At 46.5% G+C, this 140,497-nt stretch overlaps 7 protein-coding genes across 14 annotated transcripts; 4 read left to right on the top strand and 3 right to left on the bottom strand.

Annotated features, from left to right (window-relative positions):
• The first annotated feature begins 848 nt into the window (after positions 1–848).
• Positions 849–34,587, top strand: CNR2 (cannabinoid receptor 2). Of its 4 annotated transcripts, none has more exons than XM_043909227.1 (3): positions 860–991; positions 17,167–17,274; positions 32,271–34,587. In XM_043909227.1, exon 3 carries the CDS (start codon positions 32,316–32,318, stop codon positions 33,399–33,401), a length of 1,086 nt encoding a protein of 361 aa, XP_043765162.1. In that variant the 5' UTR covers positions 860–991; positions 17,167–17,274; positions 32,271–32,315; the 3' UTR covers positions 33,402–34,587. The 4 variants fall into 4 exon arrangements, with proteins under 4 accessions (XP_043765164.1, XP_043765162.1, XP_043765163.1 ...); XM_043909228.1 differs by lacking the exon at positions 860–991 and adding an exon at positions 16,619–16,990; XM_043909229.1 differs by lacking the exon at positions 17,167–17,274 and having other exon boundaries at positions 849–991.
• A 6,317-nt stretch (positions 34,588–40,904) lies between these two features.
• Positions 40,905–62,372, top strand: FUCA1 (alpha-L-fucosidase 1). The gene is made up of 8 exons (XM_043909226.1): positions 40,905–41,361; positions 48,336–48,470; positions 50,341–50,478; positions 54,150–54,255; positions 57,820–58,020; positions 59,373–59,557; positions 61,281–61,380; positions 61,604–62,372. The coding sequence occupies exons 1-8, from the start codon at positions 40,961–40,963 to the stop codon at positions 61,742–61,744; spliced, it is 1,407 nt and encodes a 468-aa protein (XP_043765161.1). The 5' UTR covers positions 40,905–40,960; the 3' UTR covers positions 61,745–62,372.
• Positions 62,373–72,617: 10,245 nt separating this feature from the next.
• HMGCL (3-hydroxy-3-methylglutaryl-CoA lyase) lies at positions 72,618–90,623 on the top strand. 3 transcript variants are annotated; one of them, XM_043909220.1, is made up of 9 exons: positions 72,618–72,748; positions 76,443–76,526; positions 78,365–78,472; positions 79,138–79,233; positions 81,525–81,673; positions 84,194–84,257; positions 87,337–87,525; positions 88,814–88,939; positions 89,952–90,623. In XM_043909220.1, the coding sequence occupies exons 1-9, from the start codon at positions 72,689–72,691 to the stop codon at positions 90,051–90,053; spliced, it is 978 nt and encodes a 325-aa protein (XP_043765155.1). In that variant the 5' UTR covers positions 72,618–72,688; the 3' UTR covers positions 90,054–90,623. The 3 variants fall into 3 exon arrangements, with proteins under 3 accessions (XP_043765155.1, XP_043765156.1, XP_043765157.1); XM_043909221.1 differs by lacking the exon at positions 78,365–78,472; XM_043909222.1 differs by lacking the exons at positions 81,525–81,673; positions 84,194–84,257.
• A 1,175-nt stretch (positions 90,624–91,798) lies between these two features.
• Positions 91,799–96,364, top strand: GALE (UDP-galactose-4-epimerase). Of its 2 annotated transcripts, none has more exons than XM_043909218.1 (11): positions 91,799–91,952; positions 93,547–93,763; positions 93,920–94,035; positions 94,115–94,228; positions 94,437–94,613; positions 94,869–94,982; positions 95,056–95,122; positions 95,206–95,291; positions 95,405–95,482; positions 95,695–95,809; positions 95,978–96,364. In XM_043909218.1, exons 2-11 carry the CDS (start codon positions 93,643–93,645, stop codon positions 96,034–96,036), a joined length of 1,047 nt encoding a protein of 348 aa, XP_043765153.1. In that variant the 5' UTR covers positions 91,799–91,952; positions 93,547–93,642; the 3' UTR covers positions 96,037–96,364. The 2 variants fall into 2 exon arrangements, with proteins under 2 accessions (XP_043765153.1, XP_043765154.1); XM_043909219.1 differs by having other exon boundaries at positions 91,850–91,941.
• A 52-nt stretch (positions 96,365–96,416) lies between these two features.
• On the bottom strand, positions 96,417–100,891 carry LYPLA2 (lysophospholipase 2). Of its 2 annotated transcripts, none has more exons than XM_043909224.1 (10): positions 100,757–100,891; positions 99,170–99,273; positions 98,890–98,921; positions 98,731–98,796; positions 98,200–98,247; positions 98,039–98,109; positions 97,823–97,896; positions 97,646–97,747; positions 97,368–97,541; positions 96,417–97,288 (listed from the first exon to the last, which is right to left on the bottom strand). In XM_043909224.1, exons 2-10 carry the CDS (start codon positions 99,245–99,247, stop codon positions 97,238–97,240), a joined length of 696 nt encoding a protein of 231 aa, XP_043765159.1. In that variant the 5' UTR covers positions 99,248–99,273; positions 100,757–100,891; the 3' UTR covers positions 96,417–97,237. The 2 variants fall into 2 exon arrangements, with proteins under 2 accessions (XP_043765159.1, XP_043765158.1); XM_043909223.1 differs by having other exon boundaries at positions 100,734–100,841.
• Positions 100,892–103,026: 2,135 nt separating this feature from the next.
• Positions 103,027–110,138, bottom strand: PITHD1 (PITH domain containing 1). Its single transcript, XM_043909217.1, has 6 exons — positions 109,817–110,138; positions 109,131–109,174; positions 108,678–108,755; positions 105,457–105,561; positions 104,711–104,819; positions 103,027–103,953 (listed from the first exon to the last, which is right to left on the bottom strand). The coding sequence occupies exons 1-6, from the start codon at positions 110,012–110,014 to the stop codon at positions 103,852–103,854; spliced, it is 636 nt and encodes a 211-aa protein (XP_043765152.1). The 5' UTR covers positions 110,015–110,138; the 3' UTR covers positions 103,027–103,851.
• Positions 110,139–118,164: 8,026 nt separating this feature from the next.
• On the bottom strand, positions 118,165–134,831 carry ELOA (elongin A). The gene is made up of 11 exons (XM_043909215.1): positions 133,802–134,831; positions 129,084–129,140; positions 127,989–128,095; positions 125,432–126,611; positions 124,970–125,084; positions 123,858–124,013; positions 123,667–123,764; positions 122,662–122,842; positions 122,251–122,362; positions 121,516–121,697; positions 118,165–120,611 (listed from the first exon to the last, which is right to left on the bottom strand). The coding sequence occupies exons 1-11, from the start codon at positions 133,952–133,954 to the stop codon at positions 120,550–120,552; spliced, it is 2,403 nt and encodes an 800-aa protein (XP_043765150.1). The 5' UTR covers positions 133,955–134,831; the 3' UTR covers positions 118,165–120,549.
• Between the last annotated feature and the right edge of the window lie 5,666 nt (positions 134,832–140,497).

Below are 140,497 nucleotides of genomic sequence, written 5' to 3'. Positions count from 1 at the left end.
TGGACTGTGAGGGGCAGTAGGTGAAAAGATCTGATGAGATCATCAAAGGCCCCAGGAAGGCAAGAACTTTATCATACTCATCTGTGTATCCCTAGGGAGAAGTAGACTCTCATTAAATATTCTATCTGATGACAGGTATGAGGAACGTTTGAACCATATCAGGTTCAGGACTGGGCATTGGGTACACACTCTCTGCCCTCAGGGAACCCATGGTCCAGCAGACAGAAACTGAAAATGGTGTTTGATTTGACCCACTTAGCACTTTTAGAAGATTTGACTTTCGGGTCAACATTCTAAAACTGGAATCCACTATGTAAAAGTCATGATTTCTAGTGTCTCTTAAAAGATGTGGTACATCTTCCAAATGCTTGGAACATCTGGCAATTAGATCTGCACTCCCAGGTGGCAAGTCTTGCCTGGAGCTGAGAGATGGTCCCGCTTTTCCCCACAGTCCCCACCACAGACCCTCTAGCTCTGTACCAGCACCCTGCACCATTTACATCGGTTATCTGCCTGGTGCCTGAAGGCATTTGGATTTCAAAACTCTGGTCTGATGGGAAAGAAGCATTAGCATAGAATGTCCTGTTAGGTGATCTGTGTAAGGCTGGTACTTGATCCCCATTTTATAGATGAAGAAACTAAGGTTTAGGGAGGTTAAGTGAATTGCTCAAGATCATGACAGCAAGGCAGGGTGGGAACCCAAATCCCAGGACCCCTGGGCCTATGCCCTGGCCAGAGATCCCCCTGAGAAACAATTCAACTGCAAGGGCAAGAACACCGTGGCACCGGGAACCCAGAGGGGAAGTGGTAACAGGGACGGAAGACCAGAGCTCCCCACACTCACTCATCTCTGAGAAACCAAACGTGCAAGAAAGCTGGTTTGAGGAGAGCAGCCCCAGGAGCTCCGCCTGGGACACAGGATCGGTCCTGAGACACACGACCCCCTGGACTCAACGTCCGGCAAGGTCAGGGAGCTCAACCACGGCCAACCGTGAGTAGATTTTGTTGTTGTTTTTTTTTAGGGCTTCTTCCTCATTCTAGAAAACCTGTGTTCTCACTGTACCTCTTCCCTCCAGGGTGGTAAGAAGCTGGGTGGGCCTGCCTGGGGCCAGGGGAGTGATGTTTCTGAGGACTCCTGGAGTTTTTAAGGTCTAGTCCCTAGAAGGCTCATGGCCTGTGTGGTCTTCACCGTCAAAGCTGGGATGAGAATCAGCTCTCAGCTCCGTGTCCACCAAGGTCAGGATTCACGGTGATGCTCACAGCCTCAGAGAGCCTCGCTGTGTACCAGGGACTGCTCTAAGGACCTTCCGTGGTTTAATTTTACTTAATCCTCACAACGGTCTACCGAGGGGCTGTTGTCATTCCCCACTTTACAGATGGGGCTCGGTGACTCACCTGAAGTCACATGGGCGTTAAAGGAGAGTGCTGGGCTTGATCTTAGGCATTCTGGCTCCTCACACACTTCAGCCACTAGGCTCTCCTGCCTTACAAGGTGCAGGCTTAAATAGCAGCTCATGGGCCAGGAAAAAAAACAAACCCAAAAGACTAGGGCCAGAAGAGGTCTTGGAAATCATCTGGTGAGTCCTGGCCTCCACTGTACAGATGGGGAAACTGACACCCAGAGAGACCCAGCTTGCCCGGCTGGGGCGCCTCAGTAGTGTAGTGTGGTCTGGTCCACTCTAGACCCAGGAGGCCAGAGATCCGCTTTGCTGGAGGTTCCACTCAGTGAACAGTAGGGTTGACAAGTGTACCCCGGAGTCAGTGCTGGAGGGTGAACCCCAGCGCTGCTGCTAAATCGCTTCAGTCGTGCGGCCTCAGACAGATCATGCCACTTCTCCCCCACTCAGCTTCCTCTTCTGAGAAGTTCAGACCCGAGACCATCACTCACAGGCTCGTGGGAGGGTTGATGAGATGATGCCAGCACCGCGGTGGGCACGTGTGCTGGGCTCAGGGTGAGGCTGAGGGGGAGATTCTGACCTTCACCCCATCCACCCTGGCCCTGGACTAGAGACGAGGATGAACGAGGCTGTGGGCTGATTTCCCCTAGAATGGGTAGCATGTAGACACCTCCAGGGCATGAAGACCAGGACTGAAGTGGAGGAGGGCCTGCGGAGGAATAGGGGGAGACCCTGGGGGGTGGCACGCTGACAACACTGGCCCCAGCTCTGTAACTACCTTCTGGCTCAGCCAGAGATGGTCCCTGACCTGCCCTGAGCCCAAGCATCCGTTTCTATCAATGACGCACGTCCTTTACCCTTTGGTGGGTTAAAGTCAGATTGAGGTGGGAAAGGGGCTTCCCTGGTGGCTCAGATGGTAAAGAATCTGCCTTCAATGCAGAAGACCCGGCTTCAACCCCTAGGTCAGGAAGATCCCCTGAGGAAAGGAATGGCAACCCACTTCAGCTTTCTTGCCTAGAAAGTTCCACGGACAGAGGAGTCAGACGTGACTGAGCACACACACAAGGTGGAAAACGACAGCCCGGGTCAGCTGAGTGGAGCCCTAAACGCCAGTCTTTTCTCTTCCCTCCTCATCTTGTCATCTTTCTCCCTGATCTCAGATGTGCATAACATGTTCTTTTATTCATTCTTATTAAAGCACATTCAATAGGACTCCAAGCCCCCATCCTGCTGAGAAAGTCAGAAAGCAGATCTCAGGGTGAACTGAGCTATACCCTCCACTACCCCTCACCCTTAGGGTCACTTACAGAGCAGAGAGTGAAAGAAGCCCCGGGCTCCTCCTATGATGAACACCCCCTTGTCAAAGGGGTTTGATCCCCTGTAGTCCAGCCCTCTCCCCTTCCCCATTATGCCTGGAGCCCAGATTCTTTGCCAAGGCTCGAATGCCCTGTGTCTTGGGTTCACCCTCCAGGGTATGCCACCTGGCAACTGCCCCCAGAGGTCCTGCCATCTCCCCAAGGCCCTTCCAGGCCCCCAACACTCACAGGACTTGTGAGCTCCGGTGCCTCCCCTGTGTGGGGCCGTCTCTCCTTTCCCCTTGGCTTTCGACCGCAGGTGCGGCTCTTCTCTCTCCACCCATGGGACATCATCTTAACCTTCTCACTGAGCTTAGGTTTTTTTTTTAACAAAGGACAGGAAGAAGGGCTGTCTTCAAACAGCTTCTGCTTTCTGCCCCTGCCCCTGAAAAAAGTCCCTGAGCCGGGAGAGACCAAGGGCACTCTTTGAAGGGAGACAGGCTGCCTTAACTTACAGAGGAGGAAAACCAAGCCTCAAGAGCAATGGGGACACACACAAGGTCACATGGCCAAGGAAGAGACGGGCCAGTGTCAAGTCCTGTGCCGTGGGCTCCAAAGCTTGTGCTGCCGATCACTGAATCTTGTGGAGGACCCAAGTCTCCCTCGCCAATTAGTCAGACGACCTTGGCTGAGTAACATAACCTTCGCAAACCACAATCTCTTCAACTCTAAAAATGAAGCTATGGTAGGATTACCTACCCATCTCAAAGCAGTGCTTGTGTGTTTTCTGAAGTCAACTGACGCGAAGAGCCAACTGATTGGAAAAGACCCTGATGCTGGGAAAGATTGAGGGCAGGAGAAGAAGGGGACAACAGAGGATGAGATGGCTGGACAGTATCATCAACTCAACGGACATGAGTTTGAGCAAACTCTGGGAGACGGTGAAGGGCAGGGAAGCCTGGCATGCAGCAGTCCAGGGGGTCACAGAGAGTCGGACACGACTGAGTGATTGAACAACAACAGCGACGTTTACTGAGCATTCTAGTACGACATGCTGGAGCTCTGCTAGACCTGCAGATTTTTCAATTCTCACAGCAGCCTGTGGGGGAGATGCTATCGCTACCCACATTTGAGAGGTGAGAAACTGAAATTCACCCAGGCATAAAGCCTTGCCCAAATTCGCACGGCTGGTCACGTGGCAAAGTGAAGCCCTAAACCCAGGTCTGTCTGAATCCAGAACTGTGGTACACTGTGGCGAAAATCAGACAGGAGAGCAGATGTGCAAAGTGCTTCCTAAGCACTAAGGTGCAAGGTGGGGCCCAGGGTCAGCCCTCTTCCAGTAGAAAAGGACAAGACCTTTATTCTGTTTTCCCATCATATTCTGGAGAGGTAGGGTCTGCAGGGTGTCCTGCCCCCACCCTCAGGCAGCAAAGACCCCCAAAGGAAAGAAAATGGCAGACCAGGGCAGATAGATGGGGTAGGTCAGGCAGGGAGGAGCCTCCCCAGTGTCATCACACCCAGCATGGGAGAGAAAGCTGTGAGTATTCCATTGAAGCGGGTGACTGCGTGGGTGGGTCGGGCATCCTGTGGGTTTTGCTGCTTCTCTTCTCCTCCCCACCTGCTGACGCCCCCAGAGGGGAGGCCCCGGATCCGCTCACCCAGCGAGTCAGAGGCAGCCTCTCCCACCAAAGTCCCCCCGCCTTCCTCTCCCGGGGAGTTAGGGCCACCCCAAAGTTCCTCTTTGAGAATCACAGCTGCGTTCAGTGTTGCCTCTGTCAGAACAGCAATAAGTCCATCCTTTATGAGTCTTCAGGGATCTGTCTGGATCCTGGGGGATCCGACGAAGGCAAAAGCAGGGACTGGGGCTCCATGGACCATCTCTGAGTCATCATATAACAGCCACTGGACAGGTGAGGCTGCCAAGGCTCAGACGTGGCAGGTAAATGGCAGAGACAAGAGTCAAGCCCGGGGCTGTCTTTCCACTGTTTTCCACCAGCTCATCCCAACAAGAAAGAAGCTATTCCAGAAGGTTCACAGTAGTAGAACATTTCCATTTAAAAAAAAAAAGTGAATACTTGTTTTGCCATTTAAAAGACATTTTTCTCAGTGTGAGAACTTCTTAAGATAAATGGAAGAATTGGGAATTCCAGTGGTTAGGACTGAGCATGCTCACTGCCAGGGACCTGGGTTCGATCCCAGGTTGGGGAACTAAGATCCCACAAGCCACGTGGCACAGCCAAAAAATTTTTTTAAATAAAATAAATGGAAGAATCAAAAGCAATAGTTAGTGGTGATCAAACAGATGATACTCTCATGACTTCCAACCAGGCGGTTCATCTTTGGACCACTAGATTGGCTTTGGCTAGTACATGGTTTTACACTGATCTTCATCTTATGTTGTTGAATTTATACCTCTGATGAACCAATGATTAAAGAAAGGAATCTGGGACTTCCCTGGTGGTCCAGTGGTAAAGAAGCCATGTTGTAGTACAGGGGAGTTGGGGTTCCATCCCTGGTCGGTAAGCCAGCTTGCCACAGCTGGAGGGTCAGTGCCCCGAAACAAAGATCCTGTGTACTGCAACTAAGACCCAATGCAGCCAAATAAATAAATACATTTAAAAAAAAGAAAAAGAAAAAGAAAGGAAGCAAAGGGAACTCTGAGGCTGAATATACAAGGAAGTAGAAGAAGGAAGAAAAGACTCCTCCACAGATTTGCCTCCAGATTTATCATTTGCATTTATCTGATCAAATTCCTTACATGGCTTACCAGGAAAATTCTGTTACGAAATGTCATAGATGGTTAAAAAGAAAAAATAATGTGTACTTTTTATTTTCCTGTGTTGCACAGAAAAGTTATCTATACCTGCAGGCATATGCAGAGAGGTGCTTATACATAGGGACCCGAGAGCTATTTTATCTTACCATACAACAAGCATAATGTTCTTTTTAAAAGGGACAGTTCAGCTTTTTAAGCAATCAAATGAGAGAACGCAAAACCCCAGCTCATGTAAATGATCCCTCGAAGCTTTGGGGATCTCAGTTCTTGGACTAGGGATTGAACCGGGGCCCCTGGCAGTAAGAGTGCCGCGTCATAACCACTGGACCTCCAAAGAATTCCCCATTTCAGCCTATTTTAATGTCCATTTGGTCCCCCCATGAAACATCATTTTAAAATTTGTTCAGCCACCATGCATTTTCTTTGGTCATGAATGTAAAGTAAATCAAGCACATATGTCACTGTAAAGCGTGGAGAAGTAAAAATTTGTTTTTACATATTAGGCATATAAGTTAAATAAATGTTAAGGAAATTTTGGAAATAAGACACATCACAAACAGTACATTTGACTTAAAACACTTCCTTTTTCATGGACCATAGAAAATTATGACACAGTCCACATAATTCTCATTGGGGTTTGTAAAATTATACGTTGCTGTGAAATAGTTCCTGAGGCAGAAGAGATGAAAGATGATGTAGTCCAGTCACCTCATTCTATTTTATTTCTCTCTTTAAATTTTGGATATGATCCTTAAGCAACCTGGCAGAGAAAATGCGCACAAGAACAATAAACAGTAATAGCTAATACTGAACTTCCCTGGTGGTCCAGTGGTTAGGAATCTGCCTGCCAGCGCAGGGGACATGGGTTCCATCCCTGGTCTGAGAAGGTGCCACATGCCGCAGGACGACTAAGCCTGTGTGCCCCAACTGCAGAGTCTGCACTCTAGAGCCCGTGGTCCGCAACAAGAGAATCCACCACCACAAGAAGCCTGCGCACCGCAACTAGAGAAAGCCCGAATGCAGCAACGAAGACCCAGAACACCCAAAAAAAAAATTAGCTAACATTTATGAGGATTTATTAAGCGCCAGCCAGGCAACATGCTGTGCATTTTGTACATACCACCACCCCATTCAGTCTTCACAGCAGCCTTGAGGGGAGATAATCTCATTATCCCCATTTTACAGATGAGAACACCAAGGCTCAGGATGGTGAGGTGATTTGCCCAAGAGACCACAGATTTCACAAAAGGCAGAATCAGAACTCATATCTGTGACTCAGGACTGCCTCTTAAACCGCTATCTAATCCCTTCTTCTTCTGAACTGATTCTTACCTGCTTACCATCTCTCTTCACAGAAGTAGGAGATAGAAATCCAGGTGACCGCTCAAGTTACTGCAGGAGTCAGTCTTGTTGGATCCAATCCCAAATCCCAGGCCAGAAAGGCTAATGTGCTTTCCTCTTCATGGCCACAGAGGCCAGAAGCCAGACAGATTCCCCAAAGCACATGAACGCACTGTATCATAACGGGCTATCTTGGAGCGCCCGTAGGGGTTAACTCCCAGATCGCTGGCCTCTCCGCATCTCTCCGTGGCTTTGAGTACCCACACTGAGTGTAATTTATCACCAGCCCCTGTCCAGCCATCCTGGTGACCCTCTAGCCACTCTGTCACCACTCACAGATCTTGGAGGCCTGAAGTTCTACATACAACTCAGCCTCTTTGCTGGTGCCCGTTTCCTTAATTATACGGTGGAAGTCATACCAGTTCCCTCACTGACTTGTCCTGTAGAACGTTTGCGTTAAGTGTCAAGTGTGTAGCTTGGGGTCTGGCCCAGAGTATACAGTAAGCACTCGTTCAGTGTTACTTTCTATCTTTGTCATGATCACTGGTGTGTTTCAAGGGCTGAGCCTCCAGGGCTCTCCACATCATCGCCCACCACTGCCGCCTCCGCTCTGGGTCCAGCCTGAATTGTAACCCCCTCCCCTACTGTTGCAACCCTAGAAACAACCAGAATCGAGATTAGGGAGGGACCCCACTCTTTGGGATCTGACCAAGTCAGGAAGAGGCAGAACAGCCTGCAAAGAAACCACAGGGGGATTCAGAATACTCACCACACACGGTTAACCTTTTCCCACTCTCTGCTGTGCAGAGAAGCCACCGTAAAAAGCCCTCAGCGTATTTTAATGGCCTCTCTGCACCGCCGGTTACAACGCCTTGCTTGTCCTACAGAGAACATTTCACAGGTGGAAGGGGTAATCAGCCTCTTCCAAGTGCAATTAACAGTTTTAACAAAGCTCCCAACCCATCCACTCCCCTCACCATGGTTCCCAGTGACTCCTTGACCAAGCTTTCACCAGCAGCACGTACCCCCAGGGGTAAGGCGAGCCACAGACTCTTACCAGCATTGACACTGTAATGATTGGTGGTGGTGATTTAGTCTTGAGGTCGTGTCTGACTCTTTGTGACCCCATGTACTAGAGCCCACCAGGCTCCTCTGTCCGTGGGGTTCTCCAGGAAAGAATACTGGAGTGGGTTGCCATTCCTTTCTCCAGGGGATCTTCCCAACCCAGGGATTGAACCTGGGTTCAATTGAATCTGGATCTCCTGCAGCGCAGGTGGATTCTTCACCACCTGAGCCACCAGGGAAGCCCTAACGATTGAATTTCTAAAATTTTCTGTAGCAGGTTTTCTTTGAAAGAGGACGATAGAACTTTAGCTCCTACTATAAAGATGAGGATAGGGACTTTCCTGGTGGTCCAGTGGTTAAGAATCTGCCTGTCATTGCAGGGGACACGGGTTCAATCCCTGGTCAGGGAAGATTTCACATGCCTTGGGGCAACTAAGCCTGTGCACCACAACTATTGAGCCTGTGCAGAACTAGAGAGCCTGTGTACTGCGATGAAGACCCAACGTAGTCAAAAATAAATAAATGAATATGAAGATAAAAAGCACAGAATCAAAGTGATGCCCTGAATCACAGAGGTGCTCCCTGTAGGGCCAGAACTAAGAAACATGTTTCAGACAGTCTGCCAAGGTGCCCTTCTTGAGTCTCCAAACTCTGGGATCTGCTAAAGCAGGAAACAGGGAAGGCTATGTACTTACAGTATTTGAAGAACTGCTCCCCACCCGCCCACCCGCCCAAGGATAGAGGTCCCAGGAGAAAGGTGCCAGACCCCAGTGAGCAGGAGGTATGAGGCTGATGGACCTGGGCCTGGGTTCCAGTTGGGCTCTGCTCTCTGTATGACCTTAGACAAGTCACTGTATCTCCTTGTGCTTCTGTCTCCTCGTCCGTAAATGAGAGACATGAGGACAGAACCACCCTGCACGCCTCACTGCGCAGAGTGACTGAGTTTACATGCAAAGCCCAGCGCTCGGTCCCCCGTCATAAGGTACGGTGCCCCCTACGCCATGATCCCACTCTGGCAGGTATGTGCCAGGCAGGCAGGTCAGGCTCTGAAAGGTTTCTCCCAAGTCTTGCCATGGATCCTTAGCGAGGCACTTTTGAAATGTTATGCCAGGCATGCCCTTCTGGCTGATATATAGTCCATTTCTTCCCCCTTAAAAGGATCAGTTGTATCTATGCAGGGAATTTTTTTTTTTTTTTTTTTAGCTTTTTCCTTATTTATTTATTTTTGGCTGTGCTGGGTCTTCATTGCTATGCTCAGCCTTTCTCTAGTTGCAGTGTGGGGGCTTCTCGTTGAGGTAGCTTCCTCTGTTGCATGGCAGAGCAGGGGCTCTAGGTACACGGGCTCAGTAGACTTTGTTGCTGACAACTTAAAAATGAAATTTAATCGACCTGTTACATGTGAAAGAGATAATGCATTTTTAATGCCAATAATTTTGGGGGGCATATCTGCCCCCCATGTGGGATTCTCCCGCATGTGGGATCCTCTCGGACCAGGGATGGAACCCACGTCCCCTGCGTTGGAAGGTGGTTTCTTGGCCACTGGATCCCCAGGGAAGATCCTGCTCTGAGCATCTTGAAGAAGGGAACCCTCCTTGGGGATTTTCACAAATGTCAGAGAACTCCTTCAACCAATTCACCTGACAAATGCTCCTTGAGCAGCTTCCATGCGCCCGGGAGTTCTAGGCCCCCGAGACACAGCAGGAAGCAAACTGGACGATGAGCCCCGGTTCTCTTGGAGCTGACTTTTCAGTGCCCTGGCCCCAACGGTGGTGTCAGAGGCCTTGGTTAGAGGAAGCAGTCCGAGGAGGGAAGGTAGAAAAGGACACCAGGGAAGAGACTGTTACCTGGAGTGTGAGAAAGACCTCCGTCCCGCTCCACGGATGGGTTCCGGCACCACGTGGAACATAGCATCCTGGCTTTGAGTTCTGACTCTGCCACTTACAAGCCGTCTGACCTTGGGCAAATTCCTCCAGCTGAACCTCACTTCCCTGATCTATAAGACGGCAAAAATAAGACAACCCATCCGCAAGACCAGTTGGCAGGATAAAAGAGAGAGGGCGTGCAGGTAAAAGGCCTCCACAGTGCTGGCCACAAAGGAAGCCCCAGGGGACAGCGACAAACCCCCTCAAACACTTTAACCACAAGGATGTATCACAACAGGCTGAATGCAGAAGCAGAGACGAGTGTCCAGCCACTAGGCAGCATAGAGATCTGCCCCCCAAAATTATTGGCATTAAAAACACATTATTTCTTTCACACGGAACAGGTTGATTAAATATCGTTTTCAAGTTGTCAGCTTTAATTTCTAAGCAGTCACTGTTTGAAAGACGTAACCCGTATCAAAGAAAGCCCTTGAGGATCTGGGCAACTTTCGAGATGGTAAAGGGGTGCTGAGCCCACAGAGTTTGAGAGCTGCGGCTCGAGGCTTTCTCACTTGAGCTCTTTCGCAACCTGACAAATCCCCTCACCCACTCCCCGCCTCCACCCTGCCCTGCCCCAGCCCACGAGGTTAATTGCACAACTCACAAATTGAAAGGACCAAATGAGAAGGCTTTTGAGATCTTACCTGGTGCAGATGGACTTTCTGAGAAGGGGACTGTTTTGCCTGAGGCTGCTACGCAACAGTTCCACTCAAAATTTGGACTGGAATCCAGACTCCCGTCTCATTAGCCCAGGGCTCTCCCCATAATTGCAGTCTGATGGGTGCTGGCTGCCGCTTCTTTTTTCAAAAAATATTTATTTGGCTGCGCAGGTCTTAGTTGTGGCAGACAAGATCTTTGATCTTCATTGCAGCGTGGAGTCTTAGCCACTGGACCACCAGGGACGTCCCTATGCTGACTTCTTTGCCCCAGGCTGGTTAATAACCCACCAGGCTCCCAGGCACATCCTCAGCTTCCTGTTCACTCAGTTCCAAAAATTCTGAATGGAAATAGGGTCTTCTCTCTCTGCGCCCTTAACATCGTCCCACCTCTTGTTCCTGCCTCCCAGGAACCACCCCTCTGCACCCGCACAGCCCAAGGGCATAGCAGACATAGCCCTGTCTTCACATTCTTTGCCGGCTAACAAAGAACTTGAGAAAGAGAGGAGAAAGTTACAATATGTACACACCTTATAGGTACTGTAAAACCTGCCATCGGTGGCAGGCGAACTCTGTGCCAGGCATTGTACTAAGCATGATGTTATCCCAGCTAGTTCTCTTGCTTCACCATCACCAAAGAAATACATACTATATGCTTTTCCCATTTTACAGATGAGGAAACTGAGGGCAAGAAGTGAATGAAGTAAGGACTTTAATCCGATGGCACAAAGCTAATAGTCAGTTGAACCAGGGCTGGATCTCAGCTTGTCTGGCAGATCTGTTGGGGTGAAGAGATGAGACTGGGACTTCACCAGGCCGATGGGGACAGAACTAAAATCTAGGCCAGAGGATGGTAGCAATGGAGGCATGGCTGAGTGAAACTGGTCAGTAGAGGAAAAAGACAAAAAGAGAAAAAAGATGTGATGTGCCCCTCGGAATAAAGACAAAAGACTGCCAGTGTCGGTGTCACCTGGGCAGAGTCATGCATTAGATCCTGCCCCTTTATCAACTTGAGTTTGTCAGAACACACAGGCTCAAGTCCTGGGCTTGGCCTGCCACTTGCTGTAAACTGGGGGCAAAGGCCTTGCCCACTCTGAACCCATTTGCTCAAGGAATGCTACCTGCCTCATATAATGACCATGAGCCCTCCCCTGCTGTCAAAAAAAGGAAAGTGAAGTCGCTTAGTCATGTCCAATTTTTTGCCACCCCATGGACTGTAGCCTACCAGGCTCCTCTGTCCATGGGATTCTCCAGGCAAGAATACTGGAGTGGGTTGCCATTTCCTTCTCCAGGGGATCTTCCCGACCCTGGGAGCGAACCCAGGTCTCCCACATTGCAGGCAGACGCTTTACCCTCTGAGCCACCAAACTGTCAAATAAAATATACTCTGAATGTGGGTCTTATGAGTCCATTCTCTGAAAAGGAAGTAGCTGGAGTGTAAGGTAGTTGAAAAGAAGACGTTGAAAAGACTCAACAAAACCGTCCTGTGGGTAGATTTCAGATTAGTTAATTTACCCAGTAATGGTCTGGAAGATGTAAAAAATGTGAACAATAAGATAGTCCTGGGTCTTCAGAGGAATGAATAAGTGCACAGATTTCTGAACCCCCGGCCAGTCTCTTAGCATCCCTGGACCCCAATTTCTTCATCTATAAAATTCAGAAAAAAACTCTGGTTTCTCTTCAGATCATATAAATCTTTCGCCTTTTAAAATTCAGAAAATAAGATCAGGTTTAAATGAGGTATCAAAGAGAGGGTGGTTGTACAGTACAAAGGCCCATCACTACTACCCTTCCATCTTCTTTTCATACGGCAGTTCAGGGGCAACACAGAGTTAGTGACTTCTCCATAGAACTAACCAGTGCTAGAGCCAGGTTCAGTGACTCAGACGGTAACAAAAATGCCTGGAATGCAGGAGACCTGAGTTCAATTCCTGGGTCAGGAAGATCCCCTGGAGGAGGGCAAGGCAACCCAGTCCAGTATTCTTTTTCTGGAGAATTCCATGGACAGAGGAGACTGGCAGGCTATAGTCCATGGGGTTGCAAAGAGTCGGACACAACTGAGTGACTAACCCTTTCACTTTCTTTCACTTTCAGAGCCAGGTTCAAACCCTGAGTATCTGCTTCCTAACTTGGAATCCTTTTCTTTCTACTACATCACACGCACACTCTGTCTTTCAGTTGGGCAGCCAAGCTATCGCTTAATTGTTTTAAATAATTATTTCATCTGGACGTCAAGCATGCAGATATTACAGGGGGAACATTTTTGCAACTCAGCAATAAACTTGTGAACAGTTTTTTGTGTGTGTGAACAGTTTTTAAAAAAGAATGCAGGTATTAATTTCCCCAGTTACAGATGAAGAAACTGAGGCTCAGAGAGTTTGAGTAACTTGCCATAAGGTCATATAACCCATCAGTGGCAGAGCTGGGATTTGAATCCTACAATGATTCATTCCAAAGTCTTGACATTTAACCTTCACTAAAGTGGAAAGAGGCCTCAGGCTTCATGTAGCTCAATTCCTCCTGGGAGAGAGGCTAGAGATGATATAGATGGATGAGGAAGGAAGATCCAGGGAGAATGAGTATCCAGATAGCAGGAAGTAACTTCGTGGAACCCTGGGTGGGGATGATGAATGGTGTGTAGACAGCAGACTTGGAAGAGAATCCTTCAGCCCCACAAGGCAGACTCACGGGGACTGGGTTTCGTCCACAACCAATAGGCATTGAGAAAAGAACTATAGAGGAGACCTCAATAATCTTTTGCCCCAATTCTGTAAATTACAAATTCCTTCCTAAAAGGACTGGAGGTGGCCTATGTTATGAATTAGGGCAGTGGAAATAGAAGCAAAGCACTAGAAACCACTAAGAGGACCAAGAAGTAAATGAGGAACCAATCTTGAATGACCCAGCACTGCTGGCCTGTATTGCATTCAACTCGGAGCTTCCTGGCAGCTGAGGGGAAAGGGAACATGAGAATCTGAAGAAACCCTCTTTTTTTCTAATAGCCGTTCATTCATTCATTCAATAAGTTGATTTTAAGATACATAAGAGGCTACTTTTTACCAGGGCCCTGTGCTCAAGGGCTGGAAATCCAGGAGGAATATATTAGAGAAATCAGCTTGAAAAATAACCCCTCTTTGAGAAAGCAGCTCTTTGCATCTCTCCTCTTTAAAAAAAAAATTATTTATTCATTTTTGGCTACACTGGGTCTTCATTGCTGCTCACCGGCTTTCTCTATTTTCGGCGAGTGGGGGCTACTCTCTAATTCCAGTGCAGGGGCTTCTCGTTGTGATGGCTTCTCTTGCTGCAGAGCGCAGTCTCAAGAGGGCACAGGCTTTAGTAGTTGCAGCACTCGGGCCTCGGTAGTTGTGGCTTAGTTGTCCCAGGCCATGTGGAATCTCCCCGGACCAGGGATTGAACCCAGCTCCCCTGCATTGGCAGGCAGATTTTTAACTACTGGACCCCCAGGGGAGTCCTAGAGCAGTTTCTATATTCTGTCTCCCATCAACAACCTTCTCCTCTGATTCATATCATTGGAGAAACTGTAAGTTCCTTCCTCCACATGCTTTCCCACCTCCCCTGCCAAATCCATTTTAGGAATGACTATCCTGGTGGTCTGTTTATAAGGTTAAAGAGCCTGGACAGTTACCAACCTTCTAGTTAGCTTTCTGCTTTTGACCTGCTGCTTGTGGTTCCCGCCTCTTTCCGGAAGTCTGGATCTGTGCCCGAAGCACTATGGTGAGAAGCTGACAGTGAGGCTTAGGGCTCAGGAAGACTGGGGCCAATGGGCAATACCTGCTGTGGCTTTGAAACGTGGACCGGTGGCTTGGGGGCCATTGAATTGCCTTGCTTATGTAGGCTGAGTTCCATCTCCATAGGGCTGCTTTACCTAGCTCAGGCCCTTCATGAGAAGCTCTCCACCAAGAATCTACTGCAGACTCTTCTTGGCGTAAGGGGGAATAGGATACAAAGATGCTGCTGCTCCCTGACCAGATTCTATTCTCAAAATCAGAAACTCACAGTCCAGAAAGCAATACAAGGAATAGGCACAAATAATGGAAGGTAAGCAGTGATCCATGCAGTAGGACTCAATGAGTTTCATCCATGTGGACCGGTAAGAAGAAACCAGAGAATGCTTCCTGGAGGAGGTGACTTTTGATATGAGGCCTGAAAAAATAAATAAGTTTGGGCAAAGGAATATAGCCCACAGTCCAAAACTCCAGAAAAATCTGTTGCAATTGCAACCAAGTGCTACCAAGCACAGAGGGACGCTAGGAGAAGAAAGGGGTAAGGAAGGCCCCATGACACTCTTCCTATGGCTGGGTATAGTGCCAAGAGCCCAGCCAGCTGGGAAGCAAGTAGAGAGCCTGACTCTGATCTATTAGTAATGGATCATTTATGCAGCTCAAATAAGGTTGTGTTTTTTGGGGTGGGGGGGGGTGGGCGGGGAGATAGTCTGGCCTTCATGGTATAAAGTGTCCCCTAAGGATGAATGAAAAACTTTCTTTTCTCTTTTAAATTTTATTTATTTATTTATTTTTGGCTGCACTTGGTTGCCGCTCATGGGCTTTCTCTAGTTGCAGTGAGCAGGGGCTACTCTTTGTCGTAGGGCTCGGGGTTCTCATTGTGGTGACGGGCTTAGCTGCCCCACAACATGTGGGATCTTCCTGGACTGGGGATTGAACCCGTGTCCCCGGCATTGGCAGGCAGATTCTTAACCACTGGACCATCAGGGAAGTCCTGAAGAAGTTTCTAGATGCCTATGTTCTCAGACAAAAGTCGAACAAGCCCAGACTCCTGTAAGAATTCTATAAACTATTATTTCCTGCCTTTAATTAGACACATACTGTAAGCCACCATACATTTTGTAAATTTCTATTACTTGATTGCACAGTGATGTGATATGGGTAGTGTTTCTCCTGGTTTACAGAAGCTCAGGAAGGTGAAGTAACTTGCCCAACATCACACAGCCCACAGGTACAGAATTGGAATTGAATCCAGGGCTGGTTGAATCCAGAGAGGTCTGGTTGCCAAGCCTGTGTGATACTGGGATCCAACATGGTGAGTTTCCCAGAGGAGACCTAAGAAGTGACCCAGCAATCTACTTGCTTTGAAGATGAGAAAAGACCCAGATAGGGGAAAGGACCTGCCCAAAGTCACTTGGTAGCAGAACAGGGACTGGAACCCAGGCCTCCTCATTCCCAGGCAGAGATAAAAAATGATGGTTCCTGGACTTCCCCAGTGGGCCCGTGGTTAAGACTCTGCCTTCCAACGCAGGGAGTGTGCGTTCGATCCTTGGTCGAGAAACTAAGGTACTCCACGTGGTGGAGTGTGGTCTGACATTTTTAAAAAAAAAGTGTGCTGCCAGCCTACAATCTCAGCTTCTCACTGCAGGAGTAGCAGCCACCGTCAAAAGGCCAGGGCCGGCTCCCTCACCTGTGATCCCTGATGCCTTTGGGGTTTCTGCACAGCTTAGAGAGGAGCCAGCTGTGACTGTGATGTTCTTTCACTTCACACTTTCAGTTTGGGTCAGAAAAACCCCCGGGCGCATCTTTTCTGAGCAGCTTCCTGGCTCTCAAGGCTTTCTTCCCAGACACTCGGCAGGAGTCCGAACTCCAGGTCCTACACATCCACTGCAGAGGGGGCATGCTCTCTGGGGAGAGAGAGTCATGTAGTTCAGGGGCTTTGGCATTTTTCTATGGTGGGAAAAGCACTTGGTTTTTATTTCTCTTTCTTTTTTTCCCCTTTATTATTTTCAACTGAAGGATAATTACAATATTGTGTTGGTTTCTGCCATACATCAGGTGGTTTCTCTTTTCATATTACATATGTTCAAGGTCAGGTCACAAAATGGTTTTGAAAACCAAAACCTAATATTTGGAACTCCACTGACACAGCTGATTTTAAAAAAAGGAAGAAAAAGAACCCTTTCCTCCTCCTAACAAACACACAGACGTGAACCCTCTGCTACACTTTGAAAGGACTGGTGCCCCATCATAACCTCCCCATGGACATGGTTAAAAAGCCATGGGTGGGGCGGGGGTGGCGGACGCAGCGGGGATCGTCAGCCAGTTTGGTTTTCCCAAGGAGAATGGGACAGGTCTTGTCATTGTCATTTCACAAATGAGAAGAGGGGCTCAGGAAGTTGAAGGGACTTGCCCAAAGTCACATGACCCGCCATGGCAGAGGTGGAACTGGAACAGTGGTGTCGTGCAGCAAAGCATTGAGCATCTCTCTCTGGGGCTTTCAGACCAGTCTTCGCCCTGGAGGAAGGCTGGCCTAGAAGACAGAAGCTCTGACTCCACAAGAGATTTCTCTCTGCTCAGAGGGGAGGCAGACAGGGAACTGGGTTTCCTGTGGCTCTGTGCACCCTATTGTCGGATGTTTTCTTGTTGGGTCCTCCATCTAGAAGTCTGCATTTCCTGCCCTTACTTAATTTGGACCATAACCATAGGGTGGTGGCCGCGCCAAGCCTGAGTGAGGCACGGATACTGGCCACCACCACCCAAGCATCCCCCTTCTAGGCTGGACTCTGCGTGGGGTAAGCCATTCTTTAATGGGGGCGAGGGGGATGTCTCCTAAGGGAAACAGGGGAAGAGAGTTGGAGGGAAAGGGGACTGGAGCTGCAGGGGCACGGGGAGGAAGCACCCAGCAGTGGCAGAATGCGGGTGTGGGAGCTGATAAAGGCTTACACGTCTCTTCACTCATTCAATCCAGGGCTGAGAACTCGGCTGGCACCATTTCCGGTCTCACTCAGGGGTGGCCTTGGCAACATTCAGCAAAGGGCGTCAGTCTCAGGGAAGGACTCCTCTCCAGCTTTTCCAGGTAGGGTCACTTCTCCGCGCACAGCACAAGGGATTTGATTGCAGCTTGGGGGACGCGGACGTGCACTCGAGTTCCCATTCTGGTGCTGACTTGTCAGGTGACCTTAGAAAATTATATCCCCACCTTAGACTGTTTCCTTGATGGTAAAATGATAGAGGTGTATTAAATGAGAGATTTTCTATCTGGTCCTTGGAGCCTGAGGGCTCCACAGAGGAATCTGGGCTGCCTGGAAGAGAGGACATAGGTAACATGAATTCAGCTTTTACCTGACTTATGAATATGGGTTCCTTTGAGGGTAAAAAGCATTCTGCTCTCTAAAAAATTAAAAAACAAACAAACAAACAAACCCAAACACTGGGTTATAAGAGCTGCCACTCATTAAGCTCTTACAATGCACCAGGCACATTATTCTTAACAACTTCACCAAGCAGGTTGAATTATCCCATTTGAAGATAATAATAATAATAATAAGCACTTCCATATGTTTTATTAATTTACTTAAATCCTCACAAAAACCCATCTTACAGATGAGAAATGGGAAAACAGAGGCATTAGGATCTTGAATAAGGTCACCGGGCTAGGATTAGAACCTACCCAATGTGCTCCCCTTTCCCTTCACACTCTTACTTGGGATCTACTGCATTGGAGACAGCCCCTTTCCATCCAAATGGGTTGCATTCATTAAGAAGTTTTTGAGCATCGACCACATAGCAGGCATTGTGTAAGGCACTGAAGACCCAGAAATAATGCTCAGTCTCTAACCTCGACAAACTGTCCTCCTTCAAGTACTTTAACATCTCTGAGCCTCCATTATCTATGCAATAACAATAACCACAATTCTATCAGAGGTTGTATGGATTACATTAGATGGTGGTGGAGAAAAAGTATTTTGTATAAGTTAAATTGCATAGCATGTTGGTTGGTGCAGTTATTAATCTGGCTGGAGAAAAGACTAATCAGAGCAGATTATAATATACACAGGGTAAGTCTGGGAGAGTGGTGTGTGACTATGGTTCGAAGAAGACATCACAAGATAAAAGATGAGTCCAGAAGGAAGATGAACCGGGAAAGGAACCCCTGGGGCACAGGAGGGTAGAAAGCAGAACTAGGACTTACCTGGAGGGTCAGTGATTAAGACTCCAGAGCACGGGGTGTGGGTTTGGAGCAGAACTATTTGAGGAATGGTTAGGCAAACAGTTGAGTCCAACTGGGACTGCCAATGGTTCTACTGGAGTTGAACCCCAGTTCAGTTCAGTCGCTCAGTCGTGTCAGATTCTTTGCCATCCCATGGACTACAACACGCCAGGCTTCCCTGTCCATCATCATCTCCTGGAGTCTGTTCAAACTCATGTTCATTGAGTCGGTGAACCCCCAATTCTCACACTTAAATAACTAGGTCATCGTGAGCAGGTTACAAATTAGGAACAGCTCAATAAAGTATAGAGATCTCTTCTAGACTTCTTCTAAGTATTTTTAAAAAATATTTACTAGCTTGCAGTGGGTCTTAGTTTCAGCACACAGGATCTTTCATTGCACCGCAGGTTAATTGCCCCTCGGGAGGAATCGAACCTGTGTCCCCTGCATTGCAAGGCAGATTCTTAAGCACTGGGTCACAAGCAAAGTCCCCTATTTTATGTATTAATTCACTAAATCTTTATAATAAGGTTACCAACATTATTTGCATTTTATAAATAAGGAAATTGGGTCCAGGTTGCCCAAAGAGTTTATCATTCCTAAGTCTTCTTCCTCTACAAAGTGAGCATAAGCATACCTACCCTGGAGGTTATTGTGAGGGAAGATATGAAAATGTGGCTAAGGTCGTCCCATGCAGACACCAGGAAACCACTGCTCAGAGCCACAGACATCTCTTGTCCCACCTCCCACCCCCTGAGAACCTCTAACAGGACCAGAAGTAGGGTCTCACTGGGGGAACAAAATTTAAATGGGTGCCAAAAAATTATAATAAATTCTGTTTTGAGTGTTAAGTAAAATATTTAAACTTTATAAAATACTATTGTGTTTTACTGTAGCTACTTTTCCACTTTTCAAGAATAACTACTGTTTAGTGTTTTACTATTTAATGTTTCGAGACCGAAAAACAGCCAGTAAAGAATACACAAGACATCTACAGAGAGGAACACGCTTTTTCGCTTTGCCTCAGGGAAGGTGTTGATTTCTAGTCTAGTCTGGAAAAAATCCTGCCCTCCCTCCTACTTCTCTAGTTCCTCTGCCATTATCTTCCAGTTCCCTTTATCTGCTTTTCAAAACTTCTACATTCTCCTAAGGGATTGGACTTCAGGCTCCAGTCGTGTTGGTAAGATTTACCCCCGTTGATGCGTTTAGTTCTAGTTCATTTTTTACTGCTTTATGTAGTTCTTTGTAGGCATGTACTATAATTTATCTGTGTATTTTCCAGTTGATGGACTTTTGTGGTTGGTGGTGCTTTTTTTGCTATTTCAAAAATGCTGAAATTGACATTCTTGAACATTTTCAGGCACGGAATTGGTGCAATCCAGGGCAGTGACTCTCTTTAGCTTCATTAGATTTTGGGGAACTGCTCACCACAGTGTTTGCGCCAACTCCCCCCATCACAGCGCTGACCATTTGCCCTCCACACCTCTCCAACACTCAGTGTTGTCAGGTTCATTTTTTGGTTGATCTGATGGTAGTGAAACTTGCCTTTCTGTGGATGCTATTGAGGTTAAATATCTGTTCAAAGGATTATTGACCATTTTCTTTCATGCCTGACATTTTTCTTATTTGGAGGCTCTCTTCTTTATCTTGAGGAATCTTACCTGAGGTCTGTCTGTTTTATGATCTTCTCAAAGAACTAGTTTCGGTCTTTGTCAGAGCTTCTTATTTTCAGTTGCTTTACTGTGTCATCAGTTTCTGCTCTTATATTTCTGCCTTCCACCTTCTCTGTATTTTTGCTGTTGCTCTTTGTCTAATTTCATGAGTTGGATGTTTAGCTTGTCGACTAAAAAAAGATGTACAACTTGAGAGTTGCAAGTTAAGTTTTATTTGCGGGGAAATGAGGATTGCAGCCCAGGAGGCAGCATCTCAGATAGCTCTGAGAATCTGCTCCGAAGCCACAGTTGGGAAAAGTCAATACATAAGGTTTTGGTGAAGGGGCAGTTGAATACCATGAAGTACTCATTCTACAAAAGGTTTTTTGTTAATCATGAGGATCTGTCATTCTGAGGGAATTTAGTGCTTCTCTAGATATGAGGAGATGCAAGGATGGAGATCATAAAACCCATTTCTGAAAACATCCAACTATCTAAAGACCTGTCCCACCAGATTCCCTGGAGCACAGAGTGCCTCACTCCACCCTGAACTCCCGCAGCTGAAGTCAACAGCTGCAGCAGTGTGAAGTTCAATCTCCATAGAAGAGGATAGCAAATGCCTTTGTTGTTCACTCGTTGGCAGTGCCTTTGGTAACTGTCAGTTTGTAGTTGACCCCTTGTGGTCATAAATCCGACCATACTTTGGGGGCCATTTCATGACCATTTTGTCCTGCGCTGCTGGTATCCACTAAAAAAAGATGTATAGCTTGAGAGTTGTGAGTTAAGTTTTGTTTGGGGGAAAATGAGGACCACAGTCCAGGAGGCAGCATCTCAGATAGCTCTGAGAGACTCCTCCAAAGCGGCAGTGGGGGAAAGTCGATATATAAGGTTTTGGTGAAAGGGGAGTTCAATACCATGGAGTATTCATTTTACAAAAGGGTTTTTGTTAGTCATGAGGATCTGATGTCACCATGAAGGGATTTAGTGCTTCTCTAGATATGAGGAGATATAAGGATTGATAAAATTGTTAAAATTGTAAAAATTGATAAAATCTGTTCCTAAAAACATCCAACTATCTAAAGACCTGTCCCACCAGATTCCCTGGAGCAGAGAGTGCCTCACTCCACGATGAACTTCCTCAGGGGTTGTTGAAGGTCAACAGCTATACCAGCAGGGGTTCAATCTCCACAGAGGCAGGTGGCAAATGCCTTTGTTGTTCATTCACTGGCAATGCTCTTGGTAAGTGACAATTTGTAGTTGACCTGGCCCCCTTGTGGTCATAAATCTGACCATACTTTGGGGGGCATTTCATGACCATTTTGTCCCGTGTTGCTAGGAAGGCTCGTTCCCAGTTCTGAAGGTGTTTGTTGATAAGACATTCAATGTGCTGTTACTGGACTAGGTCTTAATAGTCAAAGATCTCTGGACACCTGTCTTCTAGTTATGGTCCAAGAAAGTATTTCCTCTCATTGCATCTTTTCATACCTAGAGTTACACTATTATAATCATTGATTATATATCAAGCTACACATTTGATCAACTGCTTCAAGTCTAGTCATCATTTTCGTTGGAGGCTCAGTCCTACACTTATTATACAAGAAATAATAATCTTGTGAAACAAGCAAAATACAAATGGTATAGTTAATAACATTAGTGGAATTAAAAGTAAATATTTTAGCCATGAGTCTCCCACACCAAACCAGTTTCTTTTTTTTTAAGATCGTCAAGACTAGGGAATGGGTCTCTTAAAGCAGAAATCTGATTTTTCATTTGGGTCATCAAATGTGTTACATTGAAGGATTTACCAGGTATGAAAATACAGCATTCACTTTGAATTACAGTATAGACATCTCCCTGAGATGCTGTAAGGCCTTGAAGTTGTGTAGCACTTCGTTTCTCATCATAGAGAGCTCAGAATTCAATAGGCTAATAGCCCAATTACTATCATTTAAAGCTTATGAAAGCTGTTAAGGCTTAGATATGACCAATTACATCCTCCAACCCTGTTGAAGGCACACACACACACATACAAAAGCTGATAAATGGTCATACTAGTAGAACACAGATCTTTGACCCACTGGGATCATACCAATGATAGATTGGTTGGGGTTACCTCTAATTTGTTAACAAGTATGACCTTAAATTCATAGGAATTCCAGGCTACACCTTCGTATCCATCCCTGTAGATGTCAAGGCCATAAATTAGTGCTACAAATCCACTGAGTTCCATACTAATCACGCTCTTTAAGGGTAATAACAGGCATAGTTCATAAAGCACCCAGCCTTGTCTCATAATTACCAGGTTGATCATTTTTAGTATGATTTAACCATTCCCAACATAGAGGAGCCTTTAAACTTAAATGACCATAGCCTGGTGTTAACCATGTACATCCTCCCCATAATTGTGGCAGTTTTCCTTTTAATAGATGAGAAGTTAATTTTTTGAGACTTAGCTCATCACTCGATTGAGTTTAAATGACCCTAAGAGAAAACTTAAATCTATGGCCAGCATCAGAGCAGGTATTATTAATTGGCCAGGTAAGAGGATCCCATCTAGTAATATTATGAATAGATAGAATAGGACTGAACACTTATCTAAAATAAATTTCCTAGGGGGTATCCAATCAGAGCCCTAGAGAACAGAAATCCACCAAGGTAACCCAGAAGTACTAGGCACAGGTAATTGGCCACAAACCAACAATTGGATTGAGTTTTAAACTAGCATAGAATTGTGTCCATGATAGAAAACATTTGATTAATAGGTCTAAGTCCAGGGAATCAAGAAAACGTTATAAATGATCACACAAGTCAGCATCTTGGGCAAGCTGTCTGCTTCTGATGTCATCTTCTTCTTGTCCTGGTGTAGTGTAGTTTCCTCTGTTTAAACATCGTTTTAAGGTGAGTTTGAAGTCAGTAGGCCTCTCTATAGACCAGTCCAGCTTAGGGGCCTTTGGAAGTGGGAGTTAACCTGAGTCAATTTCCTTTCAATTTCATTAGGCATGAGCTAGTTAAGAGTACCTGATAGAAAGGCCCTTCCATCCAGGTTAGAGAGAGTACCTTAAATTATGTCTTCTTCCAGTCTTGTTTGCAGGTCATGTGTAAGGCATCTGATCTTCATCCAAAGACAGATTACTTACTGAGATAAGCTTCAGAAACAGCCCTAGAGTGTCCTTCAATAATTCAATTAAATTTTACATTACTATACCCTAACAGCAAAGAACTATCCAGGAAATGAGTCTTAGTAGATACAGACCTCCATTAACAAATGGGGATTTAACATTCATTGAAACATCTCTTTCTCCCTAAAGAAAGAAAGTGAAGTCACTCAGTCGTGTCCGACTCTGTGATCCCAAGGACTGTAGCCAGGCTCCTCTGTCCATGAAATTTTTCAGGCAAGAGTACTGGATTGGGTTGCCATTTCCTTCTCCAGGGGGATCTTCCCAATCCAGGGATCGAACCTGGATCTCCCACATTGCAGGCAGACACTTTACCATCTAAGCCACCATGGAAGCCCCTTCTCCCTAAAATCACCATCATTTTTACCAAACATAACCTAATTAAGACCTGTTTGTAATATAGGTCTGGTCTCAATAAACTTGGCATGATTTACATAACCAAAATTAATCATAGACTTTTTTGCTTTGCTGAGACTTTCATAGTCTCAGACTGAACTTTTAAAATAAAATCTTTCAGGACTAGGAAAGTCATGCCAAAGGCTTATCACAGATTTTGCCTAACAGATCTAAGTAAATTCCTCCCTTCTCAAGGTCTCCAAAATCCCTTGAGATTTCTGTACCTGTTATTGAGATAACCTTCCTGACTTATCTGATAAAGTTACTGGAAACTAAGAGCTTCCAATCTCTGGAGGGTTCAGACAGAGAGAAAAGATAAATGTTTCAATTTGTTTATAAAATATAACTTTACCAAATTACTGCCATAATTAGTTTGAGGGAAGTTTTTTTTTATTACACCTGGAAAACACAGATTCAAATCAGTAATTTTTCAGATAGAAACCATAAAAGTTATAAGCATATTTACCAGTTCATTCAGTCCTTTTGTGAAGTCAGCAGGTTTTCTATTAGAATCCTTACTCAGTTCAGAAACTGGTATTTACTCAAGAGTCCTTTTTATAAATCTTCTTGAAGAGGCAAAACTTGGTTAATGCTATGACAATAAAGAGATAGTAACTAGAATTATGCCTGATAACATTTTACCCAAGCATATCAGAATTTTAGGAACTCCATACAGTTTCTAGGATATCTATATTAGTAACATTTACCATACAATATAACCTGAGACTTATTACTCACATGACAACATTCCCCCATGTAATTCTGTATACAAAATGAGCCAAATTAGTGTAATATCTCTCTTTGGGATGTTTCAGGGGCCCTCTGAAGAATCCAGAAGTTAGCTAGAAATCTTTTTCATTAGAATGATTTAGGAAGTTTTGTCAACAAAAAGGTTTAGAACTCAGTCAGATAGAATTTTCATTGTGAAACAGTAGCTAGTCACTTAGTCAAAGTAATGATAAAAGATTTTAGAACAGATCATTTAAGAGAGAAAGAAAAACTTATTCCTGACTATGTACAAAACTCTTTCTTTATGGCTCACTTTTCACAAACCTTATCACTTCTTATATCCATTACTGTGTTCTTCCAGCCTAAAAAGCCACCTGTAAGTCAGACTTACTTCCTTTTCCCTTCACAAAATGCAGTTCCATTCCTCATACCTTCTTTACTGAAAATGCACTTCCTACTTCCCTTAAGCAACCAAGAACTGACTTTTATATTAGCATTTTATAGATTGGTGACCATAAATACCAGTGATAATTTCTAAAACCTTTGCTTTCTTAGAGAGAACATTTTAGGATGGCCCCAAACATCATTCATTTTTAATCCCAGAACTCTTTAGTTTCTCTGTAAGAGGAAATTAGTGTTCAGCTGTAAATGTTTCAAAATCTTATTTTATTTGGAAATGACTTAGCTATTCAATACACTCAATACACTTCCAACACTTAATTTAGCACAACCCTTAGAAGTTCAAGTTACCCCAATCTGGACAGACTATTTTAGACAGACATTCCTAAAGAATAATTATTCTTAACATTTTTTTAGAAGTTTCTTCACTCAAGGTAATTTCCTTGTTGACAAACATGTAACAGATATAATAATATTTAACTTATATTAAACCTACGTACAATGAAAATATTCTGCTAAATTCCCAAACTCAGTTATGAATACTAGTTGTAAAAAAAAAAAGGTTGGAAAAAAAAAATTTAAAAAAAAAAAAAAAAAAGTTGGAATAAGATTTTAAAAGGCTTTGTTCCCATTTTTTTTTTTTTCCCCTTTTGGTTTCAGAAATTAGAGATGGTCTAGAGTGATCCAGAGAGCTCTGGTCTAAAGGTATAGGAGGAGTTATTTCCTCAGGGCAAGAATTCTTAAAAAGACAATTTTTTTCCTCAAGCTTTCTCCAGAGTCTAAAGAATATTGTGACCACATTGTCAAAAATAGTATTTTTCTGTGATCATAGTTTTATAGCCAGAATTTAGACCAGATAGTGCTCAAATTGGCCCTTATAACAAGTGCAGATTGGTCTCAGCAGGGATTGTCCCTCTAGGGAAGTGGGGGTCTTAGTTTGATCAGCCCCGGGCTGTTGAGTACAGGAGGAAGTCCTGGACATAAGGGAACCTTAGTTCATTTTCCTATCCTATTGTCAGTAAAGATCTAATATTTTTAGGACATTTTTCTTGTTATAGCTATAGATTGACTAGTCAAAAAAAATTTTGTCTTTCCAAGGGGTTCCCAGGGGGAGTGTGGAACCTTAGAGTGAGCAATTCCCGTATTAGCTGGAGCAGTATGTACCACATGTCTGCGCACTCAAACCAAACCAAACCAGAACTCCACCCGCCAGGAGTCACACTCTGAAAAAAAAGGCAAAGCGATGCCCAGAAATCAAAAGCCAGATGGCATAAATGCCAAACGTGACTTCCCGGTTACACTAGACCTGCGACGGCAGAGTCAGTGCTAGCAGCCTTTTTCAGTTCTGATAGTTTCAAGCAATTTCTTGTTGGTTTCCTGTGAAGTTACTCTATCATTTCCTCTTTTAGATGCTTCTAGATACCAGTCAAAGTAAGCCTGGCCGGCCTTTTCTAATTGTGCATGCAAAAATATCAATTTTGAAATATCAAAAGAACCCCAATTTGGCCATTTTAGGTTGAGATCTCTTTTAGTATAATTTTTTTAATTAACTAGGTTCTTGCAAGTATGAGCTCCATAGGTATTGTACATGAATCTGGCTGGCGTGTTAGTCAGAGGCTGGTTTTCTAACACCCCTCTGTTTCTGTTTTTGAGAGATTCCGTTTCCCATTTTAAGCTGAATTTGTCAGGGATAAAAATCACTAGCGAACTTGGGTAGTCGGCCCATGTGCTGCTTGTAAGATTAACTCCTCCAGGAGTCACCCCAGAGCCGTTTCAGCTCGTCTTACGTGTCTCGGATTCTGCCTCCGGCAATCGAAGACCACCATGGCTGCTCAGGTCGCTGAATGGCCAGTTGTTATGTGCGCCCCCCGGATGAGCAAGTATTTTAATTAACGAGTGGAGTTCCCTATGGGACCACTGCACAGTATGAGGACTAGGCCTCCACCACTCCCGTAAATTTCTCAGTCACCTGAGAAAACCCAAACTGGCCGGGAGGAGTCTTGTCCCTTTTCTTCGGAGCGAAGCTCTCATCTGGTCTCCTCACTTTTATCCTGACAAATTCTATAATGGCAGTCGAACTGAGGAAAAGTGTCAGATCAGCCTCTTACTTAACCACTTAGCTAAGAGCATTCAGTCCCCTACAATGGGGCAACCTCAGCGTCTTTCAGCTGAGTCCTAGGTGTTCCTGGATTTTTTTCCCCATTCGAGCCCCCCTACCCAGTACCTTTCCACTGGGTGGGTAATTCCCCCGGCATGTTTCAGCCAGCCCCCCACCTGGTATCTTTTGCCTGGGTGGGGATTTCTCGGTATCTTTCAACCAAGCCCCACTCGTGTCTAGAACATGAGTGGGTATGCCCCGGATGTTCCATCAGGGCCCCCTGCCAGTATCTGTCCTACTGGAAGGGGGCAGGTAACCTCCTCCACCGCCAAATAAAACTCAGAATCTCAGCCAATACAGGAGATTTGAGAACTAGTAGAGACTTACCCAAATTCGTCTGCACTCCCTGAGGAGGTGGATGGACGCAACGGGACACTGCTGGTACCAAAGCTCCGGTTCCTGGTGGAGTCCAGTCGAAGGAAGGAAGTCCACTCTGGGTCCCTTCGTGGTTGCCATAACTGTTGACTAAAAAAGACATACAACTTGAGAGTTGTGAGTTAAGTTTTATTTGGGACAAAATGAGGACTGCAGCCCGGGAGGCAGCATCTCAGATAGCTCTGAGAGACTTCTCCAAAGCGGCAGCGGGGGAAAGTCAATATATAAGGTTTTGGAGAAGCGACCCCATGGACTCTATCTAGCCTACCAGGCTCCTCGGTCCATGGGATTCTGCAGGCAAGAATACTGAAGTGGGTTGTCATTTCCTTCTCCAGGGGATCTTCTGGACCGAGGGGTCGAACCCAGGGATCGAACCCAGGTCTCCCGCATTGGAGGCAGACGCTTTAACCTCTGAGCCATCAGGGAAGCCCAAACTAACAGCTGAGACATCACTAGATTCAAAGCCGAGTTAGGTTCTAGAGAAGGAGGAGTTCAATACCATGAAGCACTCATTTTGCAAAAGGTTTTTTGTTAGCTATGAGGATCTATCTGATGTCACCATGAAGGGATTTAGTACTTCTCAAGATATGAGGAGATACAAGGATTGAGATCATAAAATCCATTCCTAAAAACATCCAACTATCTAGAGACCTGTCCCACCAGATTCCCTGGAGCACAGAGCGCCTCACTCCACGCTGAACTCCTGCAGAGGTTGTTGAAGGTCAACAGCTATAGCAGCAGGGGCTCAATCGTAGAGGCAGATGGCAAATGCCTTTGTTGTTCATTCATTGGCAATGCTCTTGGTAAGTGCCCATTCTTAGTTGCCATGATGATGCCTGATTTTTTTTAAAGTTTATTGGACCATTTAAAAAGTCTTTATTGAATTTGTTACAATGTTGCTTCTATTGTTTATATCTGGCCCTTTGGCCGATGAAGCTTGTGGGATCTTAGCTTCCCAACAAGGGACTGAACCTGCTCTGCTTCATTGGAAGGTGAAGTCTTAACCACTGAACCCACCAGTGAAGTCCTGATGCCTGATTTTTAAAAGTCTAAATTAGATCATTTCCGTTTGTTGTTGTTCAGTCACTCAGTCGTGTCTGCCTCTTTGTGACCCCATGGACTGCAGCATGCCAGGCTTCTCTGTCCTTTGCCATCCCCTGAAGCTTGCTCAAATTCATGTCAGTGATGCTGACATGAGGTTAAAGCGTCTGCTCAATAGTCAGTGATGCTGTCCGACCATCTCGTCCTCTGTCATCCCCTTCTCCTCCTGCCTTCAATCTTTCCCATCATCAGAGTCTTTGCCAATGAGTTGGCTCTTCGCATCAGGTGGCCAAAGTATTGGAGTTTCAGCTTCAGCTCCAGTCCTTATAATGAATATTCAGAATTGATTTCCTTTAGGATTGACTGGTTGGATCTCCTTGCAGTTCAACAGACTCTCAAGAGTCTTCTCCAGCACCACAGTGCAATACCGTTACTCACTTCCTAAATAAAGCTTCAACTCTATTCCTCTCTCTTGGCTTATGTTACTGTCATTCACAATTTTACTTACACTCTGTTTTTATACCCTCCAAATCAGTCTCAGTCACTATTATTATTATATTATTATTGCTTTATACAGACATTTGTTTTTATTTACTCATACATTTATCCACTTATTTGTTCACAATTCCTTCTTGCCTTTCTGTCCTTCCCTCTATGGAGAATTTCCTTCTTCTGATGGCATATCCTTTAGATTTCCTTCAGTGAAGGTCTGTTAGTGAATAACTCTGTTTGTATTATTTTGAGTGACAGCTAGCTTTTTGCCATCTATCTTCTGGCTATCATTACTGCTCTTGGCCAATCTGCTTTTAAATTTCATTGTGATTCCTTTGCAGGTATTGTGTTTTTTTAATCTCTGATTGTTTTTAATTTTTTTCTCTTTGTCTTTGGTATTCTGAAGTTTTATTATAAAAGACTATTGACTTTTATTTATTTCCTGGAGAAGGGCATCGCAACCCAGTCCAGAATTCTTGCCTGGAGAATTCCATGGACAGAGGAACCTGGCAGGCTACAGTCCATGGGGTCACAAAGAATCAGGACAGGACTGAGCAACTGGCAATTTTTTTTTCTTTTTTCATTGTATAGCATAGGCAGGTATATTCAATATTCTATAATAACCTATAATGGAAAAGAATCTAGAAAAAAGTATATATATATACATATATATGTACACACATATATACACTTAATCACTTTGTTGTATACCTGGAACTAACACAACATTATAAATCAACTACAGTAAAAAAAAAAAAAAACCTGCTCGAAGTTTACTGTCCAGGAGAATTTTGGGCAATTCTCTACTAGCATCTCTTTGACTATGACCTTCCCAATGCCCTCCACCAATTTCTATTCTTCTCTTCTGAAACTCCAATTAGATATATTTTAAACCTTTTCTTTCGCTCCTTCCTGTCTCTTAACCATTCTTCCATATTTCCCATCTCTCTATCTCCTTGTGCAGCCTTTTGAGAAATTTCCTCAGATCCACTTTCTAGATCAGAGCTTTTTGGCTGGCTAATCTCTTCTGCTCTTTCACCTCCTCTTAAGGCTTTCCGTTTTCAATGACTTCATTTTTCACTTCCAGAAATTCTACTTGATTCTTCTTCAAATCTGCCTAGCCTTTCATTAAGTAATCATGGTTTTGATTCCTTATTGTTTAATCATATTAAACATATTCAGATTTCCCTGGCAGTCCAGTGGTTAAGATTCCATGCTTCCAGTGCAAGAGGTATGGGTTCAATCCCTGGTCCAAGAACTAAGATCTCGTTCTGCAAGAAAAAGAAAAAGCTTATATATATATTCTATAACATAAACCAAAGAGTTATATGAAGTTCTTGGAAGTCTAATTCTGCCGTATGACATTTCTGCTAACTCTTCTTCATATTTACTTGTGCTTTTTGTAACTCTGCATCATGAGCTCAAATTCCTTGGGCCGTTATATGTGGAAATCTTGTGTGACCTGGATAAGAGAGTATATCCCTCTAGAGAAATTCAAGCTTACAATATTTGGGTGCCCTGTTTGTTTTTCTCAATACTTAGGACACACTTATACTAAAGATGATTCATTACCTGACATTCAAATTTATCTGGACTCCTATATTTTATCTGGCATTTCTACTGGTGTGAAACCCAAGTCTTGTCTAACCATCCCTAAAATGTTGTTAAACCTTCAGCATCTTACTTACCAAAACTGGCAAACAAAACAAAATAAAACACAAATGCAAAAAACCCTCCACTTTATCACTCTGGATTCCATTTTTTTTTCTTGGTTTTGATTTCCTTTCAGTTTTTTTTAATATAACTTTATTTATTTTTGGTTCTTCTGGGTCTTCATTGCCCTGCAGGCTTTTCTCTAGTTGTGGAGAATGGGGCTACTCTCTAGTTTCAGCGCATGGGCTTTTCATTGCGGCGGCTTCTCTTGCTGCGGAGCATGGGCTCTAGGGCGTGCAGGCTTCAGCAGTTGTAGCTCGCAGGCTCTAGAGCAGAGGCTCTAGTTGTGGACCATAGGCTTAGCTACTCCCCAGCATGGGGGATCTTCCCAGATCAGGGATTGAATCCATGTCTCCGGCATTGGCAGGCGGGTTCTTTACCTCTGAGCCACCAGGGAAGCCCTCCTTTCAGTTTCTGACCCTTAGAAGAGTTCCATACTTTCAAAATGAAGTCTTTAGCGTAGTTTTTTGCTTAAAGCCAAAAAGCTTGCAGGTCACTTTTATTTCTTATTTTACTTTATTGAGGTATAATTCTCATGTGACATAATACTATTTCCAGGTGTACAACATAATGATTTGATATTTGTACGTATTAGGAGATGATCACCATAATAAATCATTAACATCATTATTACACAGTTGCAATTTCTTTCTTATGATGAGCAATTTCAAGATCTATTCTCTTAGCAACTTTCAAATACAGTATTAGTAACTATCCCCAAGACTTTTTTATAATTGAAAGCTTGTACCTTTGACTACCTTCAGGCATTTCATCCACACCACCCACCCACCAATCCCTGCCTCTGGCAACCACCAAGCTAGTCTCTATATCTTTGAATTAGTTTTTGGGTTTTTTTTAGTTCCACATATATGTGAGATCATATGGTTTGCAGGCCATCTTGGCTTCTTGATGTACTTTCCTGGTGGCTCAGATGGTAAAGTGTCTGCCTGCAATGTGGGAGAACTGGGTTTGATCCCTGGGTGGGGAAGATCCCCTGGAGAAGGCAATGGCAACCTTGCCTGGAATACTCTTGCCTGGAAAATCCCATGGACAGGAGTCTGGTAGGTTACAGTCCATGGGGTCGCAAAGAGTCATACACGACTGACTTCACTTTTTTCACTTTTTCAACTTCTTGAATTCCCACATGCCTCTCCTAAGGCAACCAGTACAGACCTAGTACATCCTCACTAGGATGGAGAAAGGGTAAAATAGAGAGAAAGTGACAAAGTGAAAGTGTGGGCCACAAAGTCGTGTCCGACTCTTTGCAACCCCGTGGACTGTAGCCCGCCAGGCGCCTCTGTCCATGGGATTCTCCAGGCAAGAATACTGGAGTGAGTTGCCTTGCTCTTCTCCAGGGGATCTTCCCCACCCAGGGATGGAACCTAGGTCTCCCGCATCACGGGCAGATTCTTTTTTTTTTTTAGTTCTACCACTTTATTGCTACCAACCCATCTCCCTCCACCCTCGTGCACACATGCTCAGTCATGTGACCCCATGGACTGCAGCCCGCCAGGCTCCTCTGTCCATGGATTTTTCCAGGCAAGAATACTGGAGTGGGTTGCCACTTCCTTCTCCAGCAGGCAGATTCTTTACGGTCTGAGACACTAGGGATGCCACAGAGAGCAGCAAATATGATCCAGCCACACGGGTGAAGAGTTTGGCTAGAGTCAGTGATCATGTGAGGTCATTGCACTGATTTAAAAAAGCTCATCTTTTCTTCTTGTGCTACAGCAAAGACTTCTTGGCAAGCCCAACAGAAGCCCAGGGACCCACCCCATGGAGATATGCCTGAAGATAGAGGAAGCCAATGGCTCCATCGATGGCTTGAATTTCAACCCCATGAAGGAGTACATGATCCTGAGCGGTCCCCAAAAGATCGCTATCGCAGTTCTGTGCACCCTCCTGGGCCTGCTGAGTGCCCTGGAGAACCTGGTTGTTCTCTACCTCATCGTGTCCTCACACCGGCTCCGCAAGAAGCCCTCCTACCTGTTCATTGGCAGCTTGGCTGGGGCCGACTTTCTGGCCAGTGTGGTCTTTGCTTCCAGCTTTATACATTTCCACGTCTTCGATGGCGTGGATTCCAAAGCTGTCTTCCTGCTGAAGATCGGCAGCGTGACTCTGACCTTCACGGCCTCCCTAGGCAGCCTGCTGCTGACTGCCATCGACCGCTACCTCTGTCTGCGCTACCCGCCTACCTACAAAGCTCTACTCACCCGCAGGAGGGCACTGGTGACCCTGGGCATCATGTGGGTGCTCGGCGCACTGGTGTCCTACCTGCCCCTCATGGGATGGACCTGCTGTCCCAGGCCCTGCTCTGAGCTTTTCCCCCTGATCCCCAATGACTATCTGCTGAGCTGGCTCCTGTTCATTGCCGTCCTCTTCTCGGGCATCATCTACACCTACTCGCATGTCCTGTGGAAGGCCCATCAGCACGTAGCCAGCTTGGCTGAGCACCGGGACAGACATCTGTCTGGAATGGCCCGGATGAGGTTGGATGTGCGGTTGGCCAAGACCCTGGGGATGCTGCTGGCTGTGCTCTTCATATTCTGGTTCCCGGTACTGACCCTCATGGTCTACAGCCTGGCTGCCAGGCTAAGCGACCAGGTCAGGAAGGTCTTCGCCTTCTGCTCCTTGCTCTGCCTTGTCAACTCCATGGTCAACCCCATTATCTATGCCCTGCGGAGTGGGGAGATCCGGTCCTCTGCCCACCACCGTCTGGCCCACTGGAAGAAGTGCATGAGGGGCCTTGGGCCAGAAGGAAAAGGAGACATCCCCAGGTCCTCAGTCACTGAGACAGAGGCTGACGTGAAAACCACCCCGGGGCTAGATTCCAGAGAGCTATCCTGGCCTGATGAGCTCTGATCACTGATGTGATCACTTTCACAGTGTGAAATAAGTCAAGTCAGAAGTCATTTCACTCCCTGGAGGAGGATGAGTGGCCTTGATCCTCTCATCTGACTTGAACCAGCCCTAGAGGCCTGGACACTTAGCCCTTTCCACGGAGTGTTGGTACTGACCTCTGGAAGGCAGCCTGGTCATGCCTGTCTGCATGACCTGATGACAGTCTGTTGGGCAGCCAGGCCCTGTGAAGGGTGCAAGGTGGGCAGGGGGCAGGAGGCAGGAGGCCTGGGACAGGCTCAGTGCAGGTCAGAACCACCTTCCCAATCCAACAGCTTCATGCCTGAATTCTCCAGAGACCCCAGGAGCCAGGTGGAGCTTTTATGCTCAGCAATGAGGGGCCTGGAGGAGATCTAGGAAGAATGGATCATTCTCCTGGGATCTCAGGATATCAGATGGGATAGCTGGCCAGCCCTTCTTCCTGCTTGTTAGGGGCCTCCTTGGTTCTAGAGCTATACCCGAAGGTCACCCTTCCCACAGAGGGCCAAGAATTAAAATGTGATGAGGATCAAGGATGTCTATCCACCTCTTGCAGAGGTAACTGACAAGCCTCCAGTTCAGAGCATCTTATTACTGGGGCAATGGCCCTCTCTTGACACCCTGATAATCCCCACTCACAATCACAGTGTCTCCTAGGGACCTGGGGAATACAGAGGAGGCTGGGATCGCTTGAGATGCAGAATCTTCAGAGAATTCTGTTGGTCTTGCTAAGTCCTTTTTGGTGGTACCACTGGAAGCAGGCAGTGTGCCAACCTAATCCAACTCCGAGAAAAAGGAAGATATTCACAAAGATTTTATAACTCCCCAAATTGTTCCCAGCCATCCCTCAATTCAGCCCCTTTGTCTCCTCTACCACCCGAACCCTAGAATAAATAATAAACAGAGCAGGCGGGAGGAGGGGGAAATTCCCTTACTATGTGCCAGGCATAGGGCTGATGTCCTACAGTCCATCAGCTCCAGCAAGGATTCAGCCCCATGCTTTTGAAGATCCCAGGATACCATGTTTTACATTATTAAGGAGGCTGGATTCCTACCAAAGGGGCTTAAAGCAGTAGGCAGGAAAAATTGTTGATGGCAAGGAGGATGCATAAGAATTGTGATGCAATTATTTGGGGCTACAGATGGAATAAAAGGAATTGTAATGATTGAATGTGTCTTCATTTAATATTTACAAGACAAGGTGTTCACCATTCATTCATTCATTCATTCATCCATCCATCTCACCAGTACATGCTAGGCTCTGTGCTATATCCTGGATGTCCAGCCATAAATGAGACTCTGCACCTGTCTAATGGGTCTCACATTCTACATTCTGCTGGGAATAGAGCCAATGAAGAAAGAAAGTTGATGATTACTGGTGGTACAATGAAAGGAATCATCAAGGTCATGGAAGAGAGATTAATTGAGGCAACTTTAGGTAGGTAGACCTACTATGTGCTTTGGTCATGAGTCGATTGGCATTTATTGAGATGTTACTATGTTCCAGGCACTGGGCTAAGTGCTTTTATGTATTTTAAATAATTTATGTGTTTTTTTTTAATTTATGTGTTTTAAATTATTTGGCTGTGGTGCGTCTTAGTTGAGACACACAGGATCTTCCATCTCCATTGTGGCACTGGGGATCTCTTAGTTGCAGCATGTGGAATCTAATTCCCTGACCAGGGATTGAATCCAGGACCCCTGCATTCGGGGTGCGGAATCTTAGTGACTGGATCACTAGGGAAGTTCCTGGGCTAAGTGTTTTTAAATGAGGAATCTCAGTCTCACAATAATCTGATGAAGAGGGTTTGGTAGCCTCAGTTTACTGAAGAGGACAATCTCTAAGAGGCAAAAATCACTTGACTGAGATCACACTACTGATATGTACCCAAAGCTGGGGTTTTCAACCCAGTTCTGTTTGACTGCTAAGCCTACCCTCTTCACCACTAACTTCTTGGCCTAGCTCAGTCAAATTCTGCTTGATTCGGATAGTGATAATAAACAAGACTACAAATAATAATCAGACTTCAATAATAATAAGTTTAATAGTGACAAATATGTATAAGTGATAAATATGACTTATTAAATCTAATACTAATACTGAATTTTCATAACACCAAACTGCTGCAACCCTATCATTATGTCTCAACATACTTCATTTTACACCCTATATTAACTTCCTACAGCAACTTTCCACAAACTGAGGGGCTTATAACAACAGAAATTTATTCTTTCACAGTTCTGGACTCTAGAAACTAATCAAAGTGTCAACAGGGCCATACTCTCTCCAAAGTTTCACTGGAAGGATGTTGTTGTTGTTCAGTTGCTAAGTTGTGTCCAACTCTTTTGCCATCCCATGGACTGTAGCCCGCCAGGCTCCTCTTTCCATGGGATTTCCCAGGCAAGAATACTGGAGTGGGTTGCCATTTCCTTTTCCGAGGGATCTTCCTGACCCAGGGTTCAAACCTGCGTTTCTTGTATTGGCAGGTGGGTTCTTTAGCACTGAGCCTCCTGGGAAGCCCCCAGGGGGTGGACACTTCCTCGCTTTTTCCAGCTTCTGGCAGCTCCTTGTGCTCTTGGCTTGTGACAACATAAATCCTACCTCTGCCTCTGTGTCCACGTGGCCTCTCCCCACTCTTTGTTGCTGTGTGTCTTTTTTTTTTTTTTCAGTTGAGGTATAGCTGATTTCCAGTGTTATTACTACATTAGTTTCAGGTATAAAACAATGAGTCAACATTTTTCTAGACAAATAAACTCCATTAATTTATTATAAATATTGGCTATATTCCCTGTGTTGTACAATATATCCTTGTAGCTTATTTATTTTATACATAGTAGTTCAAACCTTTTAACCCCAACTCCACTTGTCCCTCCCCGCTTCTCTCTCCCCACCAGTAACTACTAGTTTGTTCTCTACATCTGTGAGTCTGTTTTTGTTTTGTTATGTTCATTTTTGTTTGTTTTTTAGATTCCACACATAAGTGATAACATATGCACTGTTTCCCTGTCTGGCTTATTTCATTTAGCATAATACCCTCCAGGTCTATCCATGTTGTTGCATGTGGCAGAAATTTATTCTTTTTCATGACTGGGTGGTATTCCATTCCACAGCCTCTTTATCCATTCATCTGTTGATGGGCATTTAGGTTGCTTCCAGTTACTGTAAATAATGCTGCTATGAACATTGGGGCTCAGGTATCCTTTCAGATTAGCATTTTCACCTTCTTCGGATATTTGCCCAGGAGAGGAATTGCTGAATCATGTGAGAGCTCTATTTTAGTTTTTTGAGGAATCTCTATTCTATTTTCCACAGTGGTTGCACAAATTTATGTTACTACCATCCGTATACAAGGATTCCCTTTTCTCCACATCCTCATCAACGTTTGTTACTTGTGTTCTTTTTGATGATAGCCATTCTGAACAGATTGAGATGATATCTCATTGCAGTTTTGATTAGCATTTTTCTAATAACTAGCGATGTTGAGCTTCTTTAAATTTGTCTGTTGGCTGTATGTCTTCTTTGGGAAAATGTCTATTCAGGTCTTCTGACTATTTTTCAATCAGGTTGTTTTGTTATATTGTGTTGTATGAACTATTTATACATTTGGGATATTAACCCCTTATTAGTCATATCATTTGCAAATATTTCCTCCCATTCAGTAGGTTGTCTTTTCATTTTGCTGATGGCTTCCTGTGCTGTGCAAAAGCTTTTAAATTTAATTGGAGCCTATTAATTTTTTATTTTGTTTCCTTTACCTTAGGAGACAGATTGTAAAAAAAATAGGGCTATGTTTTATGTCAAAGAGTGTTCTGCCTATGTTTTCTTCTATTTATTTTATTTATTTCCAGTCTTACAATTAGGTCTTTTATCTTGGTGTCTTTTTTTAAGGACACCATTCATTGGATTAAGGCATGACTTCATCTTAATTTAACAAATGACATCTCCAAAGAAAGGAACATTTACAGAATTTGAGTGGACATGAAGTTTTGGGGCACACTCTTCACCCCATACAGCCCCCAAGGACAAAGCCCAACCTCCTAATACACCCCACCTCATGGACTGTGTTAAGTGGGGTCATGGGCTTGTCTTCCCCCACAAGATGAGCTCCTTGTTCACCTCTTGGTTTCCAGGGTTCCTTGAAGAACCATTATAGAGTCTTAAGGGAGCTGGTCAATATCTGTGGCATTGAACTGCTTCTGAAAAGCTTTAATTGCACTTAGGAAAATAGGATTTTATTTTAACTCAAATACCTATCCTTTTGTAATGTAAAGAAATGGGATGGTTTTTTTAAGGTGAATATGTGACTCCTTAAACTTGGGACTGAAGTGACTTAGCAGCAGCAGCAGCAAACTTGGGACACGCCATTCTTTATTCATTGATGGGGTCTTATCTCATTTCAGCCAAAAAAATGCCCAAGTGCCTGGCATAAGTTGATACTCAGTAAATATTTGTTTAATGAATAAAACTAGAGTTTAAAAATCATTGAATTAAATGCACTTCCACATTTTCTTCCTCTCTCCTTTCACAATCACACCCTATTTCTGCTTTAAGTAAAGAAGCAGAGTTTATGGAAGGGGAGAGCAAGGGAGAAAGGGGACCCCAGATATCACTGAGAACTCATTGAGGAAATGGGCCCAGGCAGTGGACAAGACCTGCCCAAGGGGACCCAACAAGGTGGTGTCTAATGCAAGAAACCTAGGTTTCCTGGCTTCCAGGTTTTCCAGGCTGTTACAATGCCTCTCACCTGTGCCTGCAGATTTACGTTTTGGCTACAAGGCTAAGGAGGAATAAAGGTCATGGTGTCCTATTTTATATTCCTCAAGATGAGCTCTGTAGCATCAAAGACCATTACTCACCCTGATCACTAGAAGTCATGTACGAATGTTTTGTTGTTGTTTTAAGTGTCTGGGCTTACTGTTGTGGACAATATTACAACATAACCTTGCAAAGGAAGTAACAAGATAAAATGGTTGTTCACTGAGCAACAGCCATTCTGTTTATCACTCCTAGAATGAGGAAGTGCTGGCTTTTGTCAACACAGGCTCTAACAGGCTCTTTTGCACCTCCTGGGGTACAAGAGAGAAGTAGCATTTGAGAGACACAGGTTCTGCATCTGCAGACCTGGGTTCTGGACCCACTGCTGATCCAAACTAGTTACATGATCTTGGACAACTCCAATCCCCTCTCTGGGTCTCAGTTTCCTCTTTCTTAAAATGGGAAGAAGAGTAAAGAACAGGATGGTGTCAAAGATCTCCAGAGTTCCTTCCAGCTCCAACCTGCAGCAGTTCTCTCACTGATAACGGAGGTACCAAGTGTGCAGTCGGGGTGGTCATTAGATTTCCCACACCTGATGACCTCACCGCCTACCTGAACATGCACAGCATCCACCAGCTGTAGAATCTACTGACCTTCCGGCCAGACGGTTCCCAGAGACACTGCTTAGGCCTGAGGCTCTCAATTTTCTCACTCTGTTTCTCTAAAAATATTCCTTTGAGTCCACCTCTGCGTAGATCTTGATTTTCTAAGTAGATGTCAAGCTCTTTGAATTGCCTCAAAAGTCCCAAAGCAAGTTCAAGACATGTAGGTGTGTGTTAGTCACTCAGTCGTGTTCGGCTCTTTGCGACCCCATGGACTGTAGCCCACCAGGCTCCTCCATACATGCGATTTTCCAGGCAAGAATACTAGAGTGGGTTGCCATTTCGTGTTCGAGGAGATCTCCCCCACCCTAGAATCAAACCCCAGTCTCCCGCATTGCAGGCAGATTCTTTACCATCTGAGCCACCAGGGAAGGCCCTTCAATACACACTAGACAAGTTTTGGCAAAATAGTTACACCTGTGGGATTGCAGAGTCAGACACAACTGAGCGACTGAACACACATAGAAGAGAAAGTCAGGAGGCAGGAATACCAGATGGAAGAACATTGTCACAGCCTGGCAGAAATGAGGGGCAGAAGGATGATGGGAGGAAGCATTATAAGGGCAGAGATGGGAGGACCTGTTCTTTCAGCACCCACTTTCCTCCCACCTCTCCCCTGATAATGCTTTCTCCCATCATCCTTCTGCCCCCATTTCTGCCAGGGTTGTGACAATGCTCTTCCATCTGGTATTCCTTCCTCCTGACTTTCTCTTCTATGTGTGTGTTCAGTCACTCAGTCATGTCTGACTCTTTATCATCCCATGGACTGCGGCCATTTCCTCCTTCAGGGGATCTTCCCCACCCAGGGATCAAACCCGCATCTCTTGCATCTCCTGCACTGGCCTGCGAATTCTTTTTATACAACTGCACCACCTGGAAAGCCCTTTCTCTTCTATAGTACAACTCAAAGAGTCCCTTATCCCTGTTTATCTAACCTATATGCAGAGTACATCATGCAAAATGCCAGGCCAGATGAACCACAAGCTAGAATCAAGATTGCCAGGAGAAATATCAATAACCTCAGATATGCAGATGACACCACCTTTACGGCAGAAAGCAAAGAGGAACTGAAGAGCCTTGATGAAGGTGAAAGAGGAGAGTGAAAAAACCGGCTTAAAACTCAACATTCAAAAAACTAAGATCATGGCATTCAGTCCCATCACTTCACGGCAAATAGATGGGGAAACAATAGAAACAGCGATAGATTATTTTCTTGGGCTCCAAAATCACTGCAGACGGTGACTGAAGCCATGAAATTAAGACACTTGCTCCTTGGAAGAAAAGCTATGAGAAACCTAGACAGCATATTAAAAAGCTGAGACATTACTTTTCCAGTAGTCATGTATGGATGTGAGAGTTGAGCCATAAAGAAGGCTGAGCGCCAAACAATTGATGCTTTCCAACTGTGGTGTTGGAAAAGACTCTTGAGAGTCCTTTGGACTGCAAGGAGATCCAACCAGTCCATCCTCAAGGAGATCAGTCCTGGGTGTTCATTGGAAGGACTGATGCTAAAGCTGAAACTCCAATACTTTGGCCACCTGATGCGAAGAGCTGACTCATTTGAAAAGACCTTGATGCTGGAAAAGATTGAAGGCAGGAGGAGAAGGGGACGACAGCGGAGATGGTTGGATGGCATCACCGACTCACTGGACATGAGTTTGAGTAAACTCCGGGAGTTGGTGATGGACAGGGAGGCCTGGCATGCTGCGGTCCATGGGGTCGCAAAGAGTCGGACACGACTAAGTGACTAAAGGGCAACAACAAACAGCTCCCAACACTAACGTCAACGTGGACCACTCTGTTCTCTGCACACACCGTACATTTCACACACACACCCCGCCCACAATTTCACCCGGCAGTGAATTCTCTTCTGAAGTGTTCAATCAGTGGTCATCTGAGCGCCATCAACGCCTCCCTGCCTCTTTCTCCCTTTGAGCGCCGGAGGGTGGCAGGCACCACCCGCCCACCCGGAGGAAAGACTCCCAGTAGCCAAGCAGCCCGGGTTGCCCCACCCCCTTTTCCCTTCCGAGCCAATCAGGAACTAGGGTGGGCGGGACCGCTTGCCCCGCACCTGCGCGTTAAGAGGCGGGCGACGAGGCACCGAGTCAGCTGTGCGGCATCCCGTGATGAGGTCGCGGGTGGTGGTCGCCGGGCTGTTGCTTCTGCTGCAGCTGGTGCTGGTGCTCGGAGCGGTGTGGCTCCCGCGCTGCACCGACCCTAGGCGCTGCACCGACCCTCCGCGCCGCTACACCCCGGACTGGCCGAGTCTGGACTCCCGGCCGCTGCCGGCCTGGTTCGATGAAGCCAAATTCGGGGTGTTCGTGCACTGGGGCGTGTTCTCGGTGCCCGCCTGGGGCAGCGAGTGGTTCTGGTGGCACTGGCAGGGCGAGAAGCTGCCGCAGTACGAGAGCTTCATGAAAGAGAACTACCCGCCGGATTTCAGCTACGCCGACTTCGGGCCAAGGTTCACGGCGCGCTTCTTCCACCCCGACAGCTGGGCTGACCTCTTCGAGGCCGCCGGGGCCAAGTGAGTGACGCCGCCGCGGGAGCGTGCGGGAAGCCCCTACCCGGGCGAGGGCTGACTCTCGAGCGCCGGGAGTGCCTTAGGCTGGTGGGAATCGAGCGGGGTGGGGGCGGGGAGGAGGCGAGGAGACTTGCCGGATCACACTGGTGTCCCTGTGACCGCAGATGTTGCGGGTACTTTGTTTTGCCTCCCGAAGGATGCAGAATTGTATGTGGCACGCCAGATCTTAAGGCTGAGGATTAGAAGGAAATAAAGGTTTCAGGTTGGTGGTGGACTTGGGAAGACCTGAATATGGGGGATGATTGAGCTAGGTGATACCTAAAGTCAGTCCCCTGCGGGTCAGCAAGACAGTCAAGGTTCCAGGATTTTCAGCCAGAGATCGGGAGTCTGATCCTAGTTCAACTGTGAACTTGAATAAGGGCCTTTTACCTCCCTACGGCCTCCTTCCCTGGCTGTACCCAGGAATTGTGTTCTTCCTTTCAGCTTTAATATGTCCCAGAGGGAAGGAAGTTCTGGTGCCCAGTGTATTTGGGCAACAATACAGACTCTGTGCCATCTGCTCTTCTCAATGCCTTGCACATAGAGAGTGCTCATGAAATTGTTTTGAGAATCGTTGCAGCTTGCATGTGAATGGTTCAGAGAACTGAAAGTGTAGAGCTTTGACGGGGGGAGGCTAGGACTCCCAAGGCTGTTGAAGGCTGGGGCTGGTCCTGAAGGAGTCATCCTTGAAGGCAGGATGTTGCAGGTATTAAGTCAAGGAGTGGTGACCCTCAGCTTCAAGGATGAGCTTGGCGGCTGAGAGAGCAGTGCTTTGGAGGAGATTTAGAATGAAGGCAGGTAGGTTTCCCAGCCTCTGGCTTAGGGCAGTCTTCCACCATTATCTTGTCTCAGACGACCCAGGTTTTAGTTTCTCTTGGACTTTAAGTCCTCATATACTAAAGAGAAATTACAACTGATATTTAGTGTTTGCAATTAAATGCATGGGAATATAAGGCTTGACTAAACCGAGGAGGAGTTCACTGTCTTCCAGAAGCCTTAGAAATCCATAATTTTCAAATGAAGAAGTTAAAATCTGGGAGATATCCTTTGTCCAGGTCAAATGCCCCTACTATGGACAAGATGCTGCTGCTGCTAAGTCACGTCAATCGTGTCCGAGTCGGACAAGATGACCGGCCCAGATAGAGGAAGGGAACTAATGTCCTGGACTCCAAATCCCATGACCCTAAGATGAAGGTTCTTTCCACCACACCAGGGGTCTGTAACCATGACTAGAGGGATTGGTCCTCTGCCTGGTTTTTTGTAAGTTTCTTGAGAAAGATTTTTACATTTTCAAAAACCTGTTTTTAAAAAGAAGAAGAATAAGCCACAGAGAGGACTGTGGTCCCCAGAGCCTGAAATACTGTCTAGCCCTTAAAATCCTGAGGTTCCCACATCAGCCGGGAATTAAATCATCCTTTTGGGCACCAACTGTTTTTCTGCGATAAAAGTAAATGAAATGTTGAGTGATTTGATTGTAATTTCAACACTTGCCTTTTCTCCCCTTTTTCTTTTGGCCTTTTGTCACCTCTGTAAATGAGAGGCAGTTGATACGGGCTTGATAAACACCTTACTTTTCTATCATCTGCTCTTTCAGTAGAGGTTTCTTTCTCCTTTAGGGCAAAGGGTTGGTTTTTGTTTTTTTTTAATGCTTAACATTAATACACAGAAGACCTCCAGAACTGGAGAGCCAGTGTATACATATTTTCCCTTACCTATTCCTTTCCTCTTTCCTTCCTAGTCTCCTTCTTGTCTGGGAACTAAGGACTGTGGCTTCCTCAAATTTGCTTTCATTCCTGGAACAATACCCAAGGGGTGTTGTGACTGATGCAGCTCCCTGGGTATCACTCATACAAGTTCAGTTGACCTTTGAACAACACAGGTTTGAACTTCTTGGGTCCACTTATATGCAATTTTTTTCCTCAAATTTTTTTCTTTGTGTTTGGGCTAGACCACTTCAGTGTCTTTGTTGTTGAACTCTTGGGGTTCTAGGTGGCCAGGGCATTGTCCAATATTAAAAGAACTTTAAAACGCAGTTTCTTACTGGCAAGGTACTTTCTGACTTCAGGGACATAGCACTGATGGAACCAATCCAGAAAAAGGGTTTTCATTGGAAAAATTTTTGGAGATTTGTTATAATTTGAAAAAACTCAGAAATATCAAAAATTAAGAAAAGAGTATGTTACAACTGCGTAAAATATATAGATACTAGTTTATTTTACCATTTGTATGTGTCTGCTCAGCTACTCAGCCGTGTCTGACTCTTTGTGACCCCATGGACTGTAGACCACCAGGCTCTTCTGGCTGTTAGGTCTCCTGAATTGGCAGGTGGGTTCTTTACCACTAGCGCCACCTGGGAAGCCCATATTAAATCATAAATGCATAAAATTAATCGCAGTACATACTGTCATAATTTTGTACCCACCTCCTATTGGTGTCCTGTTGGTGAACTCAACTGTTGTGTCCACTTAATATGCCAAGTGATGCTAATCATTTTCACATGAGCACTTATCCCTCTGGTAAATTGCCTATTGCAGTAAAAAGTCATCTCTCATGTTCTCGAGTATTTTTCATCTTATTTAGTGCAATATCATAAACCTTGAATAACACCTTGACACCCATACAAAGCTCCCCCAGTGATGCCAGAAGTGCTCCCAAGAAGCGGAGAAAATTAACATTACAAGAAAAAGTTGAATTGCTTGATATGTATTGTAGATTGAGGTCTGCAGCTGCGGTTGCCCACTGCCCTTGCAATATAAATGAATCCAGTGTTAAAAAAAATAATAATAATGAAGCTGTCATTGCAACTATGCCATAAGGTGTGAAAAACCTTCCACTTCTTGCAAAATATCTTTTTATCTCATATTGAAAATGCAGCTTTGATGTGGGTGCAGGATTGCTGTAAGAAAGGCATACATAAAGACACTAAAAAGATTCGGAAAAAAGTAAAGTCGTTTCATGACAACTTAAAGCAAAAGGAAGGTGAAGGATCTAAAGCTGGAGAATTTAACGCCAACAAAGGATAGTTTGATAACTTTCTAAAGAGGTTTGGCTTTTTAAAATGTCAAGATAAAAGGAGAAGTAGTTACTACCAACAAGGACATGAGTTCTCAGAGGTCACTGAGAAAATCATTGAGGAGAAAGGATTTCTGCCTATGCAGGTTTTTTTTTTCCCCCTTTTGTTTTTTGGTGGCCCCAGATGGCATGCGAGATCTTAGTTGGCCAACCAGGGGGCAACGTGTGCCCCCTGCATTAGAAGTGCAGAGTCTTAACCACCTTACCACCAGGAAAACCCCTGAACAGGTTTTTAATACAGATTAAAGTGGACCTTCCAATGGGGGAGAAATGCCTCCAAGAACATTTATTAGTAAGGAAGAGAAGTAAGCACCAGAATTTAAGGCAGGAAGGGACTGGCTAACTACTGTTTGATGCAGATGCAATCAGGTTTATGATTAGGACTGTCCTTTTCTATAAACCTACTAATCAATGAGCCTTGAAGGGAAAAGATGACACAAACTGCCAGTCTTTTGGTTGTAAAGCAAGTAGGCCTGGACAACGAAAACCCTTTTTCTGGATTGCTTCCATCAGTGCTTTGTCCCTGAAGTCAGGAAGTACCTTGCCAGTAAGAAACTGCCTTTTAAAGTTCTTTTAATATTGGGCAATGCCCTGGCCACCCAGAACCCCAAGAGTTCAACAGCAAAGACATTGAAGTAGTCTACCCCAAGCACAACATCTCTAATTCAACCTGCAGATCTAGGGGTCATAAGGATCTTTTCTTTTTTTATTAATTGATTGATTTATTTGGTTAAATTGGGTCTTAGTTGTAGCAGATGGACTCTCCAGCTGTGGCATGCGGGCTTTTTTGCTCCAGGGCATGTGGGATCTTAGTTCCCTGACCAGGGATCGAACCTGCGTCCCCCATTACACAGCAGATTCTTAACCACTGGACCACGAGGGAAATCCCCATGGTGGACCTTAAGGATCTTTAAGGCTCATTACACATGGTACTCGATGGGAAGGATTATCAACACAATGGAAGAGAACCCCAATGTAGATAGCATCATGAAAGTCTGGAAGGATTACACCATTGAAGATGCCATTGTTGTTATGGAAAAAGCTATCAAGCCCAAAACAATAAAATTCCTGCCGGAGAAAACTGTGTCCAGATGTTGTGCATGACTTCACAGGATTTACAACAGAGCCAATTAGGACATCATGAAAGAGATGTGGATATGGGGGCGGGGGGAAAGGAGAGGGGAGGTGCAGGGTTTCAAGATATGGGTCTTGGAAACATTCAGGAGCTGGTAGACCTCATACTTGAAATAACATAAGACAGTTTGATGGAGGTCAGTGCTTCTAAACAAGTGCCAGACAATGAGGAAGAAGACAGAGAAGAAGCAGTGCCAGAAAACAGATTGACGTTGGACAGTCTGGCAGAAGGATGCTGATTATTCAAGACAGCTTTTGACTTCTTTTACCACACTGACCCTTCTATGATATGATATGAAACTGAAGCAAACCGTGGAAGGAGGATTGGTATCATATTTGTCATTGGTTTGTCATTATGTTGTGTCCAACTCTTTGCAACACCATGGACTGTAGCCCAGGCTTCTCTCTCGATGGAATTCTCCGGGCAAGAATACTGGAGTGGGTTGCCATTTCCTTCTCCAGGGGATCTTCCCGACCCAGTGATTGAACTTGCATCTCCTGCACTGGCAAGTGAGGTCTAACAGTCAGAAATATATGAGATGTTTCCATAACGTTACCCTGAATGCCCACCTCTCCTGCCTCCCTGGCCACCTCCTCCTCCTTTTCTACCTCTTCCACCCCTGAGACGGCAAGACCAACCCCTCCACTTCCTCAGGGTACTCATCGTGAACACCTTTATGATGATCCACTTCCACTTAATGAACAGTAAATAATCCTTATGCCATGTAGTTAATAAACCTATCTGTTGTGTAAGTGTATAAGTGTCTTCATGAAATCTGAGAACTCAATGGCAAGAACTGTATGAAACATTTTGTGTCATCATCATTGCTGTCACCGCCTAAGTGTTCATCTGTAGATTGTCACATGCAATATTGGCATGGAAGTAAATAGCCAATCCTTACATAAGCAGAAAGTAAGCGATACTTAATATAAAATTAATAATATCTTTCCTTACTTTTTTAAAACTTTGCTTTCAAAGAATTATATTACCATTCGGTATGTACCCCCTTCCAGTCCCCTCTCATAATTAAATAACTATGTATCAGACTGTTAAGGAAATTAAAATGGAGGTAGTCTTGTTCAGCCTTCAGAAGCAAGACACCAGGCTCTGACCGACTTCTAACCTTGCCTGGACCGTATCTGGACTATATACATGCCTGCCTGTAAGCACACCAGTTGTTACCAGGAAGTCAGGCAGCACCTTGGATAAGAGAGTGAGCAGGTCTTGGAATTTCCTGAGCCCCTGGAGGTCTGGAAAATCTTGTGACTCACAAGATAAAACAAACAGCATTGTAAAAGTTAAAGGAAAACCAGAGCTGCGTGCAAACTGATGATGATATCAGTTGTGTCCTGAGATTATAAACAGGAGCCCCCAAATCTGCAATTTGAAGTCTCACAGTGGGGTGGTCTTACTGCCTGGGACCCTTTTCTCGACTGGGACTCCAGATTGCTGTTACTCAGGACTTTCCAGCTCTGTTCAAGTCTGGATATAGGTTGGTGGCCCATTTTGGTGACATGCACACTGTTACTTCTGTAATTTCTGTTTCTTTTCTCTTAACGACTGTATGTTGTAATTAAGTTAAATTATCTATTAAATATTGAAATTGTTTATTGTGTATGTAACCAGCAGTTTCTTTTGTTAACAAATCTTTCAAACCTAAAACAAAATTAAAACTTTCAGCAAAACTCAACCGATGCATGAGACAAGTGCTCAGGGCTGGTGCACTGGGATGACCCAGAGGGATGGGATGGGGAGGGAGGTGGGAGAGGGGTTCAGGATGGGGAACACATGTACACCCATGGCTGATTCATGTCAGTGTATGGCAAAAACCACTACAATATTGTAAACTAATTAGCCTCCAATTAAATAAATAAAAAAAAAAAACTCAACCTATCATCACATTCAAGTGACTTTTAGAAAAATGTAACAATGTTTCCCATCCCATATTTTGAATGAGTATAATACCATATGCCATAAAAATTTTATAATGATTCATTCATTAGTGTATAAGCTAGGCTATCATGAAGCAATCATATTGATTGTACTAGGCTACTATAAAGCAATCGTGTTGCTGTTGCTTCATTATCAATGGATGAATCATTATAACTACAAATAAATATGAATGGCTTTTTCACATTAGCTTTCCAGCTTTGATATTTAGTGTCAGTAATAACTAACGTCTACAGTGTTTTGTATCATGTAAGACAATATTGCTGTAGATACTGACATGTGGTTCATCTTGTAAACAGACAGTGTAAACTTATGGTAATACAGTACATATGCCCTATCTCCAACTAACACAGCATTGTAAAGCAACTGTACTCCAATAAAATAAAAAAAATAAATGCAGTGCAGTACTATAATGTATTTTCTCTTCCTTATGATTTTCTTAAAAACATTTTCTTTTCTCTAGCTTACATCATTGTACAAATACAGCACATTATACATATAAAATACAAAATGGGTGTTAACCGACCATTTATGTTATTGGTAAGCCTTCCAGTCAAGAGTAGGCTATTAGTAGTTTAGGGCGAAGTCAAGAGTTACACATGGATTTTCTTCTGCACAGGGGTCAGCACACCCCTAACCACCATGTTGTTCAAGGGTCAACTGTACATTTCCTGTAGTTGAGTTCCCTCAACCATTTTAAAAAGCCTCAGGCGTGCCAGGTAAGTTGGTGCTGGTGGCCCACTGACCACTTCCTTTGTTCATATGGTTTCACTGTCCACAGGTATGTAGTCCTGACGACAAAGCATCATGAAGGCTACACAAACTGGCCAAGTCCTGTGTCTTGGAACTGGAACTCTAAGGATGTGGGACCCCATCGTGATTTGGTTGGTGAGTTGGGAACAGCCATCCGGAAGAGGTGTGTGTCCACAGACAGTCACTCCATCATCACTTTTGATCTGACCATCCAGTATCCCGTGCCTTCTCTACTCTTCTATGTTTTCTAAGTTTGCATTTAACCAGTACATGGGAGGGCTTCTGGCCCTGCATTGGCAGTGTTTGAACCTTGGCAGTTTTCATGTGACCAAAAGTGACAGCATCAGGGAAGTTCATGGCCCTCTCTGGTTAGGTGAAGGATGCCCAGCATAGACCACAACGCTACACTTGTGCTCTTTACAGGATTCTTTCTGGGAAGCCTTCCAGCCTAGGGCCTTTTCCAGTATGTGGTAGAGGCCAGGGTTGTGTTCATCTCTGTGTCCTCCTTAGCTGTCAACCCAGAGCTTTGTAGGCTTTCATGGAAGGTTTAGATGAGTGGTAGATCAGGAGAGAGCTGAAGACGGCAGTTAAGGCAACAAAAAGGGAGGTAAGGCATCACTCGTGATTCTAGGTAATATTTTCTAATATCTGCCACTTAAGATGTAACTTCCCAAGGTCAAAGAGCTGGGAAGGGGCAGAAGTGGGATTTGAACCCAGGTATTCTGATTTTGGACCCTCTTGTTCTGAGTATATTTGTCTGTAAGGAGGAAAAGTGGTATTTGTGTCATGCCCACTCAGCTCTGTTGTGATTTGGCAAACTTGATGTCCTATTTAAGGGGTAGACCAGCTGACTATTTGAATAGATAAAGTTTGATTAGAATACAGATGTGTTCATTCACTTATGCATTGTCTCTGGCTACTTTCAAGCTCTAATTATGGAGTCGGGGTAGAGATAGCAAGGCCTACAAAGCCTCAAATATTATCTGGTCATTTAAGAAAGCATTTGCTGACTTATGTCACCTGTGAAACATTCCTTTTCCCAATATTGTGCTCTGCTAATAGTCCTGCTCTAAAAGTATGAGACATTGATTAGATTTGGACCCTAAGAGCCTTGACTTTCGGCTTCTCTGTATCTAGGTAGTCCCTGAATCACAGGATGAAATTCTTAACTTCAATTCTTTCTGCTTCATCTATGCCATTGCAAATGTTATCTTTACTTCTTGTATTATAGCATTTCCAAAACACTCACTCTTCTTAATTCACAACAAGTTTTATTATGTATGAAAATAGGTAAATTTAACCATATTTTGTTTGAGGTATATTAAAGACTATTAGTAAATCTTACATGAAACAATAAACCTATATTCATTAATTTCAACTGCACAGAAAATGATACTAATGATTTTTTCTGAGTGATGAGATTTGATTTTGGATATTCTTGATATTTGTCTCTCTTTTCCAGTATCTCTTCAATATGTATTATGAGTAACAGAAAAAAAATGTTAATAGGACTATATGTTATTGAGATAATTGACTTAAAAAAGACAGAAAATGGTTTAAATAGCATTTTGGTGTTAAGATAATTTATGTATAAAAATAATTTGTTATCTGCTAAGTCGCTTCAGTTGTATCCGACTCTTTGTGACCCCATGGACTGTAGCCTGCCAGGTTACTCTGTCCATGGAATTCTCCAGGCAAGAATACTAGAGTGGGTTGCCATGCCCTCCTCCAGGGGATCTTCTGACCCAGGGATAGAACCTGTCTCTCTTGTATCTCCTGCATTGGTAGATGGGTTCTTTACCACCAGCACCACCTGGGAAGCCTAATTTGTTATTTGTATCATCAAAAACAAAGTAAGCCAATCATTTTGCTTAAGTGAATGATGAGATAATTTAAGAAACTGGCTGTGGGTCCTGACCCATGTATGCCCTATGGGTAAATTTCACTGAGATGTAAAAATGCTGGCAACTGATTTTTCTTAAAGGATCTTTTCTTTGCTTAATGACAGTTGCTGTCCTGTTTTTCTGTTTAAGGAACATACGCTATGGACTGTATCATTCACTTTTAGAATGGTTCCATCCTCTCTACCTACGTGATAAGAAAAATGGCTTCAAAACACAGTATTTCGTCCATGCAAAAACAATGCCGGAGCTCTATGACCTTGTTAACAGGTACAAAACTGAAATTGTTTAAGCCTTATGACTTTCATCAGTGGCATCTGAGCTGCTTATACTGTTGAGAGGAAGGGGGTAGGGTGGGATATGAAAAAAACTCTAGAAGACATCAAAGTAATAATGAGTAATCATTGTGTTAAGACAAAGTATGTTTTTCCTTTTTTTGCTTTTCGAAACGTCTGTAGTTTGGTCATGCTGCCTTTCCAAACTGAAACAAAACTGAGGATGGTAGTGAGTCAAAGCCTCAGTTACCTCCTTCTGTACCATTTTCTTTGTCAGGAGCTTGGAGAAGGGCAGCATGGGCTAATGGGCCCCACAGAGGGTTTGGCGTCTGGCAGGTTTGTGTTTGAATCCTGGCCCTCGTTACCCTCGGGCATCTTCTGGGCGGTGCCGTGCGGCTTGTGCTCTGCAAAGGAGTTACACAAGCAGGGCAACAGCACACAGCCCTGACTGCTCCTTTCCCTACTTGGAGCCAGTCCATTGTCCCATGTCCAGTTCTAACTGTCGCTTCCTGACCTGCATACAGGCTTCTCAAGAGGCAGGTCAGGTGGTCTGGTATGCCCCTCTCTTTCAGAATTTTCCACAGTTTTTGGTGATCCATACAGTCAAAGGCTTTGGCATAGTCAATAAAGCAGAAATTGATGTTTTTCTGGAACTCTCTTGCTTTTTCGATGATCCATATGCAGAGTACATCATGAGAAACGCTGGGCTGGAAGAAGCACAAGCTGGAATCAAGATTGCCGGGGGAAATATCAATAATCTCAGATAGGCAGATGACACCACCCTTATGGCAGAAAGTGAAGAAGAACTACAGAGCATGTTGATGAAAGTGAAAGAGGAGAGTGGAAAAAGTTGGCTTAAAGCGCAACATTCAGAAAACTAAGATCATGGCATCTGGTCCCATCACTTCATGGGAAATAGATGGGGAAACAGTGGAAACAGTGTCAGACTTTATTTTTGGGGGCTCCAGAATCACTGCAGATGGTGATTGCAGCCATGAAATTAAAAGATGTTTACTCCTTGGAAGGAAAGTTATGACCAACCTAGATAGTATCTAAAAAAGCAGAGACATTACTTTGCCAACAAAAGTCCATCTAGTCAAGGCTATGGTTTTTCCAGTAGTCATGTATGGATGTGAGAGTTGAACTATGAAGAAAGCTGAGCGCCAAAGAATTGATGCTTTTGAACTATGGTGTTGGAGAAGACTCTTGAGAGTCCCTTGGACTGCAAGGAAATCCAACCAGTTATCCTAAAGGAGATCAGTCCTGGGTGTTCATTGGAAGGACTGATGCTGAAGCTGAAACTTCAATACTTTGGCCACCTCATGCGAAGAGTTGACTCACTGGAAAAGACCCTGATGCTAGGAGGGATTGGGGGCAGGAGGAGAAGGGGACAACAGAGGATGAGATGGCTGGATGGCATCACTGACTCGATGGACGTGAGTTTGAGTAAACTCCGGGAGTTGGTGATGGACAGGGAGGCCTGGTGTGCTGCGATTCATGGGGTCACAAAGAGTCGGACATGACTGAGCGACTGAACTGAACTGAACTGAACTGATGCAGCTTGTGAAAAAGCTGGCTTAAAACTCAACATTCACAAAACTAAGGTAATGGTCCCGTCACTTCATGGCATATAGATGGGGAAATAAAGGGAAACAGTGACAGACTTGATTTTCTTGGGGCTCCAAAATCACTGCGGGTGGTGACTGCAGCCATGGAATTAAAAGACATTTGCTCCTTGGAAGAAAAATTATGACACTTAGACAGCATATTAAAAAGCCGAGATATTACTTTGCCAACAAAAGTCCATCTAGTCAAAGCTATGGTTTTTCTAGTGGTCACATAGAGATGTGAGTTGGACCATAAAAAAGACTGAGCGGCGAAGAATTGATGCCTTCGAATTGTGGTGCTAGAGAAGACTCTTGAGAGTCCTTTGGACAGCAGGGAGATCCAACCAGTTCATCCTAAAAGAAATCAGTCCTGAATATTCATTGGAAGGACTGATGCTGAAGCTCCAATACTTTGGCCACCTGCTGCAAAGATTGGACTCATTGGAAGACCCTGATGCTGGGAAAGATTGAGGGCAAGAGGAGAAGGGGACAACAGAGGATGAGATGGTTGGATGGCATCACCAGCTCAATAGACATAAGTTTGAGCAAATTCCAGGAGACAGAGAGGACAGGGAAGCCTGGCATACTGCAGTCCATGGAGTCGTAAAGAGTCAGACATGACTTTGCCCCTGAACAACAACAATGACCACAAGAGCAGTGTGGCTTGTGGGATCTTAGTTCCTTGACCAGGGATCGGGGAATCAAACCCAGGCCTTCAGGAGTGAGAGCGCAGAGTCCTAACCACTGGGCCGCCAAGGAATTCCTTTACAAGCCTTAAACAGGTTACTCGTCTGAGCCTCAGATTCTCAGTCGGTAAAGTGATAATAATGCCTTCTATGTAGGGCTCAGCATAATATATGAAAAGTTTCTATCACTATGCCTGGTAGAGAATAATAGTGGCTTTATTGTCATTAATTATCCTTAAAATGATGACTTTCACTTTGGGGTTTGTCACTAGTCTTCATCACGTTTTATTCTGCATTTGCCATTCTTGCTCCTGGGGACCCTTAGGAGGATGGTGGACTTTAAAGATAAAGAGGCAGCCGTCTGTGCTTGGACGCTCACTGCAGACCAAAAGAGGACAAAACTCCTTGCATCCAGATGACTGCTGTAAGGAAACAGTACAGTTGTGAGAAACCAACCAGCACAAGCTTCAAGTCAGAAATCCAGTTCTTTTTTTCTCACTGACTGTATAACCTCGAACAAACTATTTAATCTTTCTATGGCTCAGTTTCTTTACCTGTTTATACACCACAGGGTGTTGTGAGAATGAATAAGGTTAATGAGTTAAAAGTGCCTAGTATAATCTTTCGTACACAGTAAAACACACACCATCTGTGTTTCTCTCTCCTCTTAGGCAGCCTTTTTCCTGGACTCAACCTGCTGACCTAAGTGTTTACAGAGTACAGGGCACGATTAGCTAACAGGCAGATTTACCTATGGGTTCCAGCTCCTATTACTTACCAGCTTTGCACCTAAAACAAAGTTACTGAGCATTACATTCTTGCTTTCTTAAGTGGGACTAATACTGCTTACCTTAGAGGTATAAATACACTCAGTCATAGGGCTCAGAGTAGTAATATGTGAAAGATGCAACTGTGGCTTAAGTGAACTCAATAGATTTTTTAAGATCAAAGCTCTGGGTAGTTGTGCCCAAAAATGCATTTGACAGAACAGTTCAAGATCTTAACACATCTTAAAAGCAGAAACAGTAATCCTATAGTTCTGGAGCACTACCCTTTTCATTGGAATTAGTTTCTGGAAGGAAATCAAATTGTATACACTCTGATTACAGCTCTACTTTTTAATTTAAGACATTGAAAAAAAAGATTGGGAAAAAATATGCCAAAATGCTGTGTATTTAACTGTGATTGTGTTAGTTCAGGGGGGTGTGTATGTGGTCATTTTCATCTCTCTAGTTTTCCATTTTCTTTGCACCATAGTACTTTGAAAATAGGAGGAAATTAATTTTTAAATATGTGTGGCAAAGATAGATCTGTCAGACTTGACTGGGACTGGATTCAACTGATAAACTTTGTTGTAATTGTGTGTCTCTCAGGTATAAACCTGACTTGATTTGGTCTGATGGAGAGTGGGAATGTCCTGATACTTACTGGAACTCTACAGATTTTCTTGCTTGGCTCTACAATGATAGCCCAGTTAAGGTATGTGATTAACAGACCTCTCTTATTTATCTGTTACGATAAAACACAATGTGAGGAGCCAAGATCTGGAGTAATAACCGTAATGACAACAGTGACAATAATAAATACTAATCTCAGGACTTCCCTGGGGATCCAGTGTTTAAGACTGCCTTCACCTTCCAATGCAAGGGGTCCAGGTTTGATCCCTGGTCGAAGAGCTAAGATCCCATGTGTCTTGAGGCTAAAAAACCAAAACATAAAACCAGAAACAATATTGTAACAAATTCAATAAAGACTTTAAGTGTAAGTAAATAAATAAATAGCAATATTGATATGGGTGTGGTAGGGACAAGGGATCTTAATGGATGTTAAAGGTTTCTCCTTTAATTCTTTTCTTTGCCCCTTCCTTTTTCTTTCTTTAAGCTGTTTTCCTTTAAGCTTTCTTTTTCTCCTTTAATTCTTAATTTTTACAAGATAGTTTTCAAGCTTCTCAAATTTAAGTAGTAGGATAGAAATAGTATAAAGAAGCCCCAGACCACCATAGAGAAAATAAACTATTAAGCAAACAGACATTGTAAATAAGAAAACCACCCAAAAAAGTAATATACAAAACTTGTTAAATGATAGGAATAAAATGTGAATATCTATGACCTCAGCTACTCTATGTTGATTGTGTAGTTTAACACGTATAGGGAAATTTCTTTTCCCTGAGATCCAAATTCTAAGGAATTTGGAAGGAAACTTCACCTACCTTGTCCTCTCTGTCATAACCAACCTATTGCACTGTACAATAGCTGCCCGTTTAAAAAGTTCACATTTCAAGACATAAAGTAGCAGAAGTCTTAATCTTCACTGTAGAAAATTTGAAAAATTTTACAGATTCTAGCTTTGTTGTGAATTTTAAAGAAAAACCTAAGACCAGTTTGAACTGAGCTATCTGGGTAGGTTCATAAACCTCTTAGGATGTCACTGGCTAAATATTATTAAATTCAGAAAAGGGGAAGAAAGATCCTATGCGACAAATGGAAGCAAATTCAGATTGGTTTTTTGGAACTTTCAGGCTGCGTGGGGACCTCTAGTGGTGAGATCTGGTGGTTCTTCCCCAGTGGTCCCCGGGTTGGGGTGGCTTAGATGTGGCTCCTCGGGTGGGACACCGCAGACCCTGTTCTGCCCACTCTTGTTCTGAGTGCTTTCTCACGCGTTAGGAAAGAGGGTTGTCATATACTCATGTTAGGAAATGACTTTTAGGAGAAGTAGACCCTGCTCCTTACCCCTCTGCTGTCTGTAATTCCCACTCCTGACCTCTCTGCAGGTTTTCTTGGGAGGTCACACCTTCCCCACCACCCTATCTAAAATTGCAGCATGCCCCCACCGCGCTATGTGTCTTTCCTTGCCTTATCTTTCTCTTAACCACTTACCTGGCCCAACATATTTCAGATACCATTTACCTCTTTACTATGTCTCCCTCACTGAAGCATCACCTTTGTGAGGGCAAGAATTTGGGTCTGTTCACGCCTACATCCCCAACTCCAGGAACAGTCCTTGGCCCAGTTAGACACAGAGTGAGTACTGGTGGAATGTAAACTAAATCTGGCTCCTGGCAATTTATATTCTTCCCTGGAAGAAGCAAGAAACACTCCTGAACTGGTGTTTAGGTGAATTCCTTGACGCTGATGTGAGGTCACATCATAACTGTCCATGTATATGTCTCAGCCAGTCGCTGCTGGATCTCTGAGGGCAAGAACTTGCCGGGAGCCGTTATGGGAGGTCCCGCCCGTGACGAGGTCATGAAGAGAATACCGGGCAGGCAAGGCCATCCATGATGAGGTCACGAGGGAAAAACCTGACAGGCAAGGCCGTCTAGGACAAGGGACCCTCCAGGTTGGCCTCGGCCTCTACCCCACCCTGGATCCTCCCCCCTCTTTCTGCTGCTGTTCTTATTTGCCCTGCTGCAGATTCTTGTGTTGCCTGCTGAGAGCTCTCCTGCTCCTCTTTCACTGAATAAAGACCAACTTAAAACCCTAATTAATAAATGTCCTGGATGCTGGTACCCTATGAAGGGGCCAGGGATGAAGGAAATGCTTCAATTCAAACCCTTTTGCTGGCATTCTGGCTTGTTTGATAAATGTGTGCTCTCATTGCAAAAAATGCTCTTGATTGTTCTAAACATCCTAAGCACAGTACGCTAACAAAAGAAACTATTAAGCATAGGCCCCTTCGCGGGGTGAGAAAAGCTCCACAAATATTATAGCCACAAATGTGCCTAATAGAAAATAGTTTAGATAGAGATTAGCTGGCGACTTCTTGCAGGTAGTTAACTTTTAGACTAAGAACCTGTTTTGTGCCATATCTGCTGTTTTCTGCAGTCCTTCGCATTTCTGTTCTGTAAAAATGTAATCCTATCTAGTTCCCATAGAGATGACGCTTATTAGAAAGAAAATAGATTAATTATAAGAAAAACAGAGTCGGCTACTGAAGTTGCTTAAGTCACACCAGGTGCAAGCCATAAAATGTTAGCAGGCCTGAAGGCCAAATGATAAGAAAGACTCTTGTGAACGAAAGTATGTGGGTGACATCCTGTTTCTGTTGAAGGTCAAGTTGCTGTAATGTTTTGAGATGACCTGTGTGTAAGCAACATGCACTTCCCCCAAAAAGATGTTGTTAAGGGTATAAAGGGGCCATGCAAAAATAAACTCCAGACTCAGCCCCGAGCTTTGTCTCACTGTCTCTCATTCGCCGACGCCGTTCATCCTGAGGGTTCCCCTGGATCCTGCTGGGGCTGGACCCTGGCAAGAGCTGTGACTTATTTACTCTGGATACCCCAGTATGAGCCTCATAGTAGTATTAAATGTTGACATTAAGTGATTTCATGTAAAGATTTCTCGAAGTTCAGCAAAACCTTGAGAGAAGGAAAAGAATGTTTGATTACTGACTTCGCCTTACTTAGGTAAAGAAAGTCAGGGTTATATAGTGAAAAGCATCCTGGGCTGGGTTCAAAAACCAGATTCATAGTCTCAGCTTTCAGAAACTCTGCCTGGGAATGTGATCTCGGGCAGATCTCCTCTGCATTTCTCTTCTGTTAGAATCAGTGGTTTACTAGATAATCTAAACAGGCCCTTCCAGTTCTGACATTACATATTGCTAGACCGGGGTTAACTGCAAATAACATTTGGAGTTGGATATTTCTTTGTTGTGAAGGGACAGTTTTCTGTGTTGTAAGATGTTTACAATTTTTTTTTTAATTTCCCACACCATGCGACCATGCGGGATCTTGGTTCCCAGACCAGGGATCAAACCCCTACCCCCTGGCAGTGGAAGTAGGGATTCTTAACCACCGGACGGCCAGGGGATTCCCTTGTAACGTGTTTAGAAGAATCCTTGGTCTCCGCCCACTAGGAAGCAGTAGCCCCACCCCGAGTTGTGACCACCAAAAAAAGTCTCTAGATTTCGCCCTTTAAGTCTCCCCCAGTTGAGAACCACTGTGCTCAACTGAGTCTGCTCCTTGCTTCCAAACAGGTACCTAATTTATCAAACTGAGTTAGATGGTTTTACCCCCGATGACCTCAGTACTCCTTTCTCCTTTAGGATGAGGTCGTAGTAAATGACCGATGGGGTCAGAACTGCTCTTGTCACCATGGAGGATACTACAATTGTAAAGATAAATTCCAGCCAGAGACCTTGCCAGATCACAAGTGGGAGATGTGCACCTCCATAGACCAGCGGTCCTGGGGCTACCGTCGCGACATGGAGATGGCTGACATTGCAAGCGAATCCACAATCATTTCGGTAAGAGGTGGTTATTTGTTAACTGCAGTCCTAGTCTGCCTTCTGACTAAGAGTGGTGGAAGCACTCCGGATAGACATGTGGGCCGTGGGAACCCGTTCGGGTTATTGAACATACTCATAACACTTGTCCTAAGGAGACAGGTCTAATTACAGAAGAGTTCTGTACAGAGGTGTTCTCCCCAGGATTATTTTCAGATTGACGTTGCTGCTGCTGCTGCTAAATCACTTCAGTCGTGTCCAACCCCATAGACAGCAGCCCACCAGGCTCCCCCGTCCCTGGGATTCTCCAGGCAAGAACACTGGAGTGGGTTGCCATTTCCTTCTCCAGTGCATGAAAGTGAAGTCGCTCAGTCGTGTCTGACTCTTAGCGACCCCATAGACTGCAACCCACCATGCTCCTCCGTCCATGGAATTTTCCAGGCAAGAGTACTGGAGTGGGGTGCCATTGCCTTCTCCGTCAGATTGATGTTGGGCTGTTTCAATTCCTGGCGACCATAAAGGAATAATTCAGTAGATTTGGGACATAATATGGATTAATGCTTACAGGGTTGATGAAAAGACAAGTTATGTAGTATCACAACAATATAGAATTAACTGCACAAGAAAAAGGCCAGAAGGAAACATCAAAAGTTAATGGTGTGGTGTCTTTGGGGTACTCTAAAAAAACCTCTTTTTTAAAATTTTCTGTATGTAGCCTTAATTTTTCTGGACTTCCTTGAACTGCTACTGCATGGGGTCACAGTAAACACACACAAACACACACATGCATCCCACCCCAGAAATCTTAAAGACTATATCTCTTTACAGCATGTTTTCCTGAAGGGGCAACATACACATTTATATAGCCCAGGGTATCCTGAAATTCAACAGATCTCTTCCACACCTCCCCGCCCGCCCACCTCCCCACCCCGAGTTTTCATAGCACCTGCTCTAAACCTCTCATCTCTAATCTCTGTATTCTCTCTGGCTGGCTCCACAGAATCCTTTCAAGGCCAAGTGCTTTGTTTTCAGCTCCCTGGCTGACACTCTGGGCTTCTGATATCTGATACACTTCCCTCTGCATATGGCACCATGGCAGGTGCCAGCTCATGGGTAAGAGCCCATGATCACTCCCTGGAATTCGAGTTAATATATCTCTCAACCTTGTAGCAGAATTTTTCAATTTTCTCATGTAAGCCTATCCTGCTATGAAAATGACAAAAATATACTGTCTTTTCCAAAAGATAGAGGATATTCACAAAACACAGGGAAACCAGCCTGGATTCTTCTTCTTCCCTTCATCTGTGTGTTTTAAGCATTCAGCCAGGCTTGGCATTCAGAGCTGGGATTTCCTTGTTTTCTGCTCCCACCAGGAGCTAGTTCAGACAGTAAGTTTGGGAGGCAACTATCTTCTCAACGTCGGACCAACCAAAGATGGACTGATTGTTCCCATCTTCCAAGAAAGGCTACTTGCTGTTGGGAAGTGGCTGAGCATCAATGGAGAGGCTATCTATGCCTCCAAACCATGGAGAGTACAATCTGAGAAGAACTCTGTGTGGTGAGTCTAGTCTGTTACAGGTAGGAACGGGGGTGGCCCATCCTGAGCTGGCAACCCCTTGGGTCCACAGTGGTACAAGCCAGGCTTGGGGCTCATCTGGAGGAAACACAAAAGCTGTTCTGTGATATTATATGTGTGCCCAGGTTTATGTTTTAGGCCCCAGGGTATCTTTGACTAGTGAGGGAGGTGGTAGGTTTGGTGAAGAAAGAAAGAGCTACAAAAGTCAATTTGCTCAACTCCTAAAAACAGTCATAGCTAATATTTGAACAGCACCCATATGTGCTGGACTCCATCCTAAATTCTTTCCCCTCATTTAGTTCCCTCAACAATCTCACTGAGTGGATAATGTCACCATCCCCAGGTTACAAGGAGAAAGCAGGTTCAGGGCAGTAATCATTGGCCCAGAATTACGAAGCTACTAAGTGAAGAAGGCATGATTCATATTTGGTATTGTGGATCTAGTTATTTGATCTCAGGCTTCAGTTTGTTTGTTTTTTTCAACTGCAAAATGGGGTGATGATACCTAACTTCCTAGAGTGTTAGGATTAAATAAGCTAACATATGTAAAGTACCCAGCAGAGTGCCAGGTACATACTAACTGCTCAATGAAAGACCTCTGCAAATGTTATAACACAGAGCTGGGGGCTTTGCATCAGGAGAAACACGTTCATGGTTCTGTTTTGGATGAGTTTCTATTTAGTGGTTTTTTTCACCCTCTTCTATAGGCATGGGCTTCCATGGTGGCTCAGATGGTGAAGAATCTGCCCACATTGAGGGAGACCCAGGTTCAATCCTTGGGTTGGGAAGATCCCCAGGAGAAGAGAATGGCTACCTACTCAAGTATTCTTGCCTGAAGAATTCTGTAGACAGAGAAGCCTGGCTGGCTACAGTCCATGGGGTCGCAGAGTCGGACATGACTGAGCAACTAAACACAGCATGCACAGTTAAGCTCTGTGGGAATAATGCAGCCCTGGAAGACTCTTTCTGGGTGGTATCTTCCCTTTCCTCTCTGTATGGGGTTCTAAGTTTTCTTAAAACATTTTTTTAACTCATACTAGTGACCCATACTGAAGCCATCTTCCTCATTATTCATCTTTCTTCAATTTTAAATCCATATGAAAACATCTGAGGGTATAACAAGGACAAGATGTGCAATGAAGACAAATTTGAATTCCTTTCTAAAATTTAAAATTTTTGGTCATCCCACGTGGTTTTGGGGATCTTTAGGAATCAAACCAAGGCCGACGGCAGTGAAAGCGTCTATTTCTATCCACTGGGCCACCAGGGAAATTCCCAAGACAAATCTGTTGTGCTGAGATTTCACCATGCTTAAAGAAAGTGAAAGTGGGGAAAAGAAAGAAAGTGAAAGTGTTAGTCACTCATCGTGTCCAGCTCTTTGCGACCCCATGGACTGTAGCCCACCAAGCTCCTCTGTCCATGGGATTCTCCAGACAAGAATACTATAGTGGGTTGCCATGCTCTCCTCCAAGGGCTCTTCCCAACCTAGGGATCGAACCCAGGTCTCCTGCATTGCAGGCAGATTCTTTACTGTCTCAGTGACAGGGAAGCCCAAACCCTAACTGGTTTCGAGTTATTTGCTTGCCAGCAGCAATGACAGACTGAAGGGCTTGAAATTGGCAGATAATTGCAAGGGGAGTATATAAGGTCATGTGGCAGGATAATAAGCTAGGTATCTTTGACAATGATGTTTCTTTTTTCCCAGGTATACCTCTAAAGGATTAGCTGTTTATGCCATTTTACTGCACTGGCCAGAAGATGGAATCTTAAGCCTTATATCCCCCATAACTACTTCAACCACAGAGGTAAAGAGCCTCCATCAGTCCTGTCGGAGATGTAGCTCTTTGTAAAGGAATTGGCGGGCCTTCTCTAAACCTTCCTTCCTCCCCATGTTTCTCCTGTTTTCATTTCCCTTCTGGGCTGTCTTCCCCACCCTGGCCCAGGATAGTTGTTTGCCACCATATTCAGGCCATATTCTGTGCTCATCAATGCATTCGTGTTTTTCCCATTCCCTTTTGCTTTCTGCAGGTAACGATGCTGGGAATCCAAAATGATCTGAAGTGGTCCCCAAATCCAGGTAAAGGTCTCCTCGTGTTCCTGCCCCAGTTACCACCCTCTGCTCTTCCAACTGAGTTTGCTTGGACCATAAAGCTGACAGGAGTGAAGTGATCATTGGAGTTCAAGAAGAAAGGGACACCGCCTGCACTTTGATTTTCCTCTTATATTGCCATCATTATAATAAATGACTCTTCTCTACTCAGACATCTCTTTTCCAACACATTTTAATAAATGGAATGGATTACATTACACTGATGTCTCACAGGATCTATGATCTGAGATCCAGTGCTAGCATCTCTCTCTCTGATCAATAGAAGAGACTGAACAGTTAAGCTCATCCATTCCTAACACTGGGAATTATCTGCAATGGAAACTTCCCTCCATCTTCTGTTTCATAACCTGATTGCTTATTCAAATGACTTCAAGAATAAGCCAAGTCATCCCATTGCCTATGGGAGGTGCTGAAAAGGATTTGGCAGACTCCACTATACGCTATTTATTTAGCATCAGCTGTCACCAGCTACTCCCATCTGCCCCCAAGAGCAGGAGAGCCTCGAGGGGAAGGAAAATGCTTCCAAGGCTGCTAATAGTCAGCTTTTTAGAAGTTTCCAAAGCAAACTAAGAGCTCTGACATTCAGTCTGTTTACAGGGATTCTATGAAGAAAATGAATGTGATTCTGCCTTGATTTAATACAGTCAAATAAATAAATTTGTATGTCAAATCATTTTCTACTAAAAAGCATGTTGTAGCTTTCTTCTTCCAGTTTCTATATGGACTGCTTATAGCCTTATGTTTCTGTTTAAAAAGAAAAAAGAAAAGTAGAAGGGGTGGTAACTGCCAAGTCTCCTTAATGCAGAGCAAAGAAAGTCATCCCTTTGGTTCTTCTGTTCCTCACTTCTAGTCCCATTCTTTTGAGTTGACCAGGTGGCATCAGTGGTAAAGAACCCACCTGCCAATGCAGGAGACGTAAGAGACGCAGGTGTGACCCCTGGGTTGGGAAGATCCCCTGGAGAAGGGATTGGCTACCCACTCCAGTATTCTTGGACTTGCCTAGTGACTCAGATGGTAAAGAATCCGCCTGCAATGCGGGAGACCTGGGCTTGATCCCTGGGTTGGTAAGATCCTCTGGAGGAGGGCATGGCAGCCCACTCCAGTATTCTTGTCTGAAGAATCCCACGGACAGAGGAGCCTGGCAGGCTACAGTCCATGGGGTCTCAAAGAGTCGGACATGACTGAGCTACTAAGCGCAGCACAGCACCGCACTCAACACATGCATGCATCCACTCAGTCTCTTTAATTGTTACAGATCTAATAAAGGTTTCTATCTCTTATTTATTTACTAGATATATTTGGAAACCCTTAGCCTATATTTACAGAAAATTTATTTTTCTCAAGCATATGTGTATGAAACATTTACAAATGTGAATACCAAAGAAGTAATATCATAAGGACTGTGTCATATGTCTGTAACATAAAGGACCATAAAAACTTGAAGGAAAAACTAATATGTTTAGAAATTTTAAAACACACTTTTAAATATTTATTGATCAAAGAAAGCACAAGAAAATTAGAAATCTCTTAGAATGATAATGAAAATGCCATGCATTGAAACTTGTGAAATGTAGCTTTTAAGAAAAATTGCTTTAGAGAGGGTTCCAGGAAGATGGCAAAGAGGAAGCACCAAGGATCTATTTCCTCACCTAGAAAACAATTGCACTGGCAGAATCTGTCTGATGTAACTATTTTGAAACTGGAAGCTACTGAAGGCTTGCAATTTCCAGAGGAATACCTGGATGGTAAATTATGGTTAATTCTGGTCAGTTTCAGCTACCCATCCCTCATCCCTAATCATGGAGTACACAGCTGTGCGTGTGTTCCTGGAACAACTTGCATATAGCCTATGAGATCAAGGTGGGCAAGAGGACTCTGTCGTCCAAATATCAGGGATTTGGGCTCTTTTTGTTTGTGGGGTGGGGGGCGGATTTGTGCTCTTGACTGCTGCTTTTGATCACAGAGGTACAGGCGAGAGGTGGACAAACCATTGTACCTTTCCTGTTGTTGCAAACCCCTCCTCCAATAGCTAAAGTAACTTACAGTGGACTTCAAGGGCTGGTGCTCATTCCCCACCCCCAGTTTCATTTTCTTCCCCCTTCTAGGAGCTAGACATTAAAGGTTAGGAAATCCAACAACTGCTCATATGGGAAATATTAGAAAGTGACCATGTCTGCCTGTGGAAAGAGTCAGGAAAAGGCCTGAGAAGACCTTAAGTTTACACCTCTGACTTAGCCTTGGCACAGAGACAACCTACAACAATCAACAAGGAAAAAAGCAATGGACAAAAACAGAAACAACAATAACAAAAAAAAAAACAGCAAACCCTGGGGAAGGAGGAGAATCTGGACTTCCAGAGTTGCTACATTATTAGATTCAAATGTCCAGTTTTCAACAACAACAAAAATCACAAGACATACAAAGAGACATGAAAGTATGACCCACTCAAAAGAAAAAAGTAAATCAACAGACACTTCCTGGAAAAGACCTGATGGCAGATATACCAGACAAAGACTTAAAAAGAACTCTTTTTAAAATGCTCAAATAACTAAAGGAAAATACAGAGAAAGTAAAGAAAAGGATGTATGTGTGAAATGAATATATCAATACAAGGAAAATGTAACAAAAATTCTGGAGCTGGAAAGTAAAATACTGAAATGAAAATTTCACTAAAGGAATTCAAGGGCAGATTTGATCAGGCAGAAGAAAGAACAGCAATAAGACAGTGGAAATTATTGAGTCTGAGGAACAGAAACAAAAAAAGATAGAAAAAAAAATAGCATCTATTTGGCCATGAATTAGTCTCAGTAGATTTATTAAATGTATATTTTTCAGAGTATCTTCTGTGACCACAACTAAATGAAGCTGTGGGGCTTCCCAGGTGGCTCAGTATTAAAGAATCTGTCGACCAGGGCAGGAGCCACAGGAGACTCGGGTTTGATCCCTGGGAGGGGAAGATCCCCTGAAGCAGGAAAGGGCAGCCAACCCCAGTATTCTTGCCTGGAAAATTCCATGGACAGAGGAGCCTGGTGGGCCACAGTCCATAGGGTCGCGAAGAGTCAGACACGACTGAGCGACTAAGCACGCACACAAATGAAGTTCAATATCAATAACAGGAAAAACTGGAATATTCACAAAACTGTGGAAATTAATGCACTCTTAAACTATGTAACTCTATCAAAGAGATCACAAAGAAAATTAGAAAATACTTAGACATGAATGAAAACAAAAACACAACATACCAAAACAGGGGACCCAGAAAAAGCAGTGCTGAGTAGGAAATTTATTGGTATAAACACATTCCAAAAAAAGAAGAAGAAAGATTTTAAATCAACAACCTAACTGTCGAACGGAAGGAACTAGGGAAACAACAAACTAAAACCAGTTAGCAGAAAGAAGGAAACAAAGATTGGAGCAGAGATAAACAAAAAAATATAAACGCAATAGAGAAAATCAACAAAACCAAAAATTGATTCTTTTTTAAGAAATTGAAATAACAAGCTTGTAGCTAAGTGTACTAAGAATTGGTGAAGACTCAAATTACTAAAATTAGAAATGAAAGTGGGACATTACTACCAATTCTACAGAAGAATTATAAGAACTATGAACAACTGTATGCCAGCAAATAGGATAACCTAGATGAATGTGGACAAACTCCTAGAAACACAAAATCTACCACGACTAAATAATGAAGAAATAGAAAAATATGAATACCATACAAACCTTTAAGTTGTAAACCAGGAGTGAGATGGGGCGCCAAGTGTCACTGGTAATATTCAGTGTTGTTTGGGTTGGAAGGTCCTCATAGATGCAGTAAAACAAGTTAAAAAAAAGAAAACAGAGATCTAAGAATCAGAAAAAATGAAACCCACGCAATCATTGTTCTTGGATGATGTGATTTTTCACATAGCAAACTTCAAAGAATATATACAAATAAATCTTTAGAATTAGGTAAATTCCCTGGTGGTCCAGTGATTAGGGCTTGTCGCTTTCACTGCAGGGACCCAGGTTCTACCTCTGATAGGGGAACTAAGATCCCACAAGCTATGTTCAGTTCAGTTCAGTCACTCAGTTGTGTCCAACTCTTTGCGACCCCACGGACCGCAGCACACCAGGCCTCCCTGTCCATCACCAACTCCCAGAGTTTCTTCAAACTCATGTTCATTGAGTTGGTGATGGCATCCAACCATCTCATCCTCTGTCATCCTCTTCTCCTCCTGCCTTCAATCTTTCCCAGCATCAGGATCTTTTCCAATGAGTCAGTTCTTCACATCAGGTGACCAAAGTATTGGAGTTTCAGCTTTAGCATCAGTCCTTCCAATGAATATTCAGGACTGATTTCCTTTAGGATGGACTGGTTGGATCTCCTTGCAGTCCAAGGGACTCTCAAGAGTCTTCTCCAACACCACAGGTCAAAAGCATCAATTCTTCAGCACTCAGCTTTCTTTACAGTCCAACTCTCACATCCATACATGACTACTGGATTTTTCTAGTTTCTGGTTTTCCATAGCTTTGACTCAACGGACCTTTGTTGGCAAAATAATGTCTCTGCTTTTTAATATGCTGTCTAGGTTGGTCATAACTTTCCTTCCAAGGAGTAAGCGTCTTTTAATTTCATGGCTGCAGTCACCATCTGCAGTGATTTTGGAGGCCCCCAAAAAATAAAGTCTCTCACTGTTTCCCATCTATTTCCCATGAAGTGATGGGACCAGATGCCATGATCTTAGTTTTCTGAATGTTGAGTTTTAAGCCAACTTTTTCACTCTCCTCTTTCACTTTCATCAAGAGGCTCTTTAGTTCTTCTTTGCTTTCTGCCATAAGGGTGGTGTCATCTGCATATCTGAGATTATTTTTATTTCTCCCAGCAATCTTGATTCCAGCTTGTGCTTCATCTAGCCCAGTGTTTCTCATGATGTACTCTGCAGGTAAGTTAAATAAGCAGGGTGACAATATACAGCTTTGATGTACTCCTTTCCCAATTTGGAACCAACCTGTGGGATGTGGCCGAAAAAAAGTTATTAGAATTAATAAGATACTTTAGTAGATCATTGGATCCATCAGTAAAAAGCAATTGCACATCTACAGTACAAAAACTAGAAAACAATGAAAAATACATTTACCTTAACAATTATAAAGTATTACCTAAAACACAATTTACAAAAGTTGTGCAAGAGACTCAACAGCCGAAGCTCCAGCTTTGGCCTCTTAAGTTTTCAACCACAATTTCCCCCAGAAGACGACGAGGGGCAACAAGATGGCTCCAGGTGGCCCCTGGGACCTTTTGGACTCTTTGACACCGCAGTCTCCCTGACTGTATGGAGGGTCCCCAGTAAACCATGATGGGAGAATCTGAGAACAGATCCAATTCCTAGCAAAGTCACGGCCACAGGTATGTCCTCAACTTATAAATTTTCCAGTAGATACTGAACCTCTGGAATGCTTGGGGGAGAGTGATTCCAGGATGATTCTAATGAAGATGAATAGATTCAAATTCTTAAACATTTCATCCCAAAGAAGGGTTCCAACTCTTCAGGATTGCATGCAATGTGATGAGTAAATCCGAGATGTTGGACTTGATTCCAGGAGAGTTCCAATGGAGACCAGAAGATACAACTCCACACAAACTTGAGCTCCAGACTATGTCTCTAACTCTAGGTCACATCTCCCCCTCACCCTGCCATTTTTTTTTAATATGCTCTGGATCTTAATTGCAGCATGCAGGATCTTTTTTTTTTTTTTTTTTTTTGCAGCATATGTGATCTTTACAGAATGTGGGATCTAGTTCCCTGACCAGGAATCAAACCAGGCTCCCTGCATTGGGCTTGGAGTCTTAGCCACTGGACCACCAGGGAAGTCCCTAGATCAGTCTTAAAGTCTGGAGTAAATCCGTGCTGTAGGACAGGATTCCAGATTTCAGAAATGGTTACAACAGAGATTAGTAGATCCAACTTCTTACAAAATAGAGATCTGAGGTATGCTGTTTCCTTTAATGGAAGAGCTCAGGGGAGTGTCACAGGCCAGGATGGGTTGCTGTGCAGTCATGAGGATGGACCCCCTTACAAAATGGAGGCTCAAGGTGTGTTCCCAACTCTTAAACCTTCCAGATTGTGTCAGATGTCCTTAATAAGTCCACTATAGAGGATCTTTCTCAGTGGAGAGGAGTAAGTTGAACTCCGTGGGTCTGTCTTCAATTCAAACATCTCAAATAATTCAGTGCTGAGATTACCAGGCCAGGCCAGGACAGGACAGTTTGCAGCGAAGAATGAATTGAACCCCTTACAAGATTGTGGCCCAAGGCATGTCTAGAGGCCAGTTCCTTTGGGAGGCCAGTTCCTCCCCTCTGCCATCTAGTCCTAAACTGACAAATTATTCTTTCACTGTGTTTATCTTAGAAAGCTGATGAAAGTGACTCCCATAGCCTGTTAATGGCTGGGAATATTCTGATGGTAGGTCATCCCGCCATGGTGGCCACCACGGGACGTGTGAGGCAGCTGGTCAAGGAACTAAGACCCCACATGCTACACAACCAAAAATAATAAATATTTTACATAAGTGGAAGCATACAATATTTGTCCTTTGGTGTCTGCTTTGTTTCACTTAGCATAATATTTATAAGATTTATCCATGTTGTAGCATGTATCAAAATGTTATCCCTTTTTAAGTTTGAATAACCTAGACTGTAAAGAATCCGCCTGCAATATGGGAGACTGGGTTCAATCCCTAGGTTAGGAAGATCCTCCGGAGGAGGGTATGGCAACTCAATCCAATATTCTTGCCTGGAAAATCTCCATGGAGAGAGGAGCCTGGCAGGCTACAGTCCATGGGGTCTCAAAAAGTCAGACATGACTGAGCAACTAAGCAGAGCAGAGAGAACATTCTATTAGGGCTTCCCAGGTGGCTCAGTGGTAAAGAACCCGCCTGCCAATGCTGGAGGTGGAAGAGATGCAGTTTGATCCCTGGGTTTGGAAGATTCCCTGGAGGAGGGCATGGCAACCCACTCCAGTATTCTTGTCTGGAGAATCCCATGGACAGGGGAACCTGGCGGGCTACAGTCCACAGGGTCGCAAAGAGTGAGACACGACTGAAGCTACTTAGCACTCATTCAGCGCACACAACATTCTATTACACGTACATACCACATCTCTTTATCCATCAGTTTTTATTTTGTTTATTTATCTCTGGCTGCCCTGGGTCTTCGTTGCTGTGCGCAGGCTTTCTCCAGTTGCAGCAAGTGGGGGCTACTCCCTAGTTGCAATGTGTGGACTTCTCGTGGTGGTTTCTCTTGTTGAGGAGCACAGGGTCCAGTGCCCGTGGCCTTCAGTAGTCGTGGTGCGCGGGCTTACTCGCCCCGCAGCATTGGGAATCTTCCCAGACCAGGGATCGAACCTGCAATGGCAGGTAGACTCTTAATCACTGGACCACCAGGGAGGTCCTATTCATCCATCAGTTGATGGACGTTTGAATTATTTACACCTTCAGAATACTGTAAATAACTTTGCTGAGAACATTGATGAACAAGTTTTCTCTTTGAGTTCCTACTTTTCAGTTCGCTTGGGTATATACCTAAGATTGGAATTGCTGGATCGTATGTTAGTTTTATGTTTTACTTTTGAGGAACTGCCAAACTGTCTTCCATAGAAGCTCCACCTTTTATAATACATTGCCGCTAGTCATGTAATGAAGGTTCCAATTTCTCCACATCTCTGCCAACATTTATTATCTGTCCATTTTATGATAGCCATCCTAGTGGATGTAAAGATTCTTTTATTTTCAATCTACTTTTTAAAGCTATAATAGTCTAGGGAATCCATTTCAACAAAGTTTTCAGATTTATTGTCCAAAAACTTGTACATTACACAATGCAATGTCTTTAATTCTGTCCTCTTGTTTTATTCATGCTTTTTTGTTGTGTGACCAACGTGGTCACATAATGTTGTCAGTTTTATTGGTCTCAAAGAGCCAGTTTTCTTTTCTTGTTTTTTTAATTGGACGATCCTCTTTCAATTGTAATACTTTTCCTATGTCATTCAAATTTCTACCTTCTATTTTGTCCATTCTACTTAAGAGTTTTCCAGTTGTTCTTTTTCTTACATCTTGAATTAAAATAAGATTCTGTCTCACTCACTTCCCACAAACACTCCTTCTAGAACCCTGGTTGAAATGAAGCTTTTTGAAATATTGCTTAATAGTACAAAATCCGTACGAGATTTGACAGTACAGCATGGTATTGCCTTGTGGCTTATGTACCATAGATAAGGAATCTATGGAAACTACTATATATAAAATAGATAATAAGTACTTACCACATAGTACAGGGGACTCAATACTCTGTAATGACCTACATGGGATAAGAATCTAAAAAAAGAGTTGGTAGATGTGTCTATATTACAGATTCACTTTGCTGTGTACTTGAAATTAACACAACATTGTAAATCAACTATACGCCAACAAAATTTATAAAAATTTAAAAAGTGATAAAAAATAAAATGATTCCAACTGCAGGAATCTAGTGACCCTAGACAGATTCTCATACATTTGCTAGTATTACTCTTAGGGTAAATATTTAATGCTAACCATGTACCTGGTATTATGTACTCCACAGTGAATAGCCAGTTAAAGTCCATTAAATTAACTCATCCATTTTGAGTTAATTTCTGTACATGGCATCAGGAAAGAATTCAACTTCATTTTTTTGCATGTGGTTATCCAACCTTCTCAGCACAATTTGTTGAAAAGACTCTTCTTTCCCCATTGAATGGTTTTGGCATTCTTGTTGAAAATTTTTGATCATATATGCAAGGGCTAATTTCTGAGCTTTCTAACCCCTTCCATTGGTCTGTATGTCCTCATTTATGCCAGTACCACATTGTTTTAATTAATACAGTAAATTTTGAAATCAGGAATTGTGAGTCTTTCAACTTAGTTCTTCTTTTAAAGAACGTGTTAGCTATTCTGGGTCCTTGAGATTCCTTATGAATTGTTGTTATTGTTGTTCAGTCTCTCAGTCGTGTCTGACTCTTTGCAACCCCATGGACTACAACATGCCAGGCTTCCCTGTCCTTCACTGTCTCCCAGAGTTTGTGCAAACTTATTCTAATAAATCAATAATGCCATACAACCATCTCATCCTCTGTGGTCCCCTTCTCCTTCTGCCCTCAATCTTTCCCAGCATCACGATATTTTCCAATGAGTCAGCTCTTCCCATCAGATAGCCAAAGTATTGGAGCTTCAGCTTCAGCGTTAATCCTTCCAATGAATATTCAGTGTTAATTTCCTTTAGGATGGACTGGTTTGATCTCCTTGCTGTCCAAGGAGATTATGAATTGTAGGATTTTTCTTTTCTATTTCTGCCAAAATCATCACTGGGATTTAAATAGGGATTGCAGTGAATCTGAGGATCACCTTTGGGTAGTATTAACACCTTAACAATATTAAATCTTCCAATTCATGAACACAGATATCTTTTCATTTATTTATGTCTTCTTTAATTTCAGCAATGGTTTGTAGTTTCCAGTGTACAGGTCTTGAGAATCATATTTATTTTAAATGCCATCTAGTGTGCTCGCTTCGGCAGCACATATACTAAATGCCATCTAGTACTTTGGGGTCTCAGACAGTAAAGAATCTGCCTGCAATGCAGGAGACCCAGGTTTGATCCCTGGGTGGGGAAGATCCCCTGGAGAAGGAAATGGATTCCTGGAGAAGGAAATTCTCCAGTATTCTTAACTGGAGAATTCCATGGATAGAAGAGCCTGGCAGGCTACAGTCCTTGGGGTTGAAAAGACTCAGACAGAACTGAGTAACACTTTTCACTTTCAGCCCTCTAGCTGTAGGCTTGAGGATTCTGTCAGTTCTCTAACTGCTATGATGGAGGACATTTGGGGGGCTGTGGAAGCATAACAAAACACTTACCATGTCTTGTTTTCTCCTAGCTAAAATCTGAGTCCCTTGAAAACAAGGACAGTGACTTCCCCGCCTCTCCCAAGAATGCCAGTCAGTGAACGTACTTACCCACCGAGTAGCCTCAGTGCCTATTTGCACAATGTGTATCCTCCTGCTTAAAATCCTTCCAATGCGTTGCTATTAAGATAGCTGTTATTAAGGAGTTCGCCAAAGCCCTGTGGTATAGTCCCTGCCAATATCTCCCATCTGAGTAAGAGGACCTCTTCTCTCTGCCTGCTCTCTAGTCATTCTGGCCTTCTTTCATCTTTCTAAAACAATGTTTTCAAACATTTCTAATTGCAGCGTACAGTAAGAAATGTATTTTACAGTGCAACCCAGTTTGTTTTGTAATAAAAAACAGAAGCTTTGTAAAGCATTACTTAGCTTTCCTGCTTATACAAGGCACTCTGATATTTTCTGTTTCTTTTAAAAAGTACCCACTAAATGGATATTATTTTGAAAAACGCCGCTCATAAGCATTCAATTTCTTTGCCTCAGGGCCTTTGCATACACCATGCTCTGTCTGAAAAGCTTTTCCTGTATCCGCTTTACCTAGGTAAAGTTTATTTATTCTTCAAGGTATGTAATCAAAGAATGCTTCTCTCTCCGGAGTCGACCGCCTGCGCCCGCCTGCATTTAAGTCCTTAAGATCATGATGAATGAGTTAATACATGCAAATAACTCAGAACAGCGCGTGGCAAAATAGTAATGCTTGATCTCATTATTGCAGAAGGTAATTCTACAGCTGTGCGTGTGATTGTTCACATCTGTCTTTCCACACCTCCCAGACTACAAAAACTCATTAAGTCAGAGACTGTGGTTAATTTTTGTTCATCTTTATAGTCTTCACTTCTCCCTCGCGCACAAAAGGCTCTCAGAAATGACGGCTAAGGAAACTGCCGAGAAGGAACAGAAAACTGGGACAGGCTGGGGGCGGGGCCAGCACGCGGCGTCAACACGGAGCTCCAGAGGCCCCGCCCCGTGGGCGGGGCCATGCCAGCCGGGCCGTCAGTGGTCACGTGGGACTCCGCTGAAGCGGCCGCAGTGGAAGCTGGGCGGAGATGGCGACAGTGAGGAAGGCGCTCCCGCGGAGGCTGGTGGGCTTGGCGACCCTCCGGGCTGTAAGTGCCCCGGCACGCCCAGGGGCGGTCTTGACGACACCGTGAGGGGTGTCAAGGGTCTAGGACTTGGCCCCTAGCGGCTGCTCCCGGAGAGCCAGAGCCTGGGACTTCCCTGGTGGTCTAGCGGGTTAAGACTGCGCTGCCAATGCAGGGTGCAGGGGTTTGATCCCTGGTAGGGGAACTGAGATCCCACGGGCAGTTCTGCGCAACCAAAAGATTAAAAAAAAAAAAAAATCAATACCATTTCTCTGAGAGGCGAAGCTGGACGGCTCTTTAGGCCGGAGTTGGGAGGTCTTTGAAGTTTTGGACACTCCACTCTCTGACCCGCCCAGATCCCTTGAAAGGCATGGGAAACTAACGGCCAGAGATGGGGAGCGACTCTCCCGGGTCGTGGAGACTTGGAACGCCATCCCAGGCGTCCTGCTTCCCTGGCTAGGGTTCTTCTTGGTGACCCTGGCATCTTTCTCTCTATCATAGAGATTCAGACTTCTTCAGGTTCCTCCTTAATGAAAGTCATGAATACTCAAGAATACCCTGCCAGCTCGAGTGGAAAAAATCAGGCCATCCCCCTCTGTCCGTCACCATTTCTAGTTCTTGTTGCGTTTGGGGACGCTTGGCGAGCCGTTCCAGCAAGCCGAGCAGGACTTGGATCGCGTGTTGCTGGATGTGATTCCCTTGGAATTGTAGTTTGGGCCAGTTCGATCCTGATGTTCCCCCCTTCTCTTCCAAGCTCAGGTAGTGGAGGGAAAGTGTTGGAGACCTAATTGGGTAAAGAGTTGAATACATTGTGTTGGTTAAGGCTCAAGCTGTGATGCCCCAGCGGTTCTGAAGCTACTTTTTAGGTTGAGTGACAAATCTCTAAATTCCAGTAATATTGACCTTTAACATGGAAAAAAAAAAAATCCTCAGGGTTGGTTTGGAGGTTAAGGAAAATGGAACTAAAGCATTTGACATTCTTCTAGCTTTTAGTAAGTGATAGGTCACTTGTTGCCTTAGAGTTTAGAAGGAGTTAAAACTGTGTAGTGGTAAAAATTAAATTGTCTTGGCAGTGGGGAAGCGGGTAGGGGGCTCTCAAAAAGCCACTTAAGTGTCTACTAGACCACCCTCCCCCACCAATCGCTCATTACAAATAAATCCGTGAAGTCCAACTTGAGAAGTTAAGAAAATTAAATGAGATGGTGAATGTCAGTGTTCTTTGAAAAAATTCCTGTTATAATGAGATGGTAGTGATAGGCATTCCATGGGGTTACTAGCATAGATTTGATGTCAGAATCGGACAGTTAAGTCCAAACTTCCTCACTTCCTAGCTGTGTGATTTGGGGTCTTTCTGAGGTCATTTCTTCCTCTGTGGAGTTGGGAGAGTGACATATGATAGTCCCGCATCATATAGGGACCAAATGAGGTGCTGATGGCTGTAAGTTGGCACTGGACTTTCGTCAGTATTAGCTGTTGATATAGGTACCATAGCTCAGGAGGCTGTGGCTCAGGATTTGTATGGTTAGAGGGGATTATTTCTATGCAGAACTGTACAAAGGGAATTAACTAGGTGTTTGACCCAGGCAACTCAGGGTAGCTCAAACTGTAAAAAATCTGCCTGCAATGTGGAAGACCTGGGTTTGGTCCCTGGGTCGGGAAGATCACCTGGAGAGCAACCCACTCCACTATTCTTGCCTGGAGAATTCCATGGACAGAGGAGCCTGGTGGGCTGCAGTCCATGGGGTCGCAAAGAGTCGGACATGACTGAACAACTAACACTTAACCCAGGCAAGAGAAAACTGGGGGGACCAGGATGGCAGAGATAATGTGGCCTAGGGGTTAAGAGTGTGCACTCTAGATCCACACTGCTGGGTTCAGATATGGGCTCAGTAACTAGCTAACCAATGTGACCTTGGGAAAATTACTTAATCTTCTTGAACTTCATATCTCTCATAGTAAAATGGGGACTTTAATAGTTCCTACCTAATAAGGTGTTGAGAGGATGATATGGGTTAATATGTAAAAGGCTCTTTTATGTGCCTAGAAAATAGTAAATGCTTCATAAATGTAAATTGTTTTGTTGTTAGTATATGGAAGAGTTCTTACGATGAAGTGTGTTGTAGAATCAAGTTGATTCTGTTCTCATAAAAGGAACTTGAAACAAGCTTAACATTCTTTCAACAACATTCACCAGTTATTTATTGAGTCCCTGTTAGGTCTCAGGGCCTCAGGGAAATATAACAATTAATAAAACAGAGTTCCTGCCTCTTGGAGCTTACCTTCCATTGGGATCCTTTTAGGGTAATGTACCAGCAGAGGCTGAACATCCCTACTGGAGGGAGATTCAGTTTGCAAGGACCTTCCAACCTAGTCTGTTGACTTCATGAAATTCAGTGGCTCGTCACCTTAGTCTCTAGGAAGCTTTGCTGGCTAAAACCAAGGCCAGTTTGGGCAAGTTAAGTTCCAGCTGATTGATAGCCAGGAATATTTCCTTCCTTAAGGGTTTCGGGAGTGGGGATCCTTAGCAGATTGCTAGGGTCTTCCCTCATAGCTCAGTCGGTAAAGAATCTGCCTGCAATGCAGGAGACCCGGGTTCAATTCCTGGGTCAGGAAGATCCTCTGGAGAAGGAAATGGCAACCCACTCCAGTATTTTTGCCTGAAGAATCCCATGGACTGAGAAGCCAGGCGGGCTACAGTCCATGGGGTCGCAAGAGTTCAGACACGACTTAGCAACTAAACCACCACCACCAAGTAGATTGCCAGTACCCCGTCCCCTTCCCTACTGCGGTATGTTTATCCAGGTTAAATCTGGTGAAATGAAATTAATTTAAACAGTAATAAGTAGTACTAAGAACAACAGAGGAAAGGGAGAAAAAAACCTCGTATTACTTGGTGATGAGGAGGGAAGGATTTTCTATAGAAGACTTTATATAGGGCAGACTTTATACAGAGGAGACTCCAGGCTGTTTTTTTTAATATCTTCAACTGCTGAAGGTTTCGTCTCCTCTCAGACTCACTCCCCTTGTCACCACCCACCCTGCGATCATAACAGAACAGAGCCTCTTCGATGCCTGCCAGCCCACAAAGGCCAAGACTGCTCCTCTCCACACTTAGTAATTGTCCTCCTCTGGGGCAGCTATGCCCCGGGTGTGTGCGCTAAGTCGCTTCAGTCGTGGCCAACTCTGTGCGACCCCATGGACTGTAGCTCACCAGGCTCCTCTGTCCATGGGATTCTCCAGGCAAGAATACTGGAGTGGGTTGCCATTTCCTTCTCCAGCAGATTTTCCTGACCCAGGAATCGAACCCCCGTCTTTTGGGTCTCCAGCACTGGCAGGGTTCTTTACCACTGGGAGGGTTCAGCACCACCTGGGAAGGTTCAAGTCAAACTGGGCTTTAGGGGAAATCAGACAGTTCTGTTTGGGACTTCTAAGTTTGAGAGGTACAGATAGGTTTGTTTAAAGAACAGTCCAAATGCTCAGCTGTCAGGTGGTTGGAAATGGACCTGTACGGGGAGCGTGAATCTCTTACTCTGTTCCTAAGTGAAATATTCTTTTTGTTCTTGATTCTAAAACAGAGCAAATATGGATAAAAGGTTGAGAAATATTGCTTCTAGTCTCAGTATCAATGAGAGGATGGATACATTCTTTCTGATTTGTCCCCCTGGAGAATTGTGACAGTCTCTTCCTGTTACTTTTTGTTTCCTCTTTTAAACCAAAGGTCAGCACCTCATCTGTGGGTACTCTCCCAAAGCGAGTGAAAATTGTCGAAGTTGGTCCTCGAGACGGACTACAAAATGAAAAGGTAAAGATGGAAATCACCCAAAAGAGTTTTTACAGGTATTGAGAGTTCCATGTCGTGGGTACAGAGCTGTTCCTGACTTCGGGCCCGTCGGGGAGGCCAGGCAGGCACCTGCAACTGTTCAGCCCCAAGTGTTGTGACCCTGGGTCCACCCCAAGGCCCTGTGGGGCGGAGTGGACGGTAAGTGCCGCAGGAGTGTGGAGGAAAGGTGAGGGCGTGCCTGATCCAGCAATGACGCATCAGGGGATTTGTCCGAAGGAAGTTATGAAGGTCACATGCAAAGATTTAACTTGGGGATGTCCATTACAACCCTGGTGTAACAGCAGGACGGTTGCAAATAACCAGTGTGTTCAGTATGAGGAAAATTAGATCAAATACATTAATGACTTCATAAAATGGAATACTGTGAAGCTGTTAATGATATAGGAGTATATTAAGTGATATAAGCAGATTATAAAATGTGTGTGTATATATATAATATATATAAATATACATTAATATATATTAATATACATTTAATCTTATATATAAACAAAAAAGTTTGTGTATGTGTGGAAGCATCTTCCGAGAAAAGGATCTTAGAACAGTGCTGTGTGATAGAACTTTCTATGAAGATGGAAATGTTGTAGACTTGAGCTGTCCCATACAGTAGCCACTAGATACATGTGGCTGTCAAGCACTTGAATTGTGGCTTGTATGGCTGGGGAACTGAATTTTTAAAATGTAGTTTCAGTTAGTTTACATTTAAATAACCACATATGGCTCATGTCTAATGTACTGGACTGCATAGATCTAAAAAGTTACGTATACGGGGTATTAAGAGTGTTATCTCTGGCAGGTGTTAGGGTGGTTTTCTTTTATTTTTGTGTGTTTTTCTGAAATAATCATGTGTTAATTATTCTTTAATTAAAAAAAAAAACCCTTAAAAATTTTTTAAAGCATGCTTAGCCTACCTTTAATAGTGAATGTTTGTTGTAAAAGTAAGTTGTAAGCTCTCTGAGGGCAGGATTGTGTCTGTTCTGCTCACCACTGTATCTGTAGCTCCTAGCACATTCCTTGGAACAGGGTGAGCTCTCAAAAGTTACTTGTGGAATGGATTAAATTAAAGCAGCGGGAGAGAAATTGGGGGTGGAGGCACCTGGTGAGAAGGACTTGGGGGTTTTAGGATTTTGGACCCAATCTTGTGAGTACTAGGCAGCCAGGGGAAGCTTTTGAGCAGGAGAGTGAGATAATGGAGACTGTGTTTTAGAAGGATTCCTGTGTGGGATGAATTGGTAGAGGAAGACCGTGGCGTAATCTACATGGGATAATGATGGAAGATTTGGAAATAGAAATCCACAGAGTCTGGTGAGCAGCTAGACGTGGCGTGGGAGGGAAAGGAAGTAGTGGCGCATGGGAGGGTGAGACCCTGCGCCAGCTGAGAGACGGAAGGAGGCAGGTGTGGCCCGGTGGAGGCCACATCTCACAGGGCCCAGAGAGTTAGTCACCTCTGCCCTTTCAGGCCATGGCTCATTGGTCTCAATTTGTTTTTGATGGGGTCATAAAGTAACAAAGCTTTAGTTTAAAAGCCCATATGACAGGCAAATATTGTTTCCATTGTAAGTATTAACTCCTTTTCAAGTGAGAAACTGCTTCCACTGCAAAATGCAGTTCTAGAACTGGAAGACAAGCCTGTACGGCACCTACTGGCAGGATTACATGTGAATTCAGGTTAGTGTCTGAAGGTTGAGATAGTGAAGTGGGTGCTGTAGAAAAAGCTTTGAACTGACTGCATTCTGAGACCATTTCATGACTGACTGGGCCAGCCTATCTTTTTCTGGTGTTTTCTCTCTGCATTACAGAATATTGTACCTACTCCAGTGAAAATCAAGCTAATAGACATGCTTTCCGAAGCAGGACTCCCTGTCGTAGAAGCCACCAGCTTCGTATCTCCCAAATGGGTTCCCCAGGTGAGCCCCAGCCTGCAGGCCTGTCTCAGATGCACTGGAAGTAAGTGGCGGTCAGGAATGTAGGTTTCCAGGCCTCCGCTTTTGCGAGCTCTCAGCGCTTCACGTAACATGTGCAGCAAAGGAGGGCGACTTGGGAGGAAGACTCGGTCTTGGCTGTGCCCCGCCTTGCCTGGTGAGGCAAGGTGAAGCCGAGGTTCACGGTGACGTCTCTGACTCTAGAAGTCTAGAATCTCTAGGCCCGTCTAGAGATGTGGCTTCTGTGTTTGTCGAAAGGGGAAGATGAGCAACTCCTGCGTCACAGAGACAGTCAAGTGGGAAGAAAGATCCTGGTCCAGCTGAGTGTTAGGTGATAGAGAGCTGAGCCCAGGGTCGGGCTTGGAGCATGTTCTCAACGAGTGGCTAGAAGTATCATTGGCGCTGGTGCTGCTCATGTAGAGTCGACAGTGTTAGCCACATGGAGAAACTGGGGTTCTCACCCGTGCGGGAGCCTTCTGGCTCATCAGCTGTCAAACAAGTAGTGAAAGCCTTGGGGAGACTCAGCTCTGCAAAATGCCTCTTTTCTCCAAGGATCCTGGAGAACAGAGCTTTTGTGTTAAAAAGGCTTTCTCTACCCGAGCTCTCTGCTGCCTTGGTGGTGAGTTGGCAATGTCTCCTTTGGCTCCCAGATGGCTGACCATGCTGAAGTCTTGAAAGGCATCCAGAAATTTCCTGGCATCAACTACCCAGTCCTGACCCCAAACTTCAAAGGCTTCCAGGCAGCGGTAAGAGACTCATTTTTGGTTGGGGAGTGCCCCCGAAATGAGTTGGATGGCTTGGGCCCCTGTCTTGTCCCTGGGCCTCAGTCTCTGTCCAGGATTCTGTCTGAACGACTTGTCTCCAGCGGTGGTGGGCACCGTCAGACAGACCCGGGGGCAGTCCTGGCCCCGCCACTCTCAGCTCTCTGATTTGACAAGCTGCTAAACCTCTTTGAGCCTCAGGTTCTGCCCATGAAATAAGGTTAATGGTAGGTACTACCATTAACCATTGTGAGGATTTCAGAGGACAGGATGCACATAAATTGCTTAGCAAGAGCCTGGTAGAAGGTGAGTGTTTAATAAATGTTCACTCTTGTTCCTATAGTCCATCTCTCTTTTTTTTTTTCCTTTTATTTTTTATTTTTTTATTATTATTATTTTTTTAATTAATTAATTTATTTTTTGTCATACACTGATATGAATCAGCCATAGATTTACACGTATTCCCCATCCCGATCCCCCCTCCCACCTCCCTCTCCACCCGATTCCTCTGGGTCTTCCCAGTGCACCAGGCCCGAGCACTTGTCTCATGCATCCCACCTGGGCTGGTGATCTGTTTCACCATAGATAGTATACATGCTGTTCTTTTGAAATATCCCACCCTCACATTCTCCCAGTCCATCTCTTTAGAGGTAAGCAAACTGTCCACAAGATTTAGAGGTAGTTGCTAGTATCTACCAACTTTTTTATCATTTCAGATGAGAATTTCTTTGGAGATGTTGATTCTGAATTTAGGCCAAAAGTGACTTCCGGGGTGGTGCCGGCAGCAGCAGTGTTGGTCCTTGGGGGAAGGCCAAGGTTTCTTTGTCATTGGGATATGATTCACTGTATTAATTTCCTACGGCTACCATTACACAATACCAAAAACTCGTTGAAAGAGGTGAAAGAGAACAGAAATGTTCTCTCTCCTAATCAGCAGGCCGGAAGTCCACACTAGGTGGTGGTAGGTTCCTTCCGAGGGCCCTGAGAGGGCATCTTTCCCTGCCTCTCTGCTAGTTTCCGGTGATGATGAGCAGTCCTCTGTTCTTCAGCCTGTGGGCACATCACTTCAGTATCTGCCGCTACCTTTGCCGGCCTTTCCTCTGTCTTCACACGGGCGCCTTCTTATTATGGAGTGGAGACCAGTGTGACTTCATCTTAACTCTGTGCATCTATCTGCAGTGATCGTACTGTCAGACAGGGTCACATTCTGAGGTTCTGGGGGTTGCTGTTGTTCAGTCACCCTGTCGTGTCCGACTCTTTGTGACCCCATGGACTGCAGCACACCAGGCCTCCCTGTCCATCACCATCTCCTGAAGTTTGTCCAAGTTCATGTCCATTGCACCAGTGATGCAGTCCAGCCATCTCATCCTCTGACGCCCTCTTCTCCTTCTGCCCTCAGTCTTTCCCAGCATCAGGGACTTTCCCAATGAGTCCACTGTTCGAATCAAATGACCAAAATCCTGGAGCTTCAGCTTCCGTATCAGTCCTTCCAGTGAATATTCAGGGTTGATCTCCCTTAAGATTGACTGGTTTGATCTCCTTGCTGTTCAAGGGACTTTCAGGAGTCTTCGCCAGCACCACAGTTTGAATGCAGCAGTTCTTTGGCACTCTGCCCTCTTTACAGTTCAGCTCTCACAACTGTACATGACCACTGGAAAGACCATAGCCTTGACTATACGGACCTCTGTTGACAGAATAATGTCTCTGCTTTTGAACACACTGTCTAGGTCTGTCATAGCTTTCCTACCAAGAAGCAAGCGTCTTCTGACTTCATGGCTGCAGTCACTATCTGCAGTGATTTTAGAGCCCCAGATGAGGAAACCTGTCACTACTTCCACCTTTCCCCTTCTATTTGCCATGCAGTAATGGGGCTGGATGCCATGATCTTAATTTTTTTTTTTTAATTTAGTTTTAGGCTGGCTCTTTCACTCTCCTTCATGCTCATCAAGAGGCTCTTTAGTTCCTTTTTGCTTTCTGTCATTAGAGTGGTATCACCCGCATATCTGAGGTTATTGATGTTTCTCCCGCCTGTCTTAAGACTTTAAGCATGACCTTCCTTGCATGGGAAATGAGTGCAGTTGTCCAGTGGTTAACACATTCTTCTAGTACTACCCTTTTTGGGAGTTGGGTTGAGGATTGACCTTTTCCAGGATAGTACTGGGGGTTAGAGGGACACAGTTCAACTTACAGTAGTACTCATATATCATAAAATTCACTCTGGGTGGGTCTTCCTTCAAGAGAAAAGTGCTGAAAGGAATTCACCTGGCTGTTGGCAGGTTGCTGCCGGAGCCAAGGAAGTGGCCATCTTTGGAGCCGCCTCTGAGCTCTTCACCAAGAAGAACATCAACTGCTCCATAGATGAGAGTTTGCAGCGGTTTGACGAAATCTTGAAGGCAGCTCGGGCAGCCAGTATCTCTGTGCGGGGGTGAGTCTGGCCACACTGGCGCTGCCTCTCCTTTCCTCAGAGCATTCTGGAACAGGGCCAGCCTCTGACTCCAGCGACCTCCCTCACAGGCTCCTTATCCTGGGTGCAGGGAGCCAGAGCTCCACACCCAGATGTCTTTTCCCAAGTAACCGGGGTCAGAAGAAATCCTGGCAAGTGCTTTCTCCAAACCTGATTTTTTAATCCTTTCATCCCATGAATCTAGCAGGACAAGGTCCTAAACAGGGCTTGTGGAGGTCAGCGTAACCCTGGCTCCACCACCAGCTCGTCACACATCCCCGAGGAATCCCCTCGGCCTCTGAGGTGTCTCCAGCATCACATCTTTAATGGCAGTAGTGCCAGGCATTGTCCGGGTATTACCTGATGGTAGCGTCTCAGTCACCCAGTGCGGAGGGCACTCTCCCCGCTTCCAGACAACGAAACTGAGGCTCCAGAAGGATGAAGAGTCTGCTGTAAGGTCACAACTAACTGCAGCCAGAATGCGCATCCGATCACATCACTGCCTGGTTGAAAGTCTGTCAGTGCTTGTCAACTGCAGAGTTTTCAGCCGGTTTACAGGCCCCTACGCAGTTCAGCCCCTGCCACTCTCTGCAGCTCATGTCTCCCCTCCGGCCCCATTTCCTCTGCACACTGCATTCAGCCAGTGGGAACTTCTTTCTGTTTGTCACATGGGCCAGTTCTCTCCTGCCCCTGGGCCTTTGCACATGCTTTCCGTAGACTCAGAGCACCCTCCTTCTACATCCTACCTGCCAGGGCTCACTCCTGCTCATCTTTAGGTCCTCTCCTGCTACCAGTTTCTCCAAGAGCTTGCTTCTCTTCCCTCAGGTGGAGATGGTGCCCCTCCTCTGGGCTTCCAGAGTCCCCTGGACATCCTCTGACATAGCACTTACCCGCTTGCTACATTCTCTGCTGCTTCCCGCCTCCCACTGGACTCTGTGCTCTATGAAGGCAGAGCCCACATCTCCGTCAGTCCCTGGTGTGTGCTGTCTCCCGGCTCTGGGCCTAGCACATAGTAGGTGCTCAGAAACCGATGAGCGGATGGATGGATGGGAAAGCGAGGACGTGTCAGGTCTGCCTGACTCCCAAGTCTGTGCTCTTTGCTCAGCATTTCTTTTAGCTTTTCCATGCTCAGCAGTGATTGGAGAGTGAGGAGAATGAAGATGGCAAAATACACTGAGTTGTTTGAGTCTGACATTATTTATCCAGCAAACATTCGGCCTCTTAATATGCAGCATCGTTTGTTAGACTCTAAAAGATTTTAATGGGGCCTCTGCCTCAGTGGGATGAGTGGGCTCAGAAGCCGTCTACACTCAAGATCCAGACTCCTCACCACACCTCAACAAGACCCCATGCTCAGGCCAGCGGCCTCCTCTCCAACCCCCTGCTGTGCCCCTCTGCCCCTTGCTCCCCACTCCTCAGTTTTTCTGTCCTTTGTTGTCTGTTTTGAACATACCTACTCTTAAATCGGACTTCCCTGGTGGCTCAGCGGTAAATAATCTGCCTGCCAATGCAGGAGCTACAGATTCAATCCCTGGGTCGGGAAGATCCCCTGGAGAAGGAAATGACAACCCACTCCACTATTCTTGTCTGGAGAATCCCATGGACAGGAGCCTCGTGGGCTACAGGCCATGGGGTCGCAAAGAGTCAGCCACAACTGAGCGACTAAACAGCCCTTCCATCCTGGGGCCGCTGCCTTGGTTCTTTGCCTGGAACAATCCTCTTCCCCCATCTCAGCTCCAGTGCCGCATCCTCACAGAGGTCTTCCCGGGCTGTCCTCGCTGCTGTCGGCCTCTCTGGGTGCTCCTGCCACACTTGCCTTGTCTCTCCTTCACGGCACATCACTTTTTGAGATTACCTCCTTCCCCTACTAGATCCCTGATTATCATCTGTCTCCCTCACTTGAAACCTTAAGCTCCGTGGCAGTGGGGACCTTCTCGGCCTTCTGCACTTCTCCAGTGCCTGGCACACCGCGGGCAGCTCAGTAAACACCAGCTGAATAAATGAGTGTACGCGCCCCCTGGTAGCTCACCGGAGCCGCGGATCCCTTGGGCCTCAGGCCGGCCCAGCTTTCTTGTGCCCGCTTCGGTTTCATCCACTCTTGGTCCTCTCCTGAGGGGAGCCCCACCCGGGCCCACGTTCTGCTCTCCTCACCCTGTGTGGTCGGCTGGCTGCTCTAGCTTCTCCTTCCCCGCGGCTGGTCTCTGGCTGCCTTTCCTGAGACCCGGGCATCATCAACCTCCTCACCCGCAGGACTGTTGGCTTCTTCCCTTCCCTGCGTGGCGCGGCGCTGCCCACTCCTGGCGCTGAGCGGCACTGCCTTTGTTTGGCACCACCGTCTGGCTCACCAGCATGGAATCGGCCTTTGCCCCTCGCTCGGCCTCCTGCCGGCCTCAGGTTTGGGTGGGGCTCACCAGGGCCATGTGTCAAACAGCCAGCCTGCCCCAGCCCTGTTAGCCAGACGGCCCAGGCACGCTGACACCATTCCTTCCTGTTTTCCCACAGGTACGTCTCCTGTGTGCTTGGATGTCCCTACGAAGGGAAGATCTCCCCGGCTAAAGTCGCTGAGGTCTGTGTGTGTGTGTGTGTGTGTGTGTGTGTGTGTGTGTGTGTGTGTGTGTGTCCGGCAGGGGAGGGGCGGGTTCACGAGGGTCTAGCTCCCATGCCAGCCCATGAATGCAGGTTACTCTTGCCACCCTTTCCTGTGGGTACTGATTTCATTCGTTCCCTCAGCTCCTTCCTTGAGACCCTCTGAGAGCACAGCCCTGCACTCACCCCAGCAGGGGGGCCACCTCCTAGCCTGGCAGGGAGTCTCTGGAGCCCCTGCCCTCTACCCCAGAGTGGAAGCCTCTGACTTAGTTTCCAGTGGAAGGTGATGACTGAGGTGAGGATCCTCTGCAGAGGGCTTCCTTCTTGTGCTTGGGGAGACATCCTGGAGTGCTAAGTGAAGTGGGCCTTAGGAAGCATCACTACGAACAAAGCTAGTGGAGGTGATGGAATCCCAGTTGAGCTATTTCAAATCCTTAAAAATGATGCCATGAAAGTGCTGCACTCAATATGCCAGCAAATTTGGAAAACTCAGCAGTGGCCACAGGACTGGAAAAGGTCAGTTTTTATTCCAATCCCAAAGAACGGCAATGCCAAAGAATGTTCAGACTACCACACAATTACACTCATCTCACATGCTAGTAAAGTAATGCTCAAAATTCTGCAAGCCAGGCTTCAACAGTATATGAACCGTGAACTTCCAGATGTTCAAGCTGGAAGAGGAACCAGAGATCAAATTGCCAACATCTGTTGGATCACTGAAAAAGCTAGAGAGTTCCAGAAAAACACCTACTTCTGTCTTATTGACTACGCCAAAGCCTTTGACTGTGTAGATCACCACAAACTGTGGGAAATTCTTCAAGAGATGGGAATACCAGACCACCTGACCTGCCTCTTGAGAAATCTGTATGCAGGTCAAGAAGCAACAGTTATAACTGGACATGGAACAACAGATTGGTTCCAAATTGGGAAAGGGGTACATCAAGGCTGTATATTGACACCCTGCTTATTTAACAGAGTACATCATGCATAGTACATCATACAGAGTACATCATGCGAAATGCCAGACTGGATGAAGCACAATCTGGAATCAAGATTGCCGGGAAAAATATTAATAACCTCAGATAGGCAGCTGATACCACCTTTATGGCAGAAAGCTAAGATGAACTAAAGAGCCTCTTGATGAAAGTGAAAGAGGGGAGTGAAAAAGTTGGCTTAAAATTCAACATTCAGAAAACTAAGATCGTGGCATTCAGTCCCATCACTTCATAGCAAATAGATACGGAAATAGAGATTTTATTTTTGGGGGCTCCAAAATCACTGCAGATGGTGACTGCAGCCAAGAAATTAAAATATGCTTGCTCCTTGGAAGCAAAGTTGTGACCAACCTAGACAGCATTTTAAAAAGCATTGACATTACTTTGCTGACAAAAGTCCGTCTAGTCAAAGCTATGGTTTTTCCAGTCGTCATGTATGGATGTGAGAGTTGGACTATAAAGAAAGCTGAGCACCAAAGAATTGATGCTTTCGAACTGTGGTGTTGGAGAAGACTCTTGAGAGTCCCTTGGACTGCAAGGAGATCCAACCAGTCCATCCTAAAGGAAATCAGTCCTGAATATTCATTGGAAGGACTGATGCTGAAGCTGGAATTCCAGTACTTTGGCCATCTGATGCAAAGAACTGACTCAATGGAAAAGACCCTTCTGCTGGGAAAGATTGAAGGCAGGAGAAGGGGACGACAGAGGATGAGATGGTTGGATGGCATCACTGACTCAGTGGACATGAGTTTGAGTAAACTCCGGGAGTTGGTGATGGTCGGGGAGGCCTGGCGTGCTGCAGTCCATGGGGTCACAGAGTCAGGACACAATTGAGCGACTGAACTGAGAAGAACACAGGATGGGAAATGAGTTGGAGCAGCCCAAGAGCTTGTGTCATTTTGTCCTTAAAGCCACCCTGCAGGAAATTCCTTGGTAAGAGCTCCATGCTCTCAATGCCACGGGCCCAGAGTTCGATCCCTGGTTGGGGAACTAAGATCCTGCATGCAGCACAGAGCGGCCAAAACAAAACAAACAGATCACCCTGTACATCTGGAGTTATTGTTATTCCATTTTACAGTTAAGGAAACTGACCCTGATTGACTTGCCATGCAGGTTGCATGTGGAGAAAGCAGTCTCAGCCCCTATCTGTTTGCTCTTCCTACACACCAGCTAGCAGCCAGAAGTGAGCAATGGTTAACAGTAGCCACTCCTTACTGAGAGTGGCCGCTGCAGTCCAGACCTCAGCCTCCTGTTCCCCCAGTCCTCCCCAAAGGCTTGTCCTCGTTTTTCAGGAACAGAGATTGCAGCTCAGGAAATTAAGGTCCGCTGCCAAGGTTCCCCAGCCAGTGAGCAGCAAGACTGGGGCATTACTTCAGCATCACGTCACTCCGCCGCCTGCAGCCTTTGTTGCATCCTCTCCTGCCCACTGGTTGCCACGGGCTCCTTGTCACTCTGCCTGCGTGGGCAGTGGAGGAGGGGGCCCACCGTTTCCTTTATCCCCCAGACCATCGTTGAGTATCGAGTATCGTTTCCATCCTCGGCCCCACCACATCCTTCCTCCCCCTCTCCCCAGAGCAGCGGAGGGCAGCATCTCCTCGTGGAGCAGATCCCGCCCTGGTTCTGCCATGACCTTAGCGGTTTACGGATGGGCTTCTGAATTTTTCATGGCCAGGTCCTTCTCTTATAGAACTAGCACTTCAGACCCCTGACTTCACACATCTTCTTACCAAAGATAGAGCCACATGAAGGGAATCATTCTCCTCATTCCCGCCCGCGGGTCTGACGCTGTGTGTGAAGGTGGTGAGGGAAGGACCAGCTGGAGTTGGAGACTCTCGGAGGAGAGCCACAGGGGTTAGAGCCTGGGGCCTGCACGGATGGCCAGCGCTGCTCCTCAATGTCTGTCTCCTGATGAGCAGAGTGAGGATTATCAGTCCCACTCCCAGTTAGTTGCAGGGAGTCTCTGGTCCAAGAGGAGCTTGGTGCCTTGGACATGGAGGTGTTCTGCGTAGGCCAGGGACCCCGGCTTTAGGAATCGGGGTTCTCCAAGCCCACTTGTCTCCCCAGGTCACCAAGAAGCTGTACTCCATGGGCTGCTACGAGATCTCCCTGGGGGACACCATCGGCGTGGGCACCCCTGGGGCCATGAAGGACATGCTGTCCGCTGTCCTGCATGAGGTGCCCGTGACAGCCCTGGCCGTCCACTGCCATGACACCTACGGCCAGGCCCTGGCCAACAACTTGACGGCCCTGCAGGTAATCAGGGCATGTCCTCGGATAAAGGCACACATCCGTTTTCCCAAAGGGCAGGGTGGCAGGACAGCTGTGTTTCATTTATTCTTTTAGCAAGCCTTCACTGCGTGCCCACACCTGTGTGCCAGGCCCCAGGCTGGCCACGGTGGACACGGACATGCCTCCCTGCCCTGAAAGTGCCTGCATCTGTCAGGAGAGACAGCGGAGAGTTAGGTGGTAATCCTAATGCACTGTGACAATGCCATGGGGACTGAGGGCGGTCCCCATCCCAGCTGGGGGTGGGGGTGGGCAGAGAGGATTCCCCAGAGAAGGCTTCAGTGCGCCTTGAAGGACTTGAAGCTGAGCAGTTGAAAAAGGGAAGCGGAAAGGTGACCAGGCAGCCTTGTAAACAAGACTAAGGTGGGGTCGGGAGGACCGGGGTGCCCTGGCCCCACCACGGCATACACGGCTGTGAGTGCGCATGCGTGCACTAGTGGCGGGGGGGGGGGGGGCAGCAGGCAGAGATCACTCCAGAGAGCACTCTGATGCTCTTTGCCCAGAGACTGGACCATGACCTCAGATTGCGTTTCTCTTGAGGTTAGCTTCTTGTGGGTTGGCCCAGAACAAGGGTCCCATGGCCCAGGAGTCCCTTAGAAAGAAAGTTCTGGGTGTCTGACCACAGGCTGCCTTGCTGGAGGAAGTCTAGTATAGTGTTTAGGTTAGTAGAGCAACCCTGGGCCGCCTTTTTTTTTTTTACCCATTTTTATCTCATGTTCTCTCCTTGAGGCTCATGTCTTTAAGCCAGATGCTTCTATGACTTTCTGGGTCTTATTTTCTCAGCGTTGAGGCTTAAGGAGAGAGAAAATGGAACAGTCATCTAGGAAAGTGGGAGCGACTGAGAGAAGCGACCCTGGGGTCAGAGGCCTGACGTGGGGTGCAGGAGAGGGGGCAGGACATGAGCACAGTAAAACAGGAGTCTGAAACCTCAACAGCGGGGAGGGGTTACTTTAGGTGAGCGATCAGGAAGGGCGTCTCTGAGGAGGCGGCTTTTAGGCTGAGAAGGAGAAGTTGAGTCAACCACGAAAGGAAGGAGAAAAGATTCCTGGCAGAGTAAACAGTGTAGCATAAAAGACACACTGTTTTAGGAACCAAAAAGAGGAACAATTTCTTTCAGTGGGATTTCCATAAACTGAAGCAATGAATAATTTGAGTGGAATTTCAGGCAGTCACTGAGAGGGAGGTTTCCCAGGACCGGCTTGGTAGGCTCAGACCCCCCACAGTGACAGCCGTGTTCCACCGTCCTTGTTTCCAGATGGGAGTGAGTGTCGTGGACTCTTCCGTGGCGGGACTGGGAGGCTGTCCCTATGCACAGGGGGCGTCGGGAAACTTGGCCACCGAGGACCTGGTCTACATGCTGACCGGCCTGGGCATTCAGACGGTAAGCCCGCCTGCCCCCTGGTGGTCACAGCCCCGAACTGACCGGAGCGCTGCCTGAAGCCAGAGGACAGCTGCTGGGTTTGTTCTGGGATTTTGTGGTGTTGGGGCAGTTAAGAGGGGAAGGGTGCCGAGGAACTCGGGCCTTTCTGTCCTATGATCTGAGATAACAGAGTGTGGTCGATGGGGGCTATAAGAAGGCCAGGCCCTTGGCGTGGGTTTGAGAGCTCCATCCGAGGCGGCACCAGGGTGCAAGGAAGGAGCCCTGGAAGGGGCAAGGCCACGGCCTGAAATGAGTCAGTTCTCTCTGGACCTTTGTTTCCTCCTCTGGAAAAAATGAGGGTAATAGAATTGCGTGCTCTCTCCACACCCCCCTACCCCCGCACAGGGCTCTGCCAGAGTCAGTGAGGGCCCGCAGTGAGGGCTGGAAGCACTATAGCATCTGTGCTTGGAGATCAGACAGGACTGGGTTTAAAACCTAGTCCTGCCACTCACAGGCTGTGTGAGTTGACAGACTACTTCAGCACTTCGGGCCTAAGAAATAGGAATAAATAACAGCATTTATCTCATAGGATAAGTAAGAAAATGTAGCCCAGAGCTAAGCAAATAGTACACAGCAGTAAATAGGAGCTATTGTTATTAATATAGAGGTTTTCGGTGTGGCCTTTTTAGTTGGTGTTCCTACCCCTGCTTCTCTGCCTTGTGACCCTGACTTCACACGCAGTGTTTGACCACTGTGGGCCTGGCCTGTGCCAGACCCTGGAGTACCGAACAGGACTACTAGCTCCCTTCCGGGGTGGCGGCACCCCAAACCATGCCCTGAGGGTAGTCAGAGGGGAACCCCACATGCCAGGAGGACAGCACCTCACAGCCATCCAGTGTCCTGCTGTCAGAGGAACAAGAGCATGGCTGTCGTCACCTTCGCTTTCTCAGCATCATTCTGTCCAATCGGATGTTTCCCTGGGTGTTGAGGGCAGGTTGTGACTTAACTGCATCCTCTGACCTGTTTCTCAAAGGGTGTGAACCTCCAGAAGCTCCTGGAAGCGGGGGCCTTCATCTGTCAAGCCCTGAACAGAAGAACCAACTCCAAAGTGGCTCAGGCTACCTGTAAACTGTGAGCCACTTGCTCCCCGAAGCCCTGGGGATGGTGTGGGAATAGGGACTCCTGTGGATGAATCATGGATGGTCATGTGGAAATGGGAATGCAATCAACCGGAGCAGGTACTTCACTGTGAGCTCTGTACATAGGTCTCTCCTGGAAGGAAGGAGGTGGACAGGAGCTGCCTGGCTTCAGGCCCTCCCTGCCTGACCTGAGTATCAGTGAGAGGTTTGGGCAGCTGGAGTTCTCCTTCCACCTGGACCCAAAGGCCCAGGAGTTGAAAGGGCTCTTGGGAACCCAATTCTATGGCCTGGGTTGATCCTCAAGTCTCATCTCTGGGTGGAACCTGCCAGCTGGCCACTCTCCACAACTTGTTGCTGCCATATTCTTGAGGGCCATCGTTCTGTGACTTTGTAGGGCAAAGGGGCCTGGAGGAATTTTTCCCTCAGCGGGCAGAGGGCATTTGGTGAAGGGGTGAGGGCTGAGCGGCTGTGGTGGCCACCCGCCAACTCCAGCACCTCTGCAAAATCTCCACATTGAACACGATTGTTGAAAACAGATTATGTAATTAAAGGTTTAATGAGAACCATTCCAGTGTTCTCTGGTGCAAATGTGTGTATACATGAGAGGCGGGGCGGGGGCGGGGGCCATCTTTACATTTCCTCTGAGAGGAAAACGCAGGCCTCTGGATTTTCTCCCTCCTTGCCCTCCTGAGAATTGGGGAAATCGGTGGTAATGACTTACTCAGCACCGACCAGGGAACCCTGGAGAGTTGTTGCTGAGGCTGTTGGCTCTGTGACCAGGGCTGTTTGTGGCACAAGGCCCTCTGGGCCAAGGCAGGCGCAGCTCTAGGCGCCCCGGGGACCAGGGGACCAGTCAGCATCCCTGCTGGACTCCAGCAGGCCCAGGGCTCTCCAGGCTGTGGGACCCCGTGTGCATTTCTTCCTCTGCCCGGGTTTCCTCATTCAGTATGTGTGTATGTTAATGGCTCAGTCGTATCCAACTCTGCAACCCCACGGACTGCAGGCCACCAGGTTCCTGTCCATGAAAGAATACCTGAGTGGGTTGCCATTTCCTTCTCCAGGGGAATCTTCCCGACCCAGGGATGGAACCGGGGTCTCCTTTACCATCTGAGCCACCAGGGAAGCGCCTCATTCAGTATGTCACACCTTTATACACACCATTCCTTAGCCCTCCCTTTATTTTAAAGAGAAACAGAACACTATTTTCCAGTCTACTATGGTAGGCAAGGTGCAAACCGTTCCGCGAGGTTTGGGGGCCACGGTGTGCGTGAAGGCTGGGCACAGTTGGCGCTGTAATTCGTGTTCTAGTCTCTCGGCTCCCTCCAGCCCTTTGGCGGGTTTTTTAAACTAGATTTTCCAGAACGGCAGCCTGTGAGAAACCCCGACCCACTCCCTTCCGTCGGCGCCGCCCCTCCTGCCTCTCCGTTCCACGCAGCCATCTACTTCACGCCAGGCTTACTGACAAAAGGTGGGAAACCTGGGGCGAGCGTGGAGCCGCGGTCTTCCGCGCCGCGCTCGGCTGTGGCTCCCGCTGCAGGATGGCTGCCGGGTGCTCCCGACCAGCCGCATCTCCCGGGGCGCAGCGCCTGCTTCCAGGGTTCGGGACCGGCGGGTACGCCAGGTCTCCCGGGCCCCAGGTGCCGACCGCGCGTTCCTCCGCCCACCGCCCCGGCACCGGTCCGTACCGCCCTCTGCGGACTGCCGCGCAAGCGTCCTGGAGCCGCGGCGCTCTTGGTCCACCCGGCACCCCGTACTGCCGGCTCCCTACCGACACGTTTCTTGGGGGCGTGGCGGGGGGCGGGTCCAGGGCGGGGCGTCGGCTCTTAAAGGGACCGGTCACGGAGCACGGGAGGCGGCGCCGTTCGAGACTGCGCGGGGCGCGTGGTGCGAAGCAGGTTTGGGAGGCTGGTGGGGGGTGGGGCCGAGCGGGTTTGCGAGGGGCCGGGTGGTCCGCTGGGAGCGCGGGGGAGTCTCTAGGGTCCGGGCTGCGTTCTGGGCAGAGTTCCGCCTAGGCGGGCTCGCCCCCGCGGCTCCCAGCTCCCGCTGCCTTGGATGGGGCGGCCAGGATTCATTCATTCCCGGCCGGGGGAACTCCTAGTTCTGCCCCCATCCAGCCACCGCCCGAATCCCCTGCCTGAGACTTTAGGGCACTCGAGTGCTCACGGCCCTGCGCCCCCCTCCCCTCCATTTTACGGATGAGGAAGACTGAGGCAATAGCTGACCGAAGATCACCCCGCGTGTCGGAGGGAGGGCAACCTCACCGGCCTTCCTGCCTCCCTGGGCCCCCCGCCACCATTTTTGGGGGGCCTGCACACTGTTTGGTGCTCGGTGGGGCGGGGGCGGCTTCAATGTCTAGGGCAAAGTCCGGCGGGAACCAGTGGGGGCAGGGGCCGAACTGTTTGGGGAGGGGCGGGACTAGATCCAGATTCTAAACCCGCCGTCACTGGCTGTGTGACTTACGCAAATTACTTAACCGCTCTGACCTTAGTATCCTTCTCTGTAAACTGGCAGTAATAACACCTGCCTCATTAGGACGTTGGAGGAATTCAGGGAGATAATGCAAAAGTGCCCAGTACAGAGCCTGGCGCGCAGCGGGCGTTCAGTCTAGTGGGTTAGGAGCTGTATGAACCCAGAACAGAATTAAGGCTGCTTGGAGGAAGGCGGCTGCGGGCCAGGCTGCCCCAGTGAAAGGCCTCAGTGTCTGGACTTCCTCCCCCGCCAATCCCCCCACCGTCTCTGCCCGCGGAGTTTGTTCAGGGCGGCGGTGCACACCTGGCAGTGAAATCTGGAGCCAAAGCCACGTCTACACCGCCCTGTTGAGTACCGCCTAGAATTAGGCGGGATTCTTAGCGCCAGGCCAGGAGTGGCATCCGCACTGGCTGAACCAGCCTGACCGACCTGGGGGAGGGGCCCACTCCAGGACTACAGTGCTGCAACTCCAGAGCTGGGCTCAGCCCGCCGGGCAGAGGACCCACCCTGAGGCCATCTGCTGTATTTCCTGCCTCTCCCAGTTGACCTTTGTGGGAGAGGGTGCTTACCCCAGGAGGTGTTAGTCACCGAACCAGGAGCCAGTTTGTACCCAGTGATGGCGGAGGGACTGGGGAGGTCTGGGTCTGAGCAGACAGACCTCCTCCTGGGCTCTTGGGAGTCCAGTGCTGCTTGCCTTGTTTCCTTCTGTCCAGAATTGTCCAGTCCCCAGACGCCTCAGGGAAGCAGTGTGGAGACTCAGGTTACATCTTCCCAACCTCTGGTCAATTAGGGCTAGAAGTTATGGCGCCTGTGTATGCATCTCCACTGACACCGTGTGACAGGCCTTTAGAATCACCTCATCTGACCCTTACGTGACCACATACTGGTACAGTTATAAACTCCATGTTATAGAGACAGAAACTAGGGCCAAGAGAGAATTGGTCTCCAAGGCCTAAGGCCAGATGGTGATGCTCTTCGACCTTGGACCAGGGCTGACTCCAGACCCACCCTATTAACTAGGACACACCACCCCTTTGGACACCAGACTCCAGGTTGAAGGAGGCTCTGAGCGGACCACCTCGGCCACTTCTGAGTCTCTGTCCTGAGCCGGGCATAATGGCAGAGAAAGTGCTGGTAACAGGTGGGGCTGGCTACATTGGCAGCCACACTGTCCTGGAGCTGCTGGAGGCGGGCTATTCGCCCATGGTCATTGACAACTTCCATAACGCCATTCGTGGTGAGTGGGGCACGGGGAGGGGGCGGGGGCTCCCGGGGGGACGGAAGGGAAACCCTGGGTTCTACGTCCACCTCCAAGGGGTGTATGCATGGCCAGTCCCTTGGGAACCAGCTCCCCATCACCTCTGATTTTGATGGCCTCTGTGTGCCCAACCAGGACGGGGCTCCATGCCTGAGAGCCTGCGGCGGGTTCAGGAGCTGACAGGCCGCTCTGTGGAGTTTGAGGAGATGGACATCTTGGACCAGGCAGCTCTACAACGTCTCTTTAAGAAGGTGGGCACTTGGCAGGAAGGCAAGCAGTGGGCACTGCCAAGGGCCGGGCCTGTGAGCCACATCTGATCCCACCCTGCAGCACAGCTTCATGGCGGTCATCCACTTTGCGGGGCTCAAGGCTGTGGGTGAGTCAGTGCAGAAGCCCCTGGATTATTACAGAGTCAACCTGACGGGAACCATCCAGCTTCTGGAGGTGAGACCTGGGCTGGGGACAGACCCCGGGAGGGCCCCGGGCCAGGCAGGCAGTACCAAACACGGTGGGAGAGCCCAAGCTGGCTCACACATTGGACACGTCTTCAGCTCTCAGCCACAGTCTCCCCTTCTGTAAACGAGAGTTCATGCCTCGGCCCCACCCACCTTGGGGGAGGCAGGGGCCACTGACGCCTCTCCTCCGCGGGCAGATCATGAGGGCCCATGGGGTGAAGAACCTGGTATTCAGCAGCTCGGCCACCGTGTACGGGAACCCCCAATACCTGCCCCTGGACGAGGCCCACCCCACAGGTGGCTGTACCAACCCCTATGGCAAGTCCAAGTTCTTCATTGAGGAAATGATCCGGGACCTGTGCCAGGCGGACAAAGTAAGGGCCCCTTCTGCCTCAGCCTGGGCCCCGCTCTCGGGCCCCTCACAGCCTGTCCCGAGCCTAGGACGGGGTCCTGAGCCACCCTCCCCGAGGCCAAAGCTGGGGCTCAGGAAGCGGCGGTGACTTCAGGCCTTTCAGGACAGAGAATCAGCGGGGGGGGGGGGGGGGGGGGGGGGGGGGGCAGCGGCTCTGGATTCAGGTGGGACATAGAGCTTGCACCTCAATCCCCTCTGTCTGACCTGCATCCCACAGGCCTGGAATGCAGTGCTGCTGCGGTATTTCAACCCCATAGGCGCCCATGCCTCAGGCAGAATCGGCGAGGACCCACAGGGCATCCCCAATAACCTCATGCCCTACGTCTCCCAGGTAAGGGAGAAGGGAAAGGGGGTCAGCTGCACGGGTGAGGGTCTGGGAAGAGCTAAGCTGACCTCCACCCCAGGTGGCGATTGGGCGGCGGGAGGAACTGAATGTCTTCGGCAACGACTACGACACGGAGGATGGCACAGGTGAGCCCAGGAGCCACAAGGGAGGCTGGGGCGGGACAGAGACAGTAACGGGCCCCTCCCCACAACCGCGTCCTCCTCCGCAGGCGTCCGGGATTACATCCACGTCGTGGATCTGGCCAAGGGCCACATCGCAGCCTTGAAGAAGCTGAAGGAGCAGTGTGGCTGCCGGGTAGGGGGAGAAGGGAGAAGTGGGGGAGACAGAGACAGAGGCCGGGATCAATGGGGCCCAGAGGGGAAGTCGGTCCACCCCCACCGCAATCTCTGCCCTCCTTTCCTGGGCAGATCTACAACCTGGGCACGGGCACAGGCTATTCGGTGCTACAGATGGTCCAGGCCATGGAGAAGGCCTCCGGGAAGAAGGTAGGCTGGCAGCCACCCTGCCCCACCCAGCCCCTCACACTGACATACCTGATGGGCACCCGAGTTCCGCTGTCTACTCAAGCCTGCCTGAGACCTCGATGCCCGAGAGCGAGACCCTGCTCCACACCTCCATTTCTGGAGAGCTGGTCGGCAACTTGGTGGGTGATGCCAGGGCTGGTTCAGCTTGACTACAACCACCCCCTCTCCTGCAGATCCCATACAAGGTGGTGGCCCGGCGTGAAGGCGACGTGGCTGCCTGTTATGCCAACCCCAGCCTGGCCCTCAAGGAGCTGGGCTGGTCAGCAGCCCTAGGGCTGGACAGGATGTGTGAGTGCTCACCCGAACCCCTACCCTGGGTGTTGCCTGACCGCTGGGAGAGACTCGGGGACCAGGAAAGGGCTACTGGGGTCCGGGCTGGCCCATCCTGGGCTGCCCAAGATGCTGTGGGCCCTGCATTCAGTGTGGCCCCTGAGCACGGACCTCGTTCTGTTCCAGGTGAAGATCTATGGCGCTGGCAGAAGCAGAATCCTTCAGGCTTTGGCTCGCAGGCCTGAGACCCTGGCCTCCCACGGACCAGAAAAGGGAGAGAAACAACTGCCTGCTCTCCAGCCTCTGGCAGGAACCCAGGGGCCCCAGAGGCTCTGCTACCTTGGACCCCAGCTGGGCCCACTGAGCCCACCAGGCCCGAGGCCAGGGTCTCCAGTGACCGGGTGTCAGGGGTCTGTGTGCCACAGGGGCCAGGAACCCATGCAGACCACCAAGGCTGAGTGGTGTCAGCAGGGCCTGAAGACACACACAAGCCCCTCCTCCCAGGCACTAATTTATACGGCTATGAAGGAGCATCCCAGAGTATTTAAAATAAACAATTTTCCTACACTGGAACAGATACTTGCACATGGTCACACTCTACCCCTTGAATAGAATCGCCCAGGCCTGAGAGTTGAAGCAATTTCTTTAATTTTATCGGAATCCAGGACACAACAAGAAAAACACCCAAAACTACATGGAAACAGAAGACGAGACACAAGACTCCTCCCCAGCTCCCCCAAGACCTAGCGTGGGGACAACGTGGGGTGAAGTGGCTGGGGGAGACCTTGAGCCCCAGTCCAGCCCGGCAGGCTCCAGGCCCGCGGGAGGCGGAGGGTAATGGGGAGGCAGGGCCCAGCCCCCACATCAGAACGGCTGAGGGGAGGCCCCCTCGAAAGACTTGGCCCCGTCACCCACACTCCTGCGCAGGGGCAGGGAGCCCACAGCGGCCAGGGGTCGGGCCATGGACACATTCATGATTGAGAAGCAGCTGGAGTGGAGGCAGGAGACACACGATTATCTGGGCAGAATCAGTTGGGGGAGCTGGGAGGAGGTGGGGCCTGGGAGGGCCCCATGGGCCAAACCCTGAGGTCACCGGAGGGGGCCCAAAGCGGGGCTAGTGAGTGAGGTCCTGAGTGAGTGGGTCAGCGGCTGGGCCCCTTTCTCCCGCTGCCTACAGCCCCTCCAATACTGCTGCCAGGGGGGTAGCCCCCACCTCCAGGGAAATGGGATAAGAAAGCAGCCCACCCCCTACAGCAGACAGGGGGCTGAAGCCAGGAAGGAGGGCCTGGCCAGGCTTTGGCCTGTCTGCCCCAGAGGCCTGTGGGAAGAGGGGATGGGTCCAGGAAGGTGAGAAAGGGGCTCGACCGGCTCAGATCCAAGATGGTGCCACACGTGCCAAGTACCCCCCGTAAGCGGGGGGACTGTGCTGGGGGACAGCAACTCTGGTTAGACAGGAGGCAGCAGCTTCTCAAGAAACTCCTTCACAGCTGCCATCTCCTGGGGGTGAGGAGGACTGTGAGATGCGCCTGGCCGGAGGGAGGAGGGCGGGGAAAGGAAGGAGCCCCTCCACACTGACCTGGGGACAGGAGCTGTGCATGACACCTGGGTACGTCTTGAACTGGACCCTGGCAGGTGTGACAACGGACCGCAGCTTCTCGGCTGTCAGGGCCCCAAACCGTACGGGAACCATGGGGTCCAGCTCCCCATGGCACTGAAGGATAGTCAGGTCCTTGGCACTGCCGTTGGCTGCCTATGGGCCGAACCGGACTTAAGAGGGCAAAGCCTGGGGCTTGGGCATGATCCCCCCAGCCCCGAGGAGACAGAGGGCAGGAGCAGGGTCGTGGAGACGCTCACCTGGGGGAAGGCCCGATGCAGAGGCAGCCAACAGCTCAATGCCACAATGCCAGCCAGAGGGTGGGGGCAGGTGAGCGCTGTGTAGAGGGACAGAGCTCCACCCTGGCGAAAGGAGAGAATGAGGGGTCACGAGGGCACAGCTCAGCACCCATTACCCACCCACCCCTCTCCCCTCACCTGTGAAAAGCCTCCCAGGACGATCCGATTGGCAGGGATCCCGTTCTTCATCTCATGCTCAATCAAGGCCTTGACTGGGGGGAGGGGGCATAACCGGGTGGGGGGAAAGCTGCTGGAGGGACTCCAGGAAGGGAGCCAGACAAGAGGTTCTGCCCAGCACTTTCCTGGGGGGCCGAGGGGGACAGGGAGGATGCCGAGGAGGGGCTGGGGCCTTACTGTTCTCTGCTGCTTTCTTGATGCCAGCCTCGTCCTCTGGCGCATCTGGACTCAGCCCCATCAGGTCAAACCTGGAGGAGTAGAGGCGTTGGCAGCCACTGGGAGGCCTGAACTGGCCCCGGGGCAGCTCCCTCGGCTCCTGTTCCCCTCCCCAGGCTCACCAGGAGGGCATCACCATCTTCATGTTGAGTGTCACAGGGATCCGAGGCCTGCCAAGGGACAGCAAGGAGGACCGTCATGTGCAGGAGGGATGAGGCAGCCACAGCAGACAGCCTGAGAGGGGGCAGGGCAGCCCCTGGGGAACCTCCCAGCGGGCAGGGCCTGTGTTTAAGGTGTTGCCAGGCAACCTGCCACGTGGGGCTGGAGGCTGTGGTTGGGGCATCGGCAGTGGCAATAGAGAAGCAGAGCCCAGCACTCGGTGTGAAGGGGTTCCAGCTCACTGGGTGAGTATTTGGGGAAGGGGGGACATGGGGGATCCTGGTCCTAGGAGTCTTGGGTCTAGGAGGCCTTGGGCTGGGGGCTGGGGCTGAACCCCCCGTTCCCAGGGGGTTCCACAGGAATGAAGGCTGAAAAGGGCCCTTTGGACCACTCTGGGCCTCAAGCCCCAGCATGCAGCTGGTAGCAGAGAAGAGGCCTGGGACCACAGGACCACCCCCCTTCCTTAGTCCCTGCCTTGCTGGGGTGACACTCACGCATGGGGACAGATGTACTTGACGTGAGGGAGCCGGATGGTGGAGAGGGCGTCAGCCCAGCTGTGCCTGTAGGAGGGAAGGGAGAAAAGGCGCCAATGTGGAGAGGGAAGGAGGAGGGTGCGGGCCTCCCCGGAAACACCCCCTCCCCAGCTCACTCACCCTGTGTCTCCAAGTCCATGTAAAAAGATAACCTGGAAGAGGGTCGGAGACGGGGAAGAGGGCAGTCATCATCCTGCCATTGCTCTCTGTCCTCCAGCTTCTGGTCACCCCTCCCTCACCCCCGAGGACCTGGGGGCGGGGGGTCCTGAGGGAGCAGCCCCCTGCCTCCTGGCTGCAGGGCCGCCCCCCCTCATCACTGCCACCTCCATCCTCCCTACACCCACTCCAGTCGGCTCCCCAGGCGGCCTGGGGGCTGCGTGGGGTAGGAGAGGCCCCTTACCGCAGCTGTTTCCCGCTCAGCTCCAGACACGGTGGCAGCGTCGGTGAGCAGGGGCACAGACATGGTGTTACCACACATACACTGCAGGGCTCCACGGCTGGGGCCTGTGTAAATGCCGGGCAGTGGTCAAGGGCAAGGCCAGGCAGGGGAGAGCATCCTGACCCAGCAGCAGAAACACACACCCGGGCCATGAGCCCCTCAGTGCCCCTAGGTTCTATCTCCTGGGCACAAAGGGAAGGCAGGCCACACAGTCCTGGGGCTGAGTGGGGAGGAAGTGTGCCTTCGTGTCAGGGCAGAACAGCAGAGGCAGCCACCCTGGCAGCCCTAGGTCTGGCCCCCCACACAGCCTCAGCTTGGGCTGGAGGTGGGCAGAGGCTGGGCTCAGGAGCCTTGGTGGGAGGGGAGCCAGGGGCTCCCTGCAGCCTTCTCCCCACCCGACAGCCCTCAGCAGGTGACTGCCTCCTCTCCCTGCTCTACAGTCACCTCCCTTCTCTAGAGCCCTTGATCCCCTCCTCCCAGCCCTACTGGAAAATGAAGGGGAGAAAAATGCCAGGGAAAGAGGCTTCAGGCCCCTACCCTCAACCCCACACAATTTTGTCCAACTCCCCTCCCATCCAGCCCTCCTCAACCATTCTGAGAGCCCCTCGGGCTGCCCGTGTCCGCAGGAGGCACACAAACTCTGATCCACCACCCACCCCCTTAATGACGCCCTCCACGCGCCCCCACACCGCCCCCTCCCCGAAAGAGGCTACCTGCTGCTGCCCACCACTCCCAAACAGGTCTCCCCACAGCTCGACCACGCTCCGGGATGCCCAAACACACAAAAGAATGTCAAGCTGGCGGGCTCCTCCCCATCCTTAGCATCCTCCAAACTCCCCGGAAGCTTCTGCTACCGGAGCCTAAGTGCCTACCCTTCCTGGCTGTGTCCACCCCTCCCACCCTACCAAAGGGCTTCCACCTTCCCCCTCGGACCCCGAGTGTCCCTCTTCACAGGAGGATCCCTCCTCACCTCTGACCCCGGGGTCCCTCTTCCCACACAGGAATTCATCTTTTGCCCCAAGCTGGGATTCCCTTCCTTCCCCCACTGAGCAACTTCCACTTTTCACCCTAGGTCCTTCCTCTCAGAGTGGTGCCTTCCCTCCCCCCAACCCCCGCGACCTGGGGTCTTCCTCCCCACAGTAAAAACTTCCACCCTGATTCAGGGTCTCCCACTCCCCACAATGGGAACTTCTGTTCTGACCGAGGGTCGCCAGCCTCACAGTGACATTTTGTATCCTGATCCCGGACCCGCTTCTGCCCACACAGGGGCGTTCCACTTTTAACCCTGGAGAGCGCCCCCCCACCCTGCCCCACAGTTGGATTCTCCAACTTCCGACCCTGAAGCCCCTCTCATCATACCCGGACCCCACCTTCTTCCCCGTCTCTACCCCGAAACTCCCCAAGACCGGCCGGCGCCTCTTCGCACCTCACTCCCCACCCCCATCCCTCACAATTGCGGTTGCCCCTCCTCTCTCGCCAAGACCCTCGTGGTGAAGCCGAGGACACCCCAGTGCCCTTTCCTCGCCTGCTGGCCCCAGATCAGGGTACCTCCACTCCCTGGGGGGTTTCAAGACCTCTCGGGCGATTTTCTCCTCTTTCTCCAGCACAGACACACACACTCTTCCCCTCCTCGGCCGCCCCCGCCGGAACTTCCGTTCGAGTCGCGGGAACCCAGCCATCGCGCTGCCGGAAGTAGCCTGGCCAGCGCTACGGAACCCGGAAGTGGGCGTCAGGGTTTCCTCGGATGAGGGCTGCCATGTTGGGTACGGTGGGACGACTCTCCGTGATTAGGCCACGGAGTTTCCTCAGGGTCTAGACGACGCACTCGTGATTCCCACTTGCTACCACCACATGCGTCGGTCTCCTAAAGGAAACCTTCTTGAAGGAAAGGCAGTCTTCCTGAGGCTAAAGGCATTCTCAAGCGTCGTTTCCCACCTTCCCATCCATTATGGTCTTGGGGCACTCACCACTGGTCCTATCCCAGGATCATGGAGTCATACACTCCAGCTGACAAGACCCTTTGAGACTGTCTGGTCTTCCGGTCTCACTTTTAAAGATAAGGAAACAGGCTCAGGGGAGGGAAGTAAACAGCAATCTCAGGATTACTCTAATGCTGCCTCTGCATCTGCTTCCTCAGCTATAAAACGGCGGTAATAACCACCCTGCTTGCTTCACAGCTTTGCTGTTAAGGCTCAAATGAGGTCGTGTGGCAATGCTTTACACAGCGTAAAATCCCAGTGTGAGGACTTAATGACTCTAAAAAGGACCCTGGGGAAAAAGAACACTGGCATCAGCAGTGTCCGGACCACTGGTCAGGAATCGGAAGTGTTCTCTTAGCTCTGCCCTCGGCAAGCTATGGCATGCAGACAGTGCCCAAAATACTGGCGTCGGTGAGCTCCAGTTGTTAACGAATAGGGTTTCAGTTGGGGACCACCGAGGTCACTCTTTGCTCCTTGTTGCACTGGTAAGATGGAGCAGGACTCAGGGCCCACATAAAGGCTGGAAGGGGAGGCAAGCTGATTTGAAGGACCACGTCCCTGACGGAGCCTGTGGACATCCGCACACAGGAAATGAGTCAGCCCTCAGCAGCTCAGGACTCACTTGCCCAGTGTAACCTACGCTGGTTTTTCTTTGAACTGAAAGAAAACAGTATCTGGAAGCTCAGCAAAGCACTTATTCCCAAGTTAAGAGGGACTTTGGTCTTAAGCACTCAGCAGGTCAGAGATGGCCCTGAACAGGAAAAGTTTGGGTCCAGAGGTCCACAGCAGGCCAAGGACCCAGGACTGGAAGGGGAATGAGTGGATGAAGACAACACAGCCGCCCCTTCTCCGACTCCTGGTTGGGTCTGCTTGTGGAAAAATAAACAATTCCTCCTGCATCCCAATCACTTGAGACACTGTGGCAATTAGAGCAAACTCTTCAACTGCTATTGCTGCTAAGTCACTTCAGTCGTGTAAAGGGAAGCTCAAATTCAGAGGCCTTGCCCCAGAGGCTACCTATGAATAGTGCTTTAATCAGTGGGATTAATGAAGGGCTAGTCTGCTCTAACATTTCTAACTTTATTTTCCCCCTACTCCAAATTAAACATAGCCATTCTTTTTTATCTCCAAATGACCCAAGTGACATAGAGAGCCTGTGGTAGACTGAAAAAAAAAAAAAAAAAAGAATAATGTTTGCATTCTGGTTGATTTCAGACTGCATATTTAGAAATTCTGAGGCATGACAGGCTTGGTGGTGGCAGACTTTCCCCAGGACAGGCTGGAGAAACAGGCTAACAACTGTGTGGGCCAATTCAGAGGAATTTTCTCAAGAGGATCAAATTCAACACTAATTCCCATTATCAAGTGTTTCTATTTTCTGCAAGGGAGAAAATACTATTTCAAATCTCTTTTAAGATACTTAAGTCCAACTGCTGTACTGACTTTCAAAACTTAAGTCCAAAGTCTTGGGTCCACCTTCAGACCATATCTCCTGCTCACTTAATTTCCTCACCATCATTTCTTCTGATGAGCTCGAGAATCTGTTCTCCCTTATTTTTGTAAACTTCACCCCACAAGTTACTTCCTTACGTGAGAAATGAAATGTAAGGGTTTTAACCTCAGCTTCTTTACAAAATGTGGGTTAGTGGGTGTAGGAGTGTTTTTACCCTACTATACAGAACGCGGCCTGACCTTTCCTGGAGACACTAATCTAGTGTTGATACAGTTGTGGCACTTATGATCTACCTAGTCCAAAATCACAACAGATTTCAAAATTTCATACAGTTCTCAACAAAGGTTTCATAATTACTACCAAGAACACAAAAGAACATACAAACATTAAGTCTGGCAAGGATTTATTAGGAAGCTGATTAGTCACAGTGAATAAAAAGCCATGAACAGAAGAACTGAGATCTCCAAATTCTGCCATTGGGCTTACAACACTAGTTAAAAGCTGACAAACATTAAGGATGTCCCAAAGAGAAGCATATCAAAGTCCCAATCTTACCCCGACCAGGATACCCACAAACACAGCAACAATGCTCTCCTCAGACTGCTTACCTGGGCAACAGGAAAAAAAGACCCTCTCAAGCTATTAAGCAACATCAGATTTCTGCTCTTCAAGCTATAACATGGGACACTGGTGCATGACAGACAACTCCAAGCTGGGCAACTTGACAAGAATGTTGAAAGATGACAGGGAGAAGGAGCAAGCAGGGACAAGTATTTCTAGCTGGAGACCCTCCTGATGGTTAATACAAACACAATGCTGAGGCTTCAGAAAGTTTACTGCAGCCCAGGAATAGTTTCCATTTTAAAAACAAGTCACACAATAATCCTGCCACAAAGCAACAAGACACTTGGGATCCCATGGCCACATAAACTGGGAAGGCAGGCATTATCCACGGCTGCCAGGTACTGACCAGCCCAAGACCCAATTTCTGTAGGGTCCTAGAGAACCACGATTGTCCCTTGGCACCCACACAACCCTTCCTGGGGTGTGGGGTCTTCCATAGGCCAGGTTTCTGCAGCAAGCCCCAAAGACAGCTTGGCAGAGGCTGTGGCAGCCAACTCTCTTTGGAGCCCCATCTCTCTTTGTCCTTCCCAACAGGATGTCACACTTCTTCACCAACACAACACCTCTGTGGGAGTCTTGGCCAGCCCTTAGGAAATAAAGTGTGTCTGTGGGGTAACCTGATGGACCTTGTGGTCAGCTGGGTTGGCTGATGCTTCATAATTGCAGATGGTCACCTCATGTCGGCGAAGCTGCAAGAAAATTAAGAGGCTGGGTCAGCTGGCCACTTCCCAGACCACACACTGGAGTAGTCCTTATTCAGGTTCATTTCTAGACACCATCCTCTAATTTCTTCCCCATTCTGATGCCTTTTATCCTGAGAAGCCTGCACTGTGTGCTCAGTTGCATCTGACTCTTTGCGACTCTATGGACTGTATCATCCCACCAGGCTCCTCTGTCCATGGGATTTCCCAGGCAAGAATACTGGAGTGGGTTGCCATTTCCTCCTCCAGGGGATCTTCCCGACTCAAGGACTGAACTCACGTCTCCTGAAGCTCCTACTTTGGCAGGTGGATTCTTTACCACTGAGCCACCTGGGAAGCCCATGAGAAGCCTGGATAAGATCAAATCAATGATTCACCCTGTAACTTAGAAGATTCATTTCTCCACTATAATGGAGGCACCATGAGAAGAACTTGTCTATCTTGTTTATCACCCTATCTCTGGTGCCTGGAACAAGAAAAGTTATTAACAATGTTAGGTCAAGGAAAGAATTTTAAGGTGAAAAACCAAATTGATATCAACTGTATTATTTCAACCCTCTTAAAATTCCTATAGCCTGTCAAATGACATAGTTTACAGTGATGAAACCATGAAATATTATAGAGACTCAAAGTAATCAATGTCTCAATTGCTCTTTTTCCTTTCCTTCAAGCTCCTACTAACACAGCCTATAGCTACAAATGTGCACATCATGGAAGGGCAAAAACACTTCCAACCCCGTCTTACCTCAGTCCATTCTCCTCTCAGGCCAATATAAAAGACCTTTGTGGTATCGGCTCCAAAGTTTTTTGAAATATGAATTGAGAGATGATAGACATTTGAAAAACGAGAAATTCTAGAGGATGAAGAAGTAGAGAGAAGACAACAATTAGAGGTCAATGAGCCTGCTCACACCAATGTTAAAAATGTCAATTCCAGCTCCATCTTGTGGTAAAACCCAGGCAAATGTCAGAGAATAATCTTGGGGTCTTAACGTTTCATTCTCCTCTGGACAAGCAATTTTACAGTGAACATTTACTGAAATCGGCCAGATCTTGTCCAAGGCAATAGGGACGAAAAATAATACTGCCCCCAGTGCGGCTACACAGGGATTTGAAAGCAAGCTCAAAAAAGAGAGAAATCAGTGAAGAGATATGTGGTCACATGTAACTTGGCTGCTGTAAGCCCACTATGCGAAGAGCAATTCTGAAAACATCTTTCCTAAGACCCCGCTAGGAGCTCATTCAGATCTGTCTATTGATTCCAGGTTAACAAGTCTATGGCTTGCACTGAAAGTCTGCCAAAATGTGACCAAGCCTAGGATTAGGATTCTCCACTGTTTTAACTTGTTTCTGATGCTAAGACAGCAGGAGACCGGCCAAAACCAAGTTGCAAGCCTAGTAAGCGCTAATGCACAGATGCTCACTGCAAACAAGGGAGTGCCTGCTATTCTCAGGAGAAGCCAGAGAGTGGAAGAGAGGCCCAGTGCTTACTTTGTAGCATACTCTAATTCCCCTGTAAGATCCCGGTTCAGACTAAAGGTCTGATCTGGCTCCCTGTCTGTATCATCAAAGGACATCTGTGGAATGTTCTTGTACCTGAGAAAGGAAAGGGGAGAAAAATCAGAAATGTGCACTATCACATTTTTCAGGTTCTCTAAACTTCCTACTGACTCCCCTCAGTTCCATCAAAAGGAGATAAAATTTTGGAAATGACATTTTACTGGCATTTATATACAAGTATCTTTAACCCAGCAAGAAAAGAGCTGAGAACTGCAACACAAGCCAATAACATCTTTGAGTGGGTTAGGATCACATGAGAAGCAAAACACAAAGAGACAGCTCAAACTGGTCACAGGCAGCAAATGCATGGAGAAAATAAGCAACTCAGCACATTCGGACCAAGCTGAGGACGTTAAATAAAACAGCTTACTCATGGGGAAAAAATACTTTGGCAGAAACATAGTAAATACAGCTAAGAGATAAGATCAGGTAACCCAACATTCACTCTTTTCTCTCTGTCCAAAATTATCCTATATACCGAGTCACTTTACAATTCTTAAAAAAATACAACCAGGGGATTTCCATTCTGAAAAGGGTATACAAGGCCATCAACTCACAATGGGCTTTGGAAAGTCAAGTAAAACTGCTGAGGAAAAAAAAATTTTTTCAAAGACATATCTAAGAAAGAACAGTCTCCTCTATAACTCACAAATTCTAAAAGACTGAGCCATATACCCCAGTCTCTATACAGTGTTTTATTAACACACCCACATGGGATGGGTCTAGATAGCAGCTACAGCAAAACACATGTAATATAAGAAAGCAAATGTTTGCTTCGAAGTGTTTCTAAGAATGATGCACAGCATAGTACTACTACCAACAGTAAGCATTTATGAGCAGCATTATGGGAGGCAGTGCTCTGAAGCCAGACTTCCTAAGTTTAAAGCCTGAGTCACTGACCAGCTGTGTAATTTTGGGCAAGTGATTTAACCTCTCTCTTGGATCCTCACCTGTAAAACGGGAATAGTGATAGTAGTACATATCCCATACAGCTGATGTGGATGTTAAACTGAACCAATTCTAAGAGACACACTTGTTAAAAATTTTTACTACTGAAAATTTCAAACATACACAAAAATAAGAGAAAAATATAATGAATCTCCATATACTTATTACCAAGTTTCAATAACCAACATTATGCCAATTTTGCCTATCACCCCCATTTTGTTTGTGCTTGATCCTTTTTTTTGGGGGGGAGGGGTAAACTGTCAGATGACTGTTTTTTGGTAGGGCTTTTTTGTTATTGTTGTTTTTTCCAACTTATTTATTTTTGGCTTCACTAAGTGGCATGTGGGATCTTGGTTCCCTGACCAGGAATCGAACGCACGCTCCATGCAGTGGAAGCACCGATTCTTAACCACTCCACCACCAAGAAAATCCCTATGTTTGATATTTTAAAGCAATCCCAAACATATCATTTCACTCATAAATATTTTTGTATGTATCTTTATAGAGTAAGGACTTCTTAAAAAACCTATGATACTATTTTACAATTAACAATTTAACAATTAGCAATAATTCTTTAATATCATCTAACAACTAGTCTGTGTTCAAATTTCACTGATTTAAGCCTCAATTTAACTTTCCTAGATGTGTCAATGACATGTCATAGTTGAACAGATGCTACGTATTTCTTTATCATTGGTTCACAAAACAATGGTGCATTTTATAATCAATGATATCTTAGATTTAATAAAGTACAAAGTGCTTAGAATGGAGGGCTATGTAAGTATTTGCACCTCGGGTGCAAATCTGGGGACATACTAAGGAATTCCCTGGTGGTCCAGTGGTTAGGATTCTGCACTTTCACTGCTGAAGGCCTGGGTTCAATCTAAGATTCCACAAGCTGTGCAATGGAGCCTCCAAAATACCCCCCACACACACACCAGAAACAAAACCGGGCACATACTACCTTCCAGATTTCTTCTAAGCTCTTTATATGTTACAGCTCATTTCTCCACAATCTTAAGAGGTTCAGACTATTATTACCATTTTACATATGAAAAAATCGAGATATAGAAAAGTATACTGCCCAAAGACAAGCAGCTAGCAAGTGGTACAGCCAGAATCTGAACTCCAGTTTATTCCAGAGTCCACGCTTAACCAGAATGCAGCACAGATGTCTAGTCTTGTCCAGCCAATCCATCTCCCAAGTAAATGAGTCTCAAAAAGCATCAACTCAAACCTACTTCATTTCCTTAAAATCATTAAATATGTGGGTTTATTTTCCAATTCATGTTTCTAACATTCAAAGTGAGGTCCATTTCTTAAATCTTTCACTTAAATTGATCGAGTTTTCAGAAGAACTTTTTATGTAAAGTTCTTCTGATTTCTGTTTCTCCAGCACAAGTGGTGTCCCCCTTCTTCTAGAAAGGCTGCACTAAAATAAGGCAATTTGTCAGAAAGGGAGTACTAGCTCTGGTATCAATCGATTCAGTGTTATAACGAGGTATACGTGTGTGTATACCTCATTTGCTCAGTCCTGTCCGACTCTTCGCAACGCCATGGACTGTATCCCACCAGGCTCCGTCCATGGAATTTTCCAGGCAAGAATACTGGAGTGGGTTGCCATTTCCTACTCTACAGGGATCCTCCCAACCCAGGGATTAAACCAATGTGTCTGCTGCACTGGCGGGCAGATTCTTTACCACTATGCCACGTGGGAAGCTGCTACAAAAGATATACTGACCTTTGCTAACTAAAGGCTATGCAAACTCAGATGGAGTTATTCCGTCTCAACAAAACACACAGAAAGATTGTAATTGTCTGAGACAGTAAGGGAAAACGTTGAAGCTAACCCCAAGAGTAGAGTCCTTAAAGATAACTTGAGATCTGCAGCTGGGTTATTAAGAAAACTGCAAAGTCATCAACAGTTGGCATTTAGAGGATGCTCTCTGAATGAATGGTGCTGCAACAAGTACTGTGAAGAGAGACAAGCTGCTGGTCCAAAAGATACCTAATCTAAAAATGTCGTTCAGGAAGAGATTCGTGTATTCTGATGCAGAACAAATACACGACTTTTTTTTTAAGAGGAGGAGGGGATATTTAACCCAGTAAAAAGAAAAAATTTAGCCAATCTAGAATAAAGTGCTATCAGAGACCAGAGAAAAAGGGACAGGAGCTTCTTGGGGGCCAAGACCCTTGCCACTTACAGTCTCATCTCAGAGGGGTGTGAGTCATCATCTTCTCCCATTATAATGATGCCTTTTAGCTTGACATTGCCTGTAAATCTGCCAGAATGCAAAAAAAGAGGGTTGTCAACCTGAGTTTGAGTCTCTGCTGAGCTGTGTGACCCTGGGCAAGACCCTTCCCCTTTCTGGGCTTCAGTTTACTCACATGTCAGACATGTACTAAATAATTTCTAAGATTCTGTCTGCCTCTGGCATTCTGCGGTTCTAAGGAATTTACCTTGACCTCTCAGTTATGTTTTAACAGATGTGTCTTTTTTTGCACCAGGAAGTTTTGATCCTTTCCTACTCACACACCCACCTCAGTAATTTAGCCCATTTCTAGAAACAGATGTGTGTTCTTGATATAACCACTGAATGAATCCTGATAAGGCAACTGGGTTCAGCCTATTTAGCCTGAGGCAAGAAGATACTCACGGAATATTAAACAGAAGCTCTTCATCAGCATCACTTTCAACAAACTGGAGGGAAGAAGGAGAAAGCAACAAATATTTGCTGAGCGCCCACAATTCCAGGCATCTTCCACCCTGTTCTACAACTGGCGTGCAATGCAAATAAACAGTCAACCTCCCTCTGTTCTCCAGCACATACTAAATTCCAGGGCGAATTGGCTCCTGAAATTCTGTGCAAAGATCTGTACCTCTGCGGTCCACAGCTTTCAAATGGCTCTGCAACCCCACAGTGGTAAATGCTCTAGATAGGATCACGTGCTTCATCTACCAAAGACTGGTCTTTGGTCTTCATCAGGTGATTAAGTTGATCAGGCAGCCATCGGGACCAGTGGTCAAACGGTAGGGAACACGCCGTCGTGGACATGCTCCCTCACTAACCCCTTCCTAAGCCCTGGTACTGCATGCTGGCCGTGTAAAAGCAAAGCGCCCCTTCCCGTCTCTGGGCCTCAGTTCCCCGACCTGCAAGATGGGGAGATTCAACCCTGTTCGCCTCTCAAAGGGCTGGAAGAAGGGCACGGGAAAGCGCCTGGCAATCGGGCCGCGGTTATTTTTAACTTCAGGAACTAGGCTGACAGAGCAGCCGGGTGGCCTGAGGCCCCGCGCAGGTCCCTGCCTAGCCTCGGCCGCCCGCCCAGGCCCCCGAAGGCCCACCTTGGAGCGGTCCGTCCGCTCCTCCCACGGCTTGAAGACGCCGCGGCCGCTGCCCTCTCGGCTCTCGTTGAGGCACTGCAGCCGCTCCAGGTCGATGCGCAGGTACAGGCCGTAGGCCAGGCCGCGCTGCTCGGGCGGCTCCTCCCGTTCGGCGGCGCAGCGGCAGCCGCCCCCGCCGTGGCTGTGGCCGTGCGACATGGCGACGCCACCGCCCGCGCGTCCCCTCGGCCCTGCAGCCGCCGGCGCCGGCGCTCCCCGCGACTCGCTCTTTTCGCTCTGGCCGCCAAGCGCGCCGCTGCCGCCGCGTCGTAAAAGGCGCCGCCTGTGCGGCGCTTGCGCGTGGGTAAAAGAGGGCGGGGCTCGGAGAGGGCGGGGCTCGGAGAGGGCGGGGCTCGGAGAGGGCGGGGCTCGGAGGGGGTGGACGTTCGCTTAAAGCGCTTCCCAAGCCTGGGAAATTCGCGTTGACTATTTCAGTCCTGAAGATGGATGCTATTGCTCTCTCAGCTTCACAGATGTGGAAACTTGGGGGTGGGGGGGTGGGGGGCTGGGGTGGGGGGGAGGCAGAGAGATTACGCTGGTGTTCCGAGTAAATGGTGAGGCCGGGTTTCGAATCCTCCTCCTTAGGCTTCAATCTGTTCTCTCTTCGTTTTACCCACCAGCGTTTTTTGGAGGAGCTGGTGATGGCAGTGATAAGGCCCTGAAGCGTGGGGAACACAACGTTATCACTACCTCACATGTACAGGCTTAGGCGCTTAGAGCTCTCGAACCTGCATGATCACTTTCCTCACAGTGGGCTTCGTGTTGGAGACCACAGGCTTTACGGACAGCTGAATCTGAAACAAGTCCCGTGTCTGTTATTGACCGTGTGAAAGCCTGAGTAAGTCACATTCCCCATCCTGAGACTTCGTTCTTCATCTGTAAAGTGGCAGTAGTAATATCTGTTTCATACGGTCACAGTGAGCATTAAATGAAATACTGCACTTCAAGAACCCAACGCAGTTGCTGACACATGGTAAGAATTCAGTAGTCGGGTCAAACCTTGGTTCACATCCAAGCTGTACCACTTACTAGCTGAGGGGCCTGGGGCAATTAATTTAACCTCTCTGAGTATCAGTTTACCCCCTGTGAAGTAAAAGGATTGGGCTAGATGACCTTTAAGTCCCCTCCTCATATGACATTTCAGAGCAGTTTTTTCAAACTGCTAGTTATGACCCATTAATGTCTTAAAATCCATTTAGGAGGATTGTGACCAGCATTTAAAAAACTAAATAGAATAGAATTAAAAACTCAGAATGTATTACACATTTTAGTCTAAGTTTATGGAACTTTTGTTTCAGCTTCAGATTTGTATACTCAGGTGCAAGTTAAAATGTTCTTCATCTTGTGGGTTTGTTACTGAACCCAGGTCCAGCTGATTGCTGCTCAGAAGTCATTATATAGGTTGGTGGAAAGGAAAGTTTGCTTTATTTTGGATGCCTGAAATGGAAGGCGCTGGGTTTTAGCAAATGCCTATCCAAAGGCTGACTCCCCAGCTTCCCTGACAGTCAAAGGGCAAGAGTTTTTCTAGACTGAGGGAGGGGGCTACATGCAGAAACAGCACAGTCAGCTCTGACAGTCATCTTAAAATTGGTCATTGGTGGTCCAACCAGTGTCATCTTGATTGTTTTAGGTACAGTTAATTTTCAGTTTCAAGGTCAGTTTGTTTGCATTTCTTGAGGCCAGTTCTTGGAATTATGGCCACTTGTGTCATGACATTGTGTAGCCAACTTCTTCCACCTGGTGGGGGTTTCAGTATCTATAAGACAGTTCACAGGATATGGCTCAGAATATTATCTATAGCTCTCGAGAAGGAAGTAAGGGTCCTTGAATATGCTTCACGACTTCATTATTATTATTTGGTCTCCTTTGACTGTTCTATGTTTCTGCATTTTCTCACTTCTCTGATTAAACTTATTCTTTGGCTAAAGTTTTTTTCCACAGACAAAAGGCAGGCTGAGAGCGTGGCAGGGGGGCAAGGACTGTAGTCCTGCTCTGTTTCAGGTTGAAATCAAGAGTGGAAAGCGCTCTTTAGAGCTGGAGTAATTCTGATTTTGGGGTGAAATGCATTCTTATTCCTTGGTGGAGATGGGGAAAGATAGGATGCAGGGAGAGTTAAGGGATCCTGTGAATATCCCCTGCCCTTCACTTCTGGCTCTGAAGTATCCAGACGAGACTGAGGGCAGCCACCAAATATCCATCTCCTCAAGTTCCATTCAAAAATTTTTTGATGTCCTAGTTCAATTCTTTGTGAAGGCAAGCTTGATTCTGATTCAGATAGCTCAATGTCATGACCTATTCCTGCTTTTATATTTCAGTTTCAGGGATGGGCCCAGCATGTGCTAAACACTTAGCAAATACTTGTTTAACTGAATGATACACTCAGTAGTCCTTCTTTGGAAAGACTGTGTCCCACTGCAGGACTAACCCAGGCCTTGCCCTGCCCTTCTACCCATTTTTGTCTTCTTTCCTGTCATTTGCATCACTGTCATCCTTACTGATTATCACGCACCCTGCGCCATGCTAAGCACATTGTGTAGTTTGTACGCGTGTGTGTCAAGTTGCTTCACTCATGTCCGACACTTTGTGACCCCTTGGACTGTAGCCCGCCAGGCTCCTCTGTCCGTGGGGATTCTCCAGGCAAGAATACTGGAGTGGGTTGCCATGCCCTCCTCCAGGGGATCTTCCCAATCTAGGGATCGAACCCGGGTCTCCTCCATCTCCTGCCTTGGTTGCTGCTGCTGTTCAGTTGCTCAGTCGTGCCCGACTCTTTGTGACCCTGTGGACTGCAGCACGCCAGGCTTCCCTGTCCTTCACCATCTCCCTGAGTTTGTTCAACTCCCTGAGTCGGTGATGCCATCCAACCATCTCATCCTCTGTTGTCCACTTCTCCTCCTGCCTTCAATCTTTCTCAGCATCAAGGTCTTTTCCAAGAAATCAGCTCTTTGAATCAGGTGGCCAAAGTATTGGAGCTTCAGCTTCAGCATCAATCTTTGCAGTGAATATTGGGTTCTTTACCACTAGCGCCCCCTGGGAAGCCCATGTAGTTCATGTGAAATGAAGGTTGGTCTGTCGTGTCTGACTGTTTGCGACCCCATAGACTTTACAGTCTATGGGATTCTCCAGGCCAGAATACTAGAGTGGGTAGCCTTTCCCTTCTCCTGGGGATCTTCCCAACCCAGGGATCGAACCCAGGTCTCCCACATTGCAGGCGGATTCTTTACCAGCTGAGCGACCAGGGTAGTTCATGTGGTTCATCTTAATTATTTGTCACATGATCTTTAAGAGATAGGGAGTGTTGCCCGGTATTTTCTCCAGTTTGAAGGTGAGGAAAATTGAGGCTGAAAGAGATGAATTAATTTGCCCAAGATCAGATAAGTTTGAGAAGAAACTAGGCTTTGAGCCTCCTTTGGTTTCCTGAAACAAAAAGGTATACATAAACAAACATGTTGTATCAATTAGCTTATACCGTGTCACAAATCACCCCAAAACCTAAAAGCTTTAAACAACAACATTTACTGTTTCTCATAGTTCTGCAGATCACCAGGGCAGTTGTTTTCTGGGCAAGTTGGCTGGGCTGATTAGTTCGGAATGGCCTCACTCACATCTCTTGTTGACATGAGCTGTTAGCGGAGGTGATGGCCAGGGGTCTCCAGCAGGCTACCTGAGCTCACTCACATTGCTGCAGTTACTGAATTCCAGGAGCACAGGAGGGAAGAGCCAATTACACAAGCATTCGATAACCTCCGGCTTCTATCGTTTTTGTTAATGTTCCATCAGCAAAAACAAGTTTTATTGGCCAAATCCAAATTTGAGAGTTGAGATGTAGACTTTACCTTTTAATTGGAAGGACTGCAAAATACTGTGGCTCCCTCCTCCTCTGCCCCCAGTATACTCCTGTTCACCATTTGTTATGTAACAAATCACTGCCAAATTTAATCTTAAGGCAACAACTAACCTCCATCTCACAATTTCTGCAAATCAGGAACTTGGAGTGGCTTTGCTTGGTGTGGGGAGGGGGTCTGTCTCTTTTCTCATGAAACTCAAGTCTTCTGAAGGCTTGGCCGGGACTGGAGGATATACTTCCAAGATGGTGCACTTGCACGGCTGGCCAGCTTGTGCAGGCTGTTGGCACAAGACCTCAGTTCTTCCTATGGACCACTCCATAGGACTGCTTGAGTGTCCTCCTGACATGGTGGCTGGCTTTCACCACAGCAAGTGATCCAAGAGAGGGCAAAATAGAAAATACAGTGTCTTTGATGGCCTCACCTTAGAAATCACATATTGTTCATTCTGCAGTATTCCATGGTTCCATAGGTCAGCCATATTTCATGTGGGAGGAAACACCGTAAGGGTGTGAATACCAAGAACCTATTAGAGGCCCTCTTGTAGGTGGCTACCATGCTACCATACATAGGAAGTGACCCCTGAAAATGTCTTTAAACTTCCCTTATATTTAATTGGTAATTGGGATGAGGATGGAATCTTAAGATTTTGAAGCTATTATTCTATTTTCTCCTAGCTTTGAGAAATACAGTGTCATTCTGATTCTTTGTGTGTATTTCCCGCATTTCCTCCCTGGAAGCTTTTAAGATCTTCTCTTGGTCCCTAGTATTCTGATGTGATGCTGTGGCTCTTTCATCATTCTCTGTGCTGGATACCTGATGGGCCTTTTCAATTTAGAAACCCTGCCATAGAGTGTGAGCATACAGATTAGGACACCTGCACATCTGTGCTCAAGCCCCCTTGCAGGGAAACATATTCAGGGGTATGAAAAGAGGGGTGGGGCTAGGGCCTTGCCTTTTCCCATTCTATGACCTTCTAGTGCAGAGTTCCAAAGGCTCAGAAATCTAAATGTGGCCCCCAGGTCATCGTTAAGGTATTTATTTGTCAAGGTGGCACAATAGGCTGTATTTTTGGTTTGTTTGGCTGTTTGCGGCCAGGCCATGAAGTCTGCGGGATCATAGTTCCCTCACCAGGGATCAAACCCAGGCCCGCAGCAGTAAAAGCTTGGAACCTTAACCAGTGGACTGCCAGGGAATTCCCTAGGCTGTATTTTATTGAACAGCTCACTAGTTCCATTTATAACTTTTTTGGGGGAAGTCATATGGTCTTTATTAATTTGACAAACTACAGGAAAATCTGCAGTCATCAAAATTATACCTTATGAAGATTTTGAAAAGTATTTTTAAAAGATATGTTCACAGTCTGTCTGAATCAGATAAAAAGCAGCATCTGTAGAAGCAAAAGCCAGACAATGAACAAGTGAGGGCAAATGATTGCATTGAAATTCGCAGCCAGCACCTCAGACGCACTACCGTCCTGTACTGGCTACTCCACCCCCATTGACTTTGAAGCTGTTCTGCTGCAAAGCTTCCTTATTTGTACTCTTGCCCAAGTCCTACAAATATTGGGTATGGCCTGCTGGGCAAGTCGCTTAGCTTCTTTAAATCTCGTATATAAAAAGGGAATAATAAGAGTGCCTACTTTATAGTGTTTTATTATGAGGGCTTTATAAAATGATGTATGAGAAAGGTTCGAAACACCATCTGCTGGGTAGGAAAAGGTTAAATAGTGTTGATTGCTTATTGCTAGCCAGACTTTCAGGCTTCCCAGGTGCCCAGTAGTAAATAATCTGCTTGCCAAAGCAAAAGGCAATTCAGAGCTAGTCTACCCCTCCCTGCAAGAGCTGGTTTCCTCCAAAGCCACCCCGCTTAGCAATTGCAATTTCCCATTGAACCAGGCGGGGGCGCTGAGCTGAAAGTCTAGTTGTGTGTGTATGTGAACGTGTGTGTGCTCGGTTGCTAAGTTGTGTCCGACTCTTTCTGACCCCATGGACTGTACCCTGCCAGGGTCCTCTCTCCATGGAATTTTCCAGGAAAGGATACTGGAGTGGGTTGCCATTTCCTCCTCCAGAAGATCTTCCTGACCCAGGGATGGTCTCCTGCGTTGGCAGGCGATTCCTTTACCACTGCGCAGGTGGGAAGTCCTTCGGTGTTGGGTACTTCCCCTAATTCATCATCAATGTCCTGGCTGACATGCTTTGAGCTCTTTTTATGTGCCAGGTCCTATTCGAAGCACTTGACATGTTTTTATCTCATTAAATCATTATACGATAGCTCTATAAGGTTGGTGTATTTTCCTCATTTTTGGAGGAAAATATTGAGACACACAGAGCTTGCCTGACCTGCTGAAGCTCAGAAGTGTGGGATCCAAAGTTGGGTGGGCTTGTGGATTACCCGAGTCCAGGCTACTATGATTGCTTTTGGAGTTAGCAAATATTTCCGGTGCTCTGCATCAAGGTGTATGGATGGATTGCACTTCCTTGTACCCTTGAGTTCCGGTGCAGCCAGTGAAATGTGATGGAAACGATGGATGTATCCTCTGGACACAGCTTAGGGTCCAGTGCAGTATTCCTCACTCTCCCTAAGGGACACGGAGTAACAAACCTTTTTTTTTTTAAATATTTATTTTTCTGCCTCAGATCTTAGTTTCAGCACATAGGACCTTCATTTTGTCATGCAAGAACTTTCATTGTGGTGCATGGACTCTCGAGTTGTGGTATGAGGGCTTCAGTAGTCACAGCCCATGGGCTTAGTTGCCCCAGGGCATGTGGGATCTTAGTTCCCAGACCAGGGATCAAACCAGCGTCCCCTGCATTGCAAGGCAGATTCTTAAGCACCGGACCACCAGGGAAGTCCCCAAAGCTTGGTTGTTTTGAGTCACTGGGATTTTAGTTGTTACTGTACTATAGCCAAGCCCCAAGATCTTGGGGAGCTCTTCTCTTTGCTTTGCAGTAGTTTAAGTGACCTTGGTATTATCTGATCTTTAAGGCTGAAAGAATTCCCCTATGACATCTTGGGTCTGGAGCTTTTTTTATAGGGCAAGCACTGCAACCACTTTCCCTATTTCTTCTATGGTAATTTGTCTGTTTAGATTTGCCATTTCTAAACAGAAAGTTGTATTTCTGGATAATTATCCACTTCATATATAGGTTTTCTGAAGTATTGCATATAGTTGTGACACAGGGTTTTAGAAACTGGGAAATTTTACATAGATATCTAGATTTCTGTCTTTTACTTAAAACTTGTAAAATGTGGCAACACAGGACCCTGCCTTCTACCTGGAAACAATCAAGTGGAGCTGGGTTAATAGCTCATTTTCCTTCTGTTCCCACCACTTCTGTCTTACACCAAACTCCTGGTATTTGTGATTCCTGAGATAACAAGAAATTAGGTAGTGTCTGCCTTCTTGGCGGTTAGTGGGGGCTATGGTTTAAGGGATCTGGAAGAGACAGGAGTCCGAAACAGAAGTTGGACTAATCTATCTGGAGCAGCAGGGGCTAAGATTTCAGTTATCAGGAAGGACTAACTGACCTCAGGATAGTGCTTAGCTTGTGACCCTAAAACTTTAATTCCTGTCAACTGGAAACAAAACTTTGCCTTTCACTCCACCTTTAGAGAGAATGAAGAAGGACACTAACATTTATTGAGCTCTACTTCTCTCATTTAATCCTTGTAAGAATTCCTGCGAGGTGTCACTATTCCCATTTCATAGATGAGGAAACTGAGGCTCAAAGAGATTTCACAAAGCTAGAGTGGTGGAGCCAGGATTTAAACCTGAATCTGATTTATCCCAAAGTTCATGCATTGTCTTCCCATTGTACTAGGCATTCCCAGACCAGGCTACTCATCCAACTCGAGGGAGGCCTATGAAAAAGTACCTTTTCCCAGATCATACTTCTGACCAATTCAGGTTTCTGTAGCGGGGTCAGAAATCTGTATTTTAAACAATGATTTTGGGAATTCCCGGACAGACCAGTGGTTGGGACTCTGCACTTTTAACTGCTGGGTTCAATCCCTGGCTAGGGAACTGGGATCCTACAAGCTGTGTGGTGCAGCCAGAAAAAAGAAAAATACAAACGATTTGTGTTGTTATTTCAATACTCTCTCCCCTATTAGATGAATACTGCATGAAGGCAGGCCGTGTCTGTCTTACGCAGTGACAGAGTGGGGGCAACACAAGTATTTGCTGTGTGACTGAATATGCAAGTTCCCCAGCCCAGCGAAGAGCTTTTGAACTAAGTGCTCACTTTTATCTGAGTTGCCTTGCTTTTGCTCATACGGTTCTCCCCACTGGGAGCCCCCCTTTTCCAGAAGAGCTGTGCTACAGTACAGACAGAAATCCAACATCCTTTAAGGCCCAGCCCAGGGATTAAGATCTCTGCCTTCAGCCCAGGAACCAGACATTGTGGCGGACTACCATTCTGACACAATAAGGGAGAACGGAAGAAAGACAACAGAATATGGGTGTCTGTTTGTTTTTTTTTTTTTTATTTAGACATGGAATTTTCCTTTCTTTTCATATAACTTATCTAATTAAAATATTCATCTTGGTAGTTACCACAAAAAAGTAACATAGAAAATTGTATTTACATTTTGGGACCAAAATACAAATGAAGAGCAAGATAATACCTTGCTCCTTTCCCTCCCACTTCCCGGAAAGAAAGAAAAAGCCCCAAAGAAACTGTTCATTACACCAAGGACCACAATGGGTTAATTTGCAATTTGGTGATTTGTGTGTAGTGTAGCACAGAAAAAAGGAATTGCACAAGTTTCCACAAATGAGACCAAAGGTTCAACATCAACCTGTGTCTGCTCTGCGGCCATTTCAACAACCCAGGAGAGGCGAGCGTCTGGAAACTCGGTTTCTCCTCTTCCCTCACCCTTCCCACCAAGTCACATCCCTGATACAGACACTCTTAGAGGGGGCGGGAGGAAGATCTGGCTCTGTGTAAACAGGGGTGATCCAAAGTGATGTTGGGGTGTGTCTTTTATTCCCTCTCTGCCCAAAGACTCCTAATGAAGGAAATCAAATCACACACAACTGAATCAAATATGGAAAACTGGTTTCAGTGGCAGAGACTTCAATACGCAGGTAAAGAGACAAATTCAAGGTGTGGACACTGAGAGGAAGCTATCCCAGGCGACAGATGTCTGGCACCTGACTCAGGTGCTCATGTGGTTTTAAAGAAGAGGCTTCCTAGTGTCACATTTGGGGAGTGGGCTGGGGGACTGGTGGAATGGTAATACATATGATCAAGAGAAAGGATGCTTTTACCCAGTTCAAAAATACAGCAAATTAAAACACAGCAACACGTGCGTCCCTCAGGCACCTTGCGCAGCAATGCACACTGAACAATGCGGCTTCTGCCGCAGACTTCTTGCTGTGTTGCTCTGCAATCTTCAGCATGAGCCTGAGGTCTACAGGATGGTTAAAAACCGTGGACTCCATACTCTGAGCTTTGAGCGACCTTGTCAAAGGGACTAGCCACTGCCACGCTCCATGGGCTGCCACACCAACCACACCCTCAACCTGCTTCTCAGATTTCTAAAGGATGGGCATCTCCACTTTATCGTATCTACTTCTATCAGGGTCACGACCAACGGGGTTCCTACTAGGCCACTGCCCTTCAACAGCCAAGAACACTGACGCTGTCCTAGTTCTAATCTTTCCTCCTATGTCAACTCCAAAGTGAGATTCTCCCTTTCCAAACCTGTCGATGCCCCGTGGCTCAGACCCTTTCCTTAAACTGGTCCTTTCCTCCAAATTCTAGCTTAAAGACTCAAAAAGTAGAGAGAGTTTCAAGCTGCAAAGTTCTCTACAATACATAGCAAATTGTGCTCTTTCAATCACATGATCTTAAAGAAAGGCAAAAACAAAACCGATTTCCAACACAGCATTACTTTTTAAAACCATTCAGCAATTCACAGGGAGTAAGAGATTAAAGTGCTGGTTTTTAAAAACTCTTGTAAGTTGCATTTGGGGGCCCACAAAAGCCCAGCCAGGTGTTTGCGTTTTGCCCCATGCCAGTGGGGAGAAGGAAAAATAAGGGAGGAAAAAGGAGTCTAAAGTTTTGAATTAGAAACTGGAAACTGTAAAAATACTGGGGTTCTGTGTCCTCAAGTTAAGCCTCAAAAGAAGCGGGACCTGGCAAAAAGGGGGGGGGGGAGACTCTAGAATGTCCCTTAATAAATACTATGTGATGAGGAGGGAAGAGATGCACCGGGGCAGGACCGCAGCACGACACTGAAATAGGTCCCAGAGGGAGGGGGGCCGCCCTGCACACGTCCGGTCTCCAGGCCGGGGCTCCCCTTCCAGCACAGGCAGCCCGCAGCGCAGCGTGCCCCACACAGACTCCCGGGGTGCCCAGGTCTCTCTCTGGACCGCAGTCCGCTCAGGAGAGATGAACCGGGACAGGAGAAAGACTTCCACTAGGCTTCTAACAAAGAACCCTAAAAATAAAAGGCTAAGTGTGTGGAAGAGGACTGAAACAGAACAGAAAACTTGGGGGCAGGGGGGAGGTAATATAAATACAATCTGGGGGCAATATTTATTAATTAAAACTATGTCTTATAGTTTACAAAGAAGCTAATTAACAACGAAGGTACAATTGACCTTAGAATCCTCAGTGAGAGCGAAGCTTCATGTCTTCAGAATGCTGAAGTGCTCGCCAGGCAAGGAGGCAGCGGCTGTGGACACCGGCTCAGGCACACGCCCGTTGATGGCGCAGGACTCGGGGACTGAAAGCTTCCACGGAGTGAAAGGCTCTGGTCTCCTCTCGAAGTTCCATTCCCCAACCCCCACCGTCCTTGTATTCCTCCCCCCAGATTTCATTTCCAAGGTAAGTCCTCGGTTTATCGTCGGGAGAACCTGTTCTTGAAAGCTTTAATCGTCTTGGCCATCATTGGGGCGATTTCTGTGAAAAGAGAGACAAGGCAGTTGTTTCAGATCCGTGGCAGTTTGGACACCAGACACCAGTGGTTTAGGCAAACCAAAGGCCTGCTACTCATGGCGCTACACAGCCAGATGAATGGATCCAAGTAGCAGCCCAAAGCGAATGATTCCCGAGCATCTGCTGGGGCGGCGGCAATCACTCCCTCTAAGTCTCACAACTCACCAAGGCTCAGGCTGGCCCCTCTACAGTAAGTGGAGGAACTGGGGTTCAATCCTGCCAGGCCATTCTGAGCCACGATTTAACTCTGCTTCACCAACATCCAGACCAGCACAAAGCCCCCTCTCACACCTGTCTGTCCTGGGCAGCAACAGGCCTGAGATGAGCTAAGTGCAAACACCACCTAAAAAGGACGAGCCTGCTTCTGAACCAGTTAGCCTGAGCCCCGCCAGAGCTCCCACCCTCCTGTGGGCCCTGAAGTCAGTACAGAATAATGCTTAAGTCAGGGCACTCCTGTAGAATACTTAGGATCATCTATGGTAGTAAAGTTAGTAAAACATGAACTAGATTCAATTAGATATAAAAAATAAATACTTGGAAGCTGAGATTATAAAACTTCAACAAAATCATTCAGCTGTTAACTCCATGTTGTTGCCTAGAGAAACAAGTTTACATTTAGGCTTGAAAAAAAAAAAAAAAGAACAAGCAGAGCACCAAAATGAATATTCACTACGCTCAAAACTTAACACACACAACACGCCTATGAACAAAGGCAGAGGAAGGAGGCGCTGGCGTTTAGACCAGCCATGTGCGAGCTATCACACGCTGCAGCTCACACAGGCTGCGCTGGTGGCGCGGCACTGACGACGGGAAGGGGCCCGAACACGAGCTGGTTCTGAGACGTCTGAGCGGGAGCCCGGTCACTCACTCTTCACGGCCGGTTTCCTCGGATCGTAGGAAACCGTGCTGCTGAGCACCGGAGCCGGGTGGGTACCGCTGGTACTCGGGCCGTCGTAGGCTGGCTCCTCGGGGCTGGCGTTAAAGCTGTTGCTGCTGCCACTGCTGAAGGAAGCCCGGCTGCTTCCTGTCGGGTACGGCGCTGGCTTGATCCTGGGACACAGAGCAAAGCTGAGAGTCAAAAGCAGGAGAAACCAAGCCTCGGCACAAACAGCCTGAGGTGGGCTGGTCTGCAGACGCAGTTCTGTGGCTCTGACCAGTGGACCTGGTACCTAGATTTTGCTCATGGCTTGGAAGTGACATGGTAGTCCTTCAGGATGAATGATAATCTTGACTAACTTTTCACTATTTCGGTGTAAATCTGTATTTTGAAAATGCAAACATACTTAGATAACATAGTCACTGCAGTGATACGTTTTCTGTTTAAACAGAGAAAGGGAAAGCCTTAGGGAATGTGTCCCAGAGGCAGGCCCTGTTCTCCATGTAATCCTGACCTCTCTGAGGGGCAGGGGCTCATCATCCAGGCCACAGTGCAGCCACGGCAGCTGAGGCTCAGGGAGCTAGGGCCCAGGGGGGCAGAGTCAGCCTCCAGAACCCACTCTGGCCTCACGCGTCCCCCACCTCCAAAATGAACTGCTTCCTGCCCTGGGGCCACCCCTCAAGCTCTCTCCCTGAGCAGGCAGAACCAGAGCAGCAGAGATCTCACCTGATTTTTTCAGGCACAGCTGCTCCTCCTGTTCCAAATTTCTCCTGCCTCCTTCGAACATCACGAGGTGGCTTGGCCACAGAGTTGACAAAGGCCATTTTTGCTTGTCGGCCTGTGGATAAATGGAGGTTAATACCTGCCTTCTTGAGCTGAGACGCTACTGTTAATCTATGCTATTAAGAGACAAAGGCTTTTCAAGGGCCTCCAAAAGTAGGGGATACTCGAACAACCCTGGAAAGCCCTCTGGAGGGTAGCATGGGTAGTGGCAGAACAAACACCTTACCCTCTGCCCGCTTCTGCAAATTCGAGAGAGCTAGGGGCCAAAGGTTCCACCCTGGCTGAGCCCGCCGCAGCCCTGACATGACCGGAGCACAGGGTTCGCTCTCCTGCCGGCCCGGCCTGCAGCCGTACCTTTGGGCTTGTTGGCGTGTGCAGATCGGATGTTCTTTGTGAGGACTCGGAGCCGCTGCTCTCGTGCATCCTGGAGCCGCAGGTACATCTCCCGCCACGACTCGTACTCTTCCGGCCTCTCGTCCTTAAAGTCTCGGTGACAGTGCACTTTCCATAATTGGTCCGTTTCTTCAATTAATACCTAAACTCAGAACCAGGACATCACTTACATGCATGCACTCTTATATACCTCTTTTCCATCCTTCATCACCCAGGGTGACCAGTTTCCTAACAGTATTTTGGTCCTCACAGTAACAGTAGTAGTATAGTAAAACACCATAGTTCTAGGAAAAACAGAATCACTGAATTAAAATATTAAGTGCAAGGCACTACTAACTGCAGCCGGGGGTTGTGGGGCTAGGAGAGAAGACAACATCAAAATTAGTTTAAAATCAGTCTTTTCCTGTGCAGGGAAGGAACTGAGGTGAAGTCCAGTCCAAGCATCCCCCGGCACTACACGGAACTGCCATGGCCAGGGGCCACCTTAGGAGGAGATGTCACAGATCCTTTCGATCAGAGAGGGATAGCTCATGCAATCAAATGAGGATCTCCAGCCTTAGGAGGATTTGGGGATAGATCTCTGCCTCTAGAAGACACTCAGTCAGTCTTACGTGTTGACACTCAGGTGTCTGGTGAACACAGCTCTATCCCTGCCTTGGATCCTAATGGCTGTGCTTCTAGAATTGTCCCTTGATTTCTGTATCTAGGAAAGCTCAAGGGACGTGTGGGAAATGGTCTGCCTCTCCCTGCTCCCACCTTTTAATCCCACCTTGATTCGAGCCTAAGAGGCCTACTTAAGATGCTAGGGGCAGGGGCTGACATTCTGCTTGTTTAAAGGCCCATAGGCAAACCCAGAACAGTGCTATGACCGCTGCCTGCCCATCACCGTGGCAAATCAGAGACAAACCTGTTTTTTCAGACACAAGCCAGCAAACTGCCCTCTTGCCATCCAAGCAGGATACTCACGTGATTGTACTCTTCTATTCGATACAACTGATCAGGTGTACACCTCTCCAAAACAGGTTCAAGGACAGAATATGGGACACCTCCCACTTCAAAGATCGCTGAAGAGAAACAAGGGAAAAAGGGACTGAGTAGCAGTCAAGTCACCCAGTGACCCAATGTGCCTAAGAGCAGGAGGGGAGCATGTGACTTACAGTCGATGTTGTTTTTAAGCACCCGGATGCACTGCTCATGCAAGGTCATCATTTTGGGGAGATAGGCACACTTGGAGCCGGAATAGACCTGCATCTTAGAATTCATTCTTCTTCCGGTGAATCCAGCTTCCTCCTCTTCCTGGGGTGAGGAGAGTGCTGTAAGGCAAGAAAAACAGGAATGGAAGTTATAAAAGGCACTAAGCTGGACCTCCCTAGTGGTCCAGTGGTTAAGACTCTGAGCTGCCAATGCAGGGGGCGCAGGTTCAATCCCTGGTCAGGGAACTAAGACCTCACATGCCATGTGGTGCCATCAAAAAATTAAAAAAAAAAAAAAAAAAAAAAAAGGTACTGGCTCATCATTGAAAACTCTCCTTCCTCCCCCTTCTTCAGCCTCCCAGTTCCCTTTCTCAGAGGCAACCAATGCCACCAGTTATGTCCTTCCAGAAAGTCTATGCAAAAACAAGCTAATATTTATTTTATTCCTTTTAATAACATACTATCATTTTGTCATTTACTGAATTTTAGAAATCACCTCAATATATAGATTTTCCACTTTAAAAAACAAAAACAATAAAAAAATAAAAATAAAAAACAAAAACCATGGCATATGATGCCACTGTGTGGATGAACCATGATCTACTTGTTAGTATCTTACTAAGGAACACCTAGGTAGCATCTAATTCTTTTGCTATTAAAACTAACCTTAAAAAGAAAAACAAAAACAGAAAATACCTAGACTTTTTTTTAAGCCCCTGTGGAATGTACAGAACAGAAGGCTGCTAGTAACAGCAGCAGCTAAGATTTAATAAACACTTACTCTGTGCAAAAACCCAGAGCTCAGAGCTTTATGAGCATTATCACTTTCAATCCACCTCATAGGCAGATATCATTATTACATCCATTTACAGAGTATGAAACTGAAGTCCAAGGAAATTAAGTTATTACCCAAGATCATATAACTTGTAGTCGAGGCCAGAGCTGGGATTCAAACCCAAGCCATCAAACTCCAGAACCTGCACTCTTAGAAAATGCACCATTCATGATGTCAGATCATGAATTTTTTATATCGCTTTTTCCTTAACAGAAAAAAAAAAAAAGACAAAGCAAATTACCTTTTCGCTTTGGTTGGAAGGATGACATCAATTCAGGGGAAGGAAGTGGACGGTAATTGGCCTGGATCACAGGTAATGGGAGGTCAGGTAATACTGGCAACACATCGCTGGGGACCTGCAGAGAAGAGACCAGTGACTGGAGAGCCCCTTTCTGCCAGCACAGCTCGTTCCCACAGTCGATGCCCAGCGGTGCTGACGTGGCAGTAACTTCACAGGCAGCCTGGAGGAGAGGCAGCAGCCATGCCTGACACCACCTGAGTCAGGAGACACAGAGATGGGCCCAGCGCGATGGAATGCCTCAGAAAAGACTTTTCTCGGCTTCTACCGACCCTGGTGGCCAGAGAGGCCAGGAGGACATTATTTCAGACTGAAATTCAGCAAGTCACAGAAAAGCCAGCCAAGCAAATCAGCAGTGGGGTTGCAGGCCCAGGTGCTCTGGGTGGAAGGGGCCGCAGGGGTTACCTTTTTCAGCTTGGCTGAGTCGGCTCCAACTGGCGGAAGCTTCTCGGGCTTGTTTTCATTCACCTTAGGTAATTTCTGAACTGAGTCCAAGTTTTTACTAGTGCTTTTTGAGTCATTTTTTTTAAGTCCTTTTTCTCTGGGAGTCGTGGTTGAAGTTTTCACAATCTTTTTCTTTTTCTTCCGGGGCTGGTCATAGCTGAGGTATGACTCAAAAGACATGGTGGGCTTCTCGAATTCATCATCCGTATCTGCCTCCTCACCTTTAGGGAAGGAACCCACCGACTTTCTATCTGAATGCGAAGGTTTGACTTTCCCTTCTTGAGTCTTCAGGTTGTTAGAAACCTTCTCTTTTGCCTTGGGCAACAGGTCTCCTGCCCCCTTGCCTACGTCTGAGTTTTCCAGACTCTGCTTGTTTTTGTCTGATTTGGTTTTCTCGGAGTCTCTAGGTTTTGGCTTTTTAAGGTGGTTGTCTGAGGCCAGCTCCAAGGGGGGTAAGCTCTTCCTCTTGGTGCTGCCCTCCTTCTCCTTCTCTTTCCTGATGCCAGAGGGCGGTTTCTCCTTCGTGCTGTCCCCGGAGGGCGGCCTCCGGTTTTCCTCTTTGGAGACCCTGTGTGATTTTTCTTTGCTCAGAGACTTCTCGTCTCCTTTGGCATCCGCCAGACGTTTTTCTTTATGGGAAGATCTGTGCTCCTTGCTCTGACTCATGCTCTCTCTCCCCTGGGCTTCCCCCAGGTGTCGTTCTTGACTGACCCCCAGTCTGTCCTGAAAGGCGTTACTATGGCCTTTGCCAGGCTTCTGGTGGGGAACAAAGGGCTCATGGTCCTCCTCCAGGGGTCTGTAATGGTCCAAAGACACCTGACGAGGGCTGGTGGATGGTGGAGGGGACTGAACATGGCCGTAGTCGGAAGACTCATGGTCTGAAGAGTACGCTGGAGAAGCTCTGTGGTACCTCTTTCTTTCATCTCTCCTCTCATGACTGTGAGATACTTTGTGAGGCCGCTCGAGCTCTGGGAGTTTTCTGTGCTTTTTCTGTCTATTATCAGGACTGTATGACTGGCTGCTGGAGGCTTTCCAGCTTTCCGCGTAGTCCCCCTGTATCTCCGCCTCCTCCCTCAGGGCATCCCTGGGGCGCTTCCGAGAACTGCTCTTCTCAAAGTCCTGTTCCTCGGGCTCTGTGGTTCTAAAACAAAAAACAGAGAAAACGTTCAGGGTAATCCTTGGTCACAGGACAAAGTCACAGAACCTGAACTCACAAAAGAGATGAAGAATTTACATAGTTAGAAACAAGGGCTTGGAAAGAAGGTTCTGCTTAAAGATACCCAACTAGGTTGGTTTGTTTTTTTTTTTAAAGGAGAAAAATAAAGTTTTATTTGTACAACTTGATAAATAATTCTCACCCCATACAATCCACACAAAGTGCACCAATTCGGTGGTTTTTAGTATCGTCACAGAGTAGTACCTCCATTACCACAAAATCAAGTCTATAACATTTTCATCATCTCCCTCCCCAAAACCCCAAATTCATTAGCAGTCACTCCCACTTCTCCCCAACACCCCCCAGCCCTAGGCAACCACTAATCTACGTTCTCCATATAGAGATTTGACAATTCTGGACATTCCATACAAATGAAATCACACAATATGTGGCTTTTCCTGCCTGGCTTCTTTCACTTGAAGTTTATGCACGTCATGGCATGTATCAGTACTCAGTTTCTTTTTAACTGCTGAATAATATTCCATTGTCTGGATATGCCACATTTTGTTTATTATTTGATGGGTATTTGACTTGTTTTGATTTCTGGCTGTTACGAATAATGCCACTATAAACATCTGTTTACAAGCTGTGTGGATACATTTTCATTTTTTCTATACCTAAGAGTGGAATTACTAGATAATATGATGAAAGTGAAGTCGCTCAGTTGTGTCTGATTCTTTGCAACCCTGTGGACTGCAGCATACCAGGCTCCTCCGTCCATGGGATTTTCCAGGCAAAGGTACTGGAGTGGGTTGCCATTTCCTTCTCTACCAACTAGGTTTTAAAACTGAGAAAACTCAAATATTCCATAAATGGGATATGATGAGTTTAACTACAGGCTACAAAGAAGATCAAGTATTTTGTGTACATGAAAATGCTTAAAAAGCTTTTCAACACAGGGAAATATTTAATTTGTTACATTAAAATGGGGCAGTAAAATATGTCAGTTTATTCACAAGTGTATAAAAATGACTTTTAAGACCAGCTTAGAAAGAAACATTCCAAAATGTCAATAACGCTGATCTCTGGAAGGTACAATTTAGAAATTTTTATTCTTTCGAGTTCCCTGGTGGCCTAGTGGTGAGGATTCTGGGCTTTCACTACTGTGGCCCAAGGTTCAATCCCTGGTCAGGGAACTGAGATCCCATAAGCCATGAGGCAGTACCAAAAAGAGAAATTTATTCTTCTATTTTTTAAATATTTTATAATATTCTTTAATGATCATGGATTGTTTTTTATAATTGAGGCAGAATAAATATTTTAAATAAGAAGTCAGAGAAAGAATAAAAAAACTTGTCCTACCGTTCTACAGGAACCAGCTTCTTCCACTGGGCCACTAGGTCCCTGGCAAAGTTTCCAACGTGCTCGTGTTTTCGCAAGCTGTTTACTGTTTTTCCAACTCCAGTCTCCTACAAAGTTGACAAAGGAATCGTTAGAAGGTTGTGGAAATAGGCTCACAATTTTCTAAAGAAATAAAGCCTCCTACTTTCCAACAAACCAATACTTCATTCCAAAAACATACAAGTCTCAGTACAAAATTAGTTTGTGTCAACGCGCCAAACCTCTAAAAACACACAGTAGCAAAGCATAGCAAATTCAGAAGAGAAAAACACAAAATTAAAACACTTCTGGAGGGACTTCCCTGGTAGTCCACTGGTTAAGAATCTGCCTGCTGGTGCAGGGGACACAGGTTTGATTCCTGGTCCCAAAGATTCCACATGCCTCAGGGCGACTCAGCCCATGTGTCACAACTCCTGAAGCCCATTCGCCCTGGAGTCTGTGCTTCACAACAAGAAAAGCCACTGTGATGAGAAGCCTGCTCGTAGCAACTAAAAAAGCCTGCGCACAGCAATAAAGACCAAGTACAGCCAAAAATAAATACAGTTTAAAAAAAAAAAAGTCAAGCCCATGGATTATAAGACAAAAAGCACTTCTAGAACTTTACAGATAATAACAAGAGTGATCATGGCAGGTGTCAGACCCTGCCCTAAGAGTACTGCATCTGGTGTCTGAGTTAATACTTTTTTTGGCCACACTGTGCGACTTGTGGAAACTTAATTTCCCAAACTAGGGATTGAACCCAGGCCCATAGCAGTGGAAGCACAGAGTTCTAACCACTGGTCCATCAAGGAACTCCCTGAATTAATACTTTAGGACATTTTCATCACCCGAAAAAGAAACCCAGTTCCTCCCACCCCTGGTAATCACTAAACTACTTTCTGTCTGTGGATTTGCCTACTCTGGACATTTCATATCAATAAAACCACACAATATGTAACCTTGTGTCTGGTTTCCTTCACTTCTAGAGCCCATGGTCTTAATCTTACTGTATAATCTCTCTGATTGCAAAGGGGATGGGATACAGTTGCATAATACCTAAAATTACACAGCTCTTACCGCAAGAATATCTACTGTAATGGGCAAGGCGGAGAGTTTCTTCAAATATTTCAGTAGCTGCAGAGAGAAATTAAATACACATTAATTTTTATAAAATCATAATCATTCCCTGAATATCAAAGAATAATATCTAATGGCAAAGTGCTTACTCTGTTATACAGTATTAAGTATGGTTATTATCCTATTTATAAGAGTGAAAACAGACTCAATAAAGTTAAATTACTTGTCCCAGGATGCATGTAGGGCAAGATTCACTCAGGTCTGTGGCTTTAGATTCTGTGCTTTCAACCACTACGCCAACACCAAAGGAAGACCTATCAGTTCTAATATAAGTCATCAACAACTACTGTTCTGCCCCAGCTAGAATTTCTGAGAAAGGTGCCGAACGTAGGAAATTACTCATGGAGTAAAGTAAAAAGAAGAGGTCTCTACAAGAAAAGGTAATCACATTTCCAGAGAAAGTGTGTTTAACACAACTGGGGTTTTTGTTTGTTTGCTTTTTGATGTTAAGTGGGAAGCCAAGACCAATTTCAAGTTGCTAGAATCGGAGCTTTGCATTGCAAATGGTGAACGAAAACGTCTGGGTAGACTGGAGAGGCAATCTGGGTTCGGCCACATATCCTTTCTATAGTATAGTCTCTTGAATTTGATCACAATCAGGATAGCAGAGCTGTTGAGATAGAGTCTCAGGCAAAGACAGGCTTCAGTGTGCCCCTGCCAGTTTCTTGCGGGGTGATCTTGTGCAAGTCACCGACCTCTCTGAGCCTCAGTTACTTCATTTGCAAAACAGGAACTGAATCCAGGAACTGAATCCTGTCTCTACTTCACAGGTTGTGAAGATTCAAACCATGTCTGTAGCCCTAGTGCCTGGAATGCTATACAAGCTCAATAAATGCTTATTAATCATTTCATTCATCAACTGACCATTTGTTAAACAGTTACCCTTAAAATTCTACCAGACATTCTCAGCCAGTTCCTACTTGCTCCACTTCTACCCAAAGTCATGATTGCTATGCCATTCTCTAGGCAAGGTTTATGTATATATAAATAAATTTACATTCAAGGAGTACTGAAAAGTACACATTGTTCAAAATAGATTAACTATGACTGCCTTTATATTTAAATATCTGATAACAGGATCTGTTCTTTTTACATGTGTAGCCCAGGCTATAATTAGTATGCCATATTGCTACTAGGTGGAGTAGCAAGTATGTTTTTCTGGTCATTCTACTTCAATAATTACTGAACACAGTCGCTAGGCAGAGCAACTGGATCCCATGTGATCATCTTGTTTGACTGGGAACAACTGAGAAGCCAAGTAGTGTATCTATGAAGTTTTACCTTCATAGCTGAGCGAAAACTATGCTCTACTTCCAATTCAATCACCACCACCATCCAACTCAGGACAAAGTATATGTGTATTTCTTGTCACCCAAGTGATGGGTGCAAAGATTCCTGCCAAATCCTTTTCTTAAAAAGTAAAATTTAGAATATCTGAAGAGATCAAAAAGAGATTGTCTCCTCTAACACCATTCTCTGGAAGGCATTTATATATTGAATACTATTTATTGTGCATTGACTACCATGTTAAGTTCTTACACCTGTTCGCTCATTTCATTCTCATTAACCAACCCTATAAAATGGACTTTATGTTCTCCATTTTACAGATATTGAAACTAAGCTCAGTGAGATTAAGCTGACTTGCCTAACAAGCAAGTCAGTCAAGTGTGTTTAACACAGCAGGCACTGGGTTGGTAAAATGTTACAGAAAAACCCCTTTGGCCAACTCAATACTACAAAGCCACATTAAAAAAAAACAAAAAACACTGTCCTTAGAAGATAGGAAAAGAAAACCTGCCTCTTAGCACACTTGACACAGAGCAGAAGAGTCCCTCCCTAGTGTTACAATGTCAGACAGTTTAGAGTCTGCAGAGGAAAGGAGGTCACTACGAGGACCTCTGTAAAGGCCACATATAAGAATGGGGCTAGAAGTCACTGAAGGTGTGTTCATCTTGAAGCCTAGCACTAACTTGAAGTGTAAATCCTGTCTTTCTGCTTCCTTTTCGGTTAGAAGGGGCCACTTAAAAGCAGACAAAACTAAAACCCTGGAGACATTCAAACCAATTTAGCCCAAGCCAAGGGAAACACGGCTTCAGAGCCTCTCTATTTTCAATGAGGTTCAAAGAAGAACAAAGCATTAAAAAGTAAAGCTCTTGGGGCATCCTCAGGTAGGTGGAAACTTGCTGTAACCAAACTGAGGGACCAGTTGTAGTTTGCAAGAATTGATAACGAGTCATTGAGAAACGGAAAACATTTGCACAGTCCATGCTTAGGAATCTCAGTTGTCCTTTGCATACTACTTCATCCCAAAGAGCTAGAGACGTTCGTAGTGTTGACCCCTTGCTCCCCACTTGCCTTCAAACTGTGTTCCTGGTAGTTTCCATGTTCAAAGGATAACATGTGACAAGTAACTTGACCAGCCATGAAAACGGTTTCCACTTAAACAGTAGGAACCAAGTGACCCTAGTTTGTCTGATACATTTCCCCCAAGTAAGCTAGATTATACATGGGCTTAAAGTGAAAACAGAGTTATAGTCAAACATCTAAATGTTTAACACTGGAAAATCCATGCACAGAGGTGTAGAATCAACCCTTTGGCTAATAATGGTTTTGAAATCAAGATTTAGTTTCAAATTTCAATACTGCTATATAATCATCTTGCAATTTCAAGAACAACCTGTGGGAGCTTGTTGGGTTAACAGAAGGTTGAGAAGGCCAGTGTGCCAGCTTGCAGTTTTCCCTCTGCATTAGCTCATTTGTGAATGCCAACTATTGTGCCCTTTGCAAAAATGATCTTCATAATGCAAAGTCAGAAGTTTAGGGTGTCTATGCCCAGATACTCACAATCACTCCTAGTTGGAATAGGTTGAGAAGTCAAACGAACCTTTTCTTACTTTGAAATTTCATGCACATCAACAACTAGAAAAGCTACTTCAAAATTTAAGTTCTAGTGGGAAAATGGCTATAGATACTAACATGGTGCCTTCTTTTTTTTTTTTTTTTAACCCAATGGAAGATGAAACTGGGGAGATAAGGGGATTTACATAATGTTTTAAGGTTTGAAAAAGTCAGTAACAAACCTACAGTGTCCGAGAAAACAAGCTAGTACTCAGAAATAATGACCATTGATTAGAAGCCCACAAAGGGTTATTGTAAAAAGAAACTTGTAAATATGCCTGTCCACTAGGTACTGAAGCCAGGAGAGAAAATATAACACAAAACAAGTGAAAGCATTTCAGTTTTCACGACTTAAAGCTCAAATGTCTTCCTGAAGAAGTGGATCTTTGAGCTAGGTATGCATGAGGCAAGTGGTCTGATAATGAGATACAGCCTTCAGAAACAGAAAAAAACCCCACCTATGACAGACTGAGAACAAGGTGAAGAGAAAGGGACCCATCAAGAAAAACTGTACAGAGTGGAGATTAACCCCTACGGAGCACTCCCGCCTTTGGTACTGTCCTAGAAGAAGCAGGTGAGGAAAGTGGCTTAGCAAGGAACATTCCACCCCGCCCCGCCCCCCCCCCCCCCCCCCCCGCAAATGTCTATGGCTAGCAAATAAACGAGAACTCAAATCTCACCATTTTATCTCTAATGACCCCCTGGATTATTTCCTCTTTAAAAGGCACTCTGGGATTTACAGATCCAACTCTTAAGGACTGTACACAGCAGCTATAATGCTGACAGAAATGTCAAACACCTTGAGTGTTTTCATCACTGTATTTCAATTAAAAAAAAAAAACCCTAACATCCACCGGACCCTCACCCAGACACTGAGAAGCTGGATGAGAAGAAAAGTCGGAGGGAAAAAAAAAAAAAAAAACAACAAACGCATTTAACTTATGGAAACAGTTAAGGAGAGGGAATAAAACTAGCCGAGCACAATTAAAAATGGTTGCCCATCATTCGCAGCTGCCAGAAACGGTAGCCCTTACCTTTCTAGCAATGCCAGAAGAAAAAGGAAAATTTAGCTGCAACTTCTAACCCTGTTCCCCCCGGCCCCCCTTCCTATTACAACCTAAGTTTTTAGTTAGGGTGACATGAGGTTTATTTTTGCTTTGAAAGAGATTTACTGAGAAAGAAAAAAAAAGGGGGTCCACGTTCTAATTATCAAGGCGGAAAGAAATTTTAAAATGTCTTAAAAGACGCAGAGACCACACACCGAGCCTAGGTTCCATCAGGCGCAGGCAGAGAACCACCGACCCGCTACCCCTTTCTCCCCAACAAACATCAAAAAAGACAGGAAGAAATCAGGGGACGGATCGCGCAGAGATAGGAGCTGAGCGGGCAGGAGTTAACTCCGGGCGGGGAGCTCTCCCGACAGGAAAACAGCTGGCCCGGGACGCCCGGGGGAGGGCTCCGCGAGCCCCGCCGGCACGCGGCGTCCGCGCGGAGCGCGCCCCTGGCCCTCCGCAGCCCTCGGGCTCCCGGGCCCGGCACAAGCCGGCCGGGCCCCGCCGAGGCCGGCCGCCCTACGGGCTCCACCGCGTGGGCAGCGGCCGGACGGCCACGAAGTTCCCCGCCGCAGGCCGCAGCCCGGCGGGGACCGCGCCGCGGGTCCGAGCCCCCCGCGGCCGCGCCCGGGCCCGCGACCGTTACCGGGCCGCGCCGCGCCCAACGCCCTCCCCGCGCCGCGCCCGCCCGCCCGCCCGCTCGCTCACCTTCTTCGGGTCTGCGTTCGTGGCCAGGCGCGCCTGCAGCTTCTCCACAACTTGCAGCGCCGACTCCGCCGCCATCGCTGTCACTGGCGCGGCCTCCTCGCCGGAACTGGGCTCGCGTCGCGTCCTCGGGCTGCGGCTCCGCCCTCCGTGCATCCCCGGCGGAGACGGAAGCGCGACCGGTCCCTTCCGGGCCTCAGCGAAGTAGGAGGCGGGGGGCGGGGAGGTGCGTCTGGGGCGCCGCTCGGCCGCAGGCCCCGCCCCCGCGGCCCGGGACCGGGGTCCACTGCGCGCACCCGCGGGGCCGAGCGCTCCGGGAGCCGGCGTGGGGGGGCGGGTCGCTTGGCCTCGGCGCGCCGGGTGCTCCGCACTGGTCGCCGCTGGGCAGCCCCGCTTCTGGTCCTCGGGAGCGCGGAGCCAAGTCCCCGAAAAGACCACGCTCCGATGTCCAGCCGAGGCGGAATGTAGACCGCAGCCCCGGACCCTGGTTTTATAAACCCGGGCCTGTCCCTTGCGCTGTTAGCCACGCCCTAAATAACACCTGTGTGTAGTTCCGGAGTGGGTCTGCGGCTAATGAAATCAGCAAGGATTAACTCTAGTGACCACTCTTGATTGGGCGCACTGAAGCCCAGTGATTGAGTTAGCTTAATTTCACTCTCAGTACAACCCAATGAAACGAGTCATGTTATCCCCACTTTACAGATGAGGAACCCGTAGCTCAGGGGGATGAAGTTAACTTGCCCGTGGTCACATAACAGCAAAGAAGTGATGCTGGAATTTGAATCTAAACAGTCTAGGTTCACTGTGAACGCATACCTCTGAATAGGTCAAGGATCTGAGGCCCAGAGTGTGAAAGGGATACGTTAAAAGTCAAACAATTTAGCTACAAGAGGTAACAACAGGCCATGTCTCACTTTCACCCCAAAACAGTGCCTGGTACCCCAGTACCAAATAAATACTTCTTGAATGAACCAATGGCTATTTCCTCTAAACTAGTAGGGCCTAAATCAGACCAGTCCAAGACACCATCCCTGAGGGTTCTTACCCTCATCCCAGAAGCACTAAATTTAACTATTAATAAACTATTATCATGGCTAAAAAGAGCTACTAAACAGTTGAAGGGAGAAGGCAATGGCAGCCCACTCCAGTACTCTTGCCTGGAAAATCCCATGGGCAGAGGAGCCTGGTAGGCTGCAATCCATGGGGTCGCTAAGAGTCAGACACAGGACTGAGCGACTTCACTTTCACTTTTCACTTTCATGCACTGGAGAAGGAAATGGCAAGGACTCCAGTGTTCTTGCCTGGAGAATCCCAGGGATGGGGGAGCCTGGTGGGCTGCCGTCTATGGGGTCGAACAGAGTCGGACACGACTGAAGCGACTTAGCAGCAGCAACAAAGAGTTGAAGGGGCTTCCCTTGTAGTTTAGCTGGTAAAGAATCTGCCTGCAATGCAGGAGACCCTGATTTGATTCGTGAGCCAGGAAGATCCCCTGGAGAAGCGATAGGCTACCCACTCCAGTATTCTGACCTGGAGAATTCCACAGAGGAATCTGGCAGGCTACAGTCCACGGGATCGAAAAGAGTCCGACACGACTGAGGGACTTTCACTTCAAACAGTTGAAAATTGGTTTAAAATACCAGCATTGATTATGTCTTGTTTGATTAGATCAGATCAGGTTACAAACTAATCTGATCACCATCAGCAATTCCCCAATGTACCCAGCCTGACTCCTCACCCAACCTGGGAAAGCCTAGTGGCTCTTCAGGTCTCTGCTCCAGGAAAAGTAAAAGAAATGACATAAGTTGTTTCTTCCAATGAGCTTTCATTCACTAAATTGAGAAGCCCTCCACCCCTCTCCTCCAGGCCCTTTCCTCTGCAACTAACCCTGTTTGGGTGTAAATTGTCAATTTATTCTTCTGTTTTGTCACTGGGCTGTTTATTCAGCATAAAGTGCAGGTGACTGACCTGACCAACTTTATTTAAGCCGCAACGTGCAGTGTGAGGGATCTTAGATCCCCAACCTGGGACTGAACCCAGGCTCCTGGCAGTGAGAGTGCACAGCCTTAACCACTGGACCTCGAACGCAAGGGAACTCCCTGAGCTACCCAACTTTAAACCTCTGTTGCCCAGCACCAGCCAATCCCTATAGTCAGCAATGGATAAAAAGTCCATGAAGATTAATACTCATTCGGTGCTCTAGAACTCAATCACAGGGTGAAAGGAAAAACACATCAAACGGGGTGAGGAGCCTTGCATTCTAGTCCCAGGCCTAAAATCTCCCTCTCCTGCACAGGAAATGCTTAATTTATATTTATATTTTAAATGCATTCCATTTTGAAAATGTAACATTGGTATAATGGATACATGGGCCCATTCCTGAAGCAGAATTGCTGACTAACTGACCTGGCATATACTTAGGGCACTGGAACAGGATCTACCCAGGGAGAGAGCTCAACAACCAGGATGGAAACAATGCTGCTGCAGAGAGTGCCCCCAACCCGTCTATCCCAGCATGAGGCAGGGTCACCTGCAAAGTAAAGAACTCTTACACTTGAATATTGGCCTACTTCTCACATCAGTTAATTATGTTGTCATTCTGATTAAAAAGAAGGTTTTTAACCTGTTTTAAAAATGATACTCTGTATATGTTCACTGGGGGATTACCATCTCATCCTTGGTTTAAGGAACAGAGTGAGTTCCTTAAAGTCTGCCGTTGTTTTGTCCATCTTGGATCAGCAACACCTAGCATACAGGTGACGTCCCTGTAAATTGAGCTAATTACTATTCAACTTAAGGCCAGTCCAGAGTGTCATCTGAAAACCCGAGGGGGTTAGAGCACTCAGGTTAGATACCTTTGTGAGAGAATGTAAAAGACCCATCTTTTAAAACAACAACAAAACATGTTCTGAAGGCATGTTTAAAGCTATATTGGCGGGAGGCGGGGTGGGGGGAGAATGGGCACAGACAGGCTCATCTTCTGCTATGCACACTTGACTTTTTGTAACAAATATGTTCTACTTTTATAATAAACACAATTTAAAAGTCTTTTAATTTTGGAAAAGAGCAATTTCAGGCTGGTTGGCAGTAGAGTCATTTAAAACACTGAACGACAAGAGGAAAACAGAAAAAAAAAAAAAAAACCCAAAAAACAAAAAATATAAACCAACCAGTTTGTCTTCAATAGCAGAAAGGAGCTCTTGCCTTTCATGGAAAAAGGTCCAGTGGGATTCTCTGGGCTGGACTTGCGTGTTGGGTGAGGAATCCTGGTGGATGGAGGGCTTTCCCCTTGGACCTCTTCTGGCCTGGGCTCTGCCATTCCTCTGTCTTACCAAGTGAGCAGCGTCTGAGGTTTGTGGGTGGTGGGTGTCAAGGACACTGGGTTGGGGCTCAGTGACAATCTGAGCTCCAATCCCCACCACTACCAACGCTGGTTGTAGTCAAGTTACTTAAACTGGCTGAAATTGTTTCCTTATAGATTTTCTTATTAATATGTCATATTAAGTAACTGACATACAGAAGGTATTTTCTTTTTTTTTTTTTTTAGAAGGTATTTTCTTAAGCAGAAACTGTTAGAGAAAAATCATGGCCTTGGTAAAAAGAATGTTACATCAAACCTCCCTCCTGGCAGCTTTGCTCTGCCCAGCTGTGGCCACTGTTCTCTTCCTCAGTGGGCTCATGTTTCTCAACTGACTACATTCACCTTTGTTTCACATCCTTCAGACATGTTCAGCTGGTGATTTTACTTAGGCATGGCATCTTTCTGAGTTTAACAGACTGGATTTGCCCTCCTCAAATTGGTGATGCACGGAATGGTGTCTGAGATCCAAAGTCCACACCTTTCATAGACTTGCCTTGAAATCCGATTTGATTAAACTCTCTATTAACTAAGGCTATTAACTGAGGCCCTCTTGTCTAAGAGGGCAAGCTCAAGCATTCTATAATGCCCTTTAAGAGCAGTCCACTGAGAATCTGCATTTAACAGGGGAAAAAAAGCTACCATAAAAATTAAAAAAAAAAAAATTTTTAATTAAAAAGTAACAAGGATATACTTTGATACTCTTATACTATGAATTTATACAAGCTATATCCATGTAGAAACCTAATCACCTTCCCTTAGCTCTTGTTTCACATTTGTTACATCGTCTATCACAATTTGAAACTGCCTTATTTAGTGGTTCATGTTTTTATAGTCTCTTCCCACTATGTAAGCTCCATAATACATCACTGTGGTTAAAACTACCTAGAACATAGTAGGCATTCAATGTTGACTGAGTTGAATGAAAGATCTACTTCATGAAATTATTGTTTGGACTTAATGAGACTATGTGTGAACATACCTGGCAAAGTGTTATCAACCAACAATGTTTTCTTAATTAACCCTCACCATTTTACTTTTGTTCAATGCTTTCGAACTGTGGTGTTGGAGAAGACTCTTGAGAGTCCCTTGGACTGCAAGGAGATCAAACCAGTCACTCCTAAAGGCAATCAGTCTTGAATATTCATTGAAAGGACTGATGCTGAAGCTCCAATACTTTGGCCACCTGATGTGAAGAGCCAACTCATTGGAAAAGGTCCCGATGCTGGGAAAGATTGAAGGCAGGAGGAGAAGGGGACGACAGAGGATGAGATGGTTGGATGGAATCACCGACTCAATGGACATGAGTTTAAACAAACTCCAGGAGGTAGTGCAGGACACGGAAGCCTGGCATGCTGCAGGCCATGAGGTTGCAAAGAGTCGGACACAACTGAGCAACTGAACAACAACAACTCCATTTTACAGATAAGGAAATTCATGCTTTGGAAACTTAAGGGACACCATGCCCTTAGCCCCAGAAACTGAGAGTGTGGGCGCAGTCTTTGCTGAAAATGCCCTTGGAAGGAAGTTGTAAGATCTGAGAATGCCCTTGGAAGGAAGTTGTTAGAAAAAGTGTGAGATAAATAAAGGCATCTTGCCCAGAACACATAGGGCTGTACAATGAAGAGAAGGAAAAGACAAGAGGGAGCGAGAAGGAGAGATCGATTGGGTTCAGTCTGGATCTATTACATTTTCACCCCCACTATTAGCAAAGGTTTAGGAACCTTCTGAGTTTGGGTATCCACAGATTCTCAAAGGGGTCCATGTCTCCCTTATCTCTTTGAGAAAACAAACTAACCACCCACTGGGTGAAGTACAGAAGAAAGCAGCAGCGCCGCCGAGGTGGGGAGAACCGCTGCTTGCTGAGCGCTTTCGAAGTGGCCCTGCTCTCCACTGCCTGTACATGTGTCCTCTCTCCACTTTCCAACCATTTCATGCGGCATTTTAAGGATGGAGAACCCAAGGTTCAGAGAGGTCAAGCAACTAGTTCAAACATAGTAAATGATAAACCCAAAATGTGAACCAAGGTCTCCTCAGCTTGGAAGCTCACGCTGACTTACACGCCATGCCTCATCACCTGGGTGCTGGTCACCGCTCCCCCTTCTCTGACTCACTGCTTACCTCTGGTGAGACCTGCTTCCTCACCTGTTAACTGAGGAGGCCTGATGTAGTAAAGCAATGGTAACAGCAGGGATGGTAACATTACTCCCATTTCTTGGTGCTTACAGTGTACCATATATTATGCTAAGCAATTTGCATTAACTATCAACTCTACCTAAAAAGAGTCTTGCAATATGGATATCATATCATCTCCATCTCACAGATAAGGAAACTGAGAATGTGTGACCTACCCAAAGTCAGAGAATCTGTAAGTGGCACAGCTAGGAATCAAAGCCAGGTTTGTCCAGCACCAAAGCTTAAGCTCTTTGATCCTAAGATCCTACCTGCTTTCCCTTGCCAAAGAGGCCACTTGGGAGGACACCATCCAAGTGACACACTTCATTCATTCATTCACTTCAGCTTTGGTGCTGGAATGGACCCAGAAAGGGGAAAGACAGTACTAGATTAATTTTGTGAGGAAGGCAGGGGGCAGATTATGGAGGGTTTTAGAGACCGTGGTAAGGACTTCGTATTTTATTGCTGGGTAGGGGGGTGGTAAAACCTATCAATTAATTATTTTAACACTATAGACAATATATCAAGAATTAAGGACTATAATTTATTTGATACTGTGCTTTAAAACAAACTCAACAACAACAAAAAACCCCACAAACTCAACAATGCCTTATAACAGCCATTTGATCAGAGACTTTCATCGCTTTACGTAAAACAGCGCACACACACATGCACACACACCCAGACCCCTTTCAAGGCACTTATCAAGACCTAATAGATAGTTGATCCTTAAACAACACTGGAAGGTTAGGGGTGCCAACATCCCTCAAAAATCTCTATATAGCTTTACAGCCAGCCCTCTGTATCCATGGTTCCCCATTTGTGAACTCAAACAACCTTGCATGGTAAACAGGGTAGTATAAGTATGGGAAAAATCTGTCTATAAGTGGACCCATGCAGTTCACACCCACGATGTTCAAGGCTCAACTCTATTTTACACAGTGTCTGCCTCTCCATCCCTAGAATATAAAGCCCATGTTTTCGCTCACTGTTTTATTCGTCATCACCTACCACAGTGCCTGCACACAGCGGGCAGTCAGGAGATACTTATTGCATGAACAAATAACAAAGGTATGTCATATGCCCCCTGCAGAGAACAGTCTACGTCTTCTGTCTATGCTTGTTCATTTCCTCGATCAATATGAATGTTGGTTTCTATTCTCACCACT

Source organism: Cervus elaphus, chromosome 8 (genome assembly GCF_910594005.1).
Source record: "Cervus elaphus chromosome 8, mCerEla1.1, whole genome shotgun sequence".
NCBI classification, from domain to species: Eukaryota; Metazoa; Chordata; class Mammalia; order Artiodactyla; family Cervidae; genus Cervus; species Cervus elaphus.
This window is presented reverse-complemented; position numbering and strand designations above follow the sequence as displayed.

Bases quoted from the DNA above. Each gene is read 5' to 3' on its own strand.
- LYPLA2 (XM_043909224.1), bottom strand. From the start codon at position 99,247: ATGTGTGGTAACACCATGTCTGTGCCCCTGCTCACCGACGCTGCCACC. The intron at 98,248-98,730 runs GTGAGTGTCACC...GTCCCTTGGCAG, and splicing joins AAGTACATCTGTCCCCATGC to GCCTCGGATCCCTGTGACAC. The intron at 97,542-97,645 runs GTGAGCGTCTCC...TTCGGCCCATAG, and splicing joins TGCATCGGGCCTTCCCCCAG to GCAGCCAACGGCAGTGCCAA.
- FUCA1 (XM_043909226.1), top strand. From the start codon at position 40,961: ATGAGGTCGCGGGTGGTGGTCGCCGGGCTGTTGCTTCTGCTGCAGCTG. The intron at 48,471-50,340 runs GTGTGTGTCCAC...TTTCTGTTTAAG, and splicing joins GGAACAGCCATCCGGAAGAG to GAACATACGCTATGGACTGT. The intron at 58,021-59,372 runs GTAAGAGGTGGT...TGCTCCCACCAG, and splicing joins GCGAATCCACAATCATTTCG to GAGCTAGTTCAGACAGTAAG.
- ELOA (XM_043909215.1), bottom strand. From the start codon at position 133,954: ATGCACGGAGGGCGGAGCCGCAGCCCGAGGACGCGACGCGAGCCCAGT. The intron at 122,843-123,666 runs GTGAGTATCCTG...TTCTGAGTTTAG, and splicing joins GAATAGAAGAGTACAATCAC to GTATTAATTGAAGAAACGGA. The intron at 120,612-121,515 runs GTGAGTGACCGG...CTCTTTTCACAG, and splicing joins GAGGAAACCGGCCGTGAAGA to AAATCGCCCCAATGATGGCC.
- GALE (XM_043909218.1), top strand. From the start codon at position 93,643: ATGGCAGAGAAAGTGCTGGTAACAGGTGGGGCTGGCTACATTGGCAGC. The intron at 94,983-95,055 runs GTAAGGGAGAAG...CCTCCACCCCAG, and splicing joins TCATGCCCTACGTCTCCCAG to GTGGCGATTGGGCGGCGGGA. The intron at 95,810-95,977 runs GTGAGTGCTCAC...GTTCTGTTCCAG, and splicing joins CCTAGGGCTGGACAGGATGT to GTGAAGATCTATGGCGCTGG.
- HMGCL (XM_043909220.1), top strand. From the start codon at position 72,689: ATGGCGACAGTGAGGAAGGCGCTCCCGCGGAGGCTGGTGGGCTTGGCG. The intron at 78,473-79,137 runs GTGAGCCCCAGC...TTTGGCTCCCAG, and splicing joins CTCCCAAATGGGTTCCCCAG to ATGGCTGACCATGCTGAAGT. The intron at 81,674-84,193 runs GTGAGTCTGGCC...GTTTTCCCACAG, and splicing joins GCCAGTATCTCTGTGCGGGG to GTACGTCTCCTGTGTGCTTG.
- CNR2 (XM_043909229.1), top strand. From the start codon at position 32,316: ATGGAGATATGCCTGAAGATAGAGGAAGCCAATGGCTCCATCGATGGC.
- PITHD1 (XM_043909217.1), bottom strand. From the start codon at position 110,014: ATGTCGCACGGCCACAGCCACGGCGGGGGCGGCTGCCGCTGCGCCGCC. The intron at 108,756-109,130 runs GTGAGTATCTTC...GCATTCTGGCAG, and splicing joins GAGCTTCTGTTTAATATTCC to ATTTACAGGCAATGTCAAGC. The intron at 105,562-108,677 runs GTAAGTGGCAAG...TTCCTTTCTCAG, and splicing joins CACCCCTCTGAGATGAGACT to GTACAAGAACATTCCACAGA.